The sequence below is a fragment of the Podarcis erhardii genome (assembly GCF_964252035.2).
Source record: "Podarcis erhardii genome assembly, chromosome: 3".
In the NCBI taxonomy this organism is placed as follows: Eukaryota; Metazoa; Chordata; class Lepidosauria; order Squamata; family Lacertidae; genus Podarcis; species Podarcis erhardii.
The window spans coordinates 118358121-118496830 of NC_138507.1; the positions used below are offsets into that span (position 1 = coordinate 118358121).

Here is a 138710-nt window from a genome sequence, read left to right on the forward strand (position 1 = left end):
CGTGGGTACCTGATACAGTTAGGCTGCACTACTGCTACGAAGATCATGGCCACTGGTCCCATCACCTCCTGGCAAATAGAAGGGGAAGAAATGGAGGCACTGAGAGATTTTACTTTCTTGGGTTCCGTGATCACTGCAGATGGTGACAGCAGCCACGAAATTAAAAGATGCCTGCTCCTTGGGAGAAAAGCAATGACAAACCTAGACAGCATCTTAAAAAGCAGAGACATCACCTTGCCAACAAAAGTCCGTGGTTTTCCCTGCAGTGATGTGTGGAAGTGAGAGCTGGACCATAAAGAAGGCTATCGCCGAAGAATGGATGCTTTTGAATTCTGGTGCTGGAGAAGACTTGAGAGTCCCATGGACAGCAAGAAGATCAAACCTCTCCATTCTGAAGGAAATCAGCCCTGAGTGCTCACTGGAAGGACAGATCCTGAAGCTGAGGCTCCAGTACTTTGGCCACCTCATGAGAAGAGAAGACTCCCTGGAAAAGACCCTGATGTTGGGAAAGATGGAGGGCACAAGGAGAAGGGGATGACAGAGGATGAGATGGTTGGACAGTGTTCTTGAAGCTACCAGCATGAGTTTGACCAAACTGCGGGAGGCAGTGGAAGACAGGAGTGCCTGGTGTGCTCTGGTCCATGAGGTCACGAAGAGTCGGACACAACTATACAACAACAACAACTGCATATGTGATACTGCTATTATTATGATCACCATTGTGAAAAGGGGATTATAATGTGCAATACTGAGAGGATGCAATGCTACAGGATGGCCCAATGTTTTACAGCCAGGGGTGCCAACTTGAATAAAATATTGCAGCGGAGGTAAACTCCACCCTGCATATAATTGATAACATGAAGTTCCAGACATGTCCTGGTTTTTGGGTGTAAAAACGTCAGGAAAGTTTGGATGTATGGCAACGCAATGGGAAAAGCAGTTCCAAATCACTATTTTCGGGTTAGGATTCTGAAGAAAAAGCTCAGCAATTTGCGTTTGTTTACCCCAAAAAACTTAACAATCTTGGTGGGGGGTTTTAGCAGGTGTCAGGAATTTTACTTTTTGAAATATGGCAACCCTAGGGGATGTCCCTTCAAATATTTGATTGGAGGCTCCTAGGAGTTGGCTCTCATCCTGATGGCCTTGCAGCAAATTTCCTGGTGGCCCACTGTCGTCTTCTTGTTTAGCGATCCCTTGTAGCTAAGTAAATTTGTCTTCCATAAACACGGTTTTAACAATGAGTCTGTAAGTGACTGTGGAGGCCAATTCTGGATCCACACGTCCTTCCACAGTGGGGACATTGGTTCCGGGGTGGGAGTTGATCACAGTCTGGATTTGCCAAGCGTGCCTTCCTCCTGGCACGTTTCTCCCTTGCGTCATGAGTTTGAGTGTCTTCAAAGCCCATGACACCTCTGGTAAAGGCTGTTCTCCAACTGGAGCTCTCACAGGCCAGTGTTTCCCAGTTGTCAGTGTTTATACTACTTTTTTTATTATTTGCCTTGAGACAGTCTTTAAACTTCTTTTGTTGACCACCATCATTATGCTTTCCAAAATGACCAGTCCAACGAAGTTGATGTTGAAGAATCATTGCTTCAACACTGGTGATCTTTGCTTCATCCAGTACACTGATATTAGTGGCCCACTGTAATGCGGAGCTAACCAGGGCTATCAGCTGTCTGGTTCCAAAGCGCCCACCCTGTTTGCATTGAGCCCGGATGGCCGCCTGATTTTCCCCAGAGCTGAGGATGATGAAACAATTGCTGAGACAGCTAGAGTACTGGTGGTGAAAAACTCGCTCTGAAGCAGACTGAACACAGGTTAGAGCTCAACATGGAGCCTGCCGAATGGTGAAGTGATGGTGAAGAGGACCTTCTTTGTTAACTCTATTGCATCTGAAGAAAACAGTACCAGGAGACTCTTTTAGATGGTTCAGTCTTTCTTTTTCCCCCAAAAAATTGTTATTGGTTTTTTCCCAAAAAACACACACCGACGAATAGACAAACAAACATAAATCATAACCTTATGAAAACTAATCTAATTAGATGACATTGAAATGAAATGAAGGGGTTCTAGTAACAAGGTAAAAGACTATGTAAGAATGGACTGATGGTAGTTGAAAGCTTGAATTTAATGAATTTGCTGAATTAAATTTTAAGTGGAATACAAAAAAGGGAGGCTTGAGGAAGTCAGGAAAATAAGTTAACTAAAGAGGAGAAGATAAAAAAGAGGGACTTTTGTTTTTCTGTTCTTTTTTTGTTTTTATGTTAATTGTATTTTTTGTATTTTGTATTTTTGTGTTTTTGTATTTTTTCTTGTGTTTTCTTTACTGTTTGTTTTATAACTTTTTATTGTTAAAATTCAATAAAATATCATTTTTTAAAAAAGAAAAGAAAACTAATCTAATTGTTTACCACCATCATTATGTTAAGTGACTTCCTCGTATCCCCCGGTTAGATTTCAGTGTATCTCATTATAACGGTTTTCCAAATCGATATTCTTATAAAATTAACTTAATCACTTAACATCTTTCTTTCTTTCCAATTCAGCATTAAACATATTAATTCATCACATTACATATTTAAATCCTAAGCCTATCCGGTATTTGCAAGCTTTTTCTAATTGATTTAACTTAAACTATTTAACTAAGTAGTCATTAAATTTTGTCCATTCTTCCTGGTACTAGATGGTTGATAGTCTTAAGAGAACCACCTTTGCCATAGGGATCTGGGGAGGACCCCAAGATCTCCTGCAATGATTTTGCAAGGGTTTGTTTTTTGTTTTGTTTTGTTTTGTTTTTGCAGATAAAGTCACTCAGATTCGGAAAGAGCTACACTACACCATGGGAGCTGGGCCGGAGTGGGAGAGTGCTAGAGTCCTGTCTGGTCAAGTTGCATGGGATCAATTCCAACCTGTTACCTCCGAGGATGTGGACAGGCTGCTTGGACAAGTGAAACCGACTGCCTGTCTCCTTGATCATGGCTCATAAAGACAAGCCAGGCAAGGCTGGACAATGGACTTCGTGGGGTAGTGAATGCTTCCTCTGTGAGTCTTCCCAGTCACCTCTATTAAACCAGTTCTTAACAAAACCATTTTTGGACCTGGCCATCATGGCCAACTATTGCCCAGACTCAAATCTTCTGTTCCAGGGCCAGGTGATTGAGCAGGTGATCGCTGGCTGAGAGAAAGGAGTCTTGTTGTCTTGGCAGCCCAGGACCTCAAGCACATTGCCCAGGCTTGTGCCTCGGGGAGGTCACATCAGTGCAGCTAGTGCAACAGTTTCACTTCACCCCCCAGCGGCATACTCCATTGTCTCTCGGATGCCAACAACAGTAGCCACTCTGGCTGGGGTTGATGGGAGTTGTAACCCATTTTCCATTTAAGGGGAGGTTGCTATGGTTCTTCCTGGAGGATTAACACTGGCCAGCACTGCAGGAACAGTTGGCTATGCTCAATCCCCTCTTAGCCAGCAGATAATGGGGAAAGGGTCCCTCTGCCTGACAGTCCTGCACTTTAGACACACATTTTCTAATTCACTGCCTACTGGACCTGCTGGGTCACATTTTTTTGCACCATAGATAAATGCTTGCAAGCTTGCAACACCCTGGTTTCAACAGAGTTACTTTAATTTACCTTTTCTAATCGCCAAAGTAGGTTGCGAGTTTTCTGCCCGCAAAGCAGCCTGGCCTCTTCGTATTTAACAGATGGGTGGTGGTGGTGATATTATTATTATTATAAAAGAAAAAAAATTGTCTACACAACAGGATTGTTAAGAACTGAAGCTACAACTCTGCGGAGTCGAGTTAAAGGCCTGTTCTACGACAAGAACATATTGGGTTGCTGCAACTAACTTTTACTCATAGTGTTCCTGTTGATATTAACGGCCCTAAGATAATTGTGGCTGCTAACTTCAATTAGTCTGCTCTGACAAAAAGTTAAGTGCAACCTTCAGGCTTCAGAGAGAGCACAGAACAAGTTGTTCAGTTCCAGGGAGTTTCCTAAATTTCAAACTTGCTGAGCTCCTCTTGCAGATAAAAAGATTATGCAAGCATCTTTCGAAAACCTTTCTCTTCTTTTTTTAAAGATTGGGAGTCTCAAGACCACCATTTGGGGATTTTTCTTTTTAAAAGAACAGGGAATATGCCCTCAAGACAGAGAAAAACTAGAACCCTGGCAACAAAAGAGTGTGAACAAATTGTTCCTGCTTTTGACATTTTACAGGTGTTTGGTGATAAGCATCTGCTCCGCAGGGCGCATTACAACCAAGAACTAAACACAGGTTGTGTTCTTAGGAGCAGTGATATTTTTCCAGAAGGTGCCAGAGCTCACCGGGAACTTCTCCTTCGTTCTCTTAGAATGGTAATGGTGCCCACCTGAGAGGGTCAGCTCCAGCTAAAGGAAGAGCTGTCCAGAAGTGAACATAATGTTGCATACCACCTCAGTCTCCCAAGTGGTGCAAGATTCTAGGTTAGTGGTGGCGAACCTTTTTGAGATCGAGTGCCCAAACTGCAACCCCAAACCCACTTATTTATCATAGAGTTGTTGAGCGTTTTTTGGGAGGATTGACCAAAGTTGTTGACCTTTTTGAGGAGCAACGCACAAACAAAACACCTGATTGGCGGGCCCACATCTCAACCAAACACCACTGCGGGCAGAGCACAATCAAGGAAGCGATACCAACTCAAAGCTGCGTTGGAGACTCTATATAATAATAATAATAATAATTTATCATTTATACCCTGCCCATCTGGCTGGGTTTTCCCAGCCACTCTGGGTGGCTTCCAACAGAATATTAAAATACAATAGTCTATTAAACATTAAAAACTTCCCTAAGCAGGGCTGCCTTCAGATGTCTTCTAAAAGTCTGGTAGTTGTTTTTCTCTTTGACATCTGGTGGGAGGGCATTCCACAGGGCCGGTGCCACTACCGAGAAGGCCCTCTGCCTGGTTCCCTATAACTTGGCTTCTCGCAGCGAGGGAACTGCCAGAAGGCCCTCAGCACTGGACCTCAGTGTCCAGGCAGAACTCTAGGGGGCGTTTGACCAGTGGTGTGTGTGCCAACAGAGAGGGCTCTGAGTGCCCACTCTGGCACGCTTGCCATAGGTTCACCACCACTGTTCTAGAGGTTCCAGGTGCTCAGCTGAAGTCCTTGTTACCTTTTGGAAATGAGGCACAGCAGAGACAGTGGGATCTTTATGATATAAGGTAAAGGTAACAGACCCCAGGGCGCTCTCCCCAGCCACTCTGGGCAGCTCCCAACATGATATTAAAAACATGATAAAAGATCAAACATTAAAACTTCCTTAAACAGGGCTGCTTTCAGATGTCTTCTAAAAGTCAAATTTAAATTTCCCTTAAATTTCCCGGGTTTCACGCTCGCCCAGCTCAGGAGGGAAGCAGCGGATTGGGGTCCTCCGCCGCGAGAGAGAGCATGTGCACGAGCTGCCTCGTCTCCGTCTCTCCCTTTCCCCCCTCAGGTCAGGGGCGCAGCGTGAGGAGACAGGTGGCGGCGGGCAGGCAGGCAGCCCCTCTCTTGTGAGACTTGCATGCAGAAGGGCGGTGCTTCAGCGGCGCAACAACCTCATGCTGGGCTCACGGGTGGCATGGGCGAGAGTCTCTATCCCTCCCCCTTCTCTCTCGGGCAGGGAAGGGCCGATGGAACTCCTCGCGCCAGGAGGACGGCAGCCCCGACTGCTGCTTAGCATCCCCTCCACCAGTGCAGCATCTTAATGTAGTGATTTCCCCCTCTGCATCCCTTTCATAACTCTATTTTTATAAATCATTTGTCCATCCATAGTTCAAATTTTTACTATAAGTTTTCTGTCAGTCCTACCAAGGTATGTAACTCTTTGCAATAGCTTTCCAAATAAATTATAAACTTTCCTCATTCTTTATTAAAGAGGTCCTCTTCCTGGTTTCTAATCCTGCCTGTAAGCTTTGCCATCTCGATGTCGTTCATCAGTTTTGTCTGCCGCTCTTCTTTGGTCGGAGTTGTAGACCCTTAGGATCATGTAGTCCAACTCCCTGCATAACACAGTCAGTCGCAGCAAAAGCAGCATGGCTCCATCAGTGCCGGATTTCTGTACAAGTCAAGCAAAATCCCTAATTTTGGCTGCTGATCCCTTATTTTCGAGGCTGCTGGTCCTTTATTTTCAAATCTGTAAGTTGACAGCTATGACCCTGTTCCTTCCTGAGCAACTTTCCGAGGGCAGCATGCCAGCGGCAGTTGGCATCAGAGGCCAAGCCAGATGGAACAGTAAGCGCAGCTTTTTAGCTTTGCGCAGGTGGTTGGTTGCTACACCTGTTCAGCTTCAAACACCCCTCCCTGTTCTTTGCATAGGTGAGCAGGAGGACAGTGCCAGCCACACCTGCCACACCCGCCTGTGGTGTGGGGCAGAGCAAGTGCGTGGCACAGCTTGCACAGCAAACTTTTGGGTAGCGAAAGAGAAGCACAAGCAAATTTTAGAAGACTTCCTGATGATGCACGATTTGGCAGATCCCATTTATTGATTTATTTCGTTAAGAATCTAACTGCGAGCTAATAAATAAATAAATAGAATGCATAAAGAGATTTTAAAAGGTAGAGGAAAACAACAAGAACCATATGATCTGTTCTCTAATAATAACAATAACAATAACAATAACAATAACAACAACAACAACAACAACAACAACAACAACAATAATGATATATAAATTATACCCCACCTATCTGGCTGGTACTGAAGTCTCATATCGGATATAACTGTAGAAAGGACTTTATGCATGTACTTCCGTAACTCAAGAAAATATTTAATAAAAACAATTGGGAAAAACAACAACAATATGATCTGTCACTGATGCTTTAGATGAGATTCCTGCATCGCAGAGGGATGAACCAGACTGGGGTCCCTTCCAGCTTTACCATTCTATGTTTCTATGATTCTATATGACAACAAAATATAATTAAGATTACAGAACTATGTAACATATATGTAGATGGATGAACTTATTGTTTCCCTCAGATAGACATTGATGCATGACTCACAATGTTTTCAATAAATACGTTCATTAAATTTGTCCATGCGTAATCTTCCTCCAAAAGCAATCCGTTCATCGGTTGCAAGAATTCCCATGTCATCTATCCATCAATCAAAAGAGATAATCTTTTTGTCCTTCCAATGTATCAGTATCAATCGTTTTGCAGATGTACAGGGTGTGTAGACTGCTTGTAAACTACAAAACTCTCTTAAACGGTCTGTGTCATCCATTCTTGGCTTTGCAAAGTCCTAGGTAGATCTCGTTGCAACAAAAGAAACTCCTCCCTGCTTTGTCCAGGCTGAACAGGACATCTTGCGCTCTCTCGCACACACAAACCCAACCACCCACATTCTTCTTTTAAGAACAAAGTTCGACAAACCCAAGCCCTTGGTTTTTTTCCAGGTAGCTCAAGCCTTCAGCATTTCCTTACATCCTGATACAATCACAAAATCCCAATTCTTCACACCATTCGACCTTTCCCTGGGCAACAAGTTCTGCTCCATACATCATGAGGTCTTCCTTCTTCCTTCTTATGTTACACCGGGATTAGTTGGTCCACAGTCCCTAGAAATTGGGCGGCCCTTAGGATTTTGGTGGCTACATATGTATGTGTGTATTATTATTATTACTACTACAGTCATACCTCAGGTTACATACAGACGCTTCAGGTTGTGTGTTTTTGGGTTGTGCACTGCGCCGAACCCGGAAGTACCGGAATGGGTTACTTCCGGGTTTCAGTGGTCACACATGCGCAGAAGCACTAAATCATGCTTTGCGCATGTGCAGAAGTGCCGAATCGCGACCCGTGCGTGCACAGACGTGGCGCTGCGGGTCGCGAACGCTGCGGGTTGTGAACATGCATCCCACACGGATCATGTTCACAACCTGAGCGTCCACTGTATTATTATTAGTATTTATTAAATCTGTAGGTCCCTCCCAATACCAGCAGGTCTCAGGGCGGCTCAAGGGATAAAATCGCAATATAGAAATGCCAAATGCACAATCCAAATAAAAACAAGAACCACCCAATTATTCCCCCATCCCCAACACATTTTAAAAGGGCATTGAATGTCAGTCAACCAAAGGCCTGGTTAAAGAAGAACCTCTTCCCCCCGCCCCGGCGCTTAAAGGTGTATAATGAAGGCACCAGGCAAACTTCCTTGGGGAGAGCATCCCACAAATGGTTAGCCACATATATGTGCATTGCAGGGGGTTGGACTAGATGATCCTTGGGGTCCCTTCCAACTCTACAATTCTCTGTTTCTACATGCCCACCCACACGAAATGTCTCCCTTCTCCTAGGGTTTCGTTTGGTCTGCTGATTGAGGATGAGGAATAAGGTTGTCTCTGCACTGTGATCTCACATCAGGGCATATCATTATCATTATCATTATTATTATTAAAAAATAATAATATGTCAAGGAGATAAGTGCACAACTTTTAGAAGGCATCTGAAGGCAGCCCTGTATCAGGAGGTTTTCAATGCCAGCCAGAGTGGTGGGGAATAATAATAATAAATAATAATAATAATAATAGTAATAGTAATGATAATGATAATAAATGCCACTTGAAAGGCCATAGTTTCCCCTCAAAGAAGCCTGAGAATTGCAGTTTGCTCACTTGCAGTGAAACTCTTTCAACACAGAGCCTTAGTCACAGCCCCCTGACCCTTGGAAGAAACACGCACGAGAAACATTTCTGTCAAGGAACGAATAAAATTTTAATACAGAAACCAGGAACTTCTCAACATCTATATGGGGCTCTCATTCTCCAAAGAGGCAGAATGCTAAACTTCTGCTGTCTATTGCAACAGCCTTGGCTGCTACACTAACTGAAAAATCTGTCTTTCAGACTGAGAAACTCAAAGTTCAACAGCCGTCTCCGTTTTCGTTAGCCCAACATCTTACACTGAACTCACGCTTAACGTGGCCCAAGGCCACGTTTGAAACAACAACAACACCCCACCACCACCCAAGCGAGGACTGGGGACGTGAATGCCACAATACGATGAGGACTAGCCGCTTGGTAAGTACTCGTCTGTATTAAAACCAGGGTAGAAATGGTTGGGGTTTGGGTGGCTTCTCCGTAGCAATCGTGGGCATGTGCCCGCCCACCTCGCCCTGCTCTCTCTTCAAACTTTAGCATCCTAATACAATTCAACCGAGGTCAGAGAGGCTTAACCCTTCAGCTGCCGCGAGTAGAAAGGTCCTCATCCTCTTCCTGAGCAACTTGAGGCTGGCACTGGGGACACCACCAGGTAAGTCTTCTCAGTCCATCCGGAGGACCAAAGGCTTCTTTCCTCACCTGGTGCCCTTCAGGGCATCTCTCTTTCTGGTAGATCTGCCAATGCTGCCTCCCTCTCTGCTGCTTGTTGATGAACCACTCTGAGGTGAAGCGAACAGCATGGTCAAGCAGGGACCTAAGTTCCGGGAGTGGCAGGAGGGATCCGAGGGAGAGCGGATGGATCTTCGCTAGGTACAGGGCCTCGTTCTTAATGATATTCCCTGGGATGAAATGTTTAAAACAGGGCATTTAACACCATCAAAACTTGCTAAACTGTATAGGACAAGATCTAGTGAGTGTTGGAAATGTAAAGAAAAGGAAGGTATCTTTTACCATATGTGGTGGACTTGTAAAGAGGTAAAGGTTTTCTGGGAAATGATATACAGTGGTACCTCGGGTTACAGACAATTCAGGTTACAGACTCCGCTAACCCAGAAATAGTACCTTGGGTTAAGAACTTTGCTTCAGGATGAGAACAGAAATCGCGCAGCAGCAGCAGCGGGAGGCCTCATTAGCTAAAGTGGTACCTCAGGTTAAGAACAGTTTCAGGTTAAGAACGGACATCCAGAATGAATTATAGGTGAAACTCGGAAAATTAGAATATCGTGGAAAAGTTCGTTTATTTCAGTAATTCAGTGAAGCACAGTGGACCAACACCAGCTGATTACATGGCTCCCCAAATCAACGCAGACTGTGGAAACTTCACAGTGGACTTCAAGCATCTGGCATTGTGTGCCTCCCCATTCTTCCTCCAGACTCTGGGTCCTTGGTTTTCAAATGAAATGCAAAAGCTGCTCTCATCAGAAAAGAGATTTGGGGAGCCATATCATCAGCTGGTGTTGGCCCATTGTGCTTCATCAAGTCCAGGGTCAACACAGCTGCCTACCAGGAGATTTTGGAGCACTTCACGCTTCCTTCTGCAGACGAGCTTTATGGGGATGCTGACTTCATTTTCCAGCAGGACTTTGGCACCTGCCCACACTGCCAAAAGTACCAAAACCTGGTTCAATGCCCATGGGATTACTGTGCTTGATTGGCCAGCAAACTTGCCTGACCTGAACGCCATAGAGAATCTATGGGGCATTGCCAAGAGAAAGATGAAAGACATGAGACCGAGCAATGCAGAAGAGCTGAAGGCTGCTATTGAAGCATCCTGGTCTTCCATAACACCTCAGCAGTGACACAGGCTGATAGCATCCATGCCACGCTGCATTGAGGCAGTAACTGATGCAAAAGGGGCCCAAACCAAGTACTGAGTACATATGCATGCTTCTACTTCTCAGAAGTCCAATATTGCTCTATTTGCAGTCCTTGTTTTACTGATTTCATTTAATATTCTAATTTTCTGAGATTGTTAATTTGGGGTTTTCATCAGCTGTACGCCATGATCATCACAATTATAACAAATAAAGGCTTGATATATCTCGCTTTGCATGTCATGAGTCTATCTCATATATAAGTTTCACCTTTTAAGTTGAATTACTGAAATAAATGAACTTTTCCACAATATTCAAATTTTCCGAGTTTCACCTGTAAGTTCTTAACCTGAGGTACCACTGAATAATGAGTGAAATAAAATGTTTAAAAACACTTTTGTTAAAAAAAACCAGAAGCGTTTTTACTGGGTATAGTAGGCAAAGAGATACAAAAAAAAGACACTCCTTCAGGTATACTGGGCCAAGGTCATTTAGGGCTTTTAAGGTCAGCACCAACACTTTGAATTGTGTTTGGAAATGTACTGGGAGCCAATGTAGATCTTTCAAGACTGGTGTTATATGGTCTCAGCAGCCACTCCCAGTCACCAGTCTGGCTGGCTCCGTATTCTGGATTAGTTGTAGTTTCCAGGTCACCTTCAAAGGTAGCCCCACATAAAGTGCATTGCAGTAGTCCAAGTGGGAGATAACTAGAGCATGCACCACTCTGGTGAGACAGTCTGTCGGCAGTTAGGGTCTCAGCCTGCGTACCAGATGGAGCTGGTAAACAGCTGCCCTGGACACAGAATTGACCTGTGCCTCCATGGACAGCTGTGAGTCCAAAATGACCCCCAGGCTGCGCACCTGGTCCTTCAGGGGCACAGTTACCCCATTCAGAACCAAGGAGTCCTTCACACCCACCCGCCTCCTTGCCCCCCAAAAATAGTACTTCTGTCTTGTCAGGATTCTACCTCAATCCATTAGCCGCCATCCATCCTCCAACCGCCTCCATCTCACACAGGACCTTCAGCACCATTCTTAACCTGAAACTGTTCTTAACCTGAGGTACCACTTTAGCTAATGGGGCTCCCGCTGCTGCCACGCGATTTCTGTTCTCTTCCTGAAGCAAAGTTCTTAACCTGGGGTACTATTTCTGGGTTAGCGGAGTCTGTAACCTGAAGCATCTATAACGTGAAGCATCTGTAACCCCAGGTACCACTGTACATTTTTTTATTGCTTTCATTTGATGGATCAATGGTCTCCTTAGATAGTAAAATTCATGTCAAATTGTTTTAGGGGTTGTTTTTAACAGTCTGGAACGGATTAATCCATTTTGCCTTACTTTCTATGGGAAAGCGCGCCTTGGTTTCAGAATGCTTTGGTTTTGGAACGGACTTCCGGAACGGATTACGTTTGAGAACCAAGGTACCACTGTACTGGGAAGAAAACTAAAGAGATACTGCACAACCCCGATACATACCAAGCCCTGAGAAATATTTTTGGTCCAGGAGGGTGTGGCACACAGGTACAGCTTTGCACAGGGCCCCCAAAGCACGTTCCTGATCAAACTCCAAGCTCAGGATGTCAGTAGCCGGCTCAGCGGTAGGAGAAGAACAGCTATGGATCCGGCAGTTATAAAAGACGAGAAAGCCCCCTCCATCAAAATGCAGAACCAGCCTGAAAGCCGAACGAAGAATATCTTATTATCTTAGAATAGGGGTAGGGAAACATTTTGGTCTCTATGATCCAGAGTCTTATTGTAATCCGTCCAAATCTGAGAAGCAGGGACTACCTGCATGTCAATCAATTGGTGTCAGATGATTGACAGGTGGGTGGCTCCACTCATCTTTCCAAATCCCACATGCAGCATCTCCAAGTATTAGGCAGACATTGGGCTGTTGGTAGTCCCTCTACTGTTTGCAAAGGGGTTTTAAGACAATTCACCCTGCTCTGCTGTCTGCGTCAAAGGTGACCTGTCTGAAACCCTTTTGCAAAAGCACTCTTTGAAGCAATGTGCTCAGCAATGTTTAGAATAGGGCTTTGCAAAACTGCAGACTGAAGCATCCTCCCCTCAACTCCACCCCGCCCAGCCAATGTTTGAAAGAGGTGGGAAGACTGCTTCTAAGGGCCTTCAGAGGTTCGAAACAGAGCCCAGGGACTCTTAAAGAGCTCCACAAAAGCGCTCTTTAAGCAGCTGCACAGGAGAGAGGATTCTCCTGCAACAGGAGAGAGGACACACTGCACAGACTCCTCTGTCCTCTGGCCCACCTGCTTGCTTAAATTAGAAGTCCAAGCCAGACGGGGCGGATTTTGGTAATATGGCACCATGAGCAAGGAGGAAATTTAGTGCCCCCATCCCTAAATATTTCCTATTAACACAATAATTCTTTTTGGAAAAGTTACATTTTTGTGGATTTTCTCAGTAGGTACTCATATAAATGTTGTTGTTGTTTTGTTGTTGTTGTTGTTTGCCCACTTAGCTTGATGCCTGGTACGGGGAACCGCCTGCACAACCCTAAATCTGGCCCTGACCCAGCCAATCAGCTGGTGGGTGGGTGGAGGTGTTTTTGCAAAAATATTAGCCTGTGAGCCGAAGGTTCTGCACCTCTGGTTTAGAAAAAGTGTAAGCTGCTGCCTTGGTCTATTTGCCAGTGCTTGAAATCCATGTCACTGTAGGCTAACACTTGCATTAGGACTTATGACAGTTTTTGCTCACAACTCTGTGCAAACAGGAAGCTACCTGGGCCTATTTTTTTGTGGCATCTGCACAGCGTAAAAGTAAAGGTAAAGACTTGACCATTAGGTCAAGTCGTGGCTGATTCTGGTTGCGGCGCTCATCTCGCTTTATTGGCCAAGGGAGCTGGCATACAGCTTCTGGGTCATGTGGCCGGCATGACTAAGCCGCTTCTGGCGAACCAGAGCAGCGCACGGAAACACCGTTCACCTTCCCGCCAGAGCGGTACCTATTTATCTACTTGCACTTTGACGTGCTTTCGAACTGCTAGGTTGGCAGGAGCAACGGGAGCTCACCCCATCACAGGGATTCGAACTGCCAACCTTCTGATCAGCAAGTCCTAGGCTCTGTGCTTTAACCCACAGCGCCACCCACGTCCCTCTGCACAGCATAGTAATTATCAAATTCGTACCTGGGAACCGGATCTTTCCAGTCCCCTCTTTTATTAGGCTTGTTGGCCCTTGCAAACTCATTGGCACGGACGCTCCCATACAGCCAAAAGTGGAAGCGTAGCCATTTCCAAGGGGGTCCAGCAGCGTCGTCCATAAATGATGGCAGATCAGCTTCATGCTCCTCCTGCAGGGGGCACCACGGACCCCCAGAGACGGCCTTGCCTCCTTCCCAACTCTGGAGAATGGGACTGCCTCTACCACGGCCCATCCCCTGGCTGCTTGACCCGGGTTTGGAAGGTTCTGTAGACGAGCCCTCGCTGCTGGGTGCTGCTTCCTGAACTCCATCAAAAGCCAGGAACAAATTCTTCCCATGGACCTGAAAAAAATCGGGGATATCAGAAGGCATCGTTTTCTGTTTCACACTGTATTCATCATAGAGATGTAAAATTTCAGAAGCTGCGCCTTGGTTTTCAAACGTTTTGGAAGTCAAACGGACTTCTGGAACAGATTAAGTTTGGCGCTTTTGTTTTCGCTATTTATTTTGTGTTTTTGTTTCCAAGGCTTTTTCGGTTCATTTGTGACTGTGTGGATGATGATTTTTATCATCTACAATAATGCCTTATTTATTTTATAGTACAGTACATTGATTATTGCTTTCATTTTATGGATCAATTTAAGTAAAAAAAGGTGAGGTAAAGGACCCCTGGATGGTTAAGACCAGTCAAAGGCGACTATGGGATTGTGGCGCTCATCTCGCTTTCAGGCCGAGGGAGCCAGCGTTTGTTATGTTGAAATTCTTAATAAAAATTACCGTATTTTTTTAAAAAAGAAAGGGAAAATAATAATAATATTGCTGTAAGTTGGTGGGCACTAGACTTGACCTAAATTTCTGGAATCAAGTGGGTGCTAGAATTTAATTAATGCTTGGAGTATTAAAACTAGGTTGGCACACCCTATGTGTTTTTAAGCTGTTGGGCACGTCAACAGCTACTAAAGATAAGCTGCTTTGACATTTGTATTGGGTGTTTCTAAATCCTCTGAAATTAGCATGTACTGTACAGTGGTGCCTCGCAAGACGAAAAGAATCCGTTCCGCGAGTCTCTTCGTCTAGCGGTTTTTAGTCTTGCAAAGTAAGCCCATTGACGGATTAGCGGATTAGCGCTATTAGCGGCTTTTAGCGGCTTTTAGCTGCTTATCGGTTTAGCAGATAAGCAGATAAGCAGCTTAGCGGCTTAGAAAAAGGGGGAGGGAAGAAAAAAAACCCCGCAGGAACTCGCAAGACATTTTTGTCTTGCGAAGCAAACCCATAGGAAATTCGTTATGCGAAGCGCCTCCAAAACGGAAAACCCTTTCGTCTAGCGGGTTTTTCGTCTTGAGAGGCATTCGTCTTGTGGGGCACCACTGTATTAAGTTTTAATTAGGCCAAGCACAAGATGATGCTTTGAGTGATGTAAAGGGACCCCTGACCATTAGGTCCAGTCCTGGCCGACTCTGGCGAACCAGAGCAGCGCACGGAAATGCCGTTCACCTTCCCGCCGGAAGTGCTTCAGGTTGAGCGTTGTGCTTCAGGTTGAGCGTTTTCAGGTTACGCTCCGCGGAGACCCAGGTTGCGTTCCTTTCAGGTTGTGAACGGCCTCCGGAACGGATCCCGTTCGCATCCAGAGGTACCACTGTACACAAGGTATTTGGGGGAGCCAAATGGGTGCGAGAATCACCTGAGTGTCCCGCAGCAGCAGCCCCTTCAGATCATCCGGGTTCATCTGCTTCGTGCTTCCCCCTACTTTGGTCACGGCCTGCCCCACAAATGGGGAGCACTGAAACTGGAACCTCTTCACAGTCGGGCCCTCGGGCATCGCTGCAGGAGAGGGAGAAAGTTAGGGGGTGGCAGCCGGGTCCCTGAAGCTGAAAGGGGCCAAGTTAAGCGCGCAAAGACACAGCTCTTGTGCAATGGACTTTCCACCGACAGGGCCAACTCCAAGCCTATACTTTTTCAGCAAAATTTTTCAGTAGGGGGCCAGTCCACTGTCCCTCAGACCTTGTGGGGGGCTGGACTATATATATATATTTTGGGGGGGGAAGGAATGAATGGATTCTATGCCCCACAAATAACCCAGAGATGCATTTTAAATAAAAGTACAAATCCTACTCATGTAAAACACCATGCAGGCCCCACAAGTAACCCAGAGATGCATTTTAAATAAAGGGGCACATTCTACTCATGTAAAAACACGCTGATTCCCGGGCAGGATTTAGAAGGCCGCTGGGCCTTAGTTTGCCTACCCATGATGTACAGGCACAAAAAATTGTGGAATATAAAGAATAATAGAATCGCAGAATCATAGAGTTGGAAGGGGACCAAGGGTCATCTAGTCCAACCCCTGCAGTGCAGGAATCTCAACTAAAGCATCCATGACAGATGGCCATCCAACCTCTGTTTAAAAACTTGCAAGGAACGAGAGCCCACAACCTCCCGAGGGAGACCGTTCCACTGTTGAACAGCTCTTATCCTAAGGTTCTTCCTGACGTTTTGTGGGAATATCCCTTCTTGTAACTTCAACCCATTGGTTCGGGTCCAGAGCAAACTTGATCAATCCTCCATGTGAAAGCCGTTTAGATCGGGGTAGGCAACCTAAGGCCCGGTGGCCAAACGCGGCCCAATCGCCTTCTCAATCCGGCCTGTGGATGGTCCGGGAACCAGCGTGTTTTTACATGAGTAGAATGTGTCCTTTTATTTAAAAAGCATCTCTGGGTTATTTGTGGGGCCTGCCTGGTGTTTTTACATGAGTAGAATGTGTGCTTTAAAAAAAATAAATGCATATCTGGGTTATTTGTGGGGCATAGGAATTCATTCATTATTATTTTTCCAAAATATAGTCCGGCCCACCACATGGTCTGAGGGATGGTGGACAGGCTGAAAAAAGGTTGATGACCCCTGGTTTAGACATTTGAATATGGCTATCATATCTCCTTTTTTCCAGGCTAAACATACCCAGCTCCTTCAACCATTCCTCATAAGGCGTAGTTTCCAGACCCTTGATCATCTTTGTCACTCTCCTCTGCACACGTGCCAGCTTGTCAACATCCTTCTTAAATTGTGGTGCCCAGAACTGGACACAGTATTCCAGGTGTGGTCTGACCAAGGCAGAATAGAGTGGTACGATTACTACGCTTCTATGCTTAGTTATAAGCAGTTATGAAAACTGTATCACATCACAACACTCTCCTCAGGACGGAACAAGCACCCTAGCAAGTTGGTAGATGGTTGCCTCTTCAGAGGCTTGGTGTGGGCAGCTGGTAATAATAATAATAATAATAATTTATACCCCGCCCATCTGCGTCGCTTCCAACAAAGTATTACAATACAGTGGTCTGTTAAACATTAAAAGCTTCACTAAACAGGGCTGCCTTCAGATGTCTTCTAAAAGTCTGGTAGTTGTTTTTCTCTTTGACATCTGGTGGGAGGGTGTTCCACAGGGCAGGTGCCACTACCGAGAAGGCCCTCTGCCTGGTTCCCTGTAACTTGGCTTCTCGCAGTGAGGGAACCGTCAGAATGCCCTTGGCACTGGACCTCAGTGTCCAGGTTGAACAATGGGGGTGGAGACGCTCCTTCAGGTATACTGGGCCAAGGCCGTTTAGGGATTTAAGGGTCCGCACCGACACTTTGAAATGTATTCGGAAATGTACTGGGAGCCAATGTAGGTCTTTCAGGACTGGTGTTATATGGTCTCAGCGGCCACTCCCAGTCACCAGTCTAGCTGCTGCATTCTGGATTAGTTGTCGTTTCCGGGTCACCTTCAAAGGTAGCCCCACGTAGAGCATGTTGCAGTAGTCCAAGCGGGAGATAACCAGAGCATGCACCACTCTGGCGAGACAGTCCGCAGGCAGGGAGGGTTTCAGCCTGCATAGCAGATGGAGCTGGTAAACAGCTGCCCTGGACACAGAATTGACCTGCGCCTCCATGGACAGCTATGAGTCCAAAATGACTCCCAGGCTGCGCAACTGGTCCTTCAGGGGCACAGTTTCCCCATTCAGGACCAGGGAGTCCTTCACACCTGCCCACCTCCTGTCCCCCCAAAACAGTACTTCTGTTTTTACAGGATTCAACCTAATCTGTTAGCCGCCATCCATCCTACAACCGCCAGAAATGGCAACGATGCAGATGTTCTTGGCCTTCTGTCTGCTGCCCAACACATTAAAGTACGTTTTGTAAGGCTGCTCATTCTGGCCTGGGTCCTGCTTTCTGAGCCTCTTCAGCTGCAGGAACTGACACTCTGACAGGTGCAACCTGTTTCACATTTGCAAGAAATCTACCTTTTGGTGCAGCAGTGCCTACACTTTGGAACTCCTTGCCGATTGATAACCAGCAGGTGCCTTCACTGTACTCTGTTCAGCACTTGTTAAAACCATTTTGGTTTCCAGGAGACTACCCAGGCATTTGGAATGTTGATGTGGTGTCTCAATCCGCTTTAAGTTTCTCACTTTTTTAAAAGTTGATTTTAACGGTTTCATTCTTTTTGCAACTGACACTCTGACAGGTGCAACCTGTTTCACATTTGCAAGAAATCTACCTTTTGGTGCAGCAGCGCCTACACTTTTGTGGTTGAGTTTTTTAAAAAACAATTAAGCGGTGAAGCTCGTGCGGCTGACGTATTCCTGTATTGCAGGAGGTTGGACTATAAGTGATCCTCAAGGTCCCTTCTAACACTGCAATTCTATGATCCTATCATCTCCTCGGATTTTCTGGCATGGATACTACGTCCGGAAAGCTTCCGCGTCCAACACGTCTACGTGTTCACATCCCTCTACGACTGCAGACGTCAGTAAGCAACCCCCCCCCCCCGCGAACACAATGCTTTGCCGAAGGAAGCCGTGCACACGTGCACCCCGCGTGTCAGAGTCTCCACGCGCATCAGCGGGAAGCAAGTGAACGTGTGAACGCTCCGCGTGCTCAGCCAACCTGGCTTCTCTCTGGCTCTCTCTCTCTTTTTAGGCTTCTGCGTTCTGATCATGGCATTTTTGCGGAGAGGAATCCGGACTCGGTACCTCTCCAGGGATGCGAAACTCCTTTCGCACTTTCTCAAAGCAGCTGATCCGGCAGACCAACTCAGCAGAGCGCCGAACTGCGCGTCTCCGGAGCGATCGATGTCAGAGCGCCCTGCCTTCCCCGCCTCACCTCTTTTGGGCTCCGCTCTCTCCTAGCAGCTGTTCATGGTGATGTCTATGAGCAGATGATTTCCCCCAAAATGCCACCTAGAGGTCAGGACAAGTCCCTTCAGGGTTGTTGTCCTCTTGGTTTCCAAAAAAGCACTTTATCACTTTGGGCTTTGTGCCTCTGAGCACGCACAGAGCGTTCCCCGCGCCCCGCGTGGGAGAAAGGTGCTTTTAAAAATATCCAAGGTTCAAGGGATTCTGAGCATGTGCAAATTGCTTTTTTTTTAAGGAAAAGAACTTTTAAGGGAATGTGGTGAGAGAGGGTTTTCTGAACATGTGCAGAGTGCAAAACAACCAAAACTGCTCACCCCATTTGTCTGCCTTCCTCTGGGACAAGAAACTACAGTTAGAACTGGATATGGAACAACTGATTGGTTCAAAATTGGGAAAGGAGTACGACAAGGCTGTATATTGTCTCCCTTCTTATTTAACTTATATGCAGAATTCATCATGCGAAAGGCTGGGCCGGATGAATCCCTAGCCGGAATTAAGATTGGCAGAAGAAATATCAACAACCTCAGAGATGCAGATGACACAACCTTGATGGCAGAAAGTGAGGAGGAATTAAAGAACCTTTTAATGAGGGTGAAAGAGGAGAGCACAAAATATGGTCTGAAGCTCAACATCAAAAAAACGAAGATCTTGGCCACTGGTCCCATCACCTCCTGGCAAATAGAAGGGGAAGAGATGGAGGCAGTGAGAGATTTTACTTTCTTGGGCTCCATGATCACTGCAGATGGCGACAGCAGTCACAAAATTAAAAGACGCCTGCTTCTTGGGATAAAAGCAATGACAAACCTAGACAGCATCTTAAAAAGCAGAGACATCACCTTGCTGACAAAGGTCCGTATAGTGAAAGCCATGGTTTCCCCAGTAGTGATGTGTGGAAGTGAGAGCTGGACCATAAAGAAGGCTGATCGCCGAAGAATTGATGCTTTTGAATTCTGGTGCTGGAGGAGACTCTTGAGAGTCCCACGGACTGCAAGAAGATCAAACCTATCCATTCTGAAGGAAATCAGCCCCGAGTGCTCACTGGAAGGACAGATCCTGAAGCTGAGGCTCCAATGCTTTGGCCACCTCATGAGAAGAGAAGACTCCCTGGAAAAGACCCTGATGTTGGGAAAGATGGAGGGCACAAGGAGAAGGGGACGACAGAGGACGAGATGGTGGGACAGTGTTCTCGAAGCTACCAGCATGAGTTTGACCAAACTGCGGGAGGCAGTGGAAGACAGGAATGCCTGGCGTGCTCTGGTCCATGGGGTCACGAAGAGTTGGACACGACTAAACTACTAAACAACAACACTTTAGCACTTTGGGCTTTGTGCCTCTGAGCATGCACAGAGCATTCCCCCTGCCTTGCGTGGGAGAGAGGTGTTTTTAAAAATACCCAAGGGATTCTGAGCATGTGCAAATTGCTTTTTTTTAATGGAAAAGAACTTTTAAGGGAATGTGATGAGAGAGGGTTTTCTGAACATGTGCAGAGTGCAAAACAACCAAAACTGCCCACCCCTTTTGTATGCCTTCCTCTCCTTTACATCCTCCTGTTCTGGAAGCTTTGCCCAGACTATAAAACTTTGTTCCTTGGAGAATCTTCGATTCATGTCCCCTACGGCTCACCTGCGCTCCACAGGCTCACCTTCTGAATTCCTTCAACTGGTTCATTTCTAAAACAGGAATGGGGGAACCTCAGACCTGGTGGCCAAATGTGGCCCCTGTCTCCCTCCTATCTGGCCCTCAGGACGCTCCCCTAGCTATACACCCTTCCTAAGCCGCAGCCCTCATTGCGCTTGGCCATTCCCTCCTCAAATTCTGTTGTGACCAGCTGGAATGTAGCCTATTGTACAAAGTCAAGTCGAAGATGTTGCCACGCCCACTTTTGCAGCTAGGCCCCGCCCACCACTGTCCTGCGGCCCCCTGGTTAGTTTCCAGGAGGGAATCCGGCCCCTGAGCTAATCCCACCACTTTTCATGAATGAGATCGTTTATAATAGCCAGAATGAATTGTATGATGAGAGTGAATGTGGCATAGTAGTTAAGACCTGGGAGATACGGGTTCAGATCCTCACTCAGCCATGAAGTTCACTGGGTGATCTTAGGCCACTCGCTGTTGCTCAGCCTAAGCTCACTGGGTTGTTATGAGGATAAAATGGGGGGTGGAAAACCATACAGATGTCAAAGAGAACTACTACCAGGCTTTTAAAAGACATGTTTAGGGAAGCTTTTAATGTTGGATGCATTACTGTATTTTAATATTTTGTTGGAAGCCGCCCAGAGTGGCTGGGGAAGCCCAGCCAGATGGGTGGGGTATATTATTATTATTATTATTATTATTATTATTATTATTATTATTATTATTACATAGTATGCTACCTTGAGCTCATTGATGGAGAGGGGGGTTGTAAATGCAATAAATAAAATAACGGGGGGTTGGTGGTCATATGAATCATGCAAAACAGCATAAATGATGTACCTATATGCTGAACTTCTGTAACTCACCCAGAGTTCAGTTTCTCTTGGTGCAAAATTTGAGTTTTCAACCTGCAAAATGTTTGAAACCATATCAGATCCTGCTGAGCATTGCAAATGTGCTTGCAGTTGCAGTACATACTAGCGAGTTTTGTTGCTTTCTAGTGTGCGTGTGCATGCGCAGAACTCCGGATTTTTGGCACCCACATCGCTGCAACGAAGAGATTTTGAGAAGCGAAAGGACGAAGAAGGAAGACTTTCTCAATTTGGAAATGAATGCCTGTCCATTTATTTCCGTTCATTCTAACAGGTGAAGTCAGTATGCAGATCGGTAGTCATATCGCATCATAATATATAGAGAGATATTCACACGTATATATTATAACGTTAAATAATCTTAAACTTGTTCGGGCTCCTGCCTCGCCATCGACCATTCAAGCAAGCATCTTCTTGGAACAGCACCTTTCCACAGACTCTTATCACACTAAAAATACATGGATTGTTTTTATTATTATTATTATTAAAGAAATGGTATGAACGTCACTTAAGGTTATCAACCAGTTTATTGGCCCAAAGATGCTGGTCAATTTCCCTAGCCTAACCATCCAGGGCTGCCAACTAGGGCGAACTACGTTCAAAGAAGTTCAACTTGTAGTTCAAAGTAGTTCGACTTGGCGGTGGTCAACCTGTTTCTGGACTCCAGCACTTCCACCTGCAGGTGGGGCTCACATATTCAAATGCTTCAAACTCCCTGCACGTAGAAAACTAGCAAGTCAGGGAAAAACAACCCCCCTCCAGCCTTCTCCCTTATGAGCTAGTTTTCTAACTGCAGGGGGTGTCTGTTAACTTATTTATTTACAACATGGTGGAAGTCTTGCGTAATACGACCTCCCTCCTGTAGCCTGGAGTGGTAAAGGCACAGGTTTGCATCCTCAGCTAAGCTGCAGCATGGGTCAACCTAGAACACATCGAAATTTGGTTGTCACTTCTTTTGTAAAACAAAATACATGGAAATTCAACAGGTGAAGTGTTTCTTGGCACAGAGTGATGAAAACAACGGGGAGGGTCACATTCGACATTTCTCCAGTGCTCTGCAGCCTACCTGGTTACCTGATTTATTTATCTTTAAGAAAAGCCCCATGGGAAGAGTCACAGATTCATAGAATTGTACAGTTGGAAGGGACCTGAAGGGTCATCTAGTCCAACCCCCTGCAATGCCTTACTTATGACATCTACCCCTGGGCATTAATTGAAGCATAGAAAACTGGGGAAGCCAGCTACCAAGTTGCTGGAGATAAGGGTGCCTGCTGATTTTGTTTTTGAGGGAAGTTTTCCCCTTTATACTTTTTTTTTTGAAAAAAAGATCCACATGGATTTTTTAAAAAGTTAATAAAATTTTATGTAAAACCCCCCAAAAAGAGCAGTTGGAGAATAGAGAGTATCTGACCTTCTCATGCAAATGGGAAAGCCAACTTGAGAATGTCGTGAGGTTTGGGGAAACATAGGCAAACAGCAAGGCTGAAGAGAGCAACACATTCTTTTGCAGAAGGGAAGAAACTGCCCACAAACACCTCAGTCACCCTGAGAGTAAGGTAAAAAAGGTAAAGGGACCCCTGACCATTAGGTCCAGTCGTGGCCGACTCTGGGGTTGCGGCACTCATCTCGCTTTACTGGCCGAGGGAGCCGGCGTACAGCTTCAGGGTCATGTGGCCAGCATGACTAAGCCACTTCTGGAGAACCAGAGCAGTGCACAGAAACACTGTTTACCTTCCCGCTGGAGTGGTACCTATTTATCTACTTGCACTTTGACATACTTTTGAACTGCTAGGTTGGCAGGAGCAAAGACTGAGCAACGTGAGCTCACCCCGTCGCGGGGATTAGAACCACCGACCTTCTGATCGGCAAGTCCTAGGCTCTGTGGTTTAACCCACAGTGCCACCCGCATCCCGAGAGTAAGGTATACATAGCAAAAAGCCACGATAATTTCACCCAAGATTTTCTACCCCTTTCATAATTTCAGAAAGCAATCTCTTTCCTCCTGTAAACTGAGGGATGGGTCTCCCCCGGCGATGGATCAGGTCCCTGCCTGTCTTTTGCCTCCTCTCCAGGAGGAGGAGCCACCCCTCTTCCCAGACCAGCTGTCAGAGCAAGGACAAATCCTGCACCCCATAATAAGCCTCCGGAAATGTCTGGAGCTGGAACACAGGATAAATTTTCAGCACAGCTGAATTTTAGGGCACACGTTTTGAGTAACGTACTATATTAAAAAAGAAAAAAAACCCAGCCCTGTGGGATGAAACACGCGTGCCAGTTCCGTCTCTGTAGATCTCGGCATGCTCCGCACATGTTACAAAAAGAGGCTCCCTTAGAGAAGCATCTGAATGATCCAAAACATTATTTTTAATAATGAAAATGCAGCCAAACCCTGGCACTGTCCCCTGGGTTTTGTAATCAGCGTGCTCAACTCGAATTAATGCATGGAAGGATTAAGACCACAGTATATGCTGTCCTGCAAGGTTTGACAAGGTCACCTCTGCTCACATTCAAAGGAAGCACTATCAAACTCTTGGTTCTCCCACTTTCCACCACACTTGTATCATGTGAACCCTTCCGGTAAGGAGACCGCATGGCTTAAGCAAGCCACCTTCGTGTTTCTATACAATTAATTTAGGAACCTTCACCACTTTGGAACTAAACTTAAGTTTGACTGCCTGTGTTTTCTGACTGATGTATGGAAAAGCACATGAATCTGACCTTTGAAGAGTTTGTAAGTAAACCATTTTTTGACTTGCCAAATCTATGGTCTCTTTCTATGCTAAGGGAATTGGGGAACTTTGGAAGCAACTTAGAAGCGGATATTTTAAAGCCTCCGTTTCCATGCTTGACTTTGCTACATGCTTTTGTGATTTTAAATTTCTGCTGGGGCTCTCTCACAAGAGAGTACTCGCCCCCAAACCTGGAGCTAGGCATCCAGGGAATTCTCCTTTTATTTTACTGTATCTATATTTTATTCTTTTCTTTTAACCAAAAGACAACATACCAACAGGTTTATAGTCTTAATTCCATTCTAAAAATGACAACCAATGTTCTGCTGGAAATTTGGGTTGAAGTGTAGAGGCTTGAAGGTTGGTCTTCCCCTTTTTGTTACAAGGTGCTTGCACATGTAAATAATTTGCAGCCTCCCCAGCTGCTACAGTTCCTGGAATGTTTAGCATGGAAAAAGTTACACCATAACTTCTTCCTTGCAAGTGTGACAGCCGCAGAGGCTGCAAAGGCTATTTTTTCACGTTACAGTGAAGGAACAACAGCCCTCAGCAACTTAAATGATTAAGCTCAATGCCCCTCACAAATGTCTACCATCCACACAAACATGGCAGAAAAACGACTGTTTCTTTCAGGGAAGGGGAATGAGCTGCATGAAACTGGCACGCAGGGTTTGGCAGAGATTTTACAAAAGCTGTGATGTGTTTTAATTCATGTTCATTTGGTGGCAGAAGGGGATCAGGTCTTGGGACCCCCTAGCGCCTGAAGTATTGGAGAAAATGTAAGTGGGCCCTTCATGAAATGCATGGACCTTAGGCAAAAAGCATAGGTCTGCCTTCGAAAAACGTTCCTGCAGGAAAGCCCTTTGCCACCATCTTGTCGTTTCAGCGCTGGGCACAAACAGTTCCAACTTGTGGCTTGCTAACCAAACACTGCCTTCAGATTGACGGGAGCGCCACTGAGGAAGAATGCCAGCCAGGGTTCGGCTGGGCAAGTCGCACAAGGTTTGTGGCCTCAGTTAAACATCCAAACCATGGAGCCAGACAAAAGTTCTCTTCGAGGCAGAACTGAAGACTATAACTGGAAAGGTGTTTATGTCCATCTAGATTAGTATTGTCTGATGGGCAGCAGCTCTCTAGGGCAGTGTTTGCCAAGGTGGTGCCCTCCAGTGGCTGATGGGAGTTGTAGTCCAAAGACGTTGATCCAGGGACTTTCATATCTTCTCTATCCCTTGCCATCTGATTCAGTTAACTAGCCATGCTGGGGATCAAATCTGGCTTCTTCTGTATGCAAAATGCACCCTCTATGACTGAACCACTTTAATCTAAAGACTGAGCTGACCCATCTTCTCCATAAATTGGTTACAGTCTGGAGCCTGTAAGATTTGCAAAGGAGGGCCAAATCGAAGAGGTCAAGTGTAAAATGCACTGAAAAGCTTTGAGGATTAAGCTTAATAAAGCCATTCTGTTTGCTTTCAGATAGGCAAGGCTGGGCTTGCTTTTGTTTAAATCGGCTCAAGCGCTTTATAGCTCCTTGATGTTTGCAGGAGTGGGAATGCCAGCGTTAAACAGCAGCTTTGCAATATTGTTTTTAAACATGCCAGGATTAGCGTTGGTTAAATGATGGTAATCGTCGTGCCCAAACAAAGCTGATCACCGGTCAAGCGAGCTGCTGTTTAAGGACTGCGCCACCTGTGACCTACGTTTCACCTCTTCCTTTCAAAAAAGCAAGGGCGTTTTGTGTGAGAATGAAAGAGAATTTAATTTGGGGAGGCCATAGCGCAATGAGAGAGCATTTGCCTTGCATGCAGAAGGGCCAAGGTTCAATCAAGGTTCCAAGTCTAGTGTCCAAATCAAGGAAGTCATAGTACCACTCTATTCTGCCTTGGTCAGACCACATCTGGAATACTGCGTCCAATTCTGGGCTCCGCAATTAAAGGAGGATGTTGACAAGCTGGAATGTGTGCAGAAGAGAGCGACCAAGATGATCAAGGGTCTGGAAACTATGCCTTATGAGGAACGGTCGAAGGAGCTGGATATGTTTAGCCTGAAGAAGAGGAAACTGAGATATAAGAGCCACCTTCAAATATTTAAAGAGCTGTCACACGGAAGAGGGAACAAGCTTATTTTCTCCTGCTCTGGAGGGCAGGACTCAAGCCAATGGCTTCAAGTTAGAAGAAAGGAGATTCCGACTAAACATTCGGAAAAACCTTTCTGGCAGTCAGAGCTGTCTGGCAGTGGAACAGACTCCCACCAGAGGTGGTGGGCTCTCCTTTCTTGGAGATTTTTAAGCAGAGGTTGGATGGCCATCTGTCATGGATGCTTTAGCTGAGATTCCTGCATTGCAGGGGATTGGACAAGATTAATCTTGGGTCCCTTCCAACTCTTAAGATTCTATGATTCTATGAATCCCCAGCATCTCCAGATAGGGCTGGTCGAGACCCCAGTCTGCAGATCCTGGAGAGCGGCTGCCAGTCCGTGTCAACAGTACTGAGATAGATGGAGCGGCGGTCTGACTCAGGTCCTGTGTTCCTAAGGGCGGTAGGAAATCCCTCTTTCGGATCCATTCCTGGTGGGAACAGATGCTTTGAAAATAATAATAATAAAGATTTATTGATAGCAATGGGTGGAGAGAGGAGGAAGAGGGGGAGGCATAATCAAGACGTCAGAGAAGCAATTAAATTAACACTGGCACAGTGCAGGCAGTTGCAAAACTGCTGGATGCACGAGATTCCTCTTGCGACAGTCACTAGCCATGGTACCCAGAACCCAACAATTCTGTCCCAGCTCTCGTGTCTTTTTCCAGACCCTGAAGTCTCCCACTTAGTGTTTATCTGTGGCATTTGCTGTACAATGCATCTCCTTTTCCATCCTGGCTTATTATGGGATTGCAGTCCTCCATTCAGGGAAGGAGAAAACCCAAAACAAATCTTAAGTATTCATTTGGCGTTGCAGTCGTCGGCGACAGTAACTCGAGAGTCCTGCCCAGCAACAAATGCTCTTTTGCCTTGTGGGTGGGGACATTTTGACAATCGAACGGGGGTCATGAAGGGATAACACCTCAGCTAGTCTCCCATGAGTCTACTCACCCCTCATTTCAAAGAATCGACTGCTGGCAACCGAGTGGGCAAATATCACCACTGAGAGGAGCCAGATTTGTGCATGGGGGATGCCAGCCGCTGACCGTCCCCCCCAATCATTCATAAGTATTGGGGTATTGTTTGGTCCACATGTTCTCTCTTCTCCTCCCGCCTTCGCACAATTCATGTCCATCGCTTTGCTTTTCCAAGATTTGATCATTAAGCTGTGTGGAAAAACCTGGTTGCCTTTCCAGGGACATTGGGCAAGGTGAAAGATCCGTCAGAGGGGAGAGATCTGTTGACAGCTCGGACACAGAATCTTGCAGTTATCTGACCTTGGGTATTTCAATGGGGATCAGATGTCTGGAAAACCCATTCACACAGCCAATACCTGTCCTGGGAATCATCTTGGAAATGATCGTCATTCCTGCATTGCAAGGGGTTAGATTAGATGAAGCTTTGGGGTCCCAACCTTCTCTGGTTCTAGGATTCTGTATTTCAGGGAAAGCCAGCGCAAGGGAATCTTCTCTCCTCCTGCCGGGCCAGAGTGGGGAATTTAATAGCAAAAGCCAACAAGGGTGCTGTCCATGTGTGTACATACTTTTAACTGGAGTTTCTGTCAGCTTCTCTGAAGGCAGTTGTCATTTGAGGCTCTGAAGCGACTGAAGACCTCGTTCGTTCCAAGTCTGGCAGCAACTTCACCGAAGTCTTTTTTCAAAGCAAGCCCCCAAACAAAACCTTTCGATGGCACGATTCTGGAACGGTTCAATCACCTCCGAAGCATATTCGTTCCCCTCAAAGAATTCTGGGCACGGTAGTTTGCCAAAGGTTGCTGGGAATCCAGACTCTGTGAGGGGCGAACCACAGTACCCAGAATGCTTTGCGAGAAAGAATGCGCATCAGAGAGGCTTTCAAGGGACGGCGTGCGCCCAGCCCTCGGGATCTACAGCCCTCAGGAAAGTGGCCGGAGAAAGCAAGCGAAGGGAAACGAAGAAAGCATCCCGGTGTTGTCTGATGGTGGAAAGACGCCTTCGTATCCCGAGCCTGAAGCTGTGGCGCAGAGACAGTTATGCCGTGATAATGTCTCCGTGGCTTTCACCCAGGACCAGACTGTTCCAGGAGTCTTGCTTGGAGCTGGGCTGCGGAGACTGGCTCATAGATACCGGGTAGCTCTGTGGAGAAAGTTTGAGGCTTGGCATTGGAGCGTGAAGAGGAGGTCCATGTCCAGACATGGCAGCGACTGAGAATGCCTGATTTTCGGGGGGCGTGGAGGTGGAATACAGAAAGAGAGAGAAAAACAGATTATCAATGGAAGTGCAGGGGAAGGAAGTAATTAACAGCTACAACTCGCAATTATACACAATAATACGCTTAATAGAGATGAATTATACCCTACTGCAAGGGACGCGAGTGGTGCTGTGGTCTAAACCACAGAGCCTAGGACTTGCTGATCAGAAGGTTGGCGGTTCGAATCCCCGCGATGGGGTGAGTTCCCGTTGCTCGGTCCCAGCTCCTGCCAAACTAGCAGTTCGAAAGCACATCAAAGTGCAAGTAGATAAATAGGTACCGCTGCGGCAGGAAGGTAACTGGTGTTTGCGTGCACTGCTCTGGTTCGCCAGAAGCGGCTTAGTCATGCTGGCCACATGACCGGGAAGCTGTATGCCGGCTCCCTCGGCCAATAAAGCGAGATGAGCACCGCAACCCCAGAGTTGGCCACGACTGGACCTAATGGTTGGGCACCTTTACCTTTACCTACATTCTGCATGTGCAAATGGCTTGAGATACCTATTAGGTCCATAAATTACCACATAGCATATATTCAACACAAAAAACAGCGGCAATTTGTTGTTGACAAAGCACAGCTGGACATATAAAGGGCCCCATTACCTTCAGTAGCTGAGGGCCACAAAAAAGTTTAATCCAGCCCTGTGGGTAGCAATCCATCAGGGACTCTTTAGGTGCGATTCCTGCATTGCAGGAATGACCCGCAGGGTCCCCTCTAATTCTACAGTTCTACGATTCTATAATCGCCCCACAATCTTTCCCTTTTGCCCCATTCCTCCTGCGGCGGTTCCTTCCTTCCTCACCTGTGGAATGGGCGCCGGGTGGCCGTAATGAGAGGAGATCCCCGGTTCCATTTTGATGGGGTGCATTTTTTCCATGGCAGTTGTGGTGGTTGTCGTGCTGGTGCAGGGGGCAGAGCTGACGGACGAGGGGAGGCTGTCGCTACTGGCAGACCCTGGGCATGGCAGAAGAGAAGGGAGAAGACAACAATGCGTTAAACTAGGTCTGTCTTGAGACTGCGCCAGATTCTGTTGTGGTCAATTTTTTCATCCAGGGGGGTGGGGAGCCTTCCGGGTTTTTTTTGCAAAGATAACAAACTGGGCATCTGGTGGCTCTCCCTTGGGCTTTTAGCACTGCAGCTCAAGTCCTCTGGAATCAGCTGAAATTACATAAATTGCAATGTTGTGATGTTTGTTTATGGATCATTTATGGAATATTAATTGTGTGGCGCAATGGGTTTTGCTGTTAACCAGAAGGTTGGTGGTTCGAATTTTCTGTTTTACAATTTAGAATACGCATTTGAACATCCTTAAAATATCAATGACTTCCCTTCTTCTCTTTCCATGGTTCATTTTGCATGCCATAGATCCCTGCGCATTTTACATAAACTAAACCATTCAGAATCCCAATATTACATCCATCAAAACTTATTCACACGGTTGACTTTATCTAAATGCTGCCAACCTTTTTCAAGTGTACACAATTCCCCCCCCCATTCAATAAACATTTTCCAGTCTTTTCTAAACGTATGTTCTTCTTGTTGACGTTTAGAAGACATCTGAAGGCAGCCCTGTTCAGGGAAGTTTTTAATGACTGGTGTTTTAATGTATTTTTAATCTTTTGTTGAAAGCCGCCCAGAGTGGCTTTGTTAATTTCATTGTGCACAGGTTGTATATTGACAATAAAGGTATTATTATTATTATTATTATTATTATTATTATTATCATCATCATCATCAGATGGGTGGGGTATAAATAATAAACTATTAGTATATTATTATATGTTGAGTCGGCAAGTTGTGCATATTCCATCAGCTTAAATTGCCATTCTTTTTTACAGTGGTACTTCTGGTTGTGAACAGAATCCATTCCAGAGGCCCGTTCACAACATGAAAAGAGTGCAGCCTGCAGCGTTGTGTCTGCACATGCGCGGGTTGCGATTCTCCGCTTCTGCACATGCGCGTGATGTCATTTTGTGCTTCTGCGCATGCGCAAGCGGCAAAACCCGGAAGTAACCCTTTCCGGTACTTCCGGGCCGCAGTGGGACGTAACCTGAAAGAACGTAACATGAAGCTGACATAACATGAGGTATGACTGTAGTTGAGACTAAAATTCTATGGTTCTGTGATCTGTACAAATTGTTTGTTTCTGACTTGGGCTGTGAAGTGGTATATACATTTTGTGAAACAAGCAACGCTGCAGTCACCTGTTGGCGCCTTGGATTTGTTTAAATTCTTTGGTTTCCGCTTCCTGGTCTGGATTCCTTCCTTCCGCATTGCTAAAGGCCTCGGGACCTAAGGAGACACCAATCTTTTAGAGGATGCACCCAGGAACATGAACCCCTCTCAATATTACAACGGTCCATGGCTAACAGGAGCTGGGCTGCAAAGCCAGGAACTGAGGCAGAACTGTTTCGTAGCAGGTTTTCATCTCATTGCAAGGAAGACAATCTATGAACATCTGAACGTAAGAAGTGCTTGCAGGATCTGACCAAGGGCTCATCTAGTCCAGCATCCTTTTCCCACAAGGGCCAACCAGATGCCTATGGGAAACCCACAAGCAGGATTCGAACCCAAGAGCCTTTTCTCCTCCTGTGGTTTCCAGGCAACTGTATTCAGAACCATTGCTGCTTCAAACTGTGAATTGCAGAGCATGGTCGCCGTGTCTAGAAGCCATCAACATCCCTCTCCTCTGTGAATTTTGTCTAATCCTCTTTCAAAGCCATCTAGCTTGATGGCCATCCTGTGGCAGGGAGTTCCACAGTATTACCGTATATTTCGCTCTATGGGACACACTTTTCCCCCTCCAAAAATGAAGGGGAAATGTGTGTGCGTCCTATGGAGCGAATGCAGGCTTTCAGGCAGCTATCCGCAAGCCTTCGGAGCGCTCCGAAGGCTTGCGGATAGCAGCCTGCAGCCTGAAGCCAACTGCCGCTGCGCTCCCCGGGCTTCAGGCAGGTATCCACAAGCCTTCTGAGCGCAGCAGGAGTTCCCACTGCACTCAGAAGGCTTGAGGATAGCTGCCTGTTTTGGGGGCTGGGGTCGGGGGAAGCTCGGGCTGCCCCCGCCCCAGCCCCCCGGCTGGAGAGGTTGCGCGTGGCTAAAGAGGAAGCGAAGACAGCCAGCGGGATGGATCCTGTTCGCTGTCTTGGCTTCTTTGCTCTTTGGGGCTGGGGGGGGGGAATAATTTTTTTTCTTTATTTCCACCCCTAAAAACTAGGTGCGCCCTATGGTCTGGTGCGCCCTATGGAGCGAAAAATACGGTAACTGTGCAAAAACTGTACGGTAACTGTGCAAAAGCCAAGCACGGACAGTAGTTCCATGGTGCCATGTGCACTACATATTCCATGTTCCAGAGAGACTGCAAGATGTATGTTCTTCTTTGGTGTGCTGCTCTTACCTCGTGGAGGGTGGGTGAGGAAACAAATGGAAGGACTGAACAAAATAAAATAGTTCCCCAACACACAGGAAAAGCCATTTTCGTACACTACATATCCCATGCTCCAGAGAGACTGCAAAATGAATGCTCTGCTTTGGCACGTTGCTCTTACCCCGTGGAGCTTCATGTATAAACCGCAGGCGTTACAGACCGGCTCGCCTTCTGCATTCCGGCGCCACAGCGTGGTCGTAGTGGTATGGCAATTGGCGCATGAGAGCCCGATCCGACGGGAAGCCGACTGCGGGAACAAGGGTCGGAAGCGAGAACAAATGGCTGTTAACTCACCAGTGGCCTTGGACAAACCATTCTTATTTAAGAATACCTAAAGTCTGCAGAGGTTGGGTTCCTGTCTGTGGTCACCTCTAGATCTCACACAATCCTTGTTCTAAAACAGCTGCTGGTTTGTTTCTGGGCCCAATTCGAGATGCTCACAGTTTGGGTTCAAAGCCCAAAATGACTCGGGCCCTAAGCATCTGAGAGACCGGCTCCTTCCCTACAGATCCCCTCAGGTATTAAGATCCGCAGAGGGGGCCCCTTGGTCTTTCCTTCACCCTCAGAAGCTCAGCCAGAGTGGCCTAGGACAGGGCCTTCTCTGCAGCGGCCCCTAAGTTGTGGAATTCCCTCCCCATAGAGGTGCCCCTAGCTTCCTCACTACACAGCTTTTGCAAATGCTGAAGATGCAACCTGGATAGCTCAGTTGGTTAGAGCATGGTGCTGATAATGCCAAGGTTGCAGGTTCGATCCCCTTACGGGACAGCTGCATATTCATGCATTGCAGGGGGTTGGACTTGATGATCCTCAGGGTCCCTTCTACCCTAACCTTGGAAATCTGAGACATGAGTTTTCAGGTCCCACCCTTTTCCTGTCCCTGCAACCCCTTACAAAAGGCGTTATTCAGAATGTCAGTTTGCACGACCCACTAACAAGGCAATAAAACAACACAGCAACCATCAATTGCACGTTCCTCCAAAATCCAATGAAAACTAGTTTAATTAATTCAACAAAACTGATGAACTTGATCCAGGGATGTTCAGAATCTGATAGTCATTTACATCTCCAGAAACCGCCTACTGTCTTTTTTACTTTACTTTTTACTGTGTTCAAGCATCTTAGCGCCTCCTAGGTAATCCCACCGTCACTAGGGGCGCTACTGTCCACGTTGGAAACCTTTGTATTAAATCGGGTCCTCCCTTAAAGAGGGCACGTATTGTGGTGAGACCTGGACAACCGACTCCCTGTGTTGTGGGTGGGTACGATTGGTCAGCCACAACACCCGATTGGTAGGTCCCTCGAAGCTGCGTGCAATCTGGCCAATGGGACGCAGTTTAAACTGTTCGAGGGACCTATTTATACCCATGCACATGACCCAGAGCTTACGCTTTCGGTGCATGCATTCGGAACACCCGCCCACCTCTCCCTACTTTTAGGGCTTTGCGCTTGACCTTGCTATGCTGTCATGTGTCGTCTGTCACTGGGACAGCGGCACCGTAGGAATTTTCCCCTCTTGGCTGATTGGCTGGTGCCATTTGGGTTTCACCTGCCGCGTAGCAAATCAACACAACTTGTAAGGTTGCGGATAGGCTCAGGTTCAGGTGATAGGGATGGGAGAACGCTCTCGCCATCCCTATGTGAAAGGTATTCCGTTAAAGGAATCCAGGGACTCAATGGTTTGGTAAACCCCTGAGAGGGGGTTTGCCTGTGCCTGAGTCCAGGGGGGGCATTTGGGTGGCGGAGATAGACTGTGCCTGGCTTTCTGCTTATCCAGATGTTCACCCTTGGCTGACCAATGCTGGAACCCAGGGTCAGCGCTCCCTGCATGGCAGGGAGCTAGTCGAACCAGAGCCTATGCAACCATTCACTTTCTGTAATCTATAAAGTTGTGGCCTAAATTCTGCCAAAACCCAAAATTTGAGTCAGGAGTGAATTTATTTCGGGGGGAGGTTTCTGGGTCTGAACACACAAAAATATAGCAATCAATGATGCAATATCATAAACTAGTGAATAGGAATTTCAAATTCACCGCCAGCAACTGAGATCGCGCTTCTGGGCTGAGTTCAGAGATGGCATTCTAGGTTTCCGCACGCTTTTTCTTACCAGCCTCCTCTGAGGTTTGATCAGCGGTCGGTTAATGCCGTTTATCTTGTGGTAGAGACCGCAAGCGTTGCACAGGTAATGGCCGGTCCCGTCTCTCCGCCACAGCGGGGTGGACATCGCTCCGCAGTTGACGCATTCCCGGCCTTCGGAGTAATCGTCATAAAAATCTGCAGGAGCAAGAGGGAAAAGGGGAGAGAAAGAGGAAGCAAAAGTTGGTCTCGCAGAATCATAGAGTTGTGGCATTGCAAGGAACCCTCTGCAATGCAGGAAGACAGCGAAAGTATCCCTGACAGATCCAACCTCTGCTTAAAAACCTCCAAGGAGTCCACCACATGCTGAGGTAAACCGTTCCACTGTCAAACAGCTCTTACTCTCAGAAAGCTTTTTCTGATGTTAAGTCGGAATCATCTTTCTCATACAGTGGTACCTTGGTTCTCAAACGTAATCTGCTCCGGAAGTCCGTTCCATAACCAAAGCGTTCTAAAACCAAGGTGTGCTTTCCCATAGAAAGCAATGCAAAACGGATTAATCCGCCTGCGCACACGTGGGTTGCGATTCGGCGCTTCTGCGCATGTGCAAAGCACAATTTAGCACTTCTGCGCACGCGCGACCCCCGAAACCCGGAAGTAACCCATTCCAGTACTTTCGGGTTTCGGCAGGTCCGTAACCCGAAAAAACACAACCTGAAGCGTCTGTAACCCGAGGTATGACTGTAAAGCAAAATGCATTAATCCGTTCCAGACTTTTAAAAACAATCCCTAAAACAGCAATTTAACATGAATTTTAGTATCTAACGAGACCATTGAACCATAAAATGAAAGCAATAAAAAATGTACTGCAGTCACACAATCAATCAATCAATCAGTAGCTGAACTGGGTCCCACACAGTCACAAAAACAAAACTGAAAGAGCGGCAAAAATAAAAACGCAAAATAAATAGCAAAAACAGGCAGACCTCAGCATAAACACTCAAAACCAAAGTGTGGCACTGAAAACAGAAGAAGCGTAACACTCAAAACAGAGCACATTCAGCTTCTGAAAAAAGTTTGCAAACCAAAACACTTACTTCCAGGTTTGCAGTGTTTGGGTTCCGAGTTGTTTGAGTACCAAGGCATTTGAGAACCAAGGTATGACTGTAATTTGAAGCCTTTGGTTCGGGTCCTACCCTCCAGAGATGGAGAAAACAAGCTTGTTCCCTCTTCCATGGGACAGCCCTTAAGATATTTGAAAGGTCCATATAGTTAAAGCTATGGTTTTCCCAGTAGTGATGTATGGAAGTGAGAGCTGGACCATAAAGAAGGCTGATCGCTGAAGAATTGATGCTTTTGAATTGTGGTGCTGGAGGAGACTCTTGAGAGTCCCACGGACTGCAAGAAGATCAAACCTCTCCATTCTGAAGGAAATCAGCCCTGAGTGCTCACTGGAAGGACAGATCCTGAAGCTGAGACTACAATCCTTTGGCCACCTCATGAGAAGAGAAGACTCCCTGGAAAAGACCCTGATGTTGGGAAAGATGGAGGGCACAAGGAAGAGGAGACGACAGAGGACGAGATGATGGTTGGACAGTGTTCTCGAAGCTACAAACATAAGTTTGACCAAACTGCGGGAGGCAGTGGAAAACTGGCGTGCTCTGGTCCGTGGGGTCATGAAGAGTCAGACACGACTAAAAGACTAAACAACAACAACAAAATTCTAAAGGCTGAGTGCCACACAAGACCTGTTCCTACATTGTACAGAATGGCTCTCCTGATAAGATGATAGATGCATGAGTGCAGATGGGTACAACATAAGGAGATAAATTTCAAAAAAGTGAAAATCAGTTGAGCTTTTTTTTTTTTGTTGAGCTTTTCTTGGGGGGGTGGGCAAAATGGTTGCATTTTTTTTTTTTGCAGAATCTCCCCCCAGAATGAAGTTTCCACCAATTTATTTAGGAAAATTGGGCATGCATACCTATGGTATGACAAAGTTAAGATCAATAAGGCCTTTAAGAACCATATTGTCAGGAAAGCAGTGTTTAATGTCTGGACAAAATACAAAGACTTACTGGAAAATAAAACTCCAAGGTGGCTCTCACCTCTGGAGGCTAAGGCCCTAAAAAGACCCAATATGGAGGCTAAATGGCCAAAATATTGGGAAATATTAGAAAAAGATGGAGACAATTGGAAATTGCAGAGTTTAGAGAAAATGAAGGATAAGGTGTGAGACTGGTTACATTATGCTCAGATTAAAGAAGTTTTTAAAAATGATAAAAAGTTAGGGTTCCAGGTGGAGAAATCGAAGTTAGAAACTGAATTGTTAGAACCAAAGACTAAGGTATTATCTAGAATGTATAACTTGCTGTTAAAATGGAATACACAAGACGAAATGGTCAAATCGGTTATGATAAAATGGGCACAGGACATTGGGCATAACATTATGTTTGAGGACTGGGAAAGGTTGTGGACCACTGGGCTGAACTTCACCGCATGTAATGCTCTGAAGGAAAATGTAATGAAAATGATATATAGATGGTACATGACCCCAGTTAAACTTGCCAAAATATACCATTCGTCTGATAATAAATGTTGGAAATGTAAAGAAAACGAAGGAACATTCTTTCACCTCTGGTGGACATGCCCTAAGGTGAAGGTCTTCTGGGAAATGATATATAATGAGCTGAAAAAGGTATTTAAGTATACCTTCACTAAGAAACCAGAGGCCTTCCTTCTGGGTATTGTCGGCCAGAAGGTGTTAAAGAAGGACCGAACATTCTTTATGTATGCAACAACGGCAGCAAGGATACTCATCGCAAAAAACTGGAAAACTCAAGATCTACCCACACTGGAAGAGTGGCAGATGCAACTGATGGACTATATGCAACTGGCCGAGATGACAGGCAGAATCCGTAACCTGGGAGAAGAGAAGATGGAGGAAGACTGGGAGAAATTCAAGAAGTATCTACAAAAACATTGTAATTTGGTTGAATGCTAAGAAGGATGCTAGATTATAAAAAACTGGCCACCACTAAATTAGATTTGAAATTTGATGATAAGTGAGACTAAAGAAAATATAAAATTTTTTGGAAGAAGTGCTAGATTATATTTGAATGAGTGGACATGAGATTGTAAACAAGTTGATAATTTGTTTGGAAAAAACTTTTAACGATGTAAATGGGAGCGGGAGACGTGAGGAAGTCCAAAGAAGTGATGAAATTATGTCTGTGATAGAAGTAAGACTGTTTATTATTTGTGCATTTATATTTAAAAACTTTAATAAATATTTATAAAAAAAATATTTAGGAAAATTGCCCCCCGAAAATCAACACTTCCAATACGGACTGCCACATGCCTGGGTTTTCTCAGGCATTTTAGTCGGTTTTCAAAAATTCTGCCTGAATGCCATTTTCCACAGGGCAAATCCCGGCTACGTCCAGGAAACTCTGAATGTATGGCGGTCTTATCTTAGGTATCCTGATCCCAAAGCTGTACAGTGGTACCTCGGGTTAAGAACTTAATTCGTTCTGGAGGTTCGTTCTTAACCTGAAACTGTTCTTAACCTGAGGTACCACTTTAGCTAATGGGGCCTCCTGCTGCTGCTGCATGATTTCTGTTCTCATCCTGAAGCAAACTTTTTAACCCAAGGTAATATTTCTGGGTTAGCGGACTGTATAGAAGCACCAGCACAAATTAACTTTGCCTGCTTGCTAATGGTGCAGCCACTAGGGGGCAGCATCATCCCAATCTAGGCCAGAAGAACGGACAGGGCAAGTTTCACAGAGAATCAAAGAATTGTCAGGTTGGCAGGGACCCCGAGGGTCACCTAGCGAAGTGGTGGCAAACCTATGGCACGCGTGCGTCCAAAACCTGCAGCCATAATGGGCAAGCAAGGGATGTCGCCCCCGCCTCCCAGCCAACTCCACTTCTGAGAAATCCCCGCTGCCACTCCTGCTTGCAGGCAAGGCTCCAAGCCGTTCGAGCTCCAAGCTGTTTGAAAACTGAGGTACCAGCATGAAGAATAAGTTTGTGAGAGACTGGTGGAGGTTTCCTGCTTAAACAAATGTTTCAGACAGCAGAAGAAAAGTCTCAAGGGTGCTATTCCCAGGTGCAGATGTATAAAAAGTCCCGTCCCGTCCCCCACTTTTTTTGTTGTCTTTCTGCATTTATTAGAAAATTTTCTCCACATAGAAGCCCCTGGTGGTTTTGTGCATATTTTTAGTACCCAGCTTATTTCTGCAGTTATAAGTTGCTTTGAAAAAGCTTTTAATACTGAAACTGCGAGAAGGGAGACTGCTCTTGTGCTTCCGTCCTGCTTGCCAGTTTCCCGCAGGTATTTGAGTTACGTCAAAACCCACGCATTGCAGGAATTGCAATTACACAACTTCTACTCAAAAGCCTCTGTCCATTCTATCTATTACAAGTGTCCCTGTTTTCCAGGGACAGCTCCAGATTTACAGAAGCCTCTCCGATTTCTGATTTGATCGCAGAATGTTGTCCCGCTTTTCCTTAAAGGTAAAGGTAAAGGGACCCCTGACCATTAGGTCCAGTCGTGACCGACTCTAGGTTGCGGCGCTCATCTCGCTTTATTGGCCGGGGGAGCCGGCGTACAGCTTCCGGGTCATGTGGCCAGCATGACTAAGCCGCTTCTGGCGAACCAGAGCAGCGCACGGAAACACCGTTTACCTTCCCGCCGGAGCGGTACCTATTTATCTACTTGCACTTTGACGTGCTTTCGAACTGCTAGGTGGGCAGGAGCAGGGACTGAGCAACGGGAACTCACCCCGTCGTGGGGATTCGAACCTCCGACCTTCTGATCGGCAAGTCCTAGGTTCTGTCATTTAACCCACAGCGCCAGCTGTGTCCCGCTTTTCCTTAGGAGGTCCCTATTTTCATTGGAGAAATGGGAGGGAGGGTAGGGAGTTATGCAACCCCTGAGCCATGGAGATCTTTAGAAGACATCTGAAGGCAGCCCAGTAAAGGGAAGGGGCTTTTTTTTAAAAAAAAATGCTTAATGTTTTATTATGTTTTTATATATGTGGGAAGCTGCCCAGAGTGGCTGGGCTAACCCAGTCAGATGGGTTCAGTGCCAGATTTACATATAAGCTAAACAAGCTTATAGCTTAGGGCCAAAAATTTAAGGGGGAAAAAACCCTGGATGTACGTTTCCAAAATATAAGATAAAAAACAAATAAAATAAAACCTACATACAGCAACAGTGTTTTGTGTTGTGTAGGCTCCTATGATGTAAGCAGTGGGCCCCTCCTGCTAGCCTGCTCCCTAAAATATCACTGGTTTGCTCATTTCTATATATAGGGTGCCGACATTCTGCATGGACTGGTTGCACGGCCACATGTGCAAATGGCTTGGGATACCTATTAGGTCCATAAATGACCATATAGCATATGTTCAACACAAAAAAGTGACAATTTGTTCTTGACAAAGGAGAGATGGACATATAAAGGGCCCCATTAGCTTCAGTAATCAAAACTAAATCCTCATCAAATCTAAATCCGGCCCTGGATGGGTGGGGTATAAATAGTACAATAATGATAATGATAGAATAGGGTGTCCCTATTTTCATCAGAGAAATATTGGAGGGTATGCTCTTCTTATGTTATTAGGAAAATAATCCTAAGTGATGCCCCTGCCATCTGATATGCTCTGGATTTATATGCGGCCCAGGATTTATAACCATGCAGTAACAGAGGGCTGTTTGTGCTGCACATTGCAATTCTTAGGCAGAGCATACGTCCAGGCCCAAGCTGATAAGAAACGCATGTCTTCTTTTCTTTGGAAGGAATTCAGCCTCAGTCCTGTGCCAGACAGAAGCTGGAATCACTTGCAAAGGGGAGAGAAAAAAAACTGGCTGTGGAGCAGAACGATTTAAAAATAACTGCTGCAGGCCTTGAAGGCTGCAACACATCAAATCCCGCCCTGCTAAGTGTGCTGTTGGAATGGACTCGCTCTCCTTTCCAAGATGGTGCAAAGCAGAAGTTGAGGTCCACCAAACCAAACATTCGCCCAGCCTAGGGTTACCAGACGTCCCCGTTTCCTGGGGACGGTCCCTGGATTTGCAAATAGGTCCCCAGACAAATTCCATCCCCGGAATGTCCCCGGATTTCATCTAATGTCCCCGGGAAACACAGCAGCAGCAGTCTCAGCAGCCTGGAACAGTTGGCTCTGTGTTATGTACTGAGTTGAATAGGATCAAAATTGCAGCAGTCTGACTGGTCCTAGAACAATAGGCTTCAGAATGCAGCAGTCTGATTGGCCCTAGAACAATAGGATCCAAAATGCAGCAGTCTGATTGGTCCGCAGGAGCCACCCAATCCAGCTCCAGGTGGAAGTGAATCCGCAACCTGATTGGCCTACAAGAGAATCCTGGAATTAGCTAATCACGTGGGGCCCATTGTGTAAATAATGTATATAAAGCAGGCACTTTGGGGGAACTTCTATTCCTCACTACTATGAGCTGAATAAAGAGCATGGAATCCACACTCGACTCTGAGTATATTTCACTCTGGCTGGCTTCAGGAGCTGCTCGGAAATCCCCATATGATGGTGGTGCAGGAGCTCTCAGATGCAGCTTCTAGGCTGCCTCCACCTTCCCTGACCCCAGCAACTAAGCTGTGAAGGGAGGCTTCATGCTGCCTATTGGAGCAGCCTCCCAACTCCTACTTGTGTGCAAGTAAGGGCAGGGCGGGGATCTCTCAGCTGTGAAAGGAGGCTTCACGCTGCCTATCAGAGCTTGCTCGCAAGCAGGAGGGGGCAGAGATCTCTCAGTTAGGCAACAGGACGCAAGCAGGAATGGGATTGGGGCTGCTCCGGTGTTGGTGCTGACCTTTAAAGCCCTAAACGGCCTCGGTTCTGTATACCTGAAGGAGCGTCTCCACCCCCATCATTCACTGAGGTCCAGCACCGAGGGTCTTCTAGCAGTTCCCTCACTGCGAGAAGTGAGGATACAGGGAACCAGGCAGAGGGCCTTCTTGGTAGTGGCGCCTGCCCTGTGGAATGCCCGAGGCATCGTGCTGCCCGAGCCTTGCTGCTGCCACCACTCTCGGCGCTCCTTCTCCGCCTTCCATGCCTGACCTACCGAGCACCGCTTCCCCACCACCACCACCGAAGAACCAACAACTCAGGGGCTGCCCAGGCTCATGGAGAAAGGAGACAGAAACCTCGGAGGAAGGGGAAACGTGGCAGTTAAGGTCAAGGCAGCGGCCGCCCCTCTGCCACCGCCATCGCTGCAGCATCAATGTCCCGAATGTGTAGCAATTAATTAAATAAGTAAGTAATTAAAGTGTCCCCTGAAAAAAATCTGGTAATATGTGCATGGAGTCACAAACGAATAAGAAACAAATAAATGTTCCATGAACAGGAGAATGGTAATTCACTGTCCAAGATCACTGAAATGGAGGCAGAATGCTTTTCCACACTCAATATCCTACACATGTGAGATGATGGGTGCTCCAAACATTGCAATAGAATGCTCAAAGCACAGCAGCAGACAGTACAGTTCTTCTAGGATAATGAACTGTTTCAATGATAAAACTTCATCAGCAAATTAAAGGTAAAGGTAAAGGGACCCCCGACTGTTAGGTCCAGTCGCGGACGACTCTGGGGATGCGGCGCTCATCTAGCTTTATTGGCCGAGGGAGCCTGCATACAGCTTCTGGGTCATGTGGCCAGCATGACTAAGCCGCTTCTGGCGAACCAGAGCAGTGCACGGAAACGCCGTTTACCTTCCCACCGGAGCGGTACCTATTTATCTACTTGCACAACTGCTAGGTTGGCATGAGCAGGGACTGAGCAACGGGAGCTCACCCGTCGCGGGGATTTGAACCGCCAACCTTCTGATTGGCAAGTCCTAGGCTCTGTGGTTTAACCCACAGCACCACCCAAAGGTACATCAAATGGCCATGGATCAGCTATCACTAAAAAGTGTACATTTTTCAGTGAAAGCTGATCCATGGCCATGTGCTGTCTGCTGTTCAGAGTGTTCTGTTTTGCAACACGGGATTTTCTTTGGTGTATATGTCCAGACGTAGCTGGGATTTGCCTATCAAAAATAGCGTCCGGGCACCAATCACATAAATTGGTAAAACATCTGGGAAAACCTGGGTGTATGGCAACCCATGTCAGAAGTGTTCCTTTTTATCCCCCCCCCAAAAAATAGCTCAAAAACTCAATTTCTTTTTGGAGAACAACTTATGTGTCCGTTTGTTCACTTTATGAAATATGGCATTTCTGCTTCCAACTGTGAGGTAGAACATAGTAAAGGTAAAGGGACCCCTGACCATTAGGTCCAGTCGCGAACGACTCTGGGGTTGCGGCGCTCATCTCGCTATATTGGCTGAGAGAGCCGGCGTACAGCTTCCGGGTCATGTGGCCAGCATGACTAAGCCGCTTCTGGCAAACCAGAGCAGTGCACAGAAACACTGTTTACCTTCCTGCCGCAACGGTACCTATTTATCTACTTGCACTTTGACGTGCTTTCGAACTGCTAGGTTGGCAGGAGCTGGGACTGAGCAACGGAAGCTCACCCCGTCACGGGGATTCGAACCGCCAACCTTCTGATCGGCAAGTCCTAGGCTCTGTGGTTTAACCCACAGTGCCACCTGCTCTGGCCATTGCAATTAGTAGATTGTCTAATCTTTGGGGAGGCTCTTCTGATGCCTTGGCCAGCTTCTTCTACCTTTTGCAAAGCCTGGCTGGGTAAAACATGGGTAAAACTTTGGGAGGTCCAGGTAAGCTCCACCCCACAGAACCCATCACATGACGTGGTGCACACACTATATTTGAATGGCAATGGCGTTCAAATTTGGCGGCCCCTGGCCCCTGCAGGGACCTCGGTCCCTAGGAGTTGACTCCTATGGCAGCAGGTGAGGATTCTTTTCATGACACAGGACTCAGGTACATGGGTCAATTAGAACGTTAAAAAATGCATTATAAAAATGTGACGCCAGAGGGCGCCACAGAGCCAACGATAAACTGCATTTTTATAGCGTTCTTTCTATAGCGCTTTTCATATCAGCGCAGATCCAGCCACAGTGCCTAACCCCTCACCTGCTTCTTGCAATTTTAAAAGAGGAGGAGCTGCAGAGACCATTGGACTCAGAAGCTTGTTCTCTGTGCCAAGAGCAGCAGGCAAAGGCGTCTCAATTTATGGCTTTCAGGTTCTGGCAGCGGCTCTAAATCCTGTCATTATGAGGCCTCTTGACACCGATTCTTTCCCGTGGGTGTCCCAACAACTTGGAAAGGAAATGCTTATTCAAAGCAGCAAAGGGTCTGGAGAGCTCTTGCTCAACAACAGAACAATAGCTGCAGCAGGCGAGCACATTCCATTCAGAAAAGATTTATGTTGCTCTTGGAGCTTTTTTAAAAAAAACCCCTTTCTGTCGCAGGGAATATTTGCTCTCCCACTAATTGATGCTTTTGAATTCTGGTGCTGGAGGAGACTCTTGAGAGTCCCATGGACTGCAAGAAGATCAAAGGTATCCATTCTGAAGGAAACCAGCCCTGAGTGCTCCCTGGAAGGACAGATCGTGAAGCTGAGGCTCCAAGACTTTGGCCACCTCAGGAGAAGAGAAGACTCCCTGGAAAAGACCTATGATGTTGGGAAAGATGGAGGGCACAAGGAGAAGGGGATGACAGAGGATGAGATGGTTGGACAGGATTCTCGGAGCTACCAGCATGAGTTTGACCAAACTGCGGGAGGCAGTGGAAGACAGGAGTGCCTGGTGTGCTCTGGTCCAGGGGGTCACAAAGAGTCGGACACGACTAAACGACTAAACAACAACAACAACCACAACAGGAGAGTCAAGAACTTAACAGTAAGTTTGTGGACATCCATGAATGTTGGAAGATACAGGATGGTTAAAAGAAAGGTTTTCTTCACTCAGCACATAGTTAAATTTTGTCTCTGAAAAATTTTACACACATCATTTGGGAAGACAGGTGAACTAATGCCAGTGTGCTGGAAGAAGCGAAGAACACCAGTTGTTGAAGCGATGATTCTTCAACATCAACCTTGTTGGACTGGTCATGTTGTTCGGATGCCTGATTATTGTCTTCCAAAGCAACAGCTCTAGAGTGGTACCTCGGGTTAAGAACTTAATTCGTTCCAGAGGTCCGTTCTTAACCTGAAACTGTTCTTATCCTGAAGCACCGCTTTAGCTAATGGGGCCTCCTGCTGCCTCCATGCTGCCGGAGCATGATTTCTGTTCTTATCCTGAAGCAAAGTTCTTAACCTGAAACACTATTTCTAGCTTAGCTGAGTCTGTAACCTGAAGCGCATGTAACCTGAAGCGTATGTAACCCGAGATACCACTGTACACACACACACACACACACACACACACACAAAATACAATAAAAACCTTTAGCTAATGGGGCCTCCCGCTGCTGCCGTGCTGCCAGAGCACGATTTCTGTTCTCATCCTGAAGCAAAGTTCTTAACCCGAGGTACTATTTCTGGGTTAGCGGAGTCTGTAACCTGAAGCGTATGTAACCTGAAGCGTATGTAACCCGAGGTACCACTGTATTCCGAACTGAAAAATGGAAAGCATATTGCTGGTGGTCAGCAAAAGAGGTTTAAAGTCTCTCTCATGGCAAATCTTTAAAAATGTAGTATAAACACCGACAACTGGGAAACACTGGCCTGCGAGAGCTCTAATTGGAGAATAGCCTTTACCAAAGGTGTCATGGGCTTTGAAGACACTCGAACTCAGAACGCAAGGGAGAAACGTGCTAAGAGGAAGGCACACTTGGCAAATCGACACTGTGATCAACTCCCGCCCGGAAACCTTTGTCCCCACTGTGGAAGGACGTGTGGATCCAGAACTGGCCTCCACAGTTACTTATGGACTCACTGTGGAAAACAATTTTAGCTACGAGTGATTGCCAAAGAAGAAACTGTGGAATTCTCTCCCACAGGAGACAGTGATGGCCACAAACATGGATGGCTTTAAAAGAGGACTTGACTGATCCATTGATGGCTACTAGTCAGGAAGGCTGTTCAAAGCAGAAAGAGCACAGTGAAGGCACCTGCTAAAAAAATATTGCTTAGACAAGCCTACCCAGATGTTTAGGAAGTTGATGCAATCTTCTAACTTTATATTATACCCGAAATCTTTGGAATAAATATGTGAATTATTTGAAGAGCAATTGTAATAAACAGATTACACTAGTAGGATTACAAGAAGTTTTGTAAGGAGGAGTATATGAAATATTGCAAAGAAGGTTATGAAGAGAGTAATTAATTAAGATAACTAAGAGTAATAGTGAAATTAAGAAACGTAAATTAAGTGGAAAAGACTGGAAAATTTTCAGATGTGATTGATGGAAGTAAAAAAAAATTGTATAAGATATGAAATTGTGTTAGATGATTGTTGAAAATGATATGTTAAAAACTAATAAAAATATATTAAAAAATAGAAAGTTGATGCAGGTTTAATCATCATCATCATCATCATCATCATATTTATACCCCGCCCATCTCACTGGGTTTCACTAGCCACTCTGAGCAGCTTACGGCATATATAAAACAATTTTAATTTTGTTTTAGCCTTTTTTGTTTTTAAAAAACTTTTAAAAAGTTGTCAAAATTATTGTGGTTAATTTTTCTTATGGATGATTTTTATCGTTTTATCTTTTTTTGTGTGTGTAAACCGCTTTGAGGATTTTTCGTTTGGTTGGTTGGTTGGTTTTTTTTTACGATCCACCGTGGTACAAATGTTACGACATTTGTTAAATAATACAGATTGAATAAATAATAAAATGGTGAAAACGAGAAAAATAAAAATAAAAATAAACATCAGCACTCTGTGTGGCAACCGTTTTAATTTGAGGCCCTAATTGCTATTCTTTTCCAATTTCTTCTTAGCCACCCAAGAACCAAAGAGAGAGGGAAAGTTAAGTTTTGTGCAAAAAAGGAATCCATAGTCCAGCCACAAGAGGGGGTTGGTGAGCTGCCTCCCAGGTACCCAGTTCAGACACTGATGGGTGGAATCTGCCTGTTCCCCCATCAGTTATCTGGACTGCCTTTCATCATCCCAGCTGCTTTTATCTCCAAACTCCTCCCCATGCCAACGGGCCTTCCTTCATCCTCCCGCTGGCGCTCTGTTTACAGACAGAGGGAAATTTAATATCAACACACCCAGATGGGTAAATTGCCTCGGCGGGGGAGGGATTTGTGCTCTCCTTAAGAGGCTCCGTCTAAACAGATCTCGAGAGGAGCACTTCCACAGAGTCCTCAAACCCAGAGAAGCTGCTCTTCCATCGACAAATTGCTGCGATAAGGGGGTGGCCTTGGTGCAATGGTGCCCAGCCCTGCGAAATCCTGCAAAGATGAGTGTCAAGCAAGGGCTGGGGGAAAGGGAGAGGAATGTCAAGCAAGGGCTGGGGGAAAGGGAGAGAAATGTCAAGGTCTTTCTGCAACGTGGAAAATATCCCAGCTGCAGAGCATCCAATCTGTGCACACCTGTTCTCTGGCTGTTTTGGGTAACCTCCTCCGCCCCAGTTCCTTAGGTATCAGGCCTGGCGTGCAATTAACGAACTCGGTGCTTAAATTCTACTGAATGCACATTGCATAAGTGTTGGTTTAAATGAAAAAGGACTGGCATATTAAGTAGGGCCACATAAGCAGTGCCGGATTTACATATAAGCTAAACAAGCTATAGCTTAGGGCCCCACTCTCTTGGGGGCCCCCAAAAAATTAAAGGGAAAAAAACCTGGATGTACACTTCCAAAATAAATTACCACATAGCATATATTCAACACAAAAACAGCGGCAATTTGATGTTGACAAAGGCCAGCTGGACATATAAAGGGCCCCATTACCTTCAGTAGCTTAGGGCATGGGTAGGCAAAGAACTAAGCAGTCCAACGAGGGTTAAGCCATGGGTAGGCAACCTAAAGCCCGGGGGCCAGATCCGGCCCAATCGCGTCTAAATCCATCCCGCGGACAGTCCAGGAATCAGTGTGTTTTTACTGGCAACTTAATATTGGTCCTGGTGACCCTCAGTTCAACCCAAAAACGGAGCCCTACTCTCAGGATGGGCTCAGATACTCAGCCTCCTTCCGCATGGCTGGGAATGATAATAATAAAAATCCACCTTTCGAATTCTGCAGAATTAAGTGCAAACACCTGCCCTGGAAAACCCTGTGCCTTCCTTTTCTTCCTTCAACACTTTTGTGTTTGGAAACATGTCCAGAAAAAATACCCCCCATGCATGATTGATTTGGTCTGCTGAAGAAAAAGGAGACTGCCTAGAGGTTTCCTTTTCAAACTATCCAGGATGTGAGCTGGTTTTGACATTAAAAAATAAAATAAAGCTCATATGGTTCTGGTTTTTTTTAGTTTTTTAAAAATGATGGCTTAAGGCACTGTATCACAGGTAAAGCCAGCCTAGACCGACTCAGTGCTCTCCAGATGTTCTGGGCTACCATTTATTGTTTACTTGTTTCAAATAGATCTATCTATATATATTTGATGGGACGCAGGTGGCGCTGTGGGTTAAACGACAGAGCCTAGGACTTGCTGATCAGAAGGTCGGCGGTTCGAATCCCCGCGACGGGGTGAGCTCCCGTTGCTCAGTCCCTGCTCCTGCCAACCTAGCAGTTCAAAAGCACGTCAAAGTGCAAGTAGATAAATAGGTACCACTCTGACAGGAAGGTAAACGGCGTTTCCGTGCGCTGCTCTGGTTCGCCAGAAGCAGCTTAGTCATGCTGGCCACATGACCTGGAAGATGTACGCCGGCTCCCTCGGCCAGTAAAGCGAGATGAGCGCCGCAACCCCAGAGTCGGCCACAACTGGACCTAATGGTCAGGGGTCCCTTTACCCTTTACCTTTATATATATTTGATTGTTAGGAGAACGCCCCCTCCCACTAAACCTCAAAAGCGATTACAAGAAGAATAAAACAATGAACTAAAGAATTCTAAACCCTGAAAGATCAAAATAATTAAAATCAAGGATAAGCTAAAAACCAGATTAAAAGACACGTCTACATTCTACGTCAGGACATAAGAAGGTGACTGCTGGGTGCGGCCAATGGCACATCTTGTTCAGCCTCCTGTTCAAAATACTGGAATAAATCATAAAATAGAATCAAAGAATTGAAGAGTTGGAAGGGACCCTGAGGGTCATCTAGTCCAACCCCCCTGTGATGTAGGAATTTGTAGCTGTCCCATACAGGGATCGAACTTCAAACCTTGACGTTTACATGCTCCACGCTCTAACCAACTGAGCTATCCATGCTGGAGAAGAAGTAGTAACCACTTTGAGGTTTGTTTGTCTACAATCCAGCAGTATAACCAAATTTATGAAATGAAAAACAAACAAATGATACAAGCAGTAAAGCTTTGAAATCACCAGAAATCACTGCTTCCTTTAGTGCCAATGACCTGCAGTCATGATTCGTGTCCAGAATCAAGAGTTTCGCCATGGCGACCTCAGCCCTGTAAACTTCCACCCATCTAAGGATGAATCTCACCCATTCTGTGATGGATTTGTCATAATTCTCATCATCGAAGGCTCACAATTCAACGCTTCATCCTGCAGAGGGCAGTACTGCGTGCAAAGGCAATGTCCTACGCACACTGCAACCTGAGCGTTGAAAAAATCCCGAGCCCAGCTTTAGAATCATGAGATTTCCACCCACCCGGCTTTTTTGTTTGAAAGAATGCTTTTAAGTCTCCAAGTCAATAGGTTTCACTTAAGCCGGCCTTATTTAGAGCTTTGTTCGCACAGCCTGGAAAAGAAAATACATGAAAGCTGACAATCGCTCACATAAGCATAGGACTTAATGGGCCGGGTTGACCGGGAGGTTGGAGCAGGAGACCAAAGTCTGAAAAAGTTGCATGGCAGCATTTTGAACCAGGAGCTCTTGATCCAAATCAATTGCCTATAGGATTTCTACAAAGCTCCTACGCCAGATGTCTGCAGAGCTACAGGGTGGGGCTGGGATGGGCAGTCTGGAGGTTTGAGCGGTTAAAATTTAACTAAGAGCACTCAGCGAGGAGACAAGCCCAGCAAGAAGGAGGCTTCCTCATTCTGTCCCAGGACCAGCAGTTGAATGAATGTGTAGGACACATCAGACCAGAGTTTTCCTTTGATACCAGCCCAGTCTTGAAGAATCTGGAGCCTTTGTACGTTAAAACAAACAGGATTACTTTTGTGTCCGACCTGCCTTTGATGGCTTTATCAGGAATAGTTCACATATTTAGGTCTGTCTGTCACAAGACGCCCTTGCCACCAATCGTGCATTTTGGGGGCTCCTACAGAATGTAAGTGCTGGAAGACAACTTGAAGATCTTCCCAAAAGAGTCCACTATCGGCCCCATGAACCCCCAAATTTGGGATCCTCTCCAAATCCGTGCCAAAGTTTTGCAGTTAAAACACTGCCGCCGCCCCCCCCCCAAAAAAACCCCTCTGCAATACTTTGGCACAGGTTTGGAGAAGTCCCCAAATTTTGCTTCCACAATCTGCAGACATAGTCTGCACTGGCCCCACAGCCCTTCAATTCCCGCGGGGCATGTCTTAAAAAGAGTTCTAACGAATGTAGAAATAAAATAAATAATGTTTTCCACCGCTAAGATTAGATCAACACTTCCCAGAAGCTTACAAATGAACGAAAATTCAGCCGTCACCCAATTATGGAAAACTTAACTGATCGTAAGGGCAGATGTGTTTTTCTTAAAACAACAACAATAAATTGGTCTGAAGCCAAATGCACAGTTTTATTTTTAAAAACACAAGAAAGGTAAAGGACCCCTGGACGGTTAAGTCCAGTCAAATGTGACTATGGGGTGTGGTGCTCATCTCGCTTTCAGGCCGAAGGAGCCAGCGTTTGTCCACAGACAGCTTTCCGAGTTGTGTGGCCAGCATGACTAAACCGCTTCTGGTCCAATGGGACACCGGGGCAGAAGCCAGAGCGCACGGAAATGTGATTTAACTTCCCGCCACAGTGGTACCTATTTATCTACTTGCACTGGCGTGCTTTCGGACTGCTAGGTTGGCACGAGCTGGGACAGAGCAACGGGAGCTCACTCCATCACGGACCTTCTGATCGGCAGGCCCAAGGGGCTGAGTGGTTTGGACCACAGCGCCACCTGCGTCCCTAGAACACAAGAAGAGCCTACTGGACAAGTCCAATGGTCCATCTGGTCCAGCATCCTTTTCCCACAAGGGCCAACCAGATGCCTGTGGGAAACCCACAAGCAGGATTCGAACACAAGTGCCCTTTCTCCTCCTGTGGTTTCCAGGCATCTGGTATTCAGAAGCATTGTTGCCTCCAACTGTGAAGGCAGCATGCTGACATCACGGCCAGGAGCCAACAATAGCCCTCTCCTCCATGATTTTTGTCTAATCCTCTTTCAAAGCCATCCGGGTTGAACCCTGCCTCCTGTGGCAGGGAGTTCCACAGTTCAACTATGCACTGCGTAAAGAAATACCTCCTTCTCTGTCCTGAGTCTCCCAGCCTTCAGAATCCCCATGCCGATCCACGGACAGTCCCGGGGCTGGATCCTGAAGGCAATTGGGCCTGATCTGGACTGCGGACCTTAGTTTGCCGACCCCTGCCCTAGCACCCCCCCCCCAGAATCGTTTGCAGAATCCACAAAGGGGTTGCATGGTAGACATGCAGCGGTCCATAGGGAGTTGAATCTACATAGAAGATTGTTCCCTGAAAGTAGATGAATTGGGAGCAGCTATCGCTGTGGGATGTGGGTGGAGCTGTGGGTTAAACCACAGAGCCTAGGACTTGCCGATCAGAAGGTCAGCGGTTCGAATCCCCGTGACGGGGTGAGCTCCCGTTGCTTGGTCCCTGCTCTTGCCAACCTAGCAGTTTGAAAGCACGTCAAAGTGCAAGTAGATAAATAGGTACCACTCTGACAGGAAGGTAAATGGCGTTTCCGTGCGTGGCTTAGTCATGCTGGCCACATGACCCGGAAGCCATACTCCGGCTCCCTCAGTCAATAAAACAAGATGAGCGCCGCAACCCCAGAGTCGGCCACAACTGGACCTAATGGTTAGGGGTCCCTTTACCTTTACTATTCTACTTTATTCCCAGAAGACACAGGGCAGCAGTCCTGCTTCAGAGAATTATCTCAGGCTCAGCTTCTTCATCTGCGAAATAGGGGGCCATTAATGGCTGATTTCACTGTGTTATTGTGGGGCAGCTAAAGCTGTTCATCTGCTTCACACCCTATAGACCAGGGGTCGGCAACCTAAGGCCCATGGGCCACAAGAGGCCCATGGGGGTTATTTAACCGGCCCATGGATCCCTGCCGCCCACTCGGTTGGCTCCCTGCAGCCAGTGGGAAGCTGCGCATGCCTCCTCCGTGCTGGAAGGAGCGCTGGAAATAGCTCTCGCGCATGCATGTGTGCACACTCCAGCCCACTGCGGTGTCTGCAGGTCTGTGAACCGGCCCAAGACACAAAAACTTTGCCGATCCCTGCTACAGACCATCGCAAAGGATCAGCTGAAAGGACGATCTGGTGCTTTCAGTCACGTGGAGTTACTCTTTCAAGACAGCACATATTCTGAGAGCCAGCCTTTGTAAGGATCAAGGCAAAAAGATCACATCCTGTTGACTTCCTGGGACGGGAGGGAAAAAACATTTCCAAGAAAACCATCCCTCCTCCTCTCGCACGGCTGCCCTTGAACTTTGGCCGCAGCATTGCTGGAGTGTTTCCTGTGCAGGAAACATGGAAGGAAGAGCAAAATAAGGGGCGTCGTCGTGCCAGAGAGCCTGGGCGGGGCTTGATGAGAAAGTAGGTGGGGCTGAGAAAGGGAGGCGTTGCGCATTTTGAGCAGCCAGCTTTTCTCATGAAACACAAGGAAGTGAACGGGAGCTCCAAACTGTCCTTGAGTTATAATCCCCAGATTTGTACGGCTGCGTAAGATTGAAGAGTCTTCAGCAAGCATGAGAGAAACCTGTATCCGGGAGCATCAGCCTGCTAAGGGCCTAAATCTCAAGGTGTTTAGGGCTTTGTAAATGAGAGGTAAAGGGAAGCGGGTGGTGCTGTGGGTTAAACCACAGAGCCTAGGACTTGCCGATCGGAAGGTCAGCAGTTCGAATCCCCGCGTCGGGGTGAGCTCCGGTTGCTCGGTCCCTGCTCCTGCCAACCTAGCAGTTCGAAAGCACGTCAAAGTGCAAGTAGATAAATAGGAACCGCTCCGGTGGGAAGCTAAACGGCGTTTCCGTGCATTGCTCTGGTTCGCCAGAAGCGGCTTAGTCATGCTGGCCACATGACCCGGAAGCTGTATGCCGGCTCCCTCGGCCAATAAAGCGAGATGAGCGCCGCAACCCCAGAGTCGGCCACGACTGGACCTAATGGTCAGGGGTCCCTTTACCTTTAAATGAGAGGTATTTAAGCATATGTTCAACTGTCCCACTAAGGCATGGGTAGGCAAACTAAGGCCCGGGGGCCGGATTAGGCCCAATAGCCTTCTAAACCTGCCCTACAGATGGTCCAGGAATCAGTGTGTTTTTACATGAGTAGAATGTGTCCTTTTATTTAAAATGCATTTCTGGGTTATTTGTGGGGGATAGGAATTTGTTCATTCCCCCCCCCCCAAAAAAAATATAGTCTGGCCCCCCACAAGGTCTGAGGGACAGTGGACCGGCTCCCTGCTGAAAAAGTTTGCTGACCTCTGCACTAAGGTCTATGGGATGGTGGACTACATGGGCCAATCCAGCATGCTCTCCTTATGTTAGTCCACAAAAGAAGAAATGAATAAATGCATGGCTCAAGCAGTGCATCTGGTTCACAACTGGTGCAAGGCTGCACCTATATTAACATTATTAATAACAACAGCAACATGCATTTTTTTTTTTTTGCAACAGCTGACAAGTATCTGCAGGGGTCAGTTCCAAACTCTGCAAATACACTGACCTCCCCGTTAAAATAGCCTGGACCGGAGTTATCAGAAGGAAATAAAACTTTCGGGCTCAATTGATTGGGCTTTTTATCTAAAATAACAGACATTATAAGATAGGGGGAAAGGTTTTCGATAAGGAAGAGAATCAAAGCAGTCTTGAACCCAGGGCAGGAGAGAGAGAGAGAGAGAGAGGAACGCAAGGCAAGTTCAAACTCCTCCACCCGATCGATGAAATCCTCGGGGCTCGGGTCATTTGGTTATGTGTGTTGCCAGGGGGTTGGGGGGTGGGAATCCGAACCGCTGCTAAAGTTGGGTGAACTTTGAAACACCAGCGTTTATTCTGCGATTATCATTAACTTGGTAAGCTGGTCTCTATCGATCAAGTCTCAGAATGGAGGTGCCAAAGTTTGAATGAACTGTTTGGAGGAGAGGTGCCGGAGAGAGGAGAGAAGGCAAGAGGGGAGGAAGGGATGAAGAAAGATGGCAGAGGATGAGAGCGAGGGAAAGGAGAGATGGACCTTCCTAGAGCTTCCCAAGTGGAACGTTCCGTGGAGAAAGACGGCCCTGATTGGCTGATGTCACAGAGAAGTGGGGCAGGCAGAAGGCCGCCATTGGCTGAGCTGCTGATATTGCAGAGGGAAGAAAAACAGGCAAAAGGGAATAGGAAAGGAGAGGGGGAAAGATGCAGAAGACTTAAAAGGCAGTAGAGTGGTCCAAAAATTGGCATAGACCATGGTGCAGGTGGGAGATGATGCTGGAGAGCACAGATCCAGGACTCTTTTGAAGAGCAGCAGCAAATGATGCCATCTTCTGCGGCTGACTGACAGACCTTACTTTCCCTAAGCATTGAATGAAGTGATAAAGAAGCTTTCAAGCATTATTATTGTTCACGGCAGATTAGCATAGAGGAAGTGAAAGGAAAATAATCAAGCAGAGGCTGGGTACTTCTTTCCTTTTCTTAAAGGGGGTTCCATCTTCACACTAGCGGTTTGCATTTCTGATAAAAGCTAATGGGTAACATTGCAGCTTAAACTAAGTGGCTCCAGCCTGTTTTCCAAGGTGAACCTATGCAGTCAGAAATAAGCATGGCTGTATCAAAGGAAGTGAATGCTGGGACTTGGGAGAAATGACAGAGAAGAGGTCAGAAGAATAGTTTGGGTGGAGAGGAAAAACTAGGAAGGAGGAGAGCTGAAAGTAGCCAGGAATTGCAGAGGTGAAATGTAGTATTTGTTTGTAGACAAATGTTTGGGGATATAGATCTTCCCTTCTCAACAGCTCCAGGAAAGTAGATTTCTATTATAACCCATTTGACAGATGAGCAAACTGGGTTCATACAACTTTAGATGCCCCAAAGGTAAACTGAGAACATTGAGGTCCCAGTTTGAGGGCCTTCTGGCGAACTGCGAGAAGTGAGGTTACCAGGAACCAGGCAGAGGGCCTTCTCGGTAGTGGCACCCGCCCTGTGGAACGCCCTGCCAGCAGATATCAAGGAAATAAGCAACTACCATATCTGACTTTTAGAAGACATCTGAAGGCAACCCTGTTTAGGGAAGTTTTGAATGTTTGATGTTTTTTCGTGTTTTTAATATTCTGTTGGGAGCTGCCCAGAATGGCTGGGGAAACTCAGCCAGATGGGTGGGGTATAAATATTATTATTATTATTATTATTATTATTATTATTATTATTATTACTACACATTTAGCTTTTGTGTTTGCGTGGGAGTGCTTCTTTTTTCTTCTTTATTTTCTCTTTCCCTTTTCTTTTTTATTATTTTGTTCTCTTTAGATATTAGCTTTGTTTGGTTTTTATTGTATTATGTGTATGTGTGTGTGTGTATATATATATAGTGGTACCTCGGGTTACATATGCTTCAGGTTACATGCACTTCAGGTTACAGACTCAGCTAACCTAGAAATAGTGCTTCAGGTTAATAACTTTGCTTCAGGATAAGAACAGAAATCATGCTCCGGCAGCACGGCGGCAGCAACGGGAGGCCCCATTAGCTAAAGTGGTGCTTCAGGTTAAGAACAGTTTCAGGTTAAGAACGGACCTTCGGAACGAATTATGTACTTAACCTGAGGTACCACTGTATATAGGAGATGTGCTTGGTTTTTATTGTATTATATGTTGAAAACCTTTAATAAAACTGAGTTTTAAAAACCTGATGAACTTGATCCAGTGATAGCCATCTTCTGAAAGTCCTACAGTGCTAGACAGCACTCTATAGCTGTTGCAACACAAACCCTGGGTATCCTCAGCAGTTGTTCAGGAATTCCTCAATGAGAAGATTGGTTCGCAAGCTTACCCCCCCCCCACTCCCTTGCGTTTAAACTGCACTGAACCTGGGACCTTCTTGCTTGCAGAGCAAAGCAGAGATCAGTCACCGCCCCACCTCACCCCTTGCAAACACCCGGTAAATTCCAGCGGTTGGCATTCAGCTACGCTTTACTCAGCGTAGACCCACTGAAATTAATGAACATGACGTGTGCTAGATCTATTAATAGCAGCATTAATACCTAGTTGCATGCCAGCCCTGGAGTGAATGAGTTTGCGCAGCAGGATTTCCAGTGATAAGGCATAATTCTATGAAAGATGCACACACAATTTTTTCCTCTGCCTTCTATTTAATCGGCCCATCTTTGCTTTGCTGGCATAATCTAAACAGATAACAGAATTTAGCTGTTTTTCAAATGCAGAATTCAGGTTACTCCACCTCTGCTGTACTCGAACTTCTGCCACTGTTTTAATCTACCGCTTCCTGCCTCTCATTGTTCCTCCCTTCTCGCTCCCTTGCCATGCTGTTGTGCAGGGGTCAGCAACCCAAGGCCCATGGGTCGTAAGCGGCCTGCGGAGGTCGTTTGACCGGCCCACGAGCCACCCCCAAACTGAGGTGCCTGCTCTAGCACTGTGCTAAACTGGCATGGCGTGGGAACTTGCTTCCGTGGCATAAAAAATCGCGTCTGCGCAGATGCCGAAAATCGTAAGCAAGCGCACTCACACACACACACACACACAATCCAGCCCATGGAGGGATCTCCCCAGGACCGATCCGGCCTAGGCAAGATAAACCTTGCTGACCCCTGCTGTTGTGCAACCTGCCTTCTTTTTTGCTCCCTTGCTCCACCCTTACCTCAACCAAACCCAGGATTGTGACATGACACTACAAAAACCCTCCAATGGAGGTTGTGTGACGACAGCCTTATGTTTTTATGCATGCAGAAGAAAGGCTGCATTGCAGATAGCAGGCATTTCCATGTAGCCATTAGCAATATATATACCATATAGGCCTTTCTGATGTGTCATATATTGTGTATATGACACTATATTTTAACAGAAGCATAGTGTCCAGATCGAGGGAAGTCATTGTTGCTGTTGTTTAGTCATTTAGTCATGTCTGACTCTTCGTGACCCCATGGACCAGAGCATGCCAGGCACTCCTGTCTTCCACTGCCTCCCACAGTTTGGTCAAACTCATGTTGGTAGCTTCGAGAACACTGTCTATAGTACCACTCTATTCTGTCTTGGTCAGACGACACTTGGAATACTGTGTCCAATTCTGGGCACCATAATTTAAGAAGGATGTTGACAGGCCAGAACATGTGCAGAGAGGGGCAACCAAGATGATCAAGGGTCTGGAAACCAAGCCTTATGAGGAACGGTCGAAGGAGCTGGGTATGTTTAGCCTGGAAAAGAGGAGACTGAGAGGAGATGTGATAGCCATCTTGAAATATCTCGAGGGCTGTCACATGGAAGAGGGAACAAGCTTGTTTTCTCCTGCTCTGGAAGGTAGGACTTGAACCAATGGCTTCAAGTTGCCAGAAAGGAGATTCCAACTAAACATTCCGGAAAGCTTTCTGACACTAAGAGGTGTTTGGCAGTGGAACAGTCTCCCACAAGAGGTGGGCTCTCCTTCCTTGGAGATTTTTCAACAGAGGTTGGATGGCCATTTGTCATTGATGCTTTAGCTGAGATTCCTGCATTGCAGGCAGGGGCGCCGACTTATAAAAAATATTGGGGGGCCCAAGACCTCCAAACCGCTGTTGCTGGGGGAACGAAAGGGGCGAGCCCCGGGCTGCCCCGACCTTAAGTGAACCTGTGAGGGCCCGCCCTTTGCGGCAGCCAATTGGCTGCCGCCGTGGGCGGTGAATATTAATGAGCTAGGGGGAATCCCCACTTCTCGCAGGGCTGACGCCAGCCCCGCGAGATTGTTGATGGGTTGAGAGCCCGCAACCCCACCCCCTCTCTAGATCGGGAGTGGCTTTGTTTTAACTCATTACTGAATGTATTTTAAAAGGTAACTATCGTCAAACAAGGAAAATAAAAAGTACCAACATAATTTTGTGATTTTACAAAGTATAATATAACTAATAATTTTCTTAAATTATTGGGGGGGCGGAGCCCCCCCAAACGAATTTTTGAGGGGGCTCGGACCCCCTCAGGCCCCATGGAGTCGGCGCCTATGATTGCAGGGGGTTGGACTAGACCAGTGTTTCCCAACCCTGGGTCTCCAGCTGCTTTTGGACTACAGTTCCCATCATTCCTGACCACTGGTCGTGCTAGCTAGGGATGATGGGAGTTGTAGTGCAAAAACAGCTGGAGACCCAAGGTTGGGAAACACTGGACCAGACCCCTGTATTACAGCTACTTTGAGATCTTGTATAGGGTTAGGGTTAGTGTTAGTCGTTAACAGTCGTTAACATATGAGGTTACTGGGAACCAGGCAGAGGGTCTTCTTGGTGGTGGCACCCGCCCTGTGGAACACCCTCTCATCAGATGTCAAGGAAATAAACAACTATCTGACTATTAGAAGACATCTGAAGGCAGCCCTGTATATGGAAATCTTTTAATGTTTGATGTTGTGTTTTTAATTGGAAGCCGCCCAGAGTGGCTGGGGAAACCCAGACAGATGGGTGGGGCATTGATATTTTAAAAAGAAAAACAGTAAAGTTTCCCCCATCCCCAGTGAGCAACCTGGATGCTGTAGCTGAGATTAAACTAGTTTACCCTTGTGGTCCCTTACAACTCTAAGATTCTAACCTTTAGCTACTCATGTTCAACAACCAGGAAGCAACACCAGCCCCAAATTCCAGCTGCTGCTCCTCTCCTTGAGAATTAAGGCCTGCTGTGTACCCATTAGCAGTTTACATTTAGGATTCCCACCTCCAGGGAAGCTAAACTCAGAAGACTTGGCGCCTGCCTCTTAAATTAGACTGGCACCTTGATCCCAAACATTCACACTGGCTCAGCAAACCTCCAGGTCAGGTTTGGTCATCAACACTTGGAGATTGACTGTCCTTATTAGCAAAACCCCTTTCCATCTCCTGCTGGCTGAAGGCAAAGGGCCATTTAAATGTCAAGAAATGCAGGAGAGAGAGAGAACAATTACTGCTCCTTGGTTGCAGAGGAGGACTCTGCGTACAGAAAACGAGCACAGATATCCTGCAAAATGATGAGATCAATCCCGTTTCCCAAGGAACTCTAGGAACTGTTGTGCTCTGTCTCCTAACAATGCTTGGTGCCTTCAGAGATGACCGGCAGAATCCGTGATCAGAGGAGAGAGACAGTGGAAGAGGACTGTAAAAAAATTAAAATATATCTTAAGAACTGTTGCAAAATCTCAGACTGATAAAATGTCAAGGGGTAAGAAACAGAGAATTATAGCTGTAAATATTTAAGTCAAGAGAATCTTGAGGGAAATTAAATATAGAAATGGAATGAAGGATTGCTAAAAAAATTTGAAACAAGGGTGCAGTGAAGGGGAGGCATGGGGAAGTCATGTGTTGTTTATGAATGTTTTTATTTGTGTGTTTTTTGTTTATGAAAATTAATAAAAATTATTTAAAAAACAAAACAAAACAACGCTTGGTGCCTTTTAAAATCTACAGTTCCCGGGGCTCTTTTTGGGGAAACCATGACTTGTTAAAAGTGGTGTGTGATACAATGTAAACCAGGGTATGTAGTACTTGTTTTTTAGCAGAACTCTTTGCCATGCAGCAAACCAGATCCTGGTGCAAAAGAGAGCACTTTGAGTGAAAGAACACTGGTTTAACTATTAATCCCTTTTCCCAGGGAGCTCTGGGAACTGTAGTTCTTTGGATCCCTCAAACTGGGAGACTGAGGGAAGGGGGCGAGGCGAGGCTCCCAGGTGAGAGCTGGGCAAGTTCAGTCTTCTGTCTGTGGAATAAAGATGTGAAGAGCTTGATATTATTATACTCTCCTCTCTCTCTCTCTCTTTCTTTCTTTCTCTTTCTCTTTCTCTTTCTCTTTCTCTTTCTCTTTCTCTTTCTCTTTCTCTTTTCCAGTACCTTTCCTATTTTTCTTTTTTTACATTAGTTTGGCTGTTATTGCATATCAAATGAAAAACTTTTAATTCAAAAATGATTTTAAAAATAGATAAATAAAAAGGAATCGTAGCTCTCTGAGGGGAAGAGTGGGAGAACACCGTCCCACCATCTCTTCCTCTGTCGCAGTGGCGTAGCGTGGGTTGTCAGCACCCGGGGCAAGGCAAGTAATTTGCGCCCCCTAACCCGTGGATTTGCGCCCCCTAACCCGTGGATTTGCCCTAACCCCAGATGTTGCGCCCGGTGCGGCCGGCCCCCCCTGCACCCCCCACGCTACGCCACTGCTCTGTCGTCCCCTTCTCCTTGTGCCCGCCATCTTTCCCAACATCAGGGTCTTTTCCAGGGAGTCTTCTCTTCTCCTGAGGTGGCCAAAGTCTTGGAGCCTCAGCTTCAGGATCTGTCCTTCCAGTGAGCACTCCGGGCTGATTTCCTTCAGAATGGATAGCTTTGATCTTCTTGCAGTCCACGGGACTCTCAAGAGTCTCCTCCAGCACCAGAATTCAAAAGCATAAATTCTTCGACGATCAGCCTTCTTTATGGTCCAGCTCTCACTTCCATACATCACTACTGGGAAAGCCATAGCTTTAACTATACAGACCTTTGTCAGCAAGGTGGTGTCTCTGCATTTTAAGATGCTGTCTAGGTTTGTCATTGCTTTTCTCCCAAGAAGCAGGTGTCTTTTAATTTCCTGACTGCTGTCCCCATCTGCAGCAATCAAGGAGCCCAAGAAAGTAAAATCTCTCACTGCCTCCATTTCTTCCCCTTCTCTTTGCCAGGAGGTGATGGGACCAGTGGCCATGATCTTAGCTTTTCTGATGTTGAGCTTCAGACCATATTTTGTGCTCTCCTCTTTCACCCTCATTAAAAGGTTGTTTAATTCCTCCTCACTTTCCACCTTCAAGGTTGTGTCATCTGCATATCTGAGGTTGTTGATATTTCTTCCGGCAATCTTAATTCCATTTTGGGATTAAAAACCTGCTAGGGAGGAGAAAGGAACATCCCACCTGGTGGTCCCCTTGATAGATGATATTTCCTATGTCAGGCATTGAAAATCCAGCTATGAGGTTCCACCTACTAGCATGCAATAAATTTTAGGATCAAAGGCCTGTGACTCACAGTGTTCAAGCAGATGTCTTGTGCTGTGGTTATTTGACTTTTTAAATAGGAAGTTAGGCAGGGGTGCTGTAGAGATTGCCACAGCAAAAGGCATTCCTCTTGTTTGGTTGCCTTAGGAGGATTTTTAAAAAGCACACAAGCAGGGTAAATGGAAAAAATGCTTCTCTCCATATGTTCGCTGTCATTTGATTCCCTAAAATCACTCCAGGGTTCTTTTTGCACCTTTCCTTCCCCACAGCTGCTCGATTTTCTCCCTTAATGACCACCGTTAGCTGTTCCTTCCAACTTTTTGGCCTTCCAACACCTTGAGAGTCAGCCTTCGGGCTGAGAATTGCAGCGATGCTTGTAAGCACCTCCAAGGGCATGGTTTGTTGTTTTCCTGGAGTAGCAATCATAGAATCACAGAACTGTAGAGTTTGCAAAGGGTCGCGAGGGTCATCTAGTCCAACCCCCTGAAATGCAGGAATCTTTTGCTCAACGTGGGATTTGAACCCTTGACTCTTGAGATTAAACGTCTTGACTCTTGAGATTAAACGTCTTACTGACTGAGCCACTCTGAACACATATGTACACTCTGAAAATAAAATGCCCATTTGCAGCTGAAATATCCAGGTTGAATAATGATGATGATGATAATTTATAATCACACATTTCCACCAGACCAGGACTCAAAGTAACTTACAACACAGATAAAATACAGAAAGCTAAAAACATATAAAAGAGAATTGGTTCGCAAGTAATTAAAAATACTTTAAAAATCTATTAAAATACACATGATAAAAACTCTTTGTGCCAGTTGGTGACACATTATTCAAGGAAGCCCTCCAGGTTTAGGAGATTAGTTTTGAGTCTTCTTTTGGAAGGGAATTCCTGATGACTTTTAAAAGAACAGATCCTCCAACACTGGCAGGGGGCAGTATGGTGTAGTGGTTAAAAACAAGAAAGTATAATGACTTTATTGAATTGTATTGGTTGCCTTGATGATTATTATTTTTGTTGCTGTTTCCTTTATTTATGTGCCACTGTATTTGATATTATTGTGATTTCTACATTTGTTGTTTTTAATGCTATTGTGATTTTCATGAGCTGCTTTGAGCTCAAGCAGGATTCAAACATTAAAATAAAATCCAAATCAAATATTTTATTGTACAGTATTTTAAATATTTTGTTGGAAGCTGCCCAGAGTGGCTGGGGAAACCCAGCCAGATGGGTGGGGTATAAATAAATTATTATTATTATTATTATTATGATGATGATGATGATGATGAAAGAAAAAAAGCCCAATTTCACTGTTGGGCAGAACGTGTTGCCCCTGCTCAAGAATGTACAATTGGAGCAATTCCATTGTGCTTATCCCTGCCTCCCCTTCCTCAGTTCATCTCCACTTTGTCAAATTTTGGATTGCAGGTTCCTTGGGGCAGAGACCTGACTTTCCTTCTATTCTCAGGAAAATGCTATGCATGCTGATGCTGTATTGACAACAGGACCAGCTTAAAAAAAGCGACTCTAATGCATGGATGTGTGTAATAATGCACTTTTAAGAAGGGAACCCCCCCAAAGCAAAATCAGGACAAAATAGGAGCAGTGAAATGGATTAGAAGCTGTTTGAGATAATCTCGGACCACCATAGAAATTTGGATTGAAAGGGAGATTCACAAGTGTCGTTGCAAATATAAGACCTTGAAAAGGTTTATGGACTCACATCATAGGAGCTTTAAAAGCCCAAAACATTTTTTTTTTTTTTTTGCAATCTTCCAAGAGGGGTCTCCTTTCATTCTCACCCCGTTTGCCTTGTGTATTTCAAACGTATCTCTGGCAGTGGCATATAAAAAAGTGCTGGCAATTGCAACATGAACAGGACTTCATTGTTGTTATCTGCAGAGCTGAACCCTCTCCTAGAATAAACTGTTTCCAGCCAAGGAAAGCTCAGAGGTTTCCTCCATTGAAAACAACGCTCAGGATGACCCCCTGACCCCCCCTTCGAAGCACAGAGAAACATGGAGAGCACAAGGAATGGATGCAAAACAATGAGGGCTAGCTGCTTGGCAAGGGTGAGTGTGGGACTGCATGTGCTGCATTGAGTTTTACATTTCTTTCAGAGCTACAATGTCACGCTCCCAGCTTGATTGTCTACAAAATTTGCTGGTAGCTTTACCTTTAACTCAAAGCAACTTACAACCAAACAGCTCCCTAAATGTGATTGTCAAGAATTCACTGGGGTACATCTCTCTCTCCCCTCCCCACAATTAAAAGTGGAGGCATATATTCATAAAACTGCTCTGGGGTTGCTTATAATTCACACGTGAGCTCCAAAGTTCAGCGGACTTTGGGTAGCCACGGAGGTGTATGAGGTAAAGGTAAAGGTAAAGGGACCCCTGACCATCAGGCCCAGTCGTGGCCGACTCTGGGGTTGCAGCGCTCCTCTCGCTTTATTGGCCGAGGGAGCCGGTGTACAGCTTCCAGGTCATGTGCCCAGCATGACTAAGCCGCTTCTGGCAAACCAGAGCAGTGCATGGAAACGCCCTTTACCTTCCTGCCAGAGCGGTACCTATTTATCTACTTGCACTTTGACGTGCTTTCGAACTGCTAGGTTGGCAGGAGCAGGGACCGAGCAACAGGAGCTCACTGCCTAGGCTCTGTGGTTTAACCCACAACGCGCCCCGGGTCCTTGTGTGTGAGGTACAACAATGAAATAGTATTTACAGCAGTGCACAGGTGCCTTAACTAGGAGTCTTGGTTGACCACAAACTTGACATGAGCCAACAGTGTGACGCGGCAGCTAAAAAAGCCAATGCAATTCTGGGCTGCATCAATAGGAGTATTGCATCTAGATTAAGGGAAGTAATAGTGCCACTGTATTCTGCTCTGGTCAGACCTCACCTGGAGTACTGTGTCCAGTTCTGGGCACCACAGTTCAAGAAGGACACTGACAAACTGGAACGTGTCCAGAGGAGGGCAACCAAAATGGTCAAAGGCCTGGAAACGATGCCTTATGAGGAACGGCTAAGGGAGCTGGGCATGTTTAGCCTGGAGAAGAGGAGGTTAAGGGGTGATATGATAGCCATGTTAAAATATATAAAAGGATGTCACATAGAGGAGGGAGAAAGGTTGTTTTCTGCTGCTCCAGAGAAGCGGACACGGAGCAATGGTTCCAAACTACAAGAAAGAAGATTCCACCTAAACATTAGGAAGACCTTCCTGACAGTAAGAGCTGTTCGACAGTGGAATTTGCTGCCAAGGAGTGTGGTGGAGTCTCCTTCTTTGGAGGTCTTTAAGCAGAGGCTTGACGACCATATGTCAGGAGTACTCTGATGGCGTTTCCTGCTTGGCAGGGGGTTGGACTCGATGGCCCTTGTGGTCTCTTCCAACTCTATGATTCTATGATTCTATGATTCTATGATTCTATGATTCTATGATTCTATGATTCTATGATTCTATGATTCTATGATTCTATGATTCTAAGAACCAGCTCCCCCTCTACCCCATTAGTCATGATGAGCACGCCCCACTTATTTTGGTAAAATGGGGAAGGGGAACCTATACCTCCCCTCCCTGATGTTGTGGGACTCCAACTCCCATCAGCTACAACCAGTTTTACCAATGGGGTCCAGTCACAAAAGACACAAAGCACTGCTTTGAAAAACACACACACACAAAATATTCTAGCTTACGCTGAAAGTATCAGGAAACACGAATTACTGGTGAAAGAAGAGTGGCAAATGAAATTAATGGACTACGCAGAATTAGACAAATTGACAGGAAGGATTCAAAACCTGCTGGACCAATGATTCTTAGAGGACTGGAGTAAATATTTGAACTATCTGAAAAGCAATTGTAATAAACAGATTACGCTAGTAGGCCTGCAAGAAGTTTTGTAAGGAGGATTATGCGAAATATTGCAAGGGAGATTAAGAAGAGAATATTAGTTAAGGATAATTAAAAGTAACAGAGAAATTAAGAAATGCAGATTAAGTGATAAAGAATGGAAAATCTTCAGAGGTAGTTGACGGAAGTCTAAAAAAATTGTATCAGATAAAAATGTATGTTAAATGACTGTTGGAAATGATATGTTAAAAAATTAATAAAAGTGTGTGTGTGTAAGTATCAGGAAGCACACTACCCCTAAGCAAACCACATTTTAAAAATGATTTATGTCTTTATTTTAACCGTAAGGGCCGCAATTTAATTATCATTGAATATCACACATAGAAAACTTCCCAACACATATCTGAAAATGACTCTGTTCAGTTGAAATCTGCTCTTAGAACAGCAATCTTCAACGTTTTGTGATCCAGACCTGCCTTTAACCCCAAACATGCACCCAGCGACCCGTTTCTCGATTTTTCATCATATATCTGCAACATGGTAGCACCGCTGTTGCAGCTCACTTGAGATCCAGTCACAGTAATGCAGCAGCTGGTCCTTACTGTGGACTAGTGCCTTAGATTCAATTTGAGGTCCGTGTTGGAACACCAGGAACAGAAGAAGCAACAATAATGTTGTCGGTGCACATCTTGAATTTAGGAATTCGCTCTCTGGCCAAAGAGTGTTGACTTCAAATCCTGGCACCTTCCATTTTTTAAAAAATTCATCACGGTCTTGCTTATTTTCTCCCAGGGAAGGAACATTCACATGAACCAAGCTGGACATGAAGGCAGCTGCAGCTGTAGCAAAAATTGTGGGTTGAATCTGCCACAACCAAGGGAACTGTGTCAGGGACTGTCAGTGGCATAGCGTGGGTTGTCAGCACCCGGGGCAAGGCAAGTAATTTGTGCCCCCTAACCCATGGATTTGCGCCCCCTAACCCTAACCCCCAGATGTTGCACCCGGTGCGGCGGCCCCCCCTGCACCCCCCACGCTACGCCACTGGGGACTGTGTTCAGATTATGGTCTTCTGTTGACCGAATCCTAGAATTCTGCTTGTAGAAGAAGGCGATAGGAACCGAAACCAGAGGCTGGTTATTTGAAAAACATTCAGCGCCAAGGCAAACAACAACACTCTGAGTTGAATTAGCGCTGCTGGCTTCCATTAGACTTACTGCAGTACAGAAGAGGAGATCTCATAGATCCCAAACAAATGCCTTTAAGTATTAAGTATATGGCAAAGCCCTCCACTAGCATGCTGTGGGTATTTAGGACGACCACTTCTAAACCTCCTAAATTATGAGCCAGCCTGATGATCTAATGGTCTTCAGTGGGGATACATACAGTGGTACCTTGTTTCTCAAATGCCTTGGTTCCCAAACGCCAAAAACCTGGAAGTAAGTGTTCCGGTTTTCAAACGTTTTTTGGAAGCCAAACATCTGATGTGGCTGTCGGCTATTGTTTCTGGGGCGCCAGCACCAATCAGAAGCTGCACGTTGGTTTTCAAACATTTCAGAAGTCAGACAAGTTATTATTATAAATTATTATTACTATTCAGGCAGCCATCTCACCTCACCAAAATGGCCTTGTATGGGGTGTTTTGAAATGGCAGCAAATGGTTAGTTATTTAATCTCCAACTCCTTGAAAGATTCTATCAAAGGTGTCTCCGAAAAAATTTACATATCACTTGGGAAGACAGGCGAACTAATGTCAGTGTAGCAAAGATCACCAGTGTCAAAGCAATGATTCTTCAACATCAACTTCATTGGACTGGTCATGTTGTGCAGATGCCTGATGATCGTCTTCCAAAGCAACTACTCTATTCCCAACTTAAAAATGGAAAGCGTAATGCTGGTGGTCAACAAAAGAGGTTTAAAGACCATCTCAAGGCAAATCTATATTAAAAAAGTAGTATAAACACCGACAACTGGGAAACACTGGCCTGCTAGCGCTCCAGTTGGAGAACAGCCTTTACCAAAGGAGTCATTGTTAAAACCGTGTTTATGGAAGACAATCTTACTCGGCTACGAGGGATCGCCAAAGAGGCAGCAGCAGCAGCAGCTAGACAGACAAACACAGAGATGCAAAGACAGGATAATTTCCAGTCGGCTTGAATGTGCAATTCTGCCTTCAGAGGGTGGGACTGAGTGGAATGCTCAAGGTGCATCCAATATGGGTTTTCAAATTCTGATTGACACGGGAGGCTGTTTTTACCATTGGCCCATCTAGGCTGGACAGTCGTTCTACCTGGAGACACCTAGGGATGGAACCTGAAATCCTCTTCTGGCAACCCTCTACCACCAAGCCAAGTCCCTTGCCCACAGCTCCCGACACCTGAGAACCTATAAGAAGTGCAAATTGGTAGCAACTGTAAGCTTAAAGACTCTTTAAGTTCAAAGTTTAAGTATCTCTGGAGCCTCCCATTTAAGAAGGGAAAGAAACCCGACTCCTGCCTTCCTTAAATCCCTACTAAGGAGAGCAGTCAAATCCAATTGCAAGCAACACCTCCTGCCTACCAGTCAGAGGTTCCTGGACCTGCTATTTGAATGATGTATAATTACAGAAGGAAGGGAGCCAGGTTTCTAAGGGGGGTGGGTCCTATTCTCCTTCTCAGCCAGCCCAAGCAAACATTTGCATGTTCCTTTTACAACTCTGCCAGCTCTTTTTCCAACACAAGCCAATAAATTGTCCTTGTCACATCAACAAAAGGCCATGATTGAACACAGTGTGTTTGTGTTGCATATTTGGGTGCGCTTGGAAGGGCTGACCTATCAGGCCTTGCAGCAAAGTACAAAGTCACAGGCATTACCTGTGCATTGAAGGCCAGACCCAGGAACAAACAGCTGCATCCCAGCAGAAAATCGGCAGGGAGCCTGAAAATTAGGAGGCTGTGATGTCCCGGGGATTGCGCCTAAAGCCAGAATCGGTGGGTGGGATTGCCAAAGTCTTCCCCCCCCCCCGCCCCAGACAACAGCTCCTTTTTATTTTTAAAGTTTGCCCAGCGCGTAAAACTGAATGCACACGAGTTAAATGCATGCAACTTGCGCGTTTAATGTATACAGTGGAACCTTGGTTCTCGAATGGCTTAGTTGACGAACTAATCGGCTCCCGGACACCAAAAACCCAGAAGTAAGTGTTCTGGTTTGCAAATGTTTTTCGGAAGCTGTGCAGGAAGCTCCTGCAGCCAATAGGAAGCCGCGCCTTGGTTTTAGAACGTTTCGGGAGTCAAATGGACTTCCAGAACGGATTAAGTTCGAGAACCAAGGTACCATATTTTTCGCTCTATAGGACGCACTTTTTCCCCTTCAAAAATGAAAGGGAAATGTGTGTGCGTCCTATGGAGCGAAGACGCCATAGCCCCGCTACCCTATCCTGGCTGGAGAGGTGACACGCAGCTATGGAAGGAGCCTCTATAGAGGATAACAACCTGCTTCCCGGAGCGCTGGGTGCGCTGAAATCAGAGCACCTGGCGCTTTGGGAACACACCCACAGCCTAGGCAGCCCTGCAGGAGTTCCCTGCAGGGGTCCCCAAGCTGCGGATAGCAGCCTGCCGCCCGGCGCGAGGGGCGCCCTGAAGCAGAGCGCCCCTCGCGCCGGGCAGACATCCGCAGCGTGGGGAGCCCTGCAGGAGCCATAGCCCCGCGACCCTCTCCCGGCTGGAGAGGTGACGCGTGGCTATGGCAGGATTCTCTTTAGCGCCACCTCTCCAGCTGAGAGAGTGTGTGAGGGGCTAAAGAAGCCATAGCCCTGCGACCCTCTCCCAGCTGGAGAGATGACGCCCGACTATGGCAGCAGCCTCTCCGCTGCACCTTTCCGCTGCTCCCTGACCTGCTCTTTGGGGCTGGTGGTGGGCTTCCCCCCGCCAGCCCCAAAGAGCAGGTCGAAAGGAACCTGAAGCCTGGAGAGCGAGAGGGGTCGGTGCACACCGACCCCTCTCGCTCTCCAGGCTTCCAAGGTAGCCGCCTGAACGCACCTTAAACGGCACCTTGTTTTAGAGCGGGAAAACAAGAGGTGGGAAATTCTCCCCTCTCTGCGCAGCACCTCCTGCCGCTTCGCTGAAGGGGCGCTGGGCAGAGAGGGGGAGAATTTTTTTTCTTGTTCTCCCCTCTCTAAAACAAGGTGCGTCCTATTGTCCGGTGCATCCTATGGTGCGAAAAATACGGTACCACTGTATACACGTGCATCTGTAACAGCGAAACTGGATGACTTTGTCTGCTCCAGGTGCAACATAAGCATATCTCTCCCATATCAGTCTCTACCATAGCTGTCAACCTTCCTTTTTTTTTTTTTTTTGCGGGAAATTCCCTTATTCCAGTGCCGTTTTCCCCCTGCTATCCTGGATTGTTAGATATCCCGTAGACTGTCCCCGGGACAGGTGAGGCTGCTGATCCCTTATTTTCAAATCTGAAAGATGACAGCTATGGTCTCTACAGTCGCAGCAAGTGCTGTAACTCTCCAATAGTTTGACTTCACCCCCAAAGGCACACTCCTGCACTCGCACTCAGACAGATACCAACCACGTAGGAAGCTTATGGCAAGCCAGTCCATTGGTCCATCGAGTCCAGTAGTGTCTACACTGGCAGCAACCTTTTCAGGCAATGGTCTCTCCCATTTCTACCTGGAGATGCCAGCAGGATTGAACCTGCATGCAAATCATATGCTTATCCACTAAACCATGGCCCTTCCCTATATCAATTGCATTTATATCACACCTCTCCCCCGAGGAGTTCAATGGGGTGTACATGTTGCTCCCCCTCCCCATTTTATTTTCACAACAACCCAGCGAGGTGTGTTAGGCAGAAAGTTCATGACAGGTCCATGGTCACCCCAAATATCCAAGTGGATATTTGAACCTTGGTCTTCTGTGTCTTACTCCAACACTCTAAACAGTAGAGATGTCTCAGGGTATCCTGGGAAGTCCAACCTACTCTGAATACAAACCCCATCCAGTGCCGGATTTACATATAAGCTATAAACAAGCGATATCTTAGGGCCCCACTCTCTTGGGGGCTGCAAAAAAATTAAAGGTAGAAACAACTGGATGTACATTTCCAAAATATAAGACAAAAAACAAATAAAATAAAACCTACACACAGCAACAGTGTTTTGCGTTGTGTAGGCTCCTATGATGTAAGTCATGGGCCCCGCCTGCTAGCCTGCTCCCTAAAATATCACGAGTTTGCTCCTTTCTATATATAGGGTACCTACATTCTGCATGGACTGGTTGCAGGGCAACATGTGGAAATGGCTTGAGATACCTATTAGGTCCATAAAAGACCATATAGCATATATTCAACACAAAAAACAGTGACAATTTGCTGTTGACAAAGGACAGCTGGACATATAAAGGGTCCTTCAGTAGCTGAAACCTAAATCTGGCCCTGACCCCATCAGAACTGGAACAGAACCTAAATCCTATTGAAATGTTTCTGAGCATTTGCTGTGGGATCATAGAATTGTAGTGGAGTCAGAAGGGACCGCGAGGGTCATCTAGTCCAACCCACTGCAATGCAGGAATCTTTCTTTTTTTTAAGAATAATTTTTTATTAACCGACCAATCACATCAAATCAAACCAAATTACATAAATTCCAAATTTCACAGCCGAATTTTAAATTTTTGTTGGGGGTACCCATATTTCAAGTTCCGAAGGGATCCAATCAACTTCTTGCTTCTTACTGCTGTTTTAATGTCCACAAATCTAACCTTATGGTGTTCACAGTACTATCCAGTCCTTTCTTATTATTTTTCCACATCTCTTGTTGTTATTTTCATATATTTTTCCTTTCTCTTTGTGACCTCTGATAGTCTCCGCAAGCTGGTTAGAACAGTTTGTAATCCTGCGTGGATATTATTTTGTTTATCCAGTAGCCATATCCAGACGTTTTCCATATAACATCACTTCCATACATCAAAACAGTCTTAGCGTCATTAATCTTCACCAATCTGCCTCCTTTCTCAAAACCTCTGAGGAGATTCACTAGGAATGCAGTCTGAAAACAAGTCCGTTCTTCCTCCCGGCTATAAATCCTTTGGCAAGATGGCGACTCTGAATTAATTGCTGCGCCATTCCCAAAAGCTCTTATTGCTTCTGGGTCTCCATAAAGCATACTTTTGGTTAAAGTTTATCTCCACACAGACCTTAATCATCCTGCTTGGGTCAGTTCAACCGACGATTCTAATGAGGAGGGGTTCTTGTAAATCACATAGAAGGAAAGTAAAAAAGGTTCCCCCCCCCATTCAGCCCCATTGTCAACATACCCAGCCTTTGGTGTATCTTCCTCGTAAAATATTCCTGTTTCTCCAGCCCGTCGCCTTCTTTCGCAGAGGTCACTTAAATTAGCAGACTTCACTCCCCTTCTTCACTTGAAATATGTGCATTTGCTTCTTTTATAATTAATTATTCCAAATTGCTGCAACCAGTGCGCGATCAGAGGCAGCATCCAGGAGAGCCGAGGTCCACACGGGGGCATTCTGCCTAGGGCCCTCACCCCCTTCTTTCGAATTAGGGGGTGATTTATGGGCAGAGCAGGCAAGGGCAGTGCTCCCCATTTCCTTGGGGCAACAAGGGAGGCTGCCTACTCCCATAACAGCCTCTTAATTACCCCATGTGGGTCGGAGAGATGGTATTGTCGGCCATCTTCCAATGCGCCCCCTAGTGGCCCCCCGCAATGCAGGAATCTTTCTCCCAGTGTGGGGTTCAAACCCACGACCTTGAGGTTAAGAGTCTCGTGCTCTCCCAACTGCCCTAAACACAGCTATTGGCCCAGACACTAAGCAGTCTTGAGTGTTTTCATATGCACCTAAAGAAAACCCCGTCAGATCATGCCACAGGCTCAAATTTTCCAGCATCTTGTGTACCATGCCTACAGAGTCCCACAAGCAATAGTGTTCTCCCCACTGGGAATTTCCAGGAAATGGCACTCGGGGTCATCGTGCTTCCGACACGGGACTGGGAACATAGCCATCGTGGCCAGCATCCATGGACAGCCTTATCCTCAAAGATAAAGGACTGACCACACTCTACTACTGCATCAGCCTGTCTAAATGATTAGGAACATAAGAAGAGCCTTCTGGATTCGAACACAGGAGCCCTCTCCCTTCCTGGGGTTTACAGCAACTAGTATTTGGAAGTATCTCTTTGAGGCAGAGCATAAGTAAAGGTAAAGGGACCCCTGACTGTTAGGTCCAGTCGTGGACGACTCTGGGGTTGCGGCGCTCATCTCGCTTTACTGGCTGAGGGAGCCGGCGTACAGCTTCCGAGTCATGTGGCCAGCATGACTAAGCCGCTTCTGGCGAACCAGAGCAGCGCACGGAAACGCTGTTTGCCTTCCCGCTGGAGCGGTACCTATTTATCTACTTGCACTATGACGTGCTTTTGAACTGCTAGGTTGGCAGGAGCAGGGACAGAGCAACGGGAGCTCACCCCGTCAGGGGGATTCGAACCGCCGACCTTCTGATCGGCAAGTCCTAGGCTCTGTGGTTTAACCCACAGCGCCACCCATGTCCCAATCCTTTTTTAAAGGCACCCAAATTGGTGGTCATCCCTGTCTCCAGTGGGAGACAGTTCCACAGGTGAACTACACCACTGTGCAGAGAAGTGCTTTCCTTTTTTATTATTATTAATTTTTTCAAAAAATAGAAATTAAACAAAGCGCAATACATAACACTATAACAACATTTTCCAAAATGAAAACTAATAAAAAGAAAGAAAAATAAAAATAAAAATAAAAAATATAAAGACAAAAGAAAAGAAAAAATACTTTTCGTAACCCGGAATATTACCAAATTCTTGCTTCAAATACTGCAATATATAAATCTTGGTTAAAATATTATAAAAGACTTCCACCGCATTCACCACACGTCTCTTAGGTTTCTTACTAACATTTACATCTGTTCTTCAATCATTCCCCTTCCTTAGATTCTTTCATAATCAATCAAATCTTTATGTTCCCTGTATTCTTCACAAGGTTAGTCTAGGCACAACCAAACTTCTGTATTTGAGCCCTGCTTGTATAAATAATCATTTAAACATTTCCATTGTTTCTGAATTAAATTTTTTGCCTTATGCCTTATTAAATCCGTCAATTTTGCTAACTCCAGGTACTCACAAAGTTTACTTAACCATTCCCCCTTTGTTAAGAAGTGCTTTCTTTTGCCTATCCGGCTGACTCAGAAACTTCTATCATCGTGTCACTTCCGCATTGCCTTTTCTCCAAACGGAAATGTCCCATTTGGAATCAAGGCTCTCCACCAGATCCCCTCCATTCTCTGAAATCTTAAATCTGGGGATATGTCTCCTTCCTTGGATGTTTTAAAGCAAAGCTTGGATGGCCATCTGTCATGGATGCTTTAGCTGAGATTCCTACATTGCAGAGGGGGTCCCTTCCAACTTTGCAGTTCTATGATATCATCTAAGAGATGGACAGTCACCTCCAGACTTGATTATTGTAACTCGCTCTACACGGGGCTGCCCTTGAATCTGATTCAGAAACTCCAGCAGGTACAGAATGCCGCGGCAAGACTCCTTACAGGGTCCTTGCCGTGGGATCACATTCATCCAGTGCTTTACCAGCTGCACTGGCTCCCGGTGGAGTACAGGGTCAGGTTTAAGGTGCTGGTTTTGACCTTTAAAGCCCTATGTGGCCTAGGACCCACGTACCTATGGGACCGCCTCTCCTGGTATGCCCCGTGGAGGACCTTAAGGTCCACAAATGACAACATTTTGGAGGTCCCAAGTCACAAGGTGGTTAGATTGGTCTCAACTAGGGCCAGGGCCTTTTCAGTACTGGCACCTACTTGGTGGAACGCTCTGTCACAAGAGACTAGGGCCCTGCGGGACTTGACATCTTTCCGCAGGGCCTGCAAGACAGAACTGCTCCACCTGGCCTTTGCTTTGGACCGAGTCTGACCCGTATGTTTCCCTCTCCTTATGGTTTTGATCTATGGGCTACTTTTAAAATGAGGCTGCATTTTAAATTGCATTTTAATCTGTATTATAAATTGGTGTCCCCCCCCCCCATTATGTTTTTACTGAAATTTTGTTGGTGTTAGCCGCCCTGAGGGCGGGGTATAAATAAATAAATAAATAAATAAATAAATAAATAAATAAATAAATAAAACAATAATAATAATAATAATAATAATAATGATGATGATGATGATGTCACCCCACTAATTCAATGTCTCCTCCCTACCCCTCACCCAGGAGATTTGGCTAGCACCAACTACGATGTTGTTCTGCCATACAGGGAAGAGATATATTTGCAACATGCCAAGTCTTAAGGTGCTGCAAGTTCGTTGCTTCTGCTTGTTTGAAAACATGATTTCCAATTCACTTTTTAATTTCGTTACATGTACCTCTCACATTTCCTCCAAGGCGCTCAAGGTCTCCCGCTCCCCCATTTTACCTTCACAACAACCCTGAGAGGTAGGTTAGGACTAGGAGTTAAGGTAGGTTAGGAATGGCTTGAGGTCCTCCAGAATAGCGATTGTGGAATCCAACCTTTGTCTCCCAGGTTCAGACACATCAGAACCACATCAAAATGCTGAGTGTCCCTAGTTGATTTCACTCCCAATTTCTTCCTTTGCAACAGGATGTTGTGGTGTGTTTGTGTACGGGCTGGATTTCTTGAGCAATCCGGTAACCTTCTTATTGCTAACAAAGTCTCTGGAGATTAGAACCCTACCTCTCAAATTCATTTCAACAAAAGCTCTAAAGTTAAAGGAGAGAGGAAAAAATATGGCATCTTTAGCAGCAGATTAAAAATCACCCTATGGCCTCAATGAAGTGTTTAGTTACTTCCATCCTTACAGGGAAAGAAACTCATCACTTTCCCTTCATATCCTAAATCAAGCAGGAAGCTTGCTTTTTCCCAGCCTGCAGCTACCGGATCAGGGCCCCACCCACAGACTGCTGGGTCTTTAGCAGCCTCAAGGCAAGGCATGCCCAAGTTCAGCACCTCTGCATTTAAAAGAACTAACATATGCATATAAAAAAAACCTTTGAAACCTCATAGCACTGACTCAGGTTTTTCCGAAACCAACAACTGAATAGTATTATTTGTAAGTGATAAAATGTGAAGATTTTTATGATTAAAGTAAGCGTGATTTAAATAAAAATGGTTAGAAATTATGATATATGTAAACTGCTAAAGATGAGGTAAAATGAAAATCGGATAGGGGGGACTTGGGGAAACCCACCTAACAATGTTTAGAGAAAATAAGGATAAGACAAGAATTTGTTTGTATTGTTTGTCTTTCTGTTTGTGTTGTCTATTTGTGTTATAAAATGAATAATAATTTGGGGGGGGGGGGGACAAAACAAAACCAATAACTGAAGGAAAGGCATTCTCTCTGAAATCAGCATCATTCAGATTTTTGTTTTTACTTAGCAAGACAGATGGATCCAGAACTTTAAAAAAGAAAGAATTAGCTCTGTTTATATTTTCTTAAAATGAAATGTACGATGTTCCCAATTCTTTTCCTAGAGTAGCCTTTTAATTGCTATTCATGGTGAAGTTAACTCACACTCAGGGAAAAGAAAGATTTTTTTTTTATGTCCTCATTTTCAGAGATAACGTCTTTCAAATAACCAAGTAGTAGAATATTTAGAGTTCACCTAAATGTATGAGCAGGAAACAGCAGTCAGCAGTAAGGATCACAATAGCTAAGAACTGGGGAACAGAGAGTACATGTGAATGCTTTGATAAAAGTTTGGTCTATAGTAAAAATGACTTCTTATAAAAGTACACACATAAATCAACCCAACAAGTTCATAGAAAGATCGGCATTCATCGTAATGCTTTGGAACAACAAGTTTAGCAGCAAAGCTCAACCTTATGCAGCCTTCCATTTCAAGAATCAAAGAATCTCAGAGCTGGAAGGGACCTTGAGGATCATTTAGTCCAACCCCAGCAATGCAGGAATGAGAAGCTGTCCCTTATGCAGATCAAGCCTGCAACCTTGGTGTTATCAGCACCACACTCTAACCAACACAAACGCCGTTAGCGTTTGTGAACAGATGCTTTCATTTGCTTCACCTTATTTGTTTGCATCTACGATTTTGCCGTTAAGCATAAAAGTATTATTTCAAAACACCTTCTTCTACAGATAATTTTTTTCAGTCCGTTAATTGGTTAGATGCCGGTCAGTTCAAAATCAGCATACCCAGAACCTGCTTAGCAATGTAGCTTTTTTCTTTCTTTCTAGAAAGACCCTAACTAAAGAATCTGAGAATCCTCCAGAGAAACAATCTCTCAAAGGACCTGTTGATGGCATTTTACCATTGTACTCTTGAGAGTGTTTTAACCTATGGTCTGTGTGTGTGGTTTGGGAGTTGCACAGTCAGGGAAAAAGCAATACTGTCCAGGGTTGCAAAGACTGCGGAGAGAATAATTGGGTGCACTCTTTCCACCTTGGATCAAATCTATGCTTCCAGGTGCCATAAGAAAGCTGCAGAGATAGTGCAGGATAGTGCACACCCTGGAAATGATCTCTTTCAGCTTCTGCCTTCTGGAAGAAGGTACAGGGTTATAAAGACTAGGACTAGCCGTCTGAGAAACGGTTTCTATCCAAATGCAATTTTGCTATTAAATGCAGTGTAAAGTAGTCTTTATGTGGGTTTGTTGTATTCAATTATGGGGTATCCGAGTTTTTAGGGGCTAACCAGACTAGGATAGCTGAGATAGCAGGCTTGTTGGTTTTTTAATGTCTGATGTAGATTTTTTCAATTTCGTTGTTCTGTATGGGACAATGACAATAAAGATTATTGTATCGTATGGTAAAGGTAATAGAGAGAGCGGATCTTACCTAGGTTGGGGTGTCTAGTCCCTCCTGGGGTCCCCCGGTTCTGGAGGTTATGGAGCATGGGGTTGTCAAAGGGCGAGGAAGTCCAAGTGGCCCCCAGCTCCGGAGTCATGTAGCTCGCTGGGTAGGGGCTGGAGTAAGATCCACTGAAACTGCGGGCGTATTGTTCCCTGCTGTTGGCCGTGATGCTGAGAGGGTTGCTGTACGTGGCCCCCTCTCTGGAGGTGGTGGTCGGGATGGGGGAGCCGGCGGCGAAGGAGAACCTGGGCGAGACGGACGGGTGCGTCGAGCTGGGGTTATACGAGGCGCTTTCGGCTCCGGGCTGAGTCCAGATGGAGTGGCCGGAGGGGCTGCCTTGCTGCGACGAGGCGGACCCCTGGAGGTAAGGAAGGCTGGGAATCATGGTGCCGACTCTCGTGGTCGGGATGTAGACAGGGGAAGTGGCAGCTGCACCATGCATGAAGCCACTCGCACCTTCGTAGGCCTGTGGGCAATGGTTGGCAGCCATGGCTAAGCTCTGGTACATCTCTGGAGGAGCAGGCGAGATCCAAGTGGGTTAGAGGGAGAGAGAGTCTACCTCCAAAATCAAGACAGGGGGTGACCCTGCCGTTCCCAATCAGGTCCAGGATGAGAGGATAGGGTGGGGAAGCAGTTTTCCAGGTCCTAACAGGTCCTAACCTTCAAGGTGGTTCCAGGCATCAGGGCCAGCAGTGGCTTCCGTGGTCTAGCATCCTTCTCTCCCTTCTGGGCCTGGTTCACACCTATAAAGGAAGGGGAGACAGAATGAGACATGCAGGTAAAGTGTGGGTAGGGGGGAAGAGAAAGAGGGAGAGAAAAGGTGGTTCAAAAAGGCTCCCCTCCCCACTTAAGTATAATAAGGTATAATAAACTTAGGGAAGGTGAGAGACAATTAGAAGGCACCACCAGAACAGCCAAACCTTTGTCCCTGGGGGTATAAAGGTAAAGGGACCCCTGACCATTAGGTCCAGTCGTGGCCGACTCTGGGGTTGCGGCGCTCATCTCGCTTTATTGACCGAGGGAGCCGGCGTACAGCTTCCGGGTCATGTAGCCAGCATGACCAAGCCACTTCTGGCAAACCAAAGCAGCACACGGAAACGCCGTTTACCTTCCCGCTGGAGTGGTACCTATTTATCTACTTGCACTTTGACGTGCTTTCGAACTTCTAGGTGGGCAGGAACTGGGACCGAGCAACGGGAGCTCACCCCCCCTCCCGTCGTGGGGATTCGACCCCCCCCCCACCTTCTGATCTGCAAGTGCTAGGCTCTGTGGTTTAACCCACAGTGCCACCCCATCCCACTTAAGGCAGGTATAATAAACTTAGGGAAGGTGAGAGACGGTCAGAGGGCAGCACCAGCACAGCCAAACCTTTGTCCCTGGGGGTATAGATGCTGCTAATTGGACCAAGTCTGGCTGTTTGATCTGAAATCACATCACAGCAGTAGGCTGTCCTTTTGGGAAAGGGAGTGAAAATAATAAAGGATTGAAACTGGAGCCTAGAGTTAGGTAGGTTAGGAATGGCTTGAGGTCCTCCAGAATAAGAATAAGGTTGTGGAATCCAACCTTTGTCTTTGGTGGGGTGGCAAGAAAACAGAAAAAGTTGTTTTGGGGGGAGGCAGGCAGCGGAAAGTGGTTGAGCAAAGGTATAAGATGGTTTGCACACAGAAAGATGGGAGTCAGATAGGTCCCTGTGTGCTGTGACATAGGTGTATACTTTTCCTGGAAGGATAAAATTGTAGAGTTGAGAGGGTACCCCAAGGGTCATCTAGTCCAACCCTTCGAGGGAGGAATCGCCGCTCTGTGAACCAGAGCTCCGTTTGAGCCTGACTTCAACACAGAAATGGGACGTCTGGAAACTGTGCGCATGCTCAGGGATTAAAAAGACACAGGCCACAATTCCTCTCAGGTTCATGACTTCTGTGCGTGCTCAGAGGGCGAGGAATGTTCATTACAGAGCTATTCCTTGCAGCCTTGAACAACACCCCTCTCCGCTTGTCAAAATACACATTTGTGCACACATCAAAAGGCAGCTGTAATGAGTCATGATTTCCTCCTTTGCAGTTAAGATCTGCCAGTTCTGCCCAAGCACACTTAGAGAGGCAAGCCGTAGGACCCATGTGGGATGTGCATACTGCAAGGGGAGGTATAATTGTGTGCAAGAGCACTGCAACACATGCATGGAACCCATGTGTGACCCCCATCTACAATGCATGTACATCTACATGTTCAAAACAGCAGCAGGAAATGCAGGACAGGCTAACTAACATGAATTGCTCGTCCTTCTGTTGACGCAGGAGAATATGAAGGTCTTGTTTGAAGGTCTTGTTATGAAGGCTGTGGGGGATTTGAACCCAGAGCCTCCCCAGCCTAAGTGTAATCACAACTCTAACCACTGTGCCACAATGTCTCTCCAGGGCCTTTGGAAGCCTGCCCCGCAACACAAAAAAACCAGTCCCCTTCAGCAGTCTGCATTTTGCATGCGGGCACCAAGGGAGCGAGGGATGTTGGTGGCGCTGTGGGTTAAACCACAGAGCCTAGGACTTGCCGATCAGAAGGTTGGCGGTTCGAATCCCTGTGACGGGGTGAGCTCCCGTTGCTCAGTCCCTGCTCCTGCCAACCTAGCAGTTCGAAAGCACGTCAAAGTGCAAGTAGATAAATAGGTACCACTCTGGCGGGAAGGTAAACAGCATTTCCGTGCGTTGCTCTGGTTCGCCAGAAGTGGCTTTGTCATGCTGGCCACATGACCCGGAAGCTGTACGCCAGCTCCCTCGGCCAGTAAAGCGAGATGAGCACCGCAACCCCAGAGTTGCCCACAACTGGACTAAATGGTCAGGGGTCAGGGGTCCCTTTACTTTACCTTTACCAAGGGAGCGATGCCACCTCTACTCCCTTCTCAAATGGTCTCCTCAACGCTTGATGCCTGAAACAGAGAGGACTAGAATCTTCTAAAGGGCAGAGGCTGATGGGGTCACTGAAAAGGATTGCATGGACAACCCATTAGGAGACACAGGAACTAGCAACCTACTTCGAACAGAAACACAATCTGCTTTCCACACTTGACTCTTGCGCAAGGCGATGGGCCGGCAACCTTTGGGCATGTGCAAAGTGTCACCCCCTGACTGCTGAAGAATCACTGCCTGGCTCTCCAGCTCCCCACCCCCACCATCTAAACACGTGGACTTTGGTAGCCTGACTCCCAAGGACTGCAAGATCTAATCCCTGAAACCTCTCTAAAAAGCCTCTTTCCCAAAGAGATGGGCCAGCGTTCATGTCTAAAATCGAGCTCTTCTCAAAAATACACTGAATTCGATTTGAATTTAGAGACCGGTTCTTTCGCCGCCCTCCCCAGTCTCAGTCTCCTGCCAATCGGCCCCAAAGGAGATTCTCGTGGAAATGAAACGTAAACGGAGTTTAGGGGATTTTTATTTTTATGGATAAGGGTGGCTTCTTTTTTAAATCGGATCATACGCGGTCTCAGCCCCCCCCCCCAAAAAAAAAATTATTCCCAGCATGCCCGCTGTTTTTGCGCCATGGTGAAGCGAACAAACCCTCTCTTTCCAGATTTTCCAGGTTAATGCGAATTAACACTCCCCCCCTTCCCACTCCTCATTCCCCGTAGGTGAAACCGAATTCAAGCGTCGCGAAGATTCTTCCCCAATTATCCGTTGCTGCTCAATAACTGAAGAAATAAACAAGGGGGGAAAGCTCCCCCCCCCTTTTAAAAGTAACTTGAAATTCACACAAGTCTCTCTGTACGAAACGCCCGCAGCATTTGTTCAAAGTTTTAGCCGTTTCTGTTCCAGATTTATCAAGCAGATAATTAGAAATCGGCTGCCAGCGTTCCTTTAAAAAACAACAACAGCAACAACCCCACACTTTTTCCTTTTGAAAAAATAAATCATATCCTTACATTGATTCACTCATGAATCGGATTGATCTAATATATTTTAGCTATCACCTCCAGAAAATGTTTGTAGAACTAAACTCTTCAAAATAATGAATATTTTCTGACGACGCAGGAGCAAATCTAAATTGCAACGTGCACAAATATAAAATCTGTGGACGGCGATAGTGCAATTACGCACCAAATAATGCGGTTTAAGGTATAACCTTCAGCGTTGCACTGCAGCCTTGAGAAGCGTAAAGTTGTGATCACACAAAATAGCACGACGAGCAGGAAACACGGACACGCTCCAGCCAACTTTGAACACTTCAAAACTGAAAGCAGGAGGTCGACTTAAAACTTCCTAGCAAACGAATGTGTGTCCCACTACATTTCTCCCAGCGGGGTTTGAAAAAAGGTGCTTTTGCAATTCTGAAATTCAATTAACTCCAACCCAGATGTAAATAAAGAGACCCCCACTTTATATGTAGATGCAAATAGTTGGCAGAAGAAAAAATGAGTTGGGTTGAAAACTTTGCAAAATTTAAAGGTGTGTGTATGGGGGGGGGGGGAGAATCCAAATAGGATAAACATACTAGAAATATTTGGAATGGTTGTTGTTGTTTTTTTATTCTATCCTTACAGGGGTTTCTCCTCCCCATCGTTTCCATCTCCATCTTTTAAGAACGGAATGTTTTTATTATTACATTTTACGAAGGAGATTTGAACGCGAGGAATAAGCGGAGGTTTATTCACTCACTTGGCCCCCCCTGCTTTACTTGGAACCGAGCGATTTACTCGGAACGGAACCCTCTTTTTACGCGGAAATCATAGTAAAAATAAGAATATTGAATCAGATCCTCTGAGTGGCTCCGTCCCGCCCTCAAAAGGGGTTTTTAACTTCCGCACTTAAAATCAGATATTTGTTGCTCCCTGCTTTTAAAAAGAGATCACAAAAAGACAGAGACTGTTTAGGAAATAATAATCAACTATTATTATTATTTTACAGAGCAGTGCCTTAGTGAGGATGAAAGAAATAGTAGCTCTACATTTGAAACCGCACATTTTCGTTTTTTAAAAAAATGTTTCTTATTGTCGCCCCCTCCAAAAAAAACCACACATCCCTGTTTGAGAAGCGAGAAGAAAAATCACCTTTTGAACAAGAGCTGCCCTTTAAAAATGAAAATCCTCCCCGTTCAATGAAAATCTCGGTCAGCAAACCTGGGGTTTACAAAGTAGCCAATGATGATCTAAGGCCGCTTGGATATTTTATTGCAAACAGTTTAGAAGTTTTATTACTCTCGAGCGGCATATAGGTTTTGTTACACAAATCTTTTAAATAAGTAAGTAAGTAAATAAGTAAGTAAGTAAGTAAGTAAGTAAATAGAGTAGCAAGTAGCTAAAAAGAAGCCAAATAAGGAAGACTTTATTAGAAGAATAGCAATAATCATTCCTGTTACGCACAGTTCAGCCCCATCGATTTCTACACGACATCTATCAATCCAGCTGAGATCGGAGTTTAAAAGTTTTCACGTTTGACTGAATCAATCCCGCATCAAACCACTACTAACCTTAAGAGGGGGATAACTAGAGGTATAGGAGATTTGCGCAAAAAAGAGATAAAATCCGGCCGAAACTACCGTGATGTGATTATTTATAAAAACTGGGTAGGATTTAAGAAGTTTAATTTTTCACTTTTCTAGGGACCTTCGTTGCGTTTCCAATCGCTGATTTCTTCTCCTCTCTTTTTTTTAAGCGAAAAGAATGTCTGCTTTGTGCGAAGCAAGGGAATGATATAAAAATAAAGCGAACGGAGATCTAGGGAGCTGGCGAGGAGGAGGAGAAGGAGCGAGAGAGAACGAGAAGGGGCGGAATGAAACTGGAAAGGAGAAAGAAGGAGAACGTGGAAGCTGGGGGTCGTGGAATCCTCGCAGCGCGATCCTAAGATCGTTTTACTCGCCTCGTTGGGTTCGGCGATCCTCAATCCCGGGGGAACCTGAATGAAGAAGGTTACAGTTTCAGCTAGGAAAGGAAAGGCCGGGTTGGCTGCGGAGACGGAGAGACTGGAGAAAAAATATATTGGAACCTATCCAAAGGGACGGTGGATCCTGCGCAAAGAGGGAGCGACATGTGCTGCCTTAAGAATCCAGCTTCAGACGAAGCGAAAAACGACCAGATTTTCTCGATCCGCGTGCATTTAATATATCCAAAGAGCAGTCTTTCCCTCAAAGAATTCTGGACACCGTAGTTTCCCCCTCGCACTGTGACAATTGCCACCAGCCCAGCCTAAACTACAGAGCCCAGAATTCTTTGAGGGTGAGGAATGTTCTTTGGGTGTCATTTCACTGCGATTCCTGCGTGGCAGAAGGTAGACTAGATGGCACTTGGAGATCCCTTTCCACTCTACAGGTCTACGGTTCTATAAAGGTCCAGAACGCGCGCGCGCAATATATATATATATATATATCTGGAAACAGTTGGCGAGGAGAGAAGCGGTGGCGGCGGCGAGCAAGGGGGGGGGGGGAAATCCAGAAAAATGGTCTGCAAGAGAGAGAGATCCAACCGACCTGCTTTCTTCCGTCTCCGTTTGCCTGCTCCGAGTCGGGCTCTCTTCCCTGCGAAGCCGGTTCCACTCCGGAGCAGCGCCGGGGCGCAGCCTGCCCGCGCTCCGGGGGCCAGGGAGCCTTGATCACGGCGGTTACCCCGCTGAGAAAGCCCGTAAGTGGCCCGCGGGAGGCTCCTGGCCCGTCTCTGCAGGCTGCCTGCCTCGGGCGGCCGCAGGAGCAACACGCCTCGCTCCTGCCGGGAGAAAGAGAGAGAGAGAGAGAGGCGCAAAGGCGTCAGGCGCCTCCGGCCCAGCCCCCTCGGCCAGGACCTCAAGCAGGGCTTCTGCTGACGCTTCCCACCTCTTCCCTCCTCCTCCTCCAGTCCTCCCCCTCCTCTTTCCCCACTTTCTTGCCTCCTGGCCTCGCCACACCATAGGAACACACAGGGAGTTGCTTTCCCATGACTCAGACCATTGGTCAGTAGCGTCTGCACGGGCCGGCAGCAGCAGGGTTTCAGGCAAGGAGGAGGCACCCTGCTAGCGTCGCAGCCACGGAACAGCTGGCACGTTTGCAAAGCCAAGCAGAGTCTGCTCAGGTTTCACATTGGATGGGGGCACGTCTGGTTGAGAGGGGGTTGGACTAGATGACCGTCGGGGTCCCTTCCAACTTTTAAGATTCTGAGATTCCCAGCCCTGCCTGGAAATGCCATTGGGAACTGAACCTGGCACCTTTTGCTCCTCCACTTTTCCAAAAGATGCGTTTTTGACGTGGGAGTGTATCTGCTGCGCAACTGAGCCAATCTTCATTCCTTTGGGGGCGGGGGATGGAAACTGTGTGTATGTGCAGATAGATAGATAGATAGATAGATAGATAGATAGATAGATAGATAGATAGATGGACAGGCATTAGGGCCAATATTATTAGGTAATACAGTATAGCACCCTGAACAAGGACAAAATTCCTCCGCTCCCCCACCTAAATATTACTTATTTTCACAAGAATTCCTTTTGGTGCAGTTGCTTTTTTAATGGATATTCTCATTAGGTCCCTGAATAAATAAAGGTCTTCTTATTATTGTTGCTGGCACCTGTCTTTCTTGGCAGAGACCATTATGGGAGAGGCATGCTTTGTTGCAGACAGAGGTGTCCCATAGTAGTTTATTCCTAATAATAATAATAATAATAATAATAATATTTTTTATTTATACCCTGCCCTCCCCAACCAAGACCGGGCTCAGGGTGGCTAACACCTGATATAAAAACAAATTGATTGAAATACAACTTAAAAACAAGATTAAAATACAACATTAAAACATTAAAATACTGCCTCATTTCAATGGAAGCACAAATCAAAAACTTTTGGGGGGATGAAAACGTCAAGTCTTCACCAAGGCTAACTCTACACTCTTCCCAGTGCTCATTCTTCTGCTGGTCACTATTATGGATTAGTAACCTTACTGGTTGTCTCCAGGCTTTGTGGCATTCCCACACAGCCGGGCCAGCAAGTCCTTGGGGATCCCGAAATTTTCCATTCTGTGGACATGACCCAGCCAGGATAGATATTGCTGAGACAGGAGTGGGAACATGCTGTGAATGTGGACCTCAAAAAGATATTGTGGCTTTGTGAAAGATTCAGAAAAGAGCAACTGAAATGATCCAGAGGTGGAACTTTCTTTAAGAGATCGCCCAAAGTCCTTGAGCTTTTCTTAGGAGAGCAGCCAGAGTTGTTAAGCTGAGCTTTTGGGAGGAACATCTCCAGAACTTGCTTAGCTAGCTTTTTGAAGGAAGGACAGCGCCTGTGATGGCCTGGGACTCTGGCTCAGACTCAGAACCAGAGGAGACTCAGTCTGCACCGCATCCTTTGCCTCAGGCATCATCTGAACCAAATCTGGGGCCTGATCCTGAAGAGTCCCAGTCTGCACAGGGTCCCCTGCAACAAACACCAGCTGGGCCGAGTCAGGGGCCTGAGCCTGCCCTGGCTCCAGATGTGGGGATGACCTTGTTGCCTTCATCTGGGCCATCACTTACAGCTGCTTCACTACCAGCTTGGTCAGGGGAGGCTGAGGCGGCCCCTGGGTCTAGTAACCCACCAACATCTCCCAAGATGCAGAGACTGAGGTCTGAGCGAAGGAGAGACCTGAGTACTTGCAGGAGGAGTGCTCACCTTCAGGCAAGACAGGGAGGTGAGTCGCCGGGGGTTCAGGACTGGCCGTTACCCCAACAAAGACCTTGCCCCAGGTTGGACCCTGCCCCAGGTTGCGGAAGCAACATTGCTGTATGCCAGACCCTGTTTGAGATACTGTACCAGTCCTTGCCTCCTGGTTCCCTGCCTCCTGGTTCCCTGCCTCCTGTCCTGCCCTGGCCCTGTCGGACTGACTCCCAGAGGAACCTTCAGATTCTGGTTTGGTCCTGGACTGCGTTTCACGGGTTACCCCTGGGCCCAGCACAGCGCCTGTGCCACCTTGCAGTCCCCCAGGATTCCCAACAGACTCCGGATGCCCTGTGGTCCCCCCTGCCACCCTGCGAACCCCCAGTGTGCCCCTCCCACCTCTACCCTGCCTTTCTATGCTACTGAACTCATGAAAGCTGGATGCTGAGAAATTCAGGACAGATAAAAAGAAAGTCCTTTTCTTCATAGAGCGCATAGTTAAACTATGGAACTCACTTCTACAGGAGGCAGTGTTGGTTACCAAGCTAGATGGCTTTTATAGAAGATTAGGCAAATTCATGGTGGCACTGTGGGTTAAACCACAGAGCCTGTTGTTGTTGTTTAGTCGTTTAGTCGTGTCCGACTCTTCGTGACCCCATGGACCAGAGCACGCCAGGCACTCCTGTCTTCCACTGCCTCCTGCAGTTTGGTCAGACTCATGTTTGTAGCTTCGAGAACACTGTCCCACCATCTCGTCCTCTGTCGTCCCCTTCTCCTTGTGCCCTCCATCTTTCCCAACATCAGGGTCTTTTCCAGGGAGTCTTCTCTTCTCCTGAGGTGGCCAAAGTATTGGAGCCTCAGCTTCAGGATCTGTCCTTCCAGTGAGCATTCAGGGCTGATTTCCTTCAGAATGGAGAGGTTTGATCTTCTTGCAGTCCATGGGACTCTCAAGAGTCTCCTCCAGCACCATAATTCAAAAGCATCAATTCTTCAGCGATCAGCCTTCTTTATGGTCCAGAAAACCGCAGAGCCTAGGGCTTGCCAATCAGAAGGTCGGCGGTTCGAATCCCTGCTCCTGCCAACCTAGCAGTTCAAAAGCATGTCAAAGTACAAGTAGATAAATAGGTACCAGTCCGGCGGGAAGGTAAACAGCGTTTCCATGCACTGCTCTGGTTCGCCAGAAGCGGCTTAGTCATGCTGGCCACATGACCCGGAAGCTGTATGCCAGCTCCCTTGGCCAATAAAGCGAGATGAGTGCCACAACCCCAGAGTCGGTCATAATGGTCAGGGGTCCCTTTACCTTTACCTTTTAGGCAAATTCATGGGGGAGAGGGCTAGGAATGGCTACTAGCACAGAAGCCAACTTCTAGGGGCTGAGGTCCCTCCACCCCCCCAGTAAAATATTTGAGGGTGCTGGTATCCCCCAAAAGTTGATGGTCATCATTGCCATTCATTGCTGTGCCTTGTGCCTGATTATGCAGGGCAGGGTTATTAAATACACCCAATTTATAAAGCCTGATTTGCAAACCTGGATCAGACCTTATTTCATCCGGACTGATACCCAGAGCCTAATCCACAAAAAAATATTGAAAGTTTTCAGTGAGGAAGTGAAAAGAAAGAAAGAAAGCAACTAACAAAGAAACCTTGAAATTGTGATCCAGTACGTTATATGGGTGTGAAAGTAATACAGTTGTTCCAACAAATGCAAAATTATGAGCAAGTCTATTTATAAATGGGTTCCAAACGTCGTCGTATTTATCCATGCACATTCTGCATCCACTTGCATGTTGCAAGAGCTGTCATGTCTTCTAGCCATTGATGGAAGGGGGCCATGGTATTCTCGTAAAATCATGGAAGGGACCGCCAAGGTCATCTAGTCCACCCCTTCAATGCAGGAATTTTTTTGCCCAGAGAGGGGCTCAAACCAACAATCCTGATATTAAAATCCTCAAGTTCTACTGACTGAGCTATGCGTTTCCAATGAATCAATATCGGGGGGGGGGGGGGTTTAAGGGCAGAGGAAGTCCATCTACGTGGACACAAATCTTCAGAAATCCCATTAACTTGCATTGAGGAACCAAAATAGCCATAATTTTCTTGTCCATGAGATTTGCAGACTTGCCAGCCTAGCTTCCTGCTTGGGGGTTGAAATATACTCAGAGTCGAGAGTGGATTTCATGCTCTTTTTCAGCTCATAGTGGTGAGGAGGACTGGAAGTTCCTCCAGAATGTCTGCTTTATATACCTTATTTACACAGTGGGCCCCACGTGATTGACTAATTCTGGGATTCACCTGTAGGCCAATTAGGTTGTGGATTCACTTCCACCTGCAGCTAGATTGGGTGGCTCCTGTGGACCAATCAGACAGCTGCATTCTGGACTCTATTGTTCTAGGACCAATCAGACTGCTGCATTCTGGACTCTATTGTTCTAGGACCAATCAGACTGCTGCATTGTTCTAGGACCAATCAGACTGCTGCATTCTGAATCCTATTGTTCTAGGACCAATCAGACTGCTGCATTCTGAATCCTCTTGTTCTAGGACCAATCAGACTGCTGCATTCTGGACCCTATTGTTCTAGGACCAATCAGACTGCTGCCTTTTGTATCCTATTCAACTCAGTACATAACAGAGGTTTAGCCCTGCTAACTTGCAGACAGGCATTTTGGTGTCTAAAGCAGCATATAAATTAATTTTTTAAAAAAATGGAGACAGAATGCATTAAGATAGCAACTGTTCATTTATTTATTTTTTTAAAAAAACCCAGTATATGAAAACCAGCAGTAAGGAAATGATAAATCATGGTTGCCCAGAATCAAGGGCTGCTTTTTCCTGTTATCAGTCTTGAAGGCTGCAGAATAATGGATGATATCCCTCCCTCCCCTCTTTTTTTTTTTTAATACAGCAATATTGCTCTCTTATTACCCTATTAACCTTTAGACCCTTCTGTCTGCCTGATGTATAATCACATGCACAGGTCCAACCAAGGACGACAGAGAACAGCCTCTGGGCACGTGATACCAATTCCTTGCTAAAGCAAAGTGGGGGGCTGCGGGGTCATGGCCTGGATAAGAGACTGCTGAGGAGTGGAGCCCCATACACCCACCCCCAATGACTCTGAACTTTGTCTGCTGGGATAGCAAAGATTGGTAGAGTTGGAAGAGTGCTGGAGGAGACTCTTGAGAGTCCCATGGACTGCAAGAAGATCAAACCTCTCCATTCTGAAGGAAATCAGCCCTGAGTGCTCACTGGAAGGACAGATCCTGAAGCTGAGGCTCCAAGACTTTGGCCACCTCAGGAGAAGAGAAGACTCCCTGGAAAAGACCCTGATGCTGGGAAAGACTGAGGGCACAAGGAGAAGGGGACGACAGAGGAAGAGATGGTGGGACAGTGTTCTCGAAGCTACAAACATGAGTCTGACCAAACTGCGGGAGGCAGTGGAAGACAGGAGTGCCTGGCGTGCTCAGGTCCATGGGATCACGAAGAGTCGGACACAACTAAACGACTAAACAACAACAGCAGAGTTGGAAGGGACCCCCGAGGGTGATCTAATCCAACCCCCCTGCGATGCAGGAACCTCAACTAAAGCACCCATGACAAATGCAAACTCAGTTCTCTGTGTGCTGGTTCTTAAGTAGCCCCAAAAGCATCATCCACGCAGGGAGGGATAAGCAAGTTGGGGAGTGGAACCCCCAAATTTTGTAGAAGGACAACAGAATTAAGTAACTACGGAGCCCAACAAGAGTTAAGCCATGGGTAGGCAACCTAAGGCCCGGGGGCCAGATCCGGCCCAATTGCCCTCTGACTGGGAAACGATGGAAACAAAAAGATATATACTGCGAAGGAGACAAAAGAGAAGCTAAACAAATGCCATTAAACTCTTTCCACAAGACAGAACTTACAAAAGAGTTCTGTATTTTAAGATTTCCCCATTTCTGCAACCCCCATGCCCTGTGAATGGAGAGGGTTGGGTCTCTTCATAGCTCTCTAGGCTAGCCCTACAGCTCTCATTAAGCAAAGTCCCTCTCCTCCCCCCCCCTTACCCTGGCATTCTCCTTATATAGTGTTGCAATTGCAACAGTTTGGAGACAGTCTGTCTGGGGTTTTTTAGAGATCAAATTTCTCTATGATGGGCACAAATCATGACACTCAATAGTGATCTGCAGTTGCCTTGGCCTGACCTGGACAAGGGCCCAAATTGGTCCAATTTGGTTTGGGATTTGGCTGAATCTGGTGCTCAGCCCTTATAAATGGGGGGTGTGTGGAATGGATGGGCAGAAGCAGCAACTCTTGAGGAAGGAGGGAAGGTCACTCTCTCTCTCTCTCTCTCTCTCTCTCTCTCTCTCTCTCTCTGTGTGTGTGTGTGTGTGTGTGTGTCCAATTTATGTACAGTCCTTTATCAAAAGATCCCAGGGAGGTATACATCATAAGCCCATGCAATGGGCTGGAGAAAGTAAACAGGCTGGAAATGGTTCTTGAACTTCCTTTGAAAGTCAAAATGGTTTGGGGGAATGGCCATAGCTCAATGGTTCAACTTCTGCTTTGCAACCAAAAGGTCCCAGGTTCAATCACCGGTGTCTCCAGATAAGACTGGGAAAAACTTCTTGCCTAGAACCCTGGGTCAATGATCTGACCTATTATGCGCAATAATTTCTAGGGGTTTTTTTGTTTTTTTTTACAATATGTGCAGTTTGTGCATAATGCCCGAGGAGCCTGTCTGCTGCCACATCAGGTCTAGAACTGTCAGTTCAGGAGCGCCTGAGACCTAGGGGCAGGCCCTGGTGATGTCATGGGTTGGGTCTCCAGTGATTTCATGGGGGCAGCCCCTGGTGATGTCATTAAGCAAATCACATTAGCCACAAGGAGGGTGGAGATCAGACTCCCCCAAGGGTCTATGTAAAAATTTGCAGCCTGAAGCTTGCAATCTGCATGCAATTTTCTTTTTAAAAATTGTGTTAAGGTGCTCTCGCCCAGATTCAAACCCTCCCTCTGCCACCTGGAGTACAGCAGGCAAGCCGAGACTCCAGGTCAACCCTGAAGGTCTAGCAACCCTAATCAGGTCCTTCTCAAACAATTCAGATTATCTCCTCTGGGAGGTACGCAAGTCCCTTTGTTGGGGGTGGGGGGTGGGTGCCTGGATCCTGGTTCTGATCTACCCATTGACTAAGTCAAAATAATATATAATCCCATCATCATGGCAGAGGCCATCCCTAGACCAAATGACGCCCTACGATCCTACCATCTTCAGTATCACCTCTCCCCCCTCTGTTTGTTCAGCAGCTATCCCAGCTTATTTTGCAACCAACACACTTCTCGAGCAGGATTGCTTACAAGTCTGTGGAATGGGCTCCAGAGCTGCAACAGTTTCTTCTTCTAATAATAGTAATAATTTATTATTTATACCCCGGCCATCTGGCTGGGTTTCCCCAGCCACTCTGGTCGGCTTCCAATGAAACACTAAGATACAATAGCCTATTAAACATTAAAAGCTTCCCTAAACAGGGCTGCCTTTAGATGTCTTCTAAAAGTTTGGTAGTTATATTTCTCTTTGACATCTGGTGGGAGGGCGTTCCACAGGGCGGGTGCCACTACCAAGAAGGCCCTCTGCCTGGTTCCCTGTAACTAATAATCCTGTAATAATATAATCCTTTTAAAAATAGAATAAGAATGTTAATACAATGCTGGCTGTGCATAGTCACTATCTCCATCTTTACGAGTGAATATGCACTGTTTGTTTCAGCTGTTGAGCAGAAGTTTCAGTAAATCATCTGTGCTGGCGAAACCCTAAACTCCTGAGCCCAGCGTAGAATTACCCATAATTCTGCCCCCGATCTTGCCTCATTCTGTACTGTTTTATCATTTATGCATTTCTCCAAATCTTCTCAGTAGCTAAAATATAATGGCCTTTTCTGTGGTGGCCCCTAAGTTGTGGAGTACCCTCCCGACAGAGGTTCGCCTGTCCCCTTCATTGTACAGATGCCAGCAAATGCTGAAGATGCACCTTTTTACCCTGACTTTGGACACTTGAAATAAGGTAGGACCTAAAAAACGTGGATGCATTGACCAGTCAAAAACAGTCAAAAACAGGTATTTAACAATATTCAAAATGTGATTAAAATCAGCAGTAGCCAAAAAGAACTAAAACACACCTGACATGCCTGGAGAGGCCTGCCTAAACAAAAGCTTTTAAAGTTTTTAATTATTGAAATTAATGGTTCCCTTCCACACTGCCTGTATAGCTCAGTTGGTCACAGTGAGGTGCTGATAATGCCAAGGTTGCAGGTTCGATCCCTGAATGGAACAGCTGTATATTTCTGCATTGGAGAAATATGGACTAGATGATCGCCAGGGTCCCTTCCAACTCTACAATTCTATGATTTAATGCTTTCCTTCATTTTTGGTGTACAAGTATCAGTACAGTATAAAACACATAACAAAGGAACAAGAGTTGCATCAAAGCGTTATCTACTTAGAAGACCATGATCCATCTAAACAAATCAGCTGATAGCTATAAAAAAGATTTATGTAGAGGTAAATTATTTAGGACTGGGGTCTCGAAGCTCATCAATACTGAAATCAAATGCAAACTGTGATATAGCATGGGCTGCTGATATGATACCTTCTTTAATTTATCTTTGATTTATTTCCTAAACTAAACTGACCTGCTGTTTAGTTTATTATGAGATTGTAAACTGGTCTTATGCTTCTCCACCCCCCCCCCAAAAAAAATCCTGTTTACAATAGCATTTAAGTGGATTGTTTGAATTGTATTAACATCCTGGGACCCTCAAGAGTCAAAGAAATCCATTAAAGCTGTGGTTCTCAACACCCCCTACTACAGATTACTTGACAGCTGCTGAGAGTTTTGGAGAACCACCTAATGACTTTTCCCTGCCCGTTGTAGCAATTGTAATGTGCTGTGCTAGGTGCTGTATGATTTTAAATTGCATTTTTTATTCCTTCCCTTGTCTCCTATAATGCATTTTATTGTATCGCAGTTTGAATCCCATAGAAGAGAATTGAAACTACAAGTTTTCTTCACAGACATGCCCTGGACCACTTCCAAGTTCATGGACCACAGTTTGGTAACTCCTGCAATAAAGTTCAGGGCTCTAGGCTGGGCTACAGCACCCTCCTTAACTTCGGGTAAGTTGCCACCGCTTGGTCTCAGTTTGCCCTTTCTGTGAAATGGGAACAATTGCATTCCTCCTAGGAGAAAGAATCACTGTGGTTCTAAAGCACATTCATATCAGAGCTGTGACATTAATCATGGAGCTGCAGAATGCATTATCTATGACTTAATGGTGTCTGATCTGGCTCCAGCGCTAACATTTTGCTTTGCAATTCGAAGGGAGAGAATTAAATGTCTTATTTTTTATTTTATTTTTGAATGGTGGTTTCTGCTCTTCCAGGAGGCAGTAATTTTTTTCTTCTTCAAGGAGAATATCGAGGCTTGCAGAATATAGTGTTCAACGCAGAGTCTGGAAAAATTGCACGCGGTGATTACGGTGGTCGGCTTCTGTTGCGTATGAAGTTTAGCGCGGGTGTGTAAAAAAAAAAAGTGGGGGGGGGGAGCTACAATCTTTTCGAGATAAACAGGCAGAGAGTAGAGAATCGGCTGTGAAATTGAGACAGACACTTTAACAACAGCCAAGAAGAAGTGGGGGAAAGTCTGCGATCGTCTCGATGTCTAGCTGTAGGTTGGAGGAGGCAGAGATGAAGGCGCAAAATTACGCATATATATATTGTATATTTTTCAGAGCGCGGTGTCGAAAGAGCGGCTGAATCTGTTTGAAACGTTGCAATGAGCAAAGCTTCTCTGACGCTCCAGGAAAATGGGTGAATTTCCTATAAACTGTAAGCGTGGTCTTTCATTTTCTTCGAAGGGAATCCTCCGTCCTCGCGGAACGTGGCTGTAAGAATATAAAACATATACACACACCCCGAAATAAAAGGACGGCATTTTTGCTCTTAAGAAACCTAACGGCCTGATCCATCCATCCTATATGCGTTTACTCGGAGGTTAACTTGGAAGGAATTTTTTTATTTTGTTCATTCCACTGAGGATTTCTCGGTAGGGTTGCGCCCGGTTTGCCTGCCGTCGGATTACTCCGAAGTAAGTCCAGTTGATTTCTATGGGGGAGTCCCATGTTTACCCGGGAGTAGGATGCGTTGAAATCAATGGAACTCCCGAGTAAGGATTTATACGGTGTGACTGTAGTTTCTTATGGAATATTCAATAAGAAGAGGGTTTGTTTTCTTTCTTTTTAAAAAAACAAAACAAATGAAAGAACGCCAAATACATTGAATGTGCCTTAATTCTATACATTGTAATAAGATAAAAACAAATTAGTCTTAATATCTTTGCTGAATATAAAGATACGTGGGGGGGGGGGATAGATTTTTAAATATATTCGTTAAATAAATAAATACACAGCCGTAGATATTTCATAAGAAAACATCTTTATTAGAATTTATATACCGCCCTATATCCGGAGGTCTCAGGGCGGTTTACAGAACAAAATCAAAATATAAAACCACAATATATATAATCAAAATAAAATCAATAACCAAATAACCCCCGTAAATGCAAATTTACTCCTGTAAATTTCGTGAATGCAATGGAAAATAATGACTTTTTCGGTTTTTAGCCCTGCTGCTTAAAATTTATTCTAAAACTTCCTCGTTATTAATTTGTTTAAGGAAAAATGCTTCTTTCTTTAGAGGTAGTATTTTTACAACATGACAAACGCACGAAAGACGGAACAGTGTAAAATCTGCAGCGCTGGCGGTTTTGTCGCCTTTTGCAGAAGAAGGCTTCTCTTGACACCGAGAAAAATGAATTTGGACTTCGCCCAGTCTTGTGTAAAGAAGGGGGCAAATCTTACGGAAAAGCTGCGGGAAAGATATACACCACGTATAGGAAGAGATCGAGTTGATTTCTGCTGGGAAAGGAAGGAATCGAAGAAAGTTAAGTAGAGATAAGAAAAAGTGCCAATAAACTGAGAAAGGACAAATTATGAAAAAGAAAGAAAATTCAATTGTTTTTATTGTATTTATTTTATTTTATTGCATTTATTTATTTATATACTTATTTATTAATTTATTATTATTATTATTATTATTATTATTATTATTATTCCGCCTGTTATCTAAAAAAAGTGCAATCGACTTGCATTTAAAAACATAATCATAAATACATCATACAATAAAAGAAAACAAGGAAAGTCATATAAAACATTAACATTTTTAAGTAAATTAAATGTGTTGTATGGGACTTGCTTTCAGCTAAGATTGCATCCAGAGAAATTGCCAAGGGCGCAGTCTCATGCCTTTTGATTCCCAGCGCAAGCCGTGGGGCTTACTCCCGAGTAAACGTGGCCAAGATGGTGGTGCATATTCTATTTATTTCAAGGGGGGGGGGAGGAGAAATATAAGCACCTGCTTAAACCTCTCCCGCCGAGATCAGTGGGACGTTAAGCTTAGTTTGAGAAATGGCTTTGCAAAAATCTGTATCTGTTTATTTACAGGCGCGTTGATGGTGGTTCCTCGACATTTAAAAAAATTAATCATAGTAAAAAGGGCGATATGTAAGTCATAAAATACGCTCATTGAAATCAATGGGGTTGTGAAACTTTAGTCCATTGGTTTCAAAAGGTCTACTCGGAGCATTACTGATATCAGCGTATGGCAATTAAAAAAGAGTGTCAAGTCTGATGAATTTCCCAACTTCTTTTTGATTATTTTCGTCAACACTTTAGCAAATCTGATCCTCTGCTATCAGAGAACCAATAGGTCCGGGGGCGGGGTGGAATTGAAACTGCCCCAGTGAGGTTCGGGGGTTCCCTTTCTAAGACTTTGGCACCACCCGCACCGGTTAGGCGAGCCATATAAAGTTTTAAGAGCACAGGATCGCATCCATTACAAACCCCGAGAAGGGCTGCGCTCCTAAACCCCACTTAGCTGGGAGCAAGGCCCATTGGGGTCCTTACTTTCGGGGTTAGGGCCGCGCCGCAAGTTCCCTGGAGAACTCAGCGGGATAGCCTTCCCCAATCAGTCAGTATTCATAGGATCGCAGCTTTCGACAATCTGGTTATTTAGGATTTTCAGCAGGCTGGGACCGCGTGTTGGTGTTACAGATCAAAGCAACGTTTGGAGGGCGGCCGGTTTTCCAAGGCCACTCGATCCGGTGGGGAGGAATTAAATGCGCACCTACTCAGAAACAGGGGGGCGCAAATCTCTCAGGAGCGCACGCAGAAATTCTCTTACGCGACCGCCAAGCAAAGCGTTTAGGATCGCGGCCTTAGGCGCCGCCCAGTCGCCTACAAACACAGCACCAATTTAACTGTTAATCCGTCTGCTTTATATTGGGATACTGAGGTTAGGATCCCATTTTCATACAACTTTCATTTTAAGAAAGAAAGAAAGAAAGAAAGAAAGAAAGAAAGAAAGAAAGAAAGAAAGAGTTCAGGCTCTGTGATCCTCTCCAGGTTTACTTGGGAGTAAATCCAACTGCAGTTAGTGGGCGGTTATCACTGAGAAAACGTGTATAGGATCTTTCTGAGACTTTAGCTGAGTCCTGTCCTTTGAAAATTAAACCCCAATGAATTCCAGGAAAGGTGGGTGTAGAATTGCAGCTTTCGCTTTCTAAGAAAAAGGCACAGGAATTGAGGGAGTGTTAGGGTTTAATCCGCTGCACACTTTCTTGGGAGGAAAGGGGGCAGGATCCTACTACGGTACTTCCTACGGAGTAAGCACCATTGAACACAATAGGTTTTACTTTGGAATAAACTGTGCAGAGACTCGTTCAGCTTAGAGGTGTTTACTTCTTGGCAAAGAGACACAAGATCAGTTGGGATCCTTTTGTTTGATCTTTCCAAAATCAAATATTTAGCATCAGGCTGTAAAAATGTTTATCTGCCCTAATGCATTTGAAGAAACAGACAAACAGATCATCTGGAGCCGCTGCGGGATTTGCTACTTCGTACAATTCACGTTTATCATGTGAATTAGTGAGTTTGGGGTATATCCAAATAAAAGAGAGACTCTTCATTTCTTGAAAGTAAATCTCTGCTGATGTCAATCATTTCAAGTGCTCGGCATCAATAACTATTGCTCTCCACTAATGCAATCCTAAACATTTACTCAGAAGTAAGTGATGGTTGAATTCAGTGGAGACTTAACTAAGTGTGATAGCAGCCCACATTTTATTTGTTATTTACATTTATTAATATTATTTTTAAATCTTGTAAAGGATACTTTGTAAAGGGTTAGGGTTAGGGTTTACAAAGTATCTGAAGACGCAACAAAGCGAACTGGACTCCTTGGCAGGTTTTGAATAAACATTCACAAACTTTTTATTGATAATAATCAGCTAAATAGTTTGAGGATACAACTTTGTAACATGCAGAAAACAGCATTCTTAGAGAAACCAAAGACTGGAACTGAGGGAAGTCTGGGGTGGGGGTGGGTGGGTTTTGTGTGGGAGGGGGGGAGGGAGGAAAAATGGGGAGGGGGACAAGGATAATATGTTTTTGGATAATATGTCTTGTTATAATTTTGAATAACAACAATAATAATAAATATTATTTTTATATCCCACCTTCCCTGCAAGGAGTTCCGCTGGCACATTTGACTCCTCACAACAACCTTGTGAGGTAGGGACTGTCCCAAGGTCACTCAGGGGCTTCGTGGCGGAGTGGGGATTTGAACCCTCGTCTCCCAGGTCGTAGTCCGACTCTCTAGCCACTAGACCTCATGTTGACTATCATTTTCAAGAAGAAATATCCAAGCAGACATAGTTGCTCTCTCCCTCTTCCCCCTGCCCAAATACTCATTTTTTTATTTGTTTGTTTGTTGACACTATGCGCAGACCACCTTTCAACAGAGGTTCTCTAATTTGTTCCCAAGACAAATATGCTAAAATCCTGAGTAAATCCTAAGCAAATTTACCCTTGATTTCAGGGGAGAATTCCTTGCAGCTTGTATGACGGGTCTGCAAGCACGTCTACTCAGAGCGAAGCCCTATTCAGTTCAATGGGACTGGAGATGCTTTAATTTTAAACCTCAGTTTACCTAATGCATAAATTGTGCAATTAGTGGGGCATTTTTTTTAAAGCCAGATCAATCGCCACTCTGCGAGCCCCCAGCAACTTGCTCCAAGCTCTTTCGTTCTTTTGCAATTTTCCTCCCAGTTAAATGGCCCAGCCACGTTCACACGAGAAACCGAATTAAATTCGAAGCGCACAACAACAGAGTGGCAGAAATGCAGTACTATAAACGACACTAGGTGTTTCCCCTTCTCTTCCTCGCCATGTCCCCCTTAAATCTTCTGTCGGGGTTCTCTCAAAGGACAATTTTGGGGGAGGGAATAGTCGCACCCAGGGAGGAGAGAGAGGAGAGCTGGCAAAATTCCCTGGCACGCACAAAAATCCTTTCTCTGACGGAACGAGGCAGCTGGATGCGTCTGCCACCTTATTATTATTTTCTTTTCAAATAAATTTGTATTTTTATGCATAAATCTTATCCTCGTGCGTACATTACGCTCATACTGTACATCTCTGTTTGGCTAGAGTCTGCAGTCGAATTTTCATTTTCGTTTTCCTATGGAGAATCTCAAAGCAATTTCACAACACGACAAACAGGCAGATGTAAAATCACTGCATCTATAGGAAGAGTTTTAAAACACTGGCATATTAAAACACACACACACACACACACACACACACACACACACACACTCACACACTTTAAGCTCTGGCCAGCTGAGTATCAAAACACGAGAGAGGACTCTGCGCTCGGGATTGGCTCCAGCTCCCGAAACCACTTTTCTTTCAAGAGTGACCCGGATAAAGTCAATGGGGCCACTTCAGAGCGCCTGATCTGAGACTCTGACGCACCCCCTTCCTTCCTCTGCCTCGATTTTGAGCTCAGGAGCCCAACTGGGTCGCCCAATGAAGTGGGAAGCTGGCAGATTCGGGGCAGGTGATATAAAGCATCCCTTAATCCATCAGAGTTAAGCTATGACGGCCACTGCGGAAGATGGAGTGACGGTCACCAGATTGGACCAAATAAAACCAATTCAACTCAATTCAATTCAATTGCAAATCTCTCGGTGATCTTTGGATGAAAGGCGCATAGAAATGCAATGCCATAAAATAGAGAAGCTCATGGAGGAGAGGATTATCAGTGGTTATGCCTTGCTTTACTGTCTGAATGCTAGGAATCGCCAGCAGGAAGATTTGCTTTTCCGCTCACGTCCATGGGCGTAGCCAGGACTTATGGGTGTGCTTGTGGTTTTTTTTTGGGGGGTGGAACCTAGTTTACTTAAATATTTTTATTGATTTATTTATGGGAGGGGGAAGCTGCCCCTCTGCTCCCCCCCAGCCACGCCCATACCCAGGTCCTGTACAGTGGTACCTCGGGTTAAGAACTTAATTCGTTCTGGAGGTCCGTTCTTAACTTGAAACTGTTCTTAACCTGAAGCACCACTTTAGTTAATGGGGCCTCCCGCTGCCGCTGCACGATTTCTGTTCTCATCCTGAAGCAAAGTTCTTAACCCGAGGTTAGCGGAGTCTGTAACCTGAAGCGTCTGTAACCCGAGGTACCACTGTATTTGGGCTTCCCATTAAAGGCACGTGGTTGGCCACTGTGAGAAGAGGATGCTGGACTAGATGGGCCACGGGCCTGATCCCGTATTGGCCCTATTTTAATACAGTTACTCCCATCCTGCAGGTTTAAAGATGCGCCTGAACCACCACTGATTCTGCAACTCACCGTATCGTGGCCTGGCCTGGTTTTATGGGACAATCTCCCCTCCACCCCCTTTTAAAAAAGGGAAATTCCTTATTCCGAATAGGATTCCTCGCAAGAAAAGGGAAAAGTTGACAGCTATGACCCCCTGCCCTATTCGCGCCTCTCAGCTCCCTCTCCTGTAAAACGCAATGATTTGCCCCGTTGCCTTTCTGCGCGCTCTCCAATCGCTTCCCGCTCCGTCCTCTTCCGCCCCGTGTAAACGGCGCCTGCTCCGGTTTCCCCTCCTGCGCCGGAGCCAAGCCGCCCTCCCGGGGGGATATTAATGAGGTGTCTGCTGATAGGAAGCGCGCCGGGGTCGCCGGCCTGTCTCTGCCGCTCGGGCGCAGACTCCCAGGCGCTGGCTGGGGGCAGAAGCCAGGCGGCCCCGATCCCCTCGCTTCTCTCCGGACTACGGGGAGAGGAGGCGGCGGAAGAAAAGCAGCGCTCCTGCCCCGCGGAGAAGAAGCGGGCCTGCTCTGGGCACGGCTTCATTCCGGACATGTGCCACCATGCGATAAGTGTGACTCAGAGCATGTGCAGACCGCATTCCCGCTAAGCAGGATGCCACAGGAGAAATGAAGGCGAGGCTTCTGTGGCAACAGATCCTAAGCATGCTTACTCGAAAGGAAGTCGCTGAAAGACGGCCTGTCCTCCCTGCCCCCCCCCAACATTGCACTCTCTCTCTCTTGCTCTCTCTCTCTCTCTCTCTCTCTCTCTCTCTCTCTCTCTCTCTCTCTCTGTGTGTGTGTGTGTGTGTGTGTGTGAATAACTGCTTGGCCGCCTGTTCGCCCCTGACTAGTACGTGTGTTTCTGAATGTGTGAATATCTCTCTTATATCTCTCTTTGGCCATCACTTGTAGCTGAGTCAGATTGTCTTCTATAAACACAGTTTTGCCAATGAGTCCCTAAGTGACTGTGGAGGCCAATTCTGGACCCACACATCCTTCCACAGTGGGGACATTGGTTTCTGGGCCAGAGATGATCACGGTGAGGGTTTGCCAAGCGTACCTTCCTCTTAGCACATTTCTCCCTTGCGTCCTGAGTTCGAGTGTCTTCAAAGCCCATGACACCTTTGGGAAAGGCTGTTCTCCAACTGGAGCGCTCGCAGGCCAGTGTTTCCCAGTTGTCGGTGTTTATACTACATTTTTTTAAAAATTGCCTTGAGAGAGTCTTTAAACCTCTTTTGTTGACCACCAGCATTACACTTTCCATTTTTAAGTTTGGAATAGAATAGTTGCTTTGAAAGACGATAATCAGGCACCCGCACAACATGACCAGTCCAACGAAGTTGATGTTGAAGAATCATTGCTTAGACACTGGTGATCTTTGCTTCTTCCAGTATAGTAGCATTAGTTCTCCTTTCTTCCCAAGTGATGTGTAAAATTTTTCAGAGACACCGTTGATGGAAGCATATTCTGCCCTCTTATGAATGCATGTGTGTGTATGGCTTTGAGCCTATAGCATAGAATCATAGAACTGTAGATTTGGAAGGTACCCCCCTCCGGTTCATCTAGTCCAGGCCCCTGCAATACAGGAATCTCAGCTAGCCTATATAAGAAGAGCCACAGGGGCCAACCAGAGGTCTATGCAAACCCCACACGCAGGACTCAAGCACAAGAGCATCCACTCTCCATGAACGTAGCCAGGATTTATGTTGGGGGGGGGGCAAGGCACCTACCAGAAATCCTCCTCTGTCTAGCTAGCAGATTGCGAATGAAACATCTCAACAACAGTTCTTTCAAATTGCTTAGAGAAATCTGTCAAAATCTATCTACAATTTCTACTTAAGTATTTTAATTGATTTACTTGATTTAAAGGCTAAGTAGACATCTAGTAGGGACGCGGGTGGCGCTGTGGGTTAAACTACAGAGCCTAGGACTTGCCGATCAGAAGGTCAGCACTTCGAATCTCCGCGATGGGGTGAGCTCCCGTTGCTTGGCCCCTGCTCCTGCCAACCTAGCAGTTCGAAAGCACGGCAGTGCAAGTAGATAAATAGGTACTGCTCCGGCGGGGAGGTAAACGGCGTTTCCGTGCACTGCTCTGGTTCGCCAGAAGCGGCTTAGTCATGCTGGCCACATGACCCGGAAGCTGTACGCCGGCTTCCTCGACCAGTAAAGCGAGATGAGCGCCGCAACCCCAAAGTCGGCCACAACTGGACCTAATGGTCATGGGTTCCTTTACCTTTACCTTAGACACCTAGTAGGCACCATGAATTTGTCCACCAGTGCAGGATTTACATATAAGTTAAACAAGCTATAGCTTAGGGCTCCACTCTCTTGCCCCCCCCCAAAAAAATTTTTAAATGAAAAAAAGGTGGAGGTACATTTCCAAAATATAAGACAAAAAACAAATAAAATAAAACCTACATGCAGCAACAGTGTTTTGTGTTGTGTAGGCTCCTATGATGTAAATCATGGGCCCTGCCTGCTAGCCTGCTCCCTAAAATATCACTGGTTCAGTGGTGAAGCTGCATGCTCTGCTACTGGGGGCTGAGAGCAGATGGGGGCATGGTTGGTGCCCCTGGGGGTGTGGTGCGCATCCTGGGGCATGGTACACCACCCGTGAAGGCGTGGCACGCATTCTGGGGGTGTGGCATGTGCGGGGTGTGTGTGTGTGCACTGTGTGTGTCGGGGGGGGGGGGCTGCTGCGATGCTACCCTACCAGAATAGTGGTGTCGGGGGCGATCCGCTCCCATTCCTCTGCCAGTGCACTGGTTTGCTCCTTTCTATATATAGGTTGCCTACATTCTGCATGGACTGATTGGATGGCCACATGTGCAAATGGCTTTAGATACCTATTAGGTCCATAAAAGACCATATAGCATATATTCAACACCAAAAAACAGCGACAATTTGTTGTTGACAAAGGACAGCTGGACATATAAAGGGCCCCATTACCAAAGTAGCTTAGGGCCTCATCAAACCTAAATCTGGCCCTGACCCCATCAGAACTACCTTCAGCAGATTAGGGCCTCATCAAAGCTGAATCCGGCCCTGGTCCAACCCCCAGGTTGGTGATCATCGCTGCCACTTGTGGGAGAGAGTTCCACAGTTCATATTATGCGATGTGTGAATGAGGTTGTTCCAAATGTCATTGCACCATAGATATGTGTAAAGGCATTATGATATTGGCAGCTTTATTTTCAACTATTTTCCTAATGAAGATGTGTAAGCTAAGGGCTGTTGGCACGCCCTGCATGTTTATGTTGGCCCCACCCAGTTTGGTCCAGCTCACCACTGGCATGTGGCCCCTGATGGCTGACTAAGCCTCAAATGTGGCGCCAGGGTGGGTTGAGCTCTGCACGTGCCTACTTTATTGCCTAATTGTGTATTGCATGTTGCTCTGGAAGAAGGCTCCAGTTTTGGATTTTGCGCGCAGGATTGGCTTCAAGGCTCAGCCCTGGCGTCGGTCAGGCGATAGCGAAAGCAAGAGCACCACTGGGCATCTGCAAAGTTGCTTTCCCTGCCTGGCAGTGTGGCTGTCCAGCAATTCCAGACGGGTAATCTTTCCCAGCCCTATCCGGAGATGCTCGAGTCTTTCAGCTTGAAGGGATATATATAAACACATGCAAGGAAACGAACAAGCAAATACACACTTAAACCTTTCCTTTATTTCCTCTCCCTCTTCCGCAATCGCCCACAATGGGTTCTGTGTGCCCAACGAACAGTCTGTCCTAGGTAAAGAAGACATCGTGACTGGGGTCTCCCCTTCGCAACCTCCCCCAGATGAGCTCAGCTTTCCAGGAATTTGGAATATGCTACAGACTGAGATTCCTAAGTGGTTATTGGACCCACCAGGGCTCCGAGCTGCTCTCTGCGCAAGGTCTCTTGTTGCCGGGCTGCTGTTTTGGGGTGTGTAGCAGGAGCCTTGCAAGGACTGAGCAACCCTTACCTCTTTTTTTAATCGAATGCACATATTTTGTTGTTGTTTAGTTGTTTAGTCATGTCCGACTCTTCGTGACCCCATGGACCAGAGCACACCAGGCACTTCTGTCTTCCACTGCCTCCCGCAGTTTGCTCAAACTCATGCTGGTAGCTTCGAGAACACTGTCCAACCATCTCGTCCTCTGTCGTCCCCTTCTCCTTGTGCCCTCCATCTTTCCCAACATCAGGGTCTTTTCCAGGGAGTCTTCTCTTCTCATGAGGTGGCCAAAGTATTGGAGCCTCAGCTCCAGGATCTGTCCTTCCAGTGAGCACTCAGGGCTGATTTCCTTCAGAATGGAGAGGTTTGATCTTCTTGCAGTCCATGTGACTCTCAAGAGTCTCCTCCAGCACCAGAATTCAAAAGCATCAATTCTTCAGCGATCGGCCTTCTTTATGGTCCAGCTCTCACTTCCATACATCACTACTGGGGAAACCAGAGCTTCCTAATCCCATCACATGCTGGCAAGTTGCCCACGAAACAGAAGGCAGTGGGTTGGTGGTAAAGACAGGAACAGGCTTAATTTGCAGTCATGCCCCTCCTTCCACTACAACCATCATCATTAATTGCATTTACACCCCTCCTTTTTCTCAAAGGAGGTCGAAGTGGCATACATGGTTCTCCCTCATGAGGTTCCCACAAGGTAGGTAAGGCTGAAAGGCGGTGATTGGCCCAATATCACCTAGCGAGCTTTGCGTGGTTGAGTGGGGATTTGAACCCAGTTTGCCTGGTCCTAGCCTGACACTCTTAAGCCAGGGGTCAGCAAGGTTTACCTCGCCTGGGCCAGTTCACTCCAGCGGAGATCCCTCTATGAGCTGGATCATGCGCGGGCCTGCGATTTCCGGTTTCTGCGTCTGCGCAGACATGATTTCCGGCGCCGTGGAAGCGAGTCCCCGTGCTGTGCTGGTTTAGTGCAGTGTGTGGGGACTCACTGAGCAGGTGGTTCGGTTCGGGGGTGGCTCATGGGCCGGTTAAACAACCCCCGTGGGCCGCTTGTGGCCCACGGGCCTTAGGTTGACGACCCCTGCTCTAAGCAACGCAGCACACACTGGCTCTCAAATGCAAATTCTGGGCTTGCCTACACTTCCGCTTGTTCCATTCCTAAAAAGTACGGGCCTGAGAGGTTTTCTGTGTATTTGGTGATTTCTAGATACACTTTTTGTTTTGTTTTTCCTAGGAAAACGCACTGCTTACCACTGATTTGGAACACACCTCCGTCCATGGGAAAAAAACGATTGACATTTCTATCCCAAGGGAAAGCGGTGGGCACACACTGTTCTCCTCACAACAGCCCTGTGAGGTAGGTTGGGCTGAGAAGAGGGTGACTGCCCTAAGGTCGCCCTCAGTGAACTTCATGTCTGAGCAGAGATTCGAACCCGGATGCTCCAGGTCCCTAGTCTGACACTCTAAACCACGACCACACCATCCTGGTCATGAAACAAACTCATCTCCTTTCTGCCACATTCCACCCCACAGCATGCTCCAGTTAGTGGCAATGTCCGGGTTAGACACCAGGGCATTAAGTAAATGTCTAACCCACACCTCCCTCTCCCCCCCACCCCTGCTTCTCATGGATCTCCAAGGAGACCTTGAGATGTCTGGCCTTGGTAGAAGAAAGTCTGCAAGGGCCTTCAAACCAGATTTGTCTTACTCTCCACCACCACAGTTCAGCCACCATCTCTTTGTCTAGACTCTAGACAGAACGATTTGCGCATTCTACAGTACAAGACCGGGGGGGGGGGCCCTGAATTTTTCCTCCCTCTCTGGTTGATTAAATGCAAATCCTTCCAAACCCACGCAGAGGATGGAGACCACCCTATGGGACTGGGACCCTTTGGCTTGTTCAGATAGTCCAAACAAAAGATAAACAATTGATTGCAACAAGCAACCCCACTCCGACACCAATGTCAATAGCACTGAGAGATATCTCTTGAGTTGGTTAGTGACTGGTGCCCTCCTTGAAGTGGTCCCCCTCCCCCTGGTTAAAGGAGAGTAAGAAAGGCCACAGGCATCTAATTGATTTTTAAGGTTGTTATACAGATTAGATAACAGGAATCCAGCCAAGAGAGCTTATCATGGGCTTCGTGATAATGGCAGAAGCCCTGGAAGCAGTTTGATGAGATCTAGGGAGATGAGATCTAGGCAACTGAGCCAGGAGATAATGGTTGGAAGGATAATGCATTGTGAGGGTCCAAGCCCCATTCCTAGAGAGGAGATCAGAGAAGCTCATAAGCTCTGCCAGGAAATCCTGGTCTTCTACACTGACGGAGTGCAGGGTGGGGACCAAAGGTGGACAGACTATCCCAGAAGGAGCACAATGTGTCCCCTGTCAGAGGTTCTTCTTCTTCTTTGATGACCACTCATAGCTGAGTAAGATGGTCTTCCATGAACACGGTCTTAACACTGAGTCCGTAAGTGACTGTGGAGGCCAATTCTGGATCCACTCATCCTTCTACAGTGGGGACATTGGTTTCTGAGCGGGAGTTGATCATGGCGAGGTTTTGCCAAATGTGCCTTCCTCTTAGCACGTTTCTCCCTTTCGTCCTGAGTTTGAGCATCTTCAAAGCCCATGACACCTTTGGTAAAGGCTGTTCTCCAGTTGGAGCACTCGCAGGCCAGTGTTTCCCAGTTGTTGGTGTTTATACTACATTTTTAAAGATTTGCCTTGAGAAAGTCTTTAAGCCTCTTTTGTTGACCACCAACATTATGCTTTCTGTTTTAAAGTTCGGAATAGAGTAGTTTACAATACCTACGACTTATGCTGGTGCTCCAGCCCCACACTCAGAGTCAGGGCTGACCCTACCATTGGGCAAGTTGATGCAGCAGATTTGTGAGGTGCATGGAGGGGGAGGAATTGTTTAGCTGGGTGATTTTCATGTTCTTACTCCCCAGGGAGGGGAGAAACACTTGTGAAATGTTCTACTGGAGAACACCAGAAGACCCTGGCTGCTGTAATAAACAAAAATCTTCCCTTGTTCCCTTATGGGGGACACAAGAGCCCTTATAAAGTCCTTTGTAGGTTCTCCATCGGTCAGAGAAAATAACAGATGCCAACCAGAGAATATTGAGAAGCAAAGCAGCTACTAAGCCTGGTATTTATTGAACAGTTAAAACAGGGTGCTCCCCTCACACGCAGGAAAGGAGGAGGACCCAGAACAAAGGTGTGCCTGCCCTTAAAAAGACATTTTAAATTCCCTGCCCTGGAGCTCAAGACCACCCCTCCATACATCACACATACATCACAGAAGGGATGCAACCCAAGATCACCCCCCACAAACATCATACCTACATCACAGAAAAGGTGGTCTACAACAGAAATTTGAATATTGTTGCTTTTGCTGTCTGCCAGGTTATCTGATAACATCTTATCTGATTGCATTTCCTGGTAGTCTGCCCATTCCTTTGAGATGATTACCCACTTCCTGAGACAATGGGAAGGTTCCCTCACCCACTCCCTCCTTGCAGAGAAAACATTTGTTCAGTTTGGGAGTCAAAATGGTTTCAGGGCGGTCTTCCTGTGCTGCTCTCGACATGTGGTCCACACATCTATGTATGTGCTTGGTTGGTACTGTGGGTAAAACCTCAGCGCCTAGGACTTGCCGATCGCATGGTCGGCGGTTCGAATCCCCGCGGTGGGGGGCGCTCCCGTCGTTCGGTCCCAGCGCCTGCCAACCTAGCAGTTCGAAAGCACCCCCGGGTGCAAGTAGATAAATAGGGACCGCTTACCAGCGGGAAGGTAAACGGCGTTCCGTGTGCTGCGCTGGCTCGCCAGATGCAGCTTGTCACGCTGGCCATGTGACCCGGAAGTGTCTGCGGACAGTGCTGGGTCCCGGCCTATAGAGTGAGATGAGCGCACAACCCTAGAGTCTGGCAAGACTGGCCCGTACAGGCAGGGGTACCTTTACCTTTCTATATATGTATGACCTTAATTTTTTTGTTTCATTGCTGAATCAGGCCAAAGGCACATTTAATCCAGCACTCTGTTCTCATGTGATCCAACCAGGTGCCTCTGGGGAAGTTCTCAAGAAGGACTTGAGTTCAACAGCTTTCTGACCACTGCCTTGCAACTGGTATTCAGAGGTTAATTGCCTTGGATAGTGGAGGCATGCGTGTAGCCAAGGGGAGGCAAGGAAAAGGTTGCTGATCCTTGAAGTAGATTATATATATATATATATATATATATATATATATATAGCCATACAATTCTTGCAGCCCCAGTCATAGCTGCTTCTCTCTCTCTCTCTCTCTTTTTCTTCCCTAAGGTGGGAGAAGTCGAAAGTGAAAATGGCCAGACCTTGTCTGCAATTAAACCAGGAGACTCAGGAAAAAAAAGAAAAAGAAAAAGGGGAAAAGTAAATTGAGTCCACCAGAAAGCCCGTTTATTAGATTCTTTTAATTTTTATGTTCATTCTCATAATCCACTGCGTCAACGTGTGGCAGATAAGGAGAATCATTTGTCTTGTAAATGATACCCTGCCCAACCTCCATCCCTTCTCATGCGTCTGAAGCAGCAATCATTGATAAATGGAATCAGAGGAGCCACATCGCTTAGTGGAAGTCCTGAGGAAAAGCGGGGCATTCTGGGATCAAATCAGAAACTGGTACGGCTTCTGTAAATCTGGGACTGTCCCTGGAAAATAGGGACAATTGCAGGGTCTGTGTAGAACATTCAAAGTTTGATCCTTGGGGTCTCTAGCTAAGGACTTCTAAGTATGTTTCCGAGCACAATTCAAAGTGTTGGTGCTGACCTTCAAAGCCCTAAACGGCCTCAGTCCAGTATACCTGAAGGGGCCTCTCCACCCCCAATGTTCAGCCTGGACACCGAGGTCCAGCTCCGAGGGCCTTCTGACGGTTCCCTCCCTGCGAGAAGCAAGGAGGAACCAGGCAGAGGGCCTTCTCAGTAGTGGCACCCACCCTGCAGAACGCTCTCTCATCAGATGCCACGGAAATAAACAACTATCTGACTTTTAGAAGACACCTGAAGGCAGCCCTGTTTAGGGAAGTTTTCCATCTTTCTGTGCTGGGCCTGGGGGTAACCTGTGAAACACGGTCCAGGAATGGTCCAGAATATGAAGGTTCCGCTGGGAGTCAGTCCGACAGGGCCAAGGCAGGAAACCAGACAAGGACAGGTACAGGATCTCAGGCAGGATCTGGCATACAGCAATGTTGCTCCCGCAACCTGGGCGGGGTCCGACAGCCTTTTATCTTTGTCGGGGTAACGGCTAGTCCTGATCCCCCGGTGACTCACCTCCCTGTTTTGCCCAAAGGTGAGCACTCCTCCTGTGAGTCTCTCCTTCTCTCAGACCTTAGTCTCTGCAGCTCGGGAGACGTTGCTGGGTTACTAGACCCAGGGGCCACCTCAGCCTCCCCTGACCCAACCGGTAGTGGAGCAGCTGTAAGTGAGGGCCCAGCTGGAGGCAACGAGGTCATCCCTGCATCTGGAGCCAGGGCAGGCTCAGGCCCCTGACTCGGCCCAGCTGGTGTTTGTTGCAGGGGAACCTGTGCAGACTGGGACTCTTCAGGATCAGGTCCCAGACTTGGTTCAGATGATGCCTGAGGCAAAGGATCTGGTGCGGACTGAGGCTCCTCTGGTTCTGAATCTGAGCCTGAGTTCCAGGCCATCACACTTTGATGTTTTATCATGTTTTTAATATTCTGTTGGGAGCTGCCCAGAGCTGCCCACAGATGGGAGGAGTATAAATAAATGATGGTGATGATGATGATTTAAAGAGCAGCCTCTGGCTTCCTGCATGAACTGAGAATGTCCGCCAGAGCGGTGCAACAACCAAACCCTCCTCCCAGCAAAGTCCAGGAATTGTAGTTCTGCATGTGGGAATAGGGGTCTCCTGACAAAACTTCAGCCAACTACAGCTCCTAGGATTTCTGAGATGAAGCCAAGGCTTCAAGTTACAAGAAAGGAGATTCTGACTCAAGATCAGGAAGAACCTTCTGATGGTAAGAGCTGTTCGACAGTGGGAAGGTCTCCCTCAGGGGGATTGTGGACTCTTGGAGGTTCTCAAGTAGAGGTTGGATGGTCATCTGTCATGGATGCTTGAGCTGAGATTCCTGCATTGCTTGGGGGTTGGACTAGCTGACCCCTGGGCTCCCGTCCAACTCTACAGTTCTATGATTCTGTGAAGCCATGGCTGTTTAAAATGGTATAATGGTGCAGTGTGGTGTAGTAGTTAGAGTAGTGGACAAGGAGCTAGGACAATAGGGTTCACATTCCCACCTGGTCATGAAGCTCACTTGGTTGACCCTACAGGGCTGAATGAATGAATTTTATTATTTCGGTCGCAGACCAGTTCCAGCCCACATAATAATAATAATAATAATAATAATAATAATAATAATAATAATAATTTATTTCTTTATACCCCGCCCTCCCCAGCCAAGACCAGGCTCAGGGCAGCTAACAACCAATATAAAAACAAATTGATTGAAATACAACTTAAAAACAAGATTAAAATACAACATTCAAACATTAAAATGCAGCCTCATTTCAATGGAAACTCAAATCAAAAACCTTTTTGGGGATGAAAACATCAGGTCTTCACCAAGGCTAACTATCCAGACTGGATCCATATCCATACTATACATACAATATCAAGGAAGTCATAAAACATGATAGGGATACATTTGAATTTGCAATTAGGTATACCAGGGATAATACAGATATAGCAACAGTTAAAAATACATGTAAATTAAAACTTAGCCACTAACATATAACCTAAAATTATCATTTAAAACCTTAATCATTATGATAGCACAGCTTGTTCCCTAAGTTTTATGGCAATCACACAGAATTTGGCTACCCTTAACATGATCTCAGGATCCTTGTCCTCTACCAGGGATTTTAGATATTGAAGTCTGGATTCATTTGGAGATTTTTGCATAGCAGGGGTAATAAATACCGAGGGTATATCCCTGTAGAAACGGCAGTGTAACAAGGCATGAGAGACAGTTTCTACCTCCATCAAGCCGCAGGGACAGACTCATTCAGTGTATGGTTTACCCTCAAATCTGCCCTTCAATAAGGCAGATGGCAGCACAGGGTTGTTCTGTGGATTAAATGAGGAGGGGCAGAACCATGTAGGCCACTTTGAGCTCCTTGGAGAAAAAGCTAGGATAGGCAATAAATAAATAAATTTATTTGGCGTGCTAAAGCAGTCCTCTGGATGGCAGCCACAGCTGAGAACCTTTAGCTAAAGAATTTGCACTGTTTCCTCAAACTGTCCTGGGGAGTTTTGCAGGAGAGGAGAATAATGGAGGGCAAAACATGGAAGTGGCTTTAAAAAAAGAAAGAAAAGAAAAAAGATCTGGATCAGATTTACTTAAGAAGTGTGTTGTTTGCATTTGGGGGAAACAGACATGTTGTACAATGAAAAGGCAGAGGGAAACATTAATCCCAAGCAAACAGTGACGCCCAGTGTAAAGACAAAGGCACCATTGCCTCTCTTGGCATAGTTACGAAGAACCTGAGAGTGGCAGGAGGCCTTCTGCTCAACAAATAAGAACGGTGAACACAGGTCTTGAATCAGAACTGTACTTCCTTTAGCTCAGTGTTGTCTACACTGACTGAGAGATGGGTGGGGACCAAAGGTGGACAGGCTACCCCAGAAGGAGCACAGTGTGTTCCCTGTCAGAGGTACTTCTTCTTTGGCGATCACTCATAGACGAGTAAGATGGTCTTCCATGAACACGGTCTTAACAGTGAATCTGTAAGTGACTGTGGAGGCCAATTCTGGACCCACATGTCCTTCCACATTGGGGCCATTGGTTCCCAGGTGGGAGTTGATCACGGTGTGGATTTGCCAAGCGTGCCTTCCTCTTAGCACGTTTCTCCCTTTGATCCTGAGTTTGAGTTTCTTCAAAGCCCATGACACCTTTGGTAAAGGCTGTTCTCCAGTTGGAGAGCTCGCAGGCCAGTGTTTCCCAGTTGTTGGTGTTTATACTACATTATGTTTAGATTTGCCTTGAGACAGTCTTTAAGCCTCTTTTGTTGACCACCAGCATTATGCTTTCCATTTTTAAGTTCGGAATAGAGTAGTTGCTTTGGAAGACAATAATCAGGCATCCAAACAACATGACCAGTCCAACGAAGTTGATGTTGAAGAATCATTGCTTCAACACTGGTAATCTTTGCTTCTTCCAGTGCATTGGCATTAGTTTGCCTGTCTTCCCAAGTAATATGTAATTTGTTTTTGGAGACACAGTTGATGGAATCTTTTGAGGAGTTGGAGATGGTGTTTATAAGTGGCCCATGTTTCACAAGCATACAGTACAATAGCTTTGTAAACAAGCATTTTGGTTTCCCTGCAAATGTTTCGGTCCTCAAAAACTCTGTGCTTCAATCGGGAGAAAGCTGCACTCGCAGAGCTCAGGCCATGCTGGATAGTTCCAGATGTACTATCTGAAATATACTCGGAGTCGAGAGTGGATTTCATGCTCTTTATTCAGCTCATAGTGGTGAGGAGGAATGGAAGTTCTCCCAGAATGTCTGCTTTATATACATTATTTACACAACGGGCCCCACGTGATTGGCTAATTCTGGGATTCTCCTGTAGGCCAATCATGTCGCTGATTCACTTCCACCTGGAGCTGGATTGGGTGGCTCCTGTGGACCAATCAGACTGCTGCATTTTGGATCCTATTCAACTCAGTACATAACACTCTCTCCCCTAACACCCCATACACCCTAGGAGGAGTGGTAGGGTATAAATCAGGCTTCGTCAGTCTCGGCCCTCCTGATGTTTTCGGCCTACAACTCCCATGATCCCTAGCTAGCAGGACCAGTGGTCAGGGATGATGGGAATTGTAGTCTCAAAACATCTGGAGGGCTGAGGTTGAGGAAGCCTGGTATAAATAAATACATACAAGAAATACAAAGCGAAGATGAGGGCTGAGGAGGAGGAAGCTAACATCCAGGGCCACCCCATGGACCAGTTGTCAGGAAGAAGGTAGGGCAGGCCAAGGAGCTGGCTGAGGACAGACTGAGCTTGGTGGGACTGTACTCTGTTTGCCCTGTGCTAAATAATGGCGTTACACAAGAGTTTTGGGGAGGGCTGCAGCTCAGAGGTGCAGTATCTGCCTTACATGCAGAAGGTCCAGGTTCAAAACCTGGGCATCTCCAGGTAGGGCTGGGAGAAGCCCTGTTCTCTGAAACACCGGAGAGATGCTGCCTGTCCGTGTTGGCAGTACTGAGCTAGATGGACCAATGTTTTGACTCGGTACTATAAGGCATCTCCCTACGTTCCTGCTTTCACCTGGGAAAATCCAGGGAGCGTGGAAATTCCCTTGTTTGGCTCCCAAGTGTTTTTTTTTCTGCTGGATGGACAAACTGTGTACAGGGGGCAAAGCTTTTCATCCCCAGCTGGGGTGAAGCTGAAGTTCAACAGAGCCAGTGAAATGATCCCAAGATAACGGCCCCGTATATCTAAGCAGGTAACACCCAATTACAGCCGCAACTCTGTTGACTTACACTTTCCCTTATCGGAAAGCATCGGGGTATTGGTGTAAATGGCAAAAAGCATTTTGACGGATGCTTGCCAACTCGCTCGAACCCAAGAGGCCGGGAGGTGCAGCTCCACACAATGTGTGCGTTCCTTATCAGGAAGCCTCGACTGGAGCTATGAAATTAAAACTATAAAAGGCAGGGCCTTATCAGCAATTCCTAATTCCTGCAGCGTTCATTAGGGGGCTGCTCGGGTCCAGGAATTGCACTCCTGGGATCGCTCTTTTGGGTTAAGTTTGGAAGGCCAGAGGTAGGAGAGGAGAGCGTTATCGTGTGTTGCCTTGGCAATTAAGCAGTCTCTTTCTTAAGATGCCTGTTTAGACTAAGTCCAGAGGAGGATTAAAAGGCACTTTCCTCCCTGGAATAAAAGACATGGGTTGATGGGTTGGCGGACTTTACTTATATGCTATTTTGCCACAATGATGATGATGATGATGATAATTTTTTATTTATACCCCACACTTCCCAGTTCAGAAAACCGGGCTCAGGGCAGCTAACAACAAATTTAAAACTCTTAATAAAATACATAATAAAATGTGAATAACAATCAATTCAGAATTCAAAAATCAATTTAGGGGGAAAATCCATCCAATAAACATTAGATGATCACCAGGGCTAGCTGGCTGAATTAGTCCTATTTGGGCCAGCGAGGAGGCCAGGGGAGAATTAGCTGTGGGATCCCAGAGCGGGTAATCTTCATAAAATGGGGAGGGGAAGGGAAGGAAGGGAAGGGAAGGGAAGGGGAATAAAGGATCAGGCTAAGTTCAAACTGAAAGCCAGGCGGAATAGCTCTGTCTTACAGGCCCTGCGGCAGGAGGTTAAATCCTGCAGGACCCTGGTCTCATGGGACAGAGCATTCCACCAGGTCGGAGCCATCACTGAGAAGGCCCTGGCCCTGGTGGAGGATAGTCTGACTTCCTTAGGGCCTGGAACCTCTAAACTATGATTATTCATGGACCTGAAGGATTTCAATATGAGTAGGAAAATGAGAGTACCCCTAAACATTTTTTTTAGAAAAAAGCACTGATGATGATGATGGTTAATTTATATCCCACCCATTTGGCTGGGTTTCCCCAGCCACTCTGGGCGGCTCCCAATAGAATATTAAAAATAGAATCAATAATTTAAAAATTCCCTAAACAAGGCTGCCTTCTGATCAGTGGCGTAGCGTGGGTTGTCAGCCCCCGGGGCAAGGCAAGTAATTTGCACCCCCTAACCCGTGGATTTGCGCCCCCTAACCCTAACCCCCAGATGTTGCGCCCGGTGCGGCCGGCCCCCCCTGCACCCCCCACGCTACGCCACTGCTTCTGATGTCTTCCAAAGCGGCTTACAACAAACATCCAAAGACATCAAAATACAAACATACGAAATGCGGAGCATGCCAGTATATTAAAAAATCACCCAAACTCAACAATTTAATGAATGCAGAATAAGTTCGATATTGCAAAAAACAAGGGAATGAAAGATAGATGAAACAAGGGAATGAAAGATAGATTATGGTAAAGATACGATGTGTGTTTTTAAATTGTTTTTGTTTTGTTTTGTATAGTTTATGGTGTTTAGATGTTAAGGTTGTGTTTTGTATTGTCTATATTGTATTGTTCTTCTGTTTCTTCTTTTTTTCCTTCTTTTTCTTCTATTTGTAAGTTTTAAAAGTAATAAATATCATTTTTTTAAAAAAAAAAATTAACGAATGCAGAATAAGTTCGATATTGCAACCCCCCCCCCAAAAAAAAACCAAAGGAAAACCCATCACTCTAGGTTTGAGTACAAAGCAAAAAAAGAGTTAACTAACAATCAAATTTCAGGTACTGGTCTCCTTCCACTTCAAGCCTGGCAAAGAGGCAGTTCAGAGGGGAGAGGTCCTCTTACCAGGTTTGATGGCATATCCTGGCTCCCATATCCGTACTGTAGAGGAGGCTGGCAGCAGCAAAAAAGGACGAAGTAGATCTAGGAAAGATGATTGGCCTCGGTCCAGTATACCTGAAGGAGCGTCTCCACCTCCATCATTCAGCCCGGACACTGAGGTCCAGCTCCGAGGGCCTTCGGCGGTTCCCTCCCTGTGAGAAGTGAGGTTACAGGGAACCAGGCAGAGGGCCTTCTCGGTAGTGGCGCCCGCCCTGTGGAACGCCCTCCCATCAGGTGTCAAGGAGATAAACAACTACCTGACTTTTAGAAGACATCTGAAGGCAGCCCTGTTTAGGGAAGTTTTTAATGTTTGATGTTTTATTGTGTTTTTAATATTTTGTTATCATGCAAAAGGCTGGGCTGGATGAATCCCAAGCCACTTCATGAGAAGAGAAGACTCCCCGGAAAAGACCCTGATGTTGGGAAAGATGGAGGGCACAAGGCAAAGGGGACGACAGAGGACAAGATGGTTGGACAGTGTTCTCAAAGCTACCAGCATGAGTTTGACCCAACTGCAGGAGGCAGTGGAAGACAGGAGTGCCTGGCGTGCTCTGGTCCATGGGGTCACGAAGAGTCAGACACGACTAAACGACTAAACAACAACAACAATATTTTGTTGGGAGCCGCCCAGAGTGGCTGGGGAAACCCAGCCAGATGGGCGGGCTATAAATAATAAATTACTATTATTATCTTTGCCCAACTCAGGTTTCGAATAACACAGAGCTGACCCTGTGGCCCGATGAGCCATTAACAAGCTCTAATGAGAGCAGATGCACAGAGACAACAGGTTAAAACGTTCAAAATGTTGGCATTATGATGAATCTGAGGGGCACAGAAGAGACCATAAAGAGTTAACTCACCTGTGTTTTTTTTTTTTTTTTTTTTTTTTTTGGTGGGTGCCGTCCTTTAGCAGGTGAACAAATATGGTGTGCTGCAGATGTGGCATATCGACATCTCTTAGCAACAGGGAAAGCGAGAATCGACCCGGTTTATCTTGTGACCTCTTGAACCGGACAAAAAGAGAGAGAAAGGAATCCAACTACTGGAATGCAGAATTCATGAACCACCCGCCCCAGCCGCAGACCCCCTTGCTATCTATAAGCTTATTATAAGGCGAAGACAATTTATTTATCACGTATAAAGCTCACCTTCCCTCCACAAAGTAGCTCAAGATGGTTTCCATCGCACCACCTCATTCTTCTTTTGAAATTATTTTTTATTTGGTTTTACAAATACAAAGTTATAGAAATCCAAATATATATCCTTATACAGAGATTCCTCCGAATCTTGCGACTCCCCCCCCCATGGGTTTCCTGCTCTGGTACCTGGAGCGGTGCTCATCCCAGGGGGTGTGACATGCCACCCGCCGGGGGCAAGTCCCAGAGGTGTGACATGTGTTCCCCCCCCTTGGAATGGCATCCGGGGCATGCCACACCCACCGACCCGCCACCACCTCGGAACGCCCCTGTTTCTGCCTGCCTCACCCCCAGCAGGGTCTTCCCTGAGTGTACTTGAGCCATTCTCAATCTTTCAGCCTAATCTGGGTTGTTGCGAGGTGAAGAAGGAGGTGGTGTGGAAAACAGATTTGAAATTTACAGCATGTTGTGCACTGAAAGAAAATTATATGAAAATGATGTACCGGTGGCCTTTGACTCCTAGTGAGTTGGCAAAAAATGTATAGGACAAATACAAATATCTGCTGGGAATGTAAAGAAAAAGAAGGTACCTTTTATCACATGTGGTGGACTTGTAGGGTAATAAAAGCTTTCTGGGGGATGATATACAATGAAATGAAAAAATAAATGTTTAAAATCTTTGTTAAAAACCCAGAAGCATTTTTTATTAGGAATTAGAGGTACCGACATTCCAAAGGAGGAGAAAGTATTTTTTATGTATGGAACAACAGCTGCCCGGATGTTACTAGCCTAGAGGTGGAAAGAAGACAAGGTCCATACCAGACAGGAATGGCAAACCAAGCTTCAACACTGGTGATCTTTGCTTCTTCCAGTATACCGGCATTAGTTTGCTTGTCTTCCCAAGTGATGTGTAGAATTTTTCGGAGACACTGTTGATGGAATCTTTTGAGGAGTTGGAGATGGCATGTTTAAGTGTTCCATGTTTCACAAGCATACAGTAAGGTTGGTAATACAATAGCTTTGTAAACAAGCATTTTGGTTACCCTGCAAATGTCCCGGTCCTCAAACAGACTGCATTTCAATTGGGAGGAAGCTGCACTCGCAGAGCTGAGGCGATGCTGGATTTCGGCATCAATGTCGGCCCTTGTGGAAAGATAAGAATCTCTCAGGTATCCTGGTCCCAGCACCTTGAACTAAGCAAATTGGCAGCCATCACATTAGCTGTTCTCAACTTTCAAAGGGGAGAAAGAGAGAGAGATTTATCGACTTTTTTCATTGGCTATTTCAGCATGCTTGAAAGTGGAGATAGAGGGAATACCCAAATCCTTTTCTTGACTGGCTGCAAAGCGTGGGTGCTGTCATTGAAAACGAAGCATCCTGGCCGCCTTCCAAGGTTTGTTATATTTTGGATTAAAAGAAAGGAAATTATAGGATTCTCCAAAGATAAATTCTCAGGCTTTCGTTGGAAAAAAAGACCCCAAAGGTCATTGGAAAGCTGTGCTTCCAAACACCCCACTTTTGCACTCGCAGTCCTGTTTATTCCAAAACGACTGCTGTGGCTTTGACATTTTGGACTATTTTCTATTAAATAACTATTGCCCATGCAAGCAGTTTTAAAGCCCGCCTTCATCAAAAGAAAGAAAGAGAGAGAGAGAGAGAACGAGTGAACACACGGAGAGAGACTGGACAGTGAGAAGCACGGGAAGATAAATAAAATTACAGCAATGGTAGTCTGTATTAGACAAATGAAGAACAGTCCCCACATTATTGCAGCCTTGGGGCATTGCAAGGTCTGATGTGGGCATCTAGTTTTCACAGCCAAAGAGGCCAATCATACAAAACTGTGTTCGAGTATTGGCCTGGAATTGAACCCTGAGCTACATGTCTTCCCAAGCTAGTCAGAATGCTTAGCAAAGTACAGTGGTATCTCAGAGGTTGAACGGAATCTGTTCTGGAAGTCCGTTCGACTTCCAAAACGTTCAGAAACCAAGGCACGCCTTCTGATTGGCTGCAGGAAGGTCCTGCAGCCAATCGGAAGCCATGTAAGCCGTGTCGGACGTTCGGGTTCCAAAAACGTTCGCAAACCGGAACACTCACTTCGGGAGCCAAAATGTTCGACTTGCAAGGCGTTCAGGATCCAAAGTGTGACTGTACAGGCTGCAGAGATGCCCAATACCCAACTCTTTGGTCCTGGAGGCGCTGCTATGCTGTTCCTCGGATATCTGCTTTTCCAAAGGGCTTGCTTGCTTTTGGCAGCCCTCCAGGTATGCCTGGGAGACTTGCTTTCTCTCTTGCAGGACTCCCACATTTGACATTCTGAAGCAGTGCACATGACCAGGCAATGAAAGAAAGCAAAGCCCAGGACGGTCATGGCAAGTTTCCAAGCATGAAAGCTGTCAGCTTGCAAGTGTGAATTCCTAGAAACCCATCTGTGCTTGTCCTCCAGAAGAAAACACTCGTCAGATGCAGAACTGGGTGTCCTTGCTTGCAGGCTTGCTTCCATGCTGAACAATTAAGCCCTTCTTACTCAACTTCTTCTTGAACAGGACATCCCTATTCTCATCGGAGAAATGCAATTGTTACAATGCCCTCTGCATTTATCCTGTCAATATCTCCACCATGAGAAGTCCAGTTTGATCAAACCTGTCTTTGTTCACAGGCCTGGCCAATCCTGTCTGGCACCCTCTTTACATATCTAAAGAGGCATAGAAAAAGAGCTAGCAATGTTTCCAGAATGACAGGTATGCCTTGCCCTGCTCATGTGATTGGAGGCCACTGTCACCTTAGAGGCAGGAGAACAATACAGCAGGGTTTAGATTTTGACACGTCTCCTCTGGACCTGGGAACATACAGAGACATGACCTGCATTGGTGTATATCAGGCATAGGCAAACTCGGCCCTCCAGATGTTTTGGGACTACAATAATAATAATAATAATAAATTTTTATTTATACCCTGCCCTCCCCAGCCAAGACTGGGTTCAGGACACCTGACACTAGGTATAAAAACAATTGATTGAAATACAACTTAAAAACAAGATTAAAATACAACATCAAAACATTAAAATGCAGCCTCATTTCAGTAGGAACTCAAATCAAAAACTTTTTTGGGGATGAAAACGTCAAGTCTTCACCAAAGCCAACTATCCAGACTGGTCCTACGTGGGCCAGAAAAAAGCCAGGGAAGTCCCCAAATAGGAGTTTCCATCACAAAAGGAGAAAGGAAAAAGGAAAGAAGAGGAGGGGATCAAGTTGATTCCAAGCCAAAGACCAGGCAGAACAACTCTGTCTTACAGGTCCTGCGGAAAGAAATCAGATCCTGTAGGCCCCTGGTCTCATGAAACAGAGCGTTCCACCAGGTTGGAGCCAGTGTTGAAAAGGCCCTGGCTCTAGTTGAGGCTAATCTGACTTCCTTAGGGCCCAGGACCTCTAGGGTGTTACTTAAGGTCCTCCGTGGGGCATACCGGGAGAGGTGGTCCCGTAGGTACGAGGGTCCTAGGCTGTGAAGGGCTTTAAAGGTCAAAACCAGTGCCTTAATTCTGACCCTGTACTCCACCGGGACCCAGTGCAGCTGGTAAAGCACTGGGTGAATATGCTCCCATGGCAGGGACCCTGTAAGGAGCCTCGCTGCGGCATTCTGCACCCGCTGGAGTTTCTGGGACAGCTTCAAGGGCAGCCCACTTAGAGCGAATTACAGTAGTCAGTAATTGGAGAGTTACAGCACTTGCTGCGACTGTAGAGACTGATACGGGAGAGGCATGCTCATGTTGCACCTGGAGCAGACGAAGTCATCCAGTTTCACTGTTACAGATGCACGTGTATCCAGTGGTACCTTGGTTCTCGAACTTAATCCATTCTAGAAGTCCATTCGACTCTCGAAACATTCTAAAACCAAGGCACAGCTTCTGATTAGCTAAAGGAGCTTCCTGCACTGAAACGGAAGCCACGGCGGATGTTCGGCTTCCGAAAAACGTTCGCAAACCGGAACACTTACTTCTGGGTTTTTGGTGTCCGGGAGCCGATTAGTTCGTCAACTAAGCCATTCGAGAACCAAGGTTCCACTGTATATATTAAATTTGCAACTTGCATGCATTTAACTTGTGTGCATTCAGCTTTACGCGCTGGGCAAACTATAAAAATAAAAAGGAGCTGTTGTCTGGGGCGGGGGAAAGACTTTGGCAGTCCCACCCATTGTTGCACCCAATGTGTTTCGACTATATGCAATGCTGGCTTTAGGTGCAATCCCTGGGACATCACTGCCTCCTAATTTTCAGGCTGAATTACAGTAGTCAAGTCTGGAGGTGACCGTCGCATGGATCACTGTGGCCATCCCTAGCAGGAGTGGTGGTCAGGGATGATGGGAGTTGTAGTCCCAAAACATCTGGAGGGCCAAGTTTGCCTATGCCTGGTGTATATACTCAGCCAGGAGCAAGTTTCTTCTCGCCTTGCAAAGGATCTTGGAGTCGAGAGGCGAAAATGGCACCCACCACATGACTTGTCACTGGCAACCTTCTGCGACAGCAAAACCGCAAACTGGTTGAACTGAAGCAAAGCCTGGGCTCCTTTGTTTGCCCCTCTGGACAGACGGGAGTCCGCCTACGACCTGGGATATTGTGTTCCTTCCTTTTCCTAAAGCGAGCGGGGGGGGGGGGGGGAGAGGGAGGAGAAACCCCCTATCCCACTTTGACAGAGCCTGATTTTCTCACCCAGGGCAGCAGTGAAGAGCTTGCCAGTTAATATCCTGCCATCTCTGATTGCGCTTGGAGAGGTGTGATGTTTGATAAGCTCCATTTAACTTGGCTGTACTACATTGTTTAAATAATTCAAATACAGATTGGTGCTCCAAGAGGATTTCTGCTCTATTGACCTTGCTGGTTGCATGTTACCAGGATAAGAGGGAGCCCCTCCTCCCCACTAGTTTGACAGCTTCTCCCACCAGTGGGTTAAGGGAAAAAAATTAGTTCCAGCTTCATGCTGCCCCCACCCCAGCACCCCATTTTTTTTTTAGCTAATTGAAAAAGCAACCAGCTGTTAACTCTTTCAGAGTAACACCTTTCCAGCAACACTGCTGAAAATAAAAATAAACGCAGAAGGTATGGGTGAACCCCCTAACAAGCAACCTTTGGTTTATGTGTTCAAATAGGTGCCTTCCATTTTATTTTAGCCAAAATTAATCCAGGTGCTTGGCACAAGTTCTGTCATGCAAATATCTGGTTTTAGCACTGGCCCATTTGCAAATTACGGGCTGTTGGAGGTCTGAAATCAACCTCTCTTTTCAGAGAAAGACTGGTATACAGACCTATCTGAGAAGCTGACCCAGCAGCATAGAGTTTGGCAGGGAATAGTCCACCTTGCCAACAAAGGTCCGTATAGTTAAAGCTATGGTTTTCCCAGTAGTGATGTATGGAAGTGAGAGCTGGACCATAAAGAAGGCTGATCGCCGAAGAATTGATGCTTTTGAATTATGGTGATGGAGGAGACTCTTGAGAGTCCTATGGACTGCAAGAAGATCAAACCTATCCATTCTGAAGGAAATCAGCCCTGAGTGCTCACTGGAAGGACAGATCGTGAAGCTGAGGCTCCAAGACTTTGGCCACCTCGTGAGAAGAGAAGACTCCCTGGAAAAGACCCTGATGTTGGGAAAGATGGAGGGCACAAGGAGAAGGGGACGACAGAGGACGAGACAGTTGGATAGTGTTCTCGAAGCTACCAGCATGAGTTTGACCAAAGTGCAGGAGGCAATGGAAGACAGGAGTGCCTGGTGTGCTCTGGTCCATGGGGTCATGAAGAGTCGGACACGACTAAACGACTAAACAACAACAGTCCGAGATGATAACTTGACTCACATCTTCAGCGTACATTTAAAGACCATTGCTTCCTGCAGAGAATGCTGGGACTTGTAGTTTATTGTTCACAGAGCTACAATTTCTAGAGAGTCGGCAGGGGAGGGGGAAAGTGATTCTTCTTCTTCTTCTTCAGCAATCCCTCGTAGCCAAGTACGAGTCTTGCATGAACAAGGTCTTAACAGATAGGTAGCCGTGTTGGTCTGCCATGGTCAAAACAAAATAAAAAAAATTCCTTCCAGTAGCACCTTAAAGACCAACTGAGTTAGTTCTAGGTATGAGCTTTCGTGTGCATGCACACTTCTTCAGATCTGAAGAAGTGTGCATGCACACGAAAGCTCATACCTAGAACTAACTCAGTTGGTCTTTAAGGTGCTACTGGAAGGAATTTTTTTTAAGGTCTTAACAGTGAATCCATAAGTGACTGTGGAGGCCAATTCTGAATCCACACATCCTTCCACAGTGGGGACATAGGTTTTCAGGTGGGAGTTGATCATGGTGAGGGTTTGCCAAGCATGCCTTCTTCTTAGCACGTTTCTCCCTTTCATCTTGAGTTTCTATGCCTATGGTACCTTTCTCCAACTGGAGCACTCGCAGGCCAGTGTCTTCCAATTATCCATAGTTATACTACTTTTTTTAAAGATTTGCCTTGAGAGAGTCTTTAAAACTCTTTTGTTGACCACCAGCATTACGCCTTCCAGTTGGAAATAGAGTAGTTGCTTTGGAAGACGATAATCAGGCATCCGTACAACATGACCAGTCCAACGAAGTTGATGTTGAAGAATCATTGCTTCAACGCCGGTGATCTTTGCTTCTTCCAGTATTCTGGCATTAGTTCACTTGCCTTCCCAAGTGATGTGTAAAAGCTACAATTCCTAGAGCATCGGTAGGCAAACTAAGGCCTGGGGGCCGGATCTGGCCCAATTGCCTTCTAAATCCGGCCCATGGACGGTCTGAGAATCAGCATGTTTTTACATGAGTAGAATGTGCCCTTTTATTTAAAATTCATCTCTGGGTTATTTGTGGGGCATGGGAATTCATTCATCCCACCCCAAAAATATACTCTGACACCACCACAAGGTCTGAGGGACAGTGGACTGTCCCCCTGCTGAAAAAGTTTGCTGAACCCTGTCCTAGAGAGTCAACAGGGAAGGGAAAGTACTTTGCTATGCCTGATAACACAGAGCAGGGAATATATGGAAAGGAGAGTCCTGCTGGGTCAGGCCAGTAGCCTAGGTAGCCCACCATCCTGTTCTAACAGTGGCCAATCAGACACCGATGTGAAACTGGCAAGCAGAACTGGAGGTGGCACATAGTTTTGATGGCTGTTAGCAGTGGATAGGCTTATTCTCCAGGATTTCATAGAAGTCCCTTTTAAAGCCATCCATGTTGGTGGCTGGGGATTCAGGTAGTGCTGTGGGTTAAACCACAGAGCCTAGGACTTGTCAATCAGAAGGTCGGTGGTTCGAATCCCCGCGACGGTGTGAGCTCCTGTTGCTCGGTCCCTGCTCCTGCCAACCTAGCAGTTAGAAAGCACGTCAAAGTGCAAGTAGATAAATAGGTACCGCTCTGGCGGGAAGGTAAACGGCATTTCCGTGCGCTGCTCAGGTTCGCCAGAAGCAGCTTAGTCATGCTGGCCACATGACCCGGAAGCTGTACGCCGGCTCCCTCAGCCAATAAAGCAAGATGAGCGCCGCAACCTCAGAGTCGGCCACGACTGGATCTAATGGTCAGGGGTCCCTTCACCTTTACCTTTATGTTGGTGGCTATCCAACTGCTCTTGGACTCAGCCAACTTAACCAACTTTACTAAAGTTGTTTATGCATGCTATTACAGCAGCCAGAATCCTTTGTGCACAGAAGTGGAAAGAAGAAGTGCCAACGAAAGAAGAATGGATTTTAAAGTTCACGGACTATGCAGAGATGGCGAAGTTGACAACAAAAATAGGGGACCCAAAAGACGAGAACTCTGTCGCAGATTGGAGGTTCTTTTCAGACTATTTGAGGGGGAAAATGAGTGAATTGAATGAAATCACGAGCAAGATTTGAATAAAGGGCAAGGGAAGGAGAATTATTATTATTATTATTATTATTATTATTATTATTATTATTTATACTCCGCCCATCTGGCTGGGTTTCCCCAGCCACTCTGGGCGGCTTCCAACAGAATACTAAAATATAATAACCTATTAAACATTAAAAGCTTCCCTAAACAGGGCTGCCTTCAGATGTCTTCTAAAAGTTTGGTAGTTATTTTTCTCTTTGACACTTGGTGGGAGGGCGTCCCACAGGGTGGGTGCCACCACTGAGAAGGCCCTCTGTCTGGTTGCCTGTAACTTGGCTTCTCGCAGTGAGGGAACCACCAGAAGGCCCTCGGCGCTGGACCTCAGTGTCTGGGCAGAACGATGGAGGCAGAGATTATATAAATGATTGTAATATGAGTTATATAGAAAATAAAAGGCAGTTAAGACAGCAGATGAAGGAAAGAACAGGAACACCATGGACGCAAGGATGGGAAGTCAGAAATGTAAGAAATTGTTATATTGAAAGCGAATTGAATAATGCCAAACTGTACCAACTTGGATGGCTTCAAAAGAGGATGAGATAAAGTAGAGAGGGCTATCAGAGGACACTAACCACAATGGCTCCACGGTTGGAGACAGCAATGCCAGTTGCTGTAAACCACCAGAGTTTTCTTGGGCTCATGTTCTGTTTTCCCAAAATGGGCATCTGGTTGGCCACTGTGAGAACAGAGATGCTAGACTAGATGGTTCCCCATCCTTGTTCTAGACTTGATTCCAGTCCTTCACTGGACTATTGACTCAAAGAACCATAGAATCGTAGAGTTGGAACGGACTGTGAGGATTAACCAGTCCAACCCTCTGCAAGGCAGGACTTGAAACCACAACACTGAGATGAAGACTATCATGCTGCTCCTCCTCCTCCTGCTCTTAAGAACCTGAGAGAGAACACCCTGAAGAGTTCTGGTCACATGTGGGGACTAGCCAGCCCGCAGTCCAAAGCAGCCCTGGTTTTCTTTGGAGAAGCCATTTCCCCTCCAAGATGAAGGTCCTGTGCCACGTTCCTCAGCGCGATACCCGCACGGCTCACCTCGCTTGCCCCACAAAAGGGTTAAGGGGTGGTGGCCCGGTTTGGTTAACAAGACGGGGCAGCGTGAACCTGCCCATTTGCATTCCTGGGTCTTTCGGTTTTCCCTCTGCGATAAGGAGAGGGCAAAGTCCTCTCGCGGTGGCCCGAGAGGACAAACAGGGTTCCCTGCAGAACAATTATTAATACGAGGCCTTTGGACCTTGCGGACCGTCGCCCGGCAACCCAGCAGTCTTTCACACGCTAATCGATAGCACCTCGGCCTGCCTGGGTAAGGGAAAGGCTTCTGAGTCTGGCTGGCGGGCATGATCCATGCTCCTGTGCTGCAAGAGCGATGGCTCTCAAATATTGACACTAGCAAAACATGAGTCACAATATAACCAGTGACGTAAGCAGAGAGAGAGAGAAAGAAAAATCTCTCCATCCTGTAGGCTGTCCACGCACTCCTTGAGCAAGACTTGCCTTCCAGTTTGTTCCTTTCACAGAACAGGTGTGAATAAATATACATACCGTATTGGCCTGAATGTAAGCTGTGCTCCCACCCACCCACTCCCCCAAAAATTCTGACCATGAAAAGTTGAAGGTAAAGTGCGATCTTACAAAAATTGGCTTATACGATATCGCTGCTGAAACAAGCATACGGTGAAATGGAACGAAAAAGTGTTTTATTGCTGATTTGTGAGCTTGAGACTGTTGTGCAATTAATTCTAATGTCATTCATCACTTTCCCTGTATTTTACAGTGCACTATTGATTTTTTATTTGCATTTATGGTGCTATGGTGTTTAACCCACTTGTGGGTCTTCTCTAATACATGTAGGGTTTTCTTCTACATTTGTCATTTACGGGTGTGAGTGCCTGAGGAATTTTAAGGGAGCAGCTTATGTTTGGGTACCTTGGTTTAAGAACAGCTTAGTTTATGAACACCTTGGCAGGGGGTTGGACTTGATGGCCCTTGTGGTCTCTTCCAACTCTATGATTCTATGATTCTATGAACTTGGATTAAGAACGCTGTAAATCCAGAAGCAGGTGTTTTGGTTTGTGAACTTTGCTTTGGAAGCAGAACATGTTCCGCTTCCTATCGAGTGTGTTCCATTTGTAAATTGAGTCCCCCGCTGCTATGGGAAAGCATGCCTTGGTTTAATAATGCTTTGGTTTAAGAACGGACTTTTGGAACAGATTAAGTTCGTTATCCAAGGTACCACGGTATTGTCCTTTTTTTACCCCCCCCCCCCGAATTTTAAAGGTGTGGCTTATTTGCGGGTGCAGCTTATATTCAGGCCAATATGGTAATTAAAAGTAACCACTTCTGTGCACATGCAGAGTACTCTCCTCATAACTCATAGCCCTCTTAATTATTACTTTGATCGTACATTTGTAGTCTACCTTTCCTCCAAGGAGCTCAAAGTGCCATACCTGGTTCTCCCCAGTTCCCAATTTTATCCTCACAATCTTCCCATGTAGGTAGGGTAGGGTAAGAAACAGTGAGGGGACCCGGGTCGCCCAATCAGATTCATGGCCAAGTGGACATTTGGCCTCTGACATCCCCATCACAATCCATTATGACACCCCAATTCACCTCTCAAGCTTTCACGTTGGACCAACACCAGAGTGGTGTGATCTCTGACTCTACATGCTCTTGTAATAAACAAAGATCTGCCCTTATTCCCTAACGGGGGACACAAGAGCCCTTAGAGAGTCCTTTGTAGGTTCTCCATCAGTCGGAGAAAAGAACGGAGGCCAACCAGAGAATATTGAGAATCAAAGCAGCTAGTAAGCCTGATCTTTATTGAAACTGTTGCAACAGGGTGCTCCCTTCACATGCAGGAAAGGAGGAGGACCCAGAACAAAGGTGTGCCTGCCCTTATATAGATATTTTAAATTCCCTGCCCTGGAGCTCAAGACCACCCCTCCATACATCATACATACATCACAGAAAAGTTGGTCTACAACAGAAATTTGAATGTTGTTTTTCCTGTCTGCCAGGTTATCTGATAATGCCTTCTCTGATTGCCTTTCCTGGTACTCTGCCCATTCCTTTGAGATGGTGATTACCCAATTCCTGAAACAATGGGAAGGGTCCCTCACTCCCTCCCTCCTTGCAAAGAAAACATTTGGTCTGTTTGGGAGTCAAAATGGTTTCAGGACGGTCTTCCTGTGCTGCTCCAGACATGTGGTCCCCATATCTATGTATGTGCTTGGTTGGTACATTTATGTATATCTATGTATGTGCTTGGTTGGTACATTTATTATATATATCTATATAAGACCTATATAAGATCCATATAAGGTCCGTATATATATGGTTTCCCCAGTAGTGATGTATGGAAGTATGGAGGTGGACCATAAAGAAGGCTGATCGCCGAAGAATTGATGCTTTTGAATTCTGGTGCTGGAGGAGACTCTTGAGAGTCCCATGGACTGCAAGAAGATCAAACCTATCCATTCTGAAGGAAATCAGCCCTGAATGCTCACTGGAAGGACAGCTCCTGAAGCTGAGGCTCCAGTACTTTGGCCACCTCATGAGAAGAGAAGACTCCCTGGAAAAGACCCTGATGTTGGGAAAGATGGAGGGCACAAGGAGAAGGGGACAACAGAGGACGAGATGGTGGGACAGTGTTCTCGAAGCTACCAGCATGAGTTTGACCAAAGTGCAGGAGGCAGTGGAAGACAGGAGTGCCTGGTGTGCTCTGGTCCATGGGGTCATGAAGAGTCGGACACGACTAAACGACTAAATAACAACAACAACAAATATAAGACCTTAAGTTTTTTATTTCACTCTGAAACCACTGATGCCAGTCACTGTTGTTGACAATACTGGTCTAGATGGACCAGTGGTTTGGCGATAGATGGTGACTTGGAGAAGGGCCATAGCTCAATAGCAGAGTACCTGCTTTGCTTGCAGAAGGCCACAGGTCCAATTCTTAGCATTTCCAGGTTGGGCTAGCAATGCTCCCTGTCTGAAGCTCTGATGGTGACCATCACAGTAGGCAATGCTGAGCCAGGGCTCAGCCCTGGTTTAAGGTACGCTGGTTTAAGGTACGCTGCAGGGACGCGGGTGGCATTGTGGATTAAACCACAGAGCCTAGGGCTTGCTGATCAGAAGGTTGGCAGTTCGAATCCCCGTGACGGGGTGAGCTCCCGTTGCTTGGGCCTTCTCCTGCCAACCTAGCAGTTCGAAAGCACGTCAAAGTGCAAGTAGATAAATAGGTACCACTCCGGCGGGAAGGTGAACGTCGTTTTTGTGCACTGCTCTGGTTCACCAGAAGCGGCTTAGTCATGCTGGCCACATGACCTGGAAGCTGTACGCCGGCTCACTCGGCCAGTAAAGCGAGATGAGTGCCGCAACCCCAGAGTCATCCGCGACTGGACTTAATGGTCAGGGGTCCCTTTACCTTTACCTATTCAGCTCATAGTAGTGAGAAATGCAAGTTTCCCCCAAATATCTGCTTTATATACATTATTTACACAATGGGCCACACGTGACTGGTTAATTCTGGGATTCTGCTGTAGGTCAATCATGTTGCGGATTCACTTCCACCTGGAGCTGGATTTGGTGGCTCCTGCAGACCAATCATACTGCTGCATTGTTCTAGGACCAATCAGACTGCTGCATTTTGGATCCTATTCAACTCAGTACATAACAGGCACACTTGTGAACGAAGGCCAGGGAAGTTGCTGCGCTTTGATTCACGATCCTTCGCCCTCCTCTTAATAAAGCGGATTCACAGAAGCCCTTGCATTTTCAACCCGGAAATGCAGAAGTCATTTCCCCTCCTCCTTTGCAAAAAGAGTGAGAAAGCGGTTTGCCAAAGATCAACAAACAGACTGTGATGCTCCCAAGCAAACTGGCAATTTCAAACCGGAGCCTTAAATTCGGCTTTGACCTCGGAGGCCAGGAACCCTGGCCCAGATGATTCGGCCTTGTGGGGGTGGGGTGGTTGGTTGTGTTTTTTTTAAAAGCTGCTGACTCTAGCCTGCACCCTCCCACTGTTGAATAAAGCAGAACTAGAGAAGCCACTTCCAAGACAGGGCATTACATCAGCCCTGGGAGCTGATAAGAGGGAAGCACAATGGAGTGTTAGACTAATAGAAAAACATTGCTGGATAAGAGGAGGATAAGGCAGGCTCCTGATAGCCTGGGATGATGTAAAATGGCATTGTCTCTCCTGCTGTCAGCTGAGCAGCTGAGCGATGTGGGAGATGGATGCCTGAAAGGACAAGGAATGGGATGATCAAAATGTGTTTGTGTGATGAGGGCCTCCGATGCTCTTGTTGGAGATGGAGACATTGATGGATGGTCTGATTTCACTTGGCAGACAGATCCACAGGAACGATGCCTCCAGGATCCTAGATGAGCCATATTTACAGGACGATGGAGTACATTTTCGTTTCCAGTGCAGCACGACCGCTTTCTTGCACGGGGGTTACATTCAGGGAACGGTGCATTTAGGCAAAGTTTGAACCACACCCTTGCAATTGCACCCCCCACGCAATCATCTCTCCCTTTCTAAAGCCGTGAGCTGAGCAGGCCTTGTTTCCCCAGAGAAAGGCAGAAAAAGCTCCCACTAAATGTTGCAAGTTAGGGGTGCAGATAACAAATGATATATGGGAGTCAAGTATAAAATCAACAGATATAGCCTCTACGGATCTAAGACTAAGACTTATTCAATAGAAAATAATATTCAGAGTCCACTGGACTCCAGCAAAACTATACCAGAAGAAAATAACAAGTGCAGACAACTGCTGGAGATGTGGGAGTAAAAATGCGAACTTAGTATGTATGTTGATTAAATGCCCGATGATAAGATCATTTTGGTGTGAGGTGAGAATATTTATAGCAAGAGTAATAAAAAGAAACTGTTATTTAGGGTAATTGAATTTAATTCTAAAGGTGGGAGATTACAAGGGGTCAAAAAAAAATGGATGTACTGTGCTATATTAGGAGCAAAAAAAAAACTTGTTCTGATGAATTGGAAGAGCCACAGAAAGATTCCATTGAGCACATGGATTGATTATATGGACAGATTAGCTACATACGAACGAATTGCATGTCGACACAAATTAAGAATGGATAAATATGAAGAAATCTGGAAGGAATATTTAAGCCATAAAGTGGATAGTGGTGGGTAGGAGAGAGACGTGGGAAAATATTGTTTAGAAAGGTGTAGTCATAGGTAGTGTATTCAAATCTGAATTGTCAAACTGTGTTATTAGTGTTATTATGGTTTTTGTTGTATGTGTCTTTTGCAGTTGTTCTTTGTATTGAAAAAATGATTAAATATATATATATTTAAAAAAATCTCCCACTAAATATCGGGAGAGCACCCCAGAGCCCGGTAAGCAAGGTGGAGAGCTTTAAAGTTCTTTCCACACTGGGAAAACCCTGTGCAAAAAGAGCTTTTAAGCTCTCCACCTTCCGTGCATCTAATTTGTGTGATTTCAACCAGGCGGTCTTCATAGAATCATAGAACTGTTGAGCTGGAGGGGACCCCCAAGGGTCATCTAGACCAACCCCCGGCAATGCAGGAATCTCAGCTAAAGCATCCATGACAGATGGCCATCCAACCTCTGCTTGAAAGCCTCCAAGGAAGTAGAGTCCACCACCTCCTGAGGGATACCGTTCCATGGTCAAATAGCTCCTACTGTCAGTAAGCATTTCCTGATGCTTAGTTCAACTGCATAAAGCTGACATCACACATGTGAAACACACGTAAGCTGTGATCACAACGTACAGTGGTACCTCGGGTTACACACACTTCAGGTTACATATGCTTCAGGTTACACACTCCTCTAACCCAGAAATAATGCTTCAGGTTAAGAACTTTGCTTCAGGATAAGAATAGAAATTGTGCTCTGGTGGCACAGCGGCAGCAGGAGGCCCCATTAGCTAAAGTGGTGCTTCAGGTTAAGAACAGTTTCTTAACTGTTAAGAACCTTTCTTAAGGTTAAGTACAGACCTCCGGAACGAATTAAGTACTTAACCCAAGGTACCACTGTATTTCTAAGACGCTTCTCAAGGCAGTAGCCTTCCCAAGGCAGCTCACATTCATAATGAATATACAATTCCATGAAGAAACAATAAATGATGCGCCATATAAATGAACTGTATATTTCTGATTTGTTATTGAGTTGGAACACACCTCAGAGGTCATCTGGCTCAGTTCATGAGTGTCCATTGAGGGAGGGACAAAAAGGGGCAGTTGCCTGAACCCTAATGAACCATAACTCCCAGATGTTCAGCTTTCATTTTTCTTTTTAAAAAGAGGGACACGGGTGGTGCTGTGGGTTAAACCACAGAGCCTAGGACTTGCCAATCAGAAGGTCGGTGGTTTGAATCCCTGCGACGGGGTAAGCTCCCGTTGCTCGGTCCCAGCTCCTGCCAACCTAGCAGTTCGAAAGCACGTCAAAGTGCAAGTAGATAAATAGGTACCGCTCCGGCGGGAAGGTAAACGGTGTTTCCGTGCGCTGCTCTGGTTCACCAGAAGCGGCTTAGTCATGCTGGCCACATGACCCGGAAGCTGTACGCCGGCTCCCTTGGCCAATAAAGTGAGATGAGTGCCGCAACCCCAGAGTCGGCCACGACTGGACCTTTAAGTTTCTAGCATTTGTAGAACTCAAGATACAAGACAAAAATGTACAGGTGTTGTTGTTGTTTTTGTTTAGTCGTTTAGTCGTGTCCGACTCTTCTTGACCCCATGGACCAGAGCACGCCAGGCACTCCTGTCCTCCACTGCCTCCCGCAGTTTGGTCATTTTGCTGTGAGACATTAGCCTGCTTCTGGCTTTACCTTCAGTGTTGAATATATCCTTCTCCATGGGGTAATTGATGCCTGGTTTTAACGCTTTTAGCTTTTTCATGGTTTTATTGTATGGTTTTTATGTTTTATTGCTGCAAACCGCTTTGATATTTTTTATAGATTTTTTTTAAATAAACCAACCAACCAGCCAGCCAACCAACCAACCAACCAACAAAAATGTCTGCAAGGAAAAAACAGGCTGGAGGGGCTCTGAGCTTGAGAAGAGTATGGACTGGACTACTATTTCGGACTGCAGGTTGTTGTTAGTGATGGGTGCGCTATGATGCCAGATTTTCTGTTTCCCCTTTTGCCCACAAAGCATCTCTTTAGTCTGCTGGTGCTCCTGTTTGTCTCTGGTTTTGCCTCTCTCATCGTTTCCATCCTTATCTGCCCTCTTCCGAGCTGGTCCAGGAAGGAGTCTTCATTCTCTCTCTTTCTGTCAAAGTCTCCCTATCCTCCTTCCTTTTCCATCAATGAAACAATAGCCCAACAAGCATTTAACAAATCGGACATTTCCCTTTCCCGTTTTTTTTTTCACCTCTCATTTTTCTGCAAGCGTGCATTTCTCTGAAGCAAACTATGCTCCCACTGCCTCCTTGTTTGCAAATTGTGAATATATCACAAGAAAGGCGAGCAGCTGGCTCTGAATTTGGAGCTCGCTGGGACTGATAATTCTGCAGGATGCAATGTGAGTCATTTGACCTTGGGGAAGATTATTCAAATGTCCTTTGATTATTTTTGCTCATGATGGTATTGGTTATACTGCATGGGATCCCACTTCCAATACTGTTTGCCCCTGCAAAAGTTTCAGGGCGAACAGACTGCTTCCTTTCCAATCAGTGCATGTCCTGCTGGAATCCTGTAACTTTTTATATCACAAATGCTACGCCCCACCTTGGTTGTGTTATAGAATGGAAGTCAGAACTCAGGAATCAGCCTGGCCTGGCAGACAGAGGCCCAAACGACATGGCAGGTGTCTAACGAACTGAAAGTGGACATTAGATTGTGCCTGGAATCCACTCTTTTTTGAGGCTGTACGATATACGGTTTTCCCAGTAGTGATGTTTGGAAGTATGGAAGTGAGAGCTGATCGCCAAAGAATTGATGCTTTTGAATTATGGTGCTGGAGGAGACTCTAGAGAGTCCCATGGACTGCAAGAAGATCAAACCTATCCATTCTGAAGGAAATCAGCCCTAAGTGCTCACTGGAAGGACAGATCCTGAAGCTGAGGCTCCAATCCTTTGGCCACGTCATGAGAAGAGAAGACTCCCTGGAAAAGACCCTGATGTTGGGAAAGACGGAGGGCACAAGGAGAAGGGGACGACAGAGGACGAGATGGTTGAACAGTGTTGTCGAAGCTACCAGCATGAGTTTGACCAAACTGCGGGAGGCAGTGGAAGACAGGAGTGCCTGGCGTGTTCTGGTCCATGGGGTCACGAAGAGTTGGACATGACTAAACAACTAAACAACAACAATGATATACGGTATGCACAAACAAGTTATTCAGCAGAAAACTGATGTGGAATAAGCTAAAAACCAGATGAAAACACACATCAACATTCTACATGCCTGGATAGCCTTGCCTAACCAGAAAAGAGTGCAGTTATGCCGTCTGTCTGATATCAATGGGAAGGGAGTTCCAAAGTTCAGGTGCTGCGACATTAAAATATCAATTTCTTACAAATGTGGAATGTATATTACATTGCCCCACAACAGTTCCACACATCTTTACATATCTTCCACTTCCTCATTAATCCACCCCATTCTTTTAATTCATTTCTCTGTCACTTTCCTAACTGCAAATGGTTCTGGTTGGTTTTTTTTTTAAGGTGGAGTTGCTCTAGAACAGCGTTTCCCAAACTTGGGTCTCCAGCTGTTTTTGGACTACAACTCCCATCCTCCCTAAGCTAGCAGGACCAGTGGTCAGGGACGATGGGAACTGTAGTCCAAAAACAGCTGGAGACCCAAGGAAACCCTGCTCTAGAAGAACAGTTGAGAACACTTCAATTGTATAAACTAAATTACTGGTATGACTTTTAATCACTTCTGCAGAAATAGTGGTTGCACGACTGTCCTAAGACATAGATGGCTGGGCTCCGCAAAGCAGGGACCATGGCCACTTTCTGTTTATTTGGGATCCTGATTGCCAATAACATATTTCTTGTCTTTCAAATGGATGATACTTAGCTATACCTCTCTTTTAAATCAGAACCAGTGAAGGTGGTGAAGGTCCTGTGTGAGTGTCTGGAGGCAGTTGGAGGATGGATGGCGGCTAACAGATTGAGGTTGAATCCTGACAAGACAGAAGTAGTGTTTTTTAGGGATGGGGTGGGCTGGTGTGGAGAACTCTCTAGTCCTGAATGAGGTAACTGTGGTGCGCAGCCTGGAAGTCATTTTGGACTCACAGCTGTCCATGGAGGAGCAGGTGAATTCTGTGTTCAGAGCAGCTGTCTACCAGCTCCATCTGGTACAGGCTGAGACCCTACCTGCTTGCAGGCTATCTCACCAGAGTGGTACATGCTCTAGGTAACTCCTGCTTGAACTACTGCAATGCACTCTATGTGGGGCTACCTTTGAAGGTGACCCGGAAACTGCAACTAATCCAGAATACGGCAGCTAGACTGGTGACTGGGAGTGGCCACCAAGACCATATAACACCAGTCCTGAAAGACCTACATTGGCTCCCATCACATTTCTGAGCACAATTCAAAGTGTTGGTGTTGACCTTTAAAGCCCTAAACAGCCTCGGCCCAGTATACCTGAAGGAGCGTCTCCAACCCCATCATTCAGCCCGGACCCTGAGGTCCGACTCCGAGGGCCTTCTGGTGGTTCCCTCCCTGCAAGATGTGAGGTTGCAGGGAACCAGGTAGAGGGCCTTCTCGGTCGTGGCACCCACCCTGTGGAACACCCTCCCACCAGATGTCAAAGAGTAAAACAACTACCAGACTTTTAGAAGACATCTGAAGGCAGCCCTGTTTAGGGAAGCGTTTAGTGTTTAATCGACTTGTATTTTAATATTCTGTTGGAAGCCGCCCAGAGAGGCTGAGGAAACCCAGCCATATGGATGGGGTATGTATGTATGTATGAATGTATGTATGTATGTATGTATGTATGTAAAGGGACCCCTGACCATTAGGTCCAGTCATGATCGACTCTGGGGTTGCGGCGCTCATCTCGCTTTATTGGCCGAGGGAGCCAACGTACAGCTTCCGGGTCATGTGGCCAGCATAACTAAGCTGCTTCTGGCAAACCAGAGCAGCGCACGGAAACGCCGCTTACCTTCCTGCCGGAGCGGTACCTATTTATCTACTTGCACTTTGACGTGCTTTCGAACTGCTAGGTTGGCAGGAGCAGGGACCAAGCAATGGGAGCTCACCCCGTTGCGGGGATTCAAACCGCCAACCTTCCGATTGGCAAGTCCTAGGCTCTGTGGTTTAACCCACAGCGCCACCCGCATCTCTATGTATGTATGTATGTATGTATGTATGTATGTATGTATGTATAAATAAATAAATAAAATGCCTCACATTCACTCCCTCGGCTGGCTGTACCTCAAGGGCTGGCTGCTCAGGGAAGCCAGGAGCCCTCCATTTCCAGACAGCTGCATAGAAGATGGTTTCATGGCCTTGGAAGAGCAGCCTTAAAAGAGAGACAAAGAGGAAAGTTTAGTCTGAATTCCATCCGCTGTGAAAGCCTCCCCCAAAAGTCAAAGCTATGAAAGCAGCCTTGGGGGAAAGTGCGGGCTGAGAAGGGCTGTATGAACTGAGAGGTGGGGGTGAAAAAAGAAAGAAAGATGTGAAATCAACATGTTCCACCAGATAAGCCATCAGGGTCAAGGCAGCTGGCAGGGAAGCTGTGCCAGGAATACACGAAACCTTCACTTTTGCCTCTTTCATCTTCAGCAAAACCCCTTGCATTTTCTAGACACTGTGGAAGTGCAAAGGGGAAACCAAAGAATAACAAAAATGCAGAGCTCTGGACAGACCCCAAGGGTTGTCCAGTCCAATCCTCTGCGATGCAGGAATCTTCAGTAAAGCATCCATGACAGAGCACCATCCAACCTCTGCTTAAAAACCTCCAACTAAGGAGAGTTCTCCACCTGTCAAAGAATTAGTTATTTCTAATGTTTAGCTGGAGTCTCTTTTCTTTTCTTATCTTTTATTTTTTGCAGTTTCATCCTTTATTATTTTATCCACATAATATACATTCTTTACAACAAACAACTCCAAAATAAAATCATATGTAACAAAACCATGAGTCTCATGTTTTCATTTACACTGATCTCCTCTTCGATACCTTTACTTGATATTTCTTGCTGCTTTCCTTACAGAATCTTCATTAAAATTTAAATCTCTTAAATCCTATACCAATCTTTAACAGTTTCAATTACCGTATTTTTTGCTCTATAAGACTCACTTTTCCCTCTTAAAAAGTAAGGGGAAATGTGTGTGCGTCTTATGGAGCGAATGCAGGCTGCACAGCTATCCCAGAAGCCAGAACAGCAAGAGGGATTGCTGCTTTCACTGCGCAGCGATCCCTCTTGCTGTTCTGGCTTCTGAGATTCAGAATATATTTTTTCTTGTTTTCCTCCTCCAAAAACTAGGTGCGTCTTGTGGTCTGGTGCGTCTTATAGAGCAAAAAATACAGCAATCCCTTCACCTCTCTCCCCCGCAGCCCAGTACTTCCCTCCACCCATGCACGATCTTTTTTACCTAATAATATTTTTGTTATTGTTGTGTTATTCACTTTATTTGTTATTCCATCCTTATCCTATCTCCTTCCACCTTTTATACTTTTGCATATTAATTTTTAAGCTCCAGCACCGACTTTTTTCATGTATTCCTGGAATCTCTTTTCTGGTCATTTGAATCCATGGGTTTGGGTCACACCCTGTGGAGCAGCCAAAAACAAGCTTGCTCCATGTCTCATGCAATGGTCCTTCAGGTATCTGAAGTCTCTGCTGCATCTCAACCTAAAGGAAACACGCCTGGAAGCCCTGGAAGTTTGTACCCTTTGGAGGTTGGGTTGGCGCTCAACAATATGTAGCAGAGTGAACTGGCAATACTCTCTTGATTGGTGGGGTCACTGTGAGTCATAGAATCTTAGAGTTGGAAGGGACCCCAAGAGTAATCTAGTCCAACCCCCTGCAATGCAGGAATCTCAGCTAAAGCATCCATGACAGATGGCCATCCAACCTGTGCTGGGCCCGGGGGTAACCCATAAAACATGGTCCAAGACCAGTCCAGAATCCTAAGGTTCCACTGGGAGTCAGTCCAACAGGGCCAAGGCAGGACACGAGGCAGGAAACCAGACAAGGACAGGTACAGGATCTCAGGCAGGATCGGGCATACAGCAGTGTACCTCCCACTACCTGGGACGGGGTCCGACAGCCTTTTATCTTTGTTGGGGTAGCGGCCGGTCCTGATCCCCTGGTGACTCACCTCCCTGTTTTGCCCAAAGGCAAGCACTCCCCCTGCGAGTGCTCAGGTCTCTCCTTCTCTCAGACCTTAGTCTCTGCAGCTCAGGAGACGTCAGTGGGTTACTAGACCCAGGGGCCGCCTCAGCCTCCCCTGACCCAACTGGTAGTGGAGCAGCTGTAAGTGATGGCCCAGCTGAAGGCAACGAGGTCATCGCCACATCTGGAGCCAGGGCAGGCTCAGGCCCCTGACTCGGCCCAGCTGGTGTTTGTTGCAGGGGAACCTGTGCAGACTGGAACTCTTCAGTTTCCCTCCCCTTATGGTTTTGATCTATGGGCTACTTTTAAAATGAGGCTGCATTTTAACCTGCATTTTAAATTGTCCCCCCCCCCCCATTATGTTTTTACTGTAACTTTACTGGTGTTAGCCGCCCTGAGCCTGGCTCTGGCCAGGGAGGGCGGGGTATAAATATTTTTTTAAAAAATTATTATTATTATTTCTCTCTCTCTCTCTCTCTCTCTCTCTCTCTCTCTCTCTCTCTCACACACACACACACACACACACACACACACACACACACAACACCAGAACTCTGGACACCCAACAAAACTGGGTGTGGGAAGATTTAGGAGAGCGCTTCTTCACTCAGCACGTAGTTAAGCTACAGAACTCCCTATGGCCAGCAACATAGATGGCTTTTAAAAAGGATGAGACAAATTCATGGAGTGGGAGAGTCCAGAAATGGCTACTAGCCAGGATAGCTCTGCTCTGCCTCCTCAGTCGAAGGCAGCGATGCTTCTGAAGACTAGTTGCTGGGAACCACAGGAAGGGAGAGATACTCTTGTGTTCGAATCCTGTTGCGGGTTTCCCGCAGGCACCCACTTGGTCGCTGTGAGGACCAGATGCTGGACTCGATGAGCCATTGGCCTATAGGGCTGTCTCTCCTCCCCTTGCCGTTTGCAAGCAAGTACAATATCTACCTTCCCCGCAATCTCGGCCTTCACCCATTATTTTGGCTCATCGCAACCGCCGGGCATTTGATGCGTGAGCGAACGGGGCCTCATCCATCACAGACCTTGGAGGAGTTCAGAGGGGCCCTGCGGCTGCCGACAAGAAACATTCCTCCCCAAGAACTGCTCTCGACTGGCAAGGGGAGAAGGAGCTAGAGATAAGGGGCCTGCTAATTTGTCTTTTTTAATTGGCTCGGAATACTTGAATGAGAGTTGTTTTGTTATCCTTGGCTGGGCCTTGGCCGCTGTCCAGCGTCCAGGGCTCAGCCAGAGGCTTCTGAAAGAGCGAGCCTCTGATAAGTACTCTATTATGATTGAGTCCATTTCATGTCATAAGGAATGGGAGCAGAGAGGAGACGGCTGGGTTTTCTTTTCCTTTTCTCTTTTTTTAAAATAAAAAAAAAACCAATTATTTTACTTGGGCAAAAAGTTAGGTTTGCCACCGTCAGTCAGGAAAAAGATCACTCAACTTGCTTTGGGTTGTACAGTGGTACCTCGGGTTAATTCGTTCTGGAGGTCTGTTCTCAACCTGAAACTGTTCTTAACCTGAAGCACCACTTTAGCTAATGGGGCCTCCCGCTTCTGTCGCACAATTTCTGTTCTCATCCCGAAGCAAAGTTCTTAGCCTGAGATACTATTTCTGGGTAGCGGAGGCTGTAACCTGAAGTGTCTGTAACCTGAAGGGTCTGTAACCTGAAGCGTATGTAACCCGAGGTACCACTGTGCTGGTAAAGATGTCAAGTTTTAATTTTTTAAGAAATTCTGGCATCACACCACTGCCCCTCCATGAAACAGAACCAAATTCTGATGTTAGTTGCAATGCACACCATACATTTAAAGGGCTGTAAAGGTAAAGGGACCCATGACCATTAGGTCCACTTGTGGCCGACTCGGGTTGCGGCGCTCATCTCGCTTTATTGGCCAAGGGAGCCGGCATACAGCTTCTGGGTCATGTGGCATGCATGACTAAGCTGCTTCTGGAGAACCAGAGCAGTGCACGGAAACACCGTTTACCTTTCCGCCGGAGAGGTACCTATTTATCTACTTGCACTTTGACATGCTTTCAAACTGCTAGGTTGGCAGGAGCAATGGGAGCTCACCCCATGGAGGGGATTCGAACTGCTGACCTTCTGATCGGCAAGCCCTAGGCTCTGTGGTTTAACCCACAGTGTTAAAGCCTCTGCTTCGCATGCTCAGGGTGCTGGGTTCAATGCAGGTGAGAAGCTAAGAAGAACCTGCTTCATCAAGCCATTGCAGACCTTTCACGGTTCCCCATTTTTCAGGGACAGCCCTGGATTTACACAAGTCATCCCAGTTTCTGATTTCATTTCAGAATGTCCTGCTTCTTCTTAGGACGTTCCTATTTTCATTGGAGAAATCTTTTTTGGGGGGAATGGCAATGGCCCATCTAGTCCAACATCCCGTTCTCACCAGTTGTCCGTGGGAAACCTGCAAGCAGGACTTGAGCAGAAGCGCCCTCTCCCCTCCTGCGGTTTCCAGCAGCTGGAATTCAGAAACATGGCTGCTTCCAGTTGTGGAGGCAGAATGTAGCTAACTTGGCTAGTAGCCCTCGACAGCCCTCCTCCTCCATGAATTTGGCTTATCCTCTTGGCAATGACAAACCTAGACAGCATCTTAAAAAGCAGAGACATCACCTTGCCAACAAAGGTCCTTATAGTTAAAGCTATGGTTTTCCCAGTAGTGATGTATGGAAGTGAGAGCTGGACCA

The 138710-nt window shown here is 46.2% G+C and overlaps 2 protein-coding genes across 5 annotated transcripts; both read right to left on the reverse strand.

Annotated features, from left to right (window-relative positions):
* Window positions 1-8711: 8711 nt before the first annotated feature.
* NEIL2 (nei like DNA glycosylase 2) lies at window positions 8712-18732 on the reverse strand. Of its 4 annotated transcripts, none has more exons than XM_081854952.1 (5): window positions 18662-18732; window positions 15334-15473; window positions 13639-13994; window positions 11973-12169; window positions 8712-9520 (listed from the first exon to the last, which is right to left on the reverse strand). In XM_081854952.1, the coding sequence occupies exons 2-5, from the start codon at window positions 15469-15471 to the stop codon at window positions 9201-9203; spliced, it is 1011 nt and encodes a 336-aa protein (XP_081711078.1). In that variant the 5' UTR covers window positions 15472-15473; window positions 18662-18732; the 3' UTR covers window positions 8712-9200. The 4 variants fall into 4 exon arrangements, with proteins under 4 accessions (XP_081711078.1, XP_081711077.1, XP_081711079.1 ...); XM_081854951.1 differs by having other exon boundaries at window positions 18576-18717; XM_081854953.1 differs by having other exon boundaries at window positions 15334-15520; window positions 18662-18697.
* Window positions 18733-27724: 8992 nt separating this feature from the next.
* Window positions 27725-82657, reverse strand: GATA4 (GATA binding protein 4). Its single transcript, XM_081854884.1, has 7 exons — window positions 82407-82657; window positions 75942-76699; window positions 33952-34118; window positions 31970-32095; window positions 30626-30713; window positions 29224-29375; window positions 27725-28386 (listed from the first exon to the last, which is right to left on the reverse strand). Exons 2-7 carry the CDS (start codon window positions 76462-76464, stop codon window positions 28204-28206), a joined length of 1239 nt encoding a protein of 412 aa, XP_081711010.1. The 5' UTR covers window positions 76465-76699; window positions 82407-82657; the 3' UTR covers window positions 27725-28203.
* Between the last annotated feature and the right edge of the window lie 56053 nt (window positions 82658-138710).

Coding starts and splice junctions, on each gene's coding strand:
- GATA4 (XM_081854884.1), bottom strand. CDS start 76,464: ATGTACCAGAGCTTAGCCATGGCTGCCAACCATTGCCCACAGGCCTAC. Junction 30,714..31,969: donor TATACATGAAGCTCCACGGG/GTAAGAGCAACG, acceptor GTGTCTCCTTAG/GTCCCGAGGCCTTTAGCAAT. Junction 28,387..29,223: donor ACCCGGCGCCCATTCCACAG/GTGAGGAAGGAA, acceptor CCCGAAAATCAG/GCATTCTCAGTCGCTGCCAT.
- NEIL2 (XM_081854951.1), bottom strand. CDS start 18,627: ATGATCAGAACGCAGAAGCCTAAAAAGAGAGAGAGAGCCAGAGAGAAG. Junction 15,474..18,575: donor GAGAGCCAGAGAGAAGCCAG/GTTGGCTGAGCA, acceptor CCTCTCCTGCAG/CGATGCCCGAGGGCCCGACT. Junction 13,995..15,333: donor TGCTGCTGCGGGACACTCAG/GTGATTCTCGCA, acceptor GATTTTTTTCAG/GTCCATGGGAAGAATTTGTT.